The sequence below is a fragment of the Silurus aristotelis genome, assembly GCF_946808225.1.
Source record: "Silurus aristotelis genome assembly, chromosome: 21".
Taxonomy (NCBI): Eukaryota; Metazoa; Chordata; class Actinopteri; order Siluriformes; family Siluridae; genus Silurus; species Silurus aristotelis.
The window spans coordinates 14,478,732-14,604,899 of NC_139594.1; the positions used below are offsets into that span (position 1 = coordinate 14,478,732).

Below are 126,168 nucleotides of genomic sequence, written 5' to 3' on the forward strand. Positions count from 1 at the left end.
ACAAAGCAACGGGGAACTGATAACATGTGTATCCATTTAATAACTTTACCTTTGTTACACATCAGTTTGTAATTCTAAATTACCTATCATATTATTGAGCTATCTAAATGTGCATCTCACCCATATCTCCTATAGTTTATGAATGATGAACATTCACACAACCCCTGAACGACCTGAACACAGTCAACCCTAATAAATATATGAAATATTCCACAAGGCACATGTTCAAATAAAAGTCACTGTTCCTGCATTACCTGAAGATCACTTTAAGAATATTATATTTATTCAGGTTTGTCTTTATTTTCAGTGTCCTGATAAGGACTTACCAAATTATAGTTAGAAATCAATGTACTGATTTTAAAAGTGTGATGTTTTCATACCCTCCTGAGATCAGCAGCATACTAGACAGGCTGGTGTTTCTATGTGACAACACTCAGCCTTGTTCCTCAAACGCACAATAGTGAACTAAATGTGGTCATTGGTTATAAATGAAACCATTTTTTTGTTTTGTTTTTCTTTCCATTTCTTTCTATCTCTCTCTCTATATAATGAATTCACGAGGGACAATTCCGTCATCAGGATAAAAATGCTTTCGCTGCACCACTCGCTTCCTTTTGTAAGTTTCTTCCACGTGCCCGAGTCCTGCGAGTTTGTTTACCTTCCCAGAGTTCCGCACGTGGCCCCAGAAACGCGCTTTCTCATTGGTAAAGGCAGAGCCAAGACACGCCTCTTGTTCACTATTCATTTGAATTCCACGGGTAAAACCCCTCCCACTTGCTTCCTGCTCATGGATTGGTCAGTTCGACTTTAGCTCCTCCTACTACGGAAGTATGAAGGAAGTGTAGTGTTTGGAATAAATGAATATAATGATCTTTTTAATGGTTGTATTTTGAATGAAGCAGGAAGGTCTTAAGTGTTCACGACGCAGTTTATTAGACTGGGACGGACATCTTAAAAAAAACATCAATGATTCATAATAATAATAGTTATAATAAATACATAATAACACTATCGCTTTGTTGAAAGGGTTCTCCCGCGGGAAAAAAAAAATCATTTCAAAGTTCCTGAAGTCAATCACGCAATTAAATTTTATACAGAACGGGATATCTCACGTGTTATAAACCTGTTATTCACGTTTATAACGCTCGGATTTGCGGTATAGGCCTGTTGAAAAGTAAATATAAGCGCGGGACTGCACATGCGCAATAGAAACAAAGCGACTCCCCGTATATAAAGTGTTGGCGCCGGCGCGAGAGCTTCACTCCACTTCAAAACCCTGCGCCAAAAAATAAAGAGGTAAGGATTAGGGTCTACTTCTGCTATTATTATTCTTGATCAAACTAATGCTTAATATAATCATATTTCTGGAATAGATCTGCACCTGCGCGCCTTTTCTATCTCTCTTCTATCTATATACTGTATATATGAATGTAATGCAAACCGAGTTGTGTCCCTAATGTGTCGCCTGGTCTTGCTCTTTTAGCAGGCTGATAAACATAAGCTAGCAAGCCAACGAGCTGGAATTTAAAGCTTTTCATGCGACATTAAAAGCGTGCATGCATTTCTATAAAAGGCAAGTAAAACACCGGGAAAGTTGGATTGATTGTTTTCAGATGCACTGCACCAGACTTGGATGGATTAAACAGGGAATAAATAATCCAAGACAAGATCATAAGAGAGCATTTTAATGTATTGCATGCAGATTCAGGGTGATCCGCTTGTGGATCTTGTAAACTGAGCAGATCCGGGCTGTAGTTGTGTGTTCCGTGTTGACGAACTGCTTCCTGTGAACGTGTGAAGGTCTGCGTTTTGGCGCGCAGTTCCTGCGGGAAATTGCTTTCAAACTTCTGAACCGGTTCCTCTAACTCACTAAAACTGGACTCAGAACACCACCGTTATTCCACAGCTAAGCCCTAATGTAGGTCCAGAGGATCCAGATGGATCTGGAGTGTGAATATTAGGGTTAGATGGCGCGCGCTGCTTTGCTATTGTTCCCAACCCGATCTCACTGAATGCACATTCATTAGTGTTTCATTTTTTCTTCTTCCAGAAAACCGGGAAAAACACTACAACTCAATTAATATCCAGCAATAATGACCAGACGAAGGTAAGAAAATAAGCTCTGTGAACCCATATTGCTGTGCAGTTGATAAGAAATGCGTTTCTGAGCCTCTCCACCCTTGTGCTTGTGTAGTGGACGCCTTCAAGCTAGAAATGAAAATGGAGCCACTCATCAGGACAAGATCGCAAAAATCAAGAAGGAGGTTCGGACACTTTTATTCTTTTCGCTTTATTTTTATCGACTTCAATCATTGTTTGACGCATCATCTCACCCCACTTCTTCATGTTTACAGCAACCCAAAAGGAAGAAAGCCCGGTCCAAAAGGCGAACTGGTAAAGCTCAGGTAGGTTCCTGCTGATAACATGCTGAAAACATCTCCTCATTAGGATCAGTCCCAAGGTTGCCTTGTGCGAGACAAATATTCAACCCAGAAACATAAAAAAAGGCCTAAAATGTTGGTCCAAAAAATGACTACCCTACATGAGTATGGGACACAGTGGCTTCTGTATGTCTGTATTCTGCTCCACAATGGGTCAGCACCATGTCCAGGGTCTTCCTCGTCTTGTACCCTTAGTGCCGTACTACAATCATGATCAGTGTTAAAAACATTTTTTTAATATATTATTTTTTTCATGTGCTTCATATTTTTGCTGTATTTAGATCATATTTTAAACGGATACCTTTATCATTTTAGAAACTGTGTGCTCAAGAGGGAACATGTAAAGCTGATGTTATAATTGAGAGCCCTATGGATGAGGTTCATAATGCATTTGATCAGCCATGCTTGTCGCAATGTTCTAGACCATCTCCTCTGCCTCGACTCAGGTTGGTTCCAACACTACATCTTGGTTGTGTATTTGTTTGTTTGTTTGTTTGTTTGTTTGTATAGATAGATAGATAGATAGATAGATAGATAGATAGATAGATAGATAGATAGATAGATAGATAGAGTGTGTTTATATAGAGAGAGATAGGTAGATATACATTGGCCTCCACTAATAACTTAGAGTGATGTTAATGTATAACAATTTGACCATATGGTTCTAACACTACATCTTGGTTGTGTATGTATATGTGTGTGTGTAGATATTGAAAGATTGTTATATATACAGCCTCCACTAATAAAGAAAAAAGTTTTTTTTTTTTTTTTACCCTTTTGTTCAAAGAATTCACAAAAATAATTTGCTCTCATGGAAATCAATCAACTGCAAACACAAAAGTGTTTTTTTTTTTTTAACTTTGCCAAACATATGTGTGCAGCAAAATTATTGGAACCGCTATCAATTCACATGTGTGAAATATATCTGAAGTATATTCCCACTGACATTTGTCAGTACACCTGGGTAACTAGGAACTGGAAATTGTTCAACCATGAAATCCTGTTTCACAGGGGTATAAATATGAGGCAACACAGGCCAAAGTTTCTTTAGTCATTCATCACAATTTGTAAGACCAAAGAACACAGCTGTGATGTGTGGCACAATGTTGTCAAGCTTCACAAAATGAAAAGTTAGCAAAAACATTGAACAAGCCCTTTTTTCCACCGACATTTTGAACAAAAGATCAAAACAATAATGGTTTAAACATATTTATATGCTGTTTTTTAGACTATCGCTTTCACTAAAAATAAGGTTGACTTTGGACTTAAGTGATGTGCCGTGATGTCACCATGACAGATTGTCGAAACAGTTTAATCTGACAATGTGTACACCCACACATGTGCAAACAAATTGTCTTTATCATTAAATCAAATGAATAAAGCAAATAAAATATGTACATGTAATTTACAATAAGGTATACACACAAAAATGACCTACAGTATGTTTCTAACAAGCTGACGTGTAATACAAAACAGGATGGCTGAGAAAATCGAAAGCTACTTTAGCATTTATTCCATAAACATGGTAGAAAAGGTATAAAATTAAGAAATCTGATATTTCATTAACTCATAGAGAAACAAAAGCTTTTCAGAATTAAATAACATCAGGCAGATTAGATGTAAATTTATGTTTATTATTTCATTGTCATTTTAAATAATAGAAACACACTCAGTGTTATTACTGCGTGCTTATTCATTGTAGTTTGACATCATTTACAAAGTCACAAAAATGGATTTTTCTTTTGGTGTTGCTCTTATAACATTTGTCACATGACCATATTATGCTGCAAATAGAGTTTTTTCCTCATTATTTATCTCAAACTCATACTTTTTTTTTTTGCTTTTGCTCTTGTAGCTGGGGGAGTTCGGAGGACGTGTGGGTTAAGATGCTGAGTAAGGAGATGAAGTATAAGCACAGTAATACTTGCTTGGAGAGGCATCCAAGACTCCAGCCCAAGATGAGGACAGTTCTACTCGACTGGCTCCTAGAGGTAAGTATGCTATAAATATCCCAATTTTGTTAAAATAATGAATTTATAGAATCCGTTGGCAGTCCTGGACTCTCTCATAACTTCCTGTCTGTCCTTTTTAGTTGAACTCTATTGACTGAATTGTACAGTAGGCATCCTGGTTAATTTGTGCCAGAGCACCTTTAGTGACTCTTTTTAGGGAATAGATTCTGGGAAAAAATAAATCAAGGGGGGGGGAAGAAGGTAGATAAATAAAAAGTATAAAAGGTGAAAGCTTGAAAGGTGTTTCAAGGAGCGAAAGTGCATCCCTGAATGCAACAAAGAAAAGAGTCCATTGTTTGGATGGCTGAGGTCCTTCACAATCTTCCTGGCCCTGGTCTTGTGCTGTAGATGTCCTGTAGGTTAGGGAGCTCGGTGTGGATGGTACGTTCAGCTGACCGCATCACCCTCTGGAGGGCTCGCCTGTCCTGCATGGTGCTGTTCCTGAACCAGAAAGTGATGCTACCTGTCAGAACGCTCTCAATGGTGCAGGTGTAGAAATTCTTTAGCACCTGAGAGGGAAGTTTAAAGTCCCCATCTCGGATAGTACAGACGCTGCCGGGCCTTCTTCACCAGGGTGTTGATGTGACAGGACCAAGAAAGGTCCTGTGTAATGGGAACACCTAGGTATGGGAAACTGTCCACTCTCTCCACTGGGGTCCCGTTGATGTTTAGCGGGTTGTATGACCGTTCCTGCTTCATGCTGAAGTCCACGATCAACTCCTTAGTCCTACTGACGTTCAGGAAAAGGTTGTTCTCCTGGCACCATCTCTCCAGGTTTTTTAACCTCCTGTAGGTAGGCCGTCCCGTCGTTGTTGGATATCAGGCCCACCACAACAGTGTCGTCAGCAAACTTGATGATGGTGGTGGAGTTGGATGTGGCCACACAGTCATATGTAGACAGTACAGCAGAGGGCTCAGAACACAACCCTGGGGAGCTACAGTGCTGAGGGTGAGGGTGGATGAGGTTTGTTTGCCCACCTGTACGGCTTGTGGTCTGTCAGTCAGAAAGTTGGAGATTCATTGACACAGCGGCAGGCTGAGTTCCAGGACCTCTAACTTAGAGGTGTGCGTGGAGGGAATTATGGTGTTGAACGCTGAACTGTAGTCCACAAACAGCATCTTTGCATAAAGAAGCGCATCAAAGCACACATTTCTGAGAAGAACATTTGAAAAAAGACCTGCTGTGGTTTACTAGCACCCGTACAAAAAAAACACATAAAGCTGACAGGAAGTTATGCCCATATCTACACCATCTACATTTGCCTCAGTGGTGTAGTTTCCTTTGGAAATGTTCAGTCAGTAAATTAATTAAAATTCAATAAATTCATTAATGAAAATAGCAAGCCCTGAGAAATCTCATTTAATGAGTTACGTTTTTGCTTTCTTTTAGGTATGCGAGGCTTATCTGCTTCACAGACAGACGTTCTACCTGGCACAGGACTTCTTTGACAGATTCATGCTCACCCAAGACAACACGGAAAAGGAGCGTCTGCAGCTCATTGGCATCACGGCGCTCTTCATCGCTTCCAAAATCGAGGTAAAGACCGAGCTGGATTATAAGAAACTTTAAACACTTTTGCGGTTGCTTCAAGCGGAATACAAATCTAAACCAAGCATTTTCAATCAGGAAATTTATCCGCCCAAACTCACGGAGTTGGCCTATGTCACAGACGGCGCATGTCTTGAAGAAGAGATTCTACAAATGGAGCTTATTATGTTAAAGGTAGTGATTCTGACCTTTATGTTTATCATTCTACACAAAGCTGCACTGTGTGACCTGAAATACGTGCAACATTGTCTTACATTTTTACAATAAATACACTGGGCTTTTGCATGTTTGTGTGTTCTATAAGGCATTAAATTGGGACCTATATCCTGAAACTGTTATTGCATGGATGAAGCTTTACATACAGATGGCCTCCGATTTCACGAACCTGCTGGTGCCACAGTTTTCTCAAGAGATGTACATCCAGATTACACAGGTAATAGACAGATTATTTTGAAGCCGCTGGCATTTATTACAGTCCAACTAGTGTATACATGTGGGAGTCACCACACAGTGCATGTCAAAAGCCTTATCAAGACAGATTGTAACATACTCTACATTGGCAAAAGCATTTGGACACCTGATTTGGCTCTTAAGATAACTTTTGCCACAAAGTTAGAGGCAAACAATTGTACAATTGTCTTTGAATGTTGTCTTTGAATGTTGTAGCATGAAATGTTCCCTTCATTTAAACTAGAAGACCCAAATCTGTTTCAGCATGACAATGCCCGGTGCAGAAAGCCAGCTCCATGGAGATACGCTTTAAATTGTTTGCAGTGGAAGATCATGAGATCTTAAGCACATCGTGGCCTGCTATATAGCAAAAACCTATTGGGTAACTTTGGGATGAATTTGAAACCCTGACTGCACTCCTGGCCTTCTTTACTAACTTTACTAATACCCTTGTGGATGAATGAGCACAAATCTCCTTAAACACAATCCAAAGTGGAACATCTTCCCAGAAGAGTAGAGACTATTATCACAGCAAACCAGGACTAATTGTGCATGGGATGTTCAAAAAGCACATACCAATGTGTGATTGACGTACGAAACCTTTGTCCAGATAGTGTATGCCATTTCACTTTTGAAAGATTACATAATATATATATATAAAGTGTGTGTGTGAGTGAGTAAATGGTCTCTTATTATGTGAAATGTTTCTCCAAGATGCAACTCATAGTATATACATCTATATACTTTTACTGGGTTTTTAGACATTTTTGTTTTTCTCTCAGCTTTTAGATTTGTGCATCCTCGATATCAACTCTCTGGAGTTTAAATATGGAGTGCTTGCTGCAGCTGCCTTTTGCCACTTTAAATCTTTTGAAGTCGTACAGAAAGTATCGGGTAAGAAAAACGTCTGGATTTTAGGATCATTTGCATTTTTATGAATCAGTGAAATTTCTAATGTTACACAAATTGTAACCCAGGTGGTCCTCTAAGTCTATCAGCTCCACAGGGTGCCGGGAGTTCGGGACTTTCCCCATGAATCTATGAGTTTTTGAAACTGTAGTCAGTCTTTTTTAAAGACAGAAACTGATCCAGATTCTTTCCAAAAATATCATTTCCTGTCATACTTTCTCATTGCAGTTTCTTTAGCAAATGTTCATTAAGATGTATCTGTGATTCATGTTTAAATCACATGGCAACATGGTCACATTTACAAGTAAATTTAGTTCTGGAAAAATACTTAAGTAAGAATTTATAACGTTTGTTCCTGTGGCAGGTTTGAGCTGGGAGGCCATCGAGAGCTGTGTGAACTGGATGGCTCCGTTTGTAGAGACCATGATGGGCTACGAGAGCGCAAAGTTGAAAAAATTCACTAAAGTCTCTTCTGAGGACCAACACAATATTCAGACCCACATCGACTACCTCTCCATGCTGGTGAGTTATAAAATAAAAATAAATTTTTTCTACCCTAGCACTGGTGAACCAAGTATATTCTAATTAAAAATGTGTGTAGTTGTGATTTATTTAATAATTAATAAAATTATAATTTTACACAAATCGTTGAGGAAAATATCTGATTATAGCTACAATACATATGCATCAAGTATGTGATGTCTACTAAAAGTCTTTATTATTATTTAAAAAATGTTTTTAGATAATTTAAATACAATATTTAAATTGCCACAAATTTAAACAAAGGATTAAACTTAAAGTACAAATTTGTGTCTATCAAATCTGCTTCCAGTTAGTTTTTAATTATAAAAAAGTTTACATAATTAACAATAAATACTATATGATTAAATACACAATAAATAATACATTTATAATGAATATTTTTTGAAAAAAATGTTTTAAAAATTTTTCTTAAGATATGGCAATTAGAAAAGTATATTATTGTTATACAAGTGAAAATGTATAATAGTGTATAAATATATATCGGCTCATCGCCCACTCTAATACGACACGATTAAAGAATGTATTGCACCAATCAATCAACTGTCCTTTGTTTTTTTTGACAGCATGAAGCGCAGCAAAAACGGACTCTACAGACACATGGCGTGTTTCCCCCCACACCACCGAGCAGCGCGGAGAAATCCAGCACACACTGAGCGATCAGTGCTGCGATCAGCCATCGCTTCTCTCTTCCCTACAGCTTAAAGCTACTGTAACCCGAGCTGAACCAGCCTTCATTACATAGTGACTGGGAGATTAATATATGGTATAATGTGAATAGGAAGGTTGACATTTGTTCTATCTGCATTCCATTTCACCTAAAAAAAAAAAAAAAAAAAAAGGAAAAAAAGAAAAATTTACTATAGATATACACAGAGCATATCCTCAGGGATTTTATCTGTATGACTGTTTAAAAAAAAAAAAAAATGTTTTGAAAAAAACTGTCAACTTTGAAGATTTACGATTATTGTCCATCTTTGCATTACCGTTAATTTCCACATAATTAATGTAATGTGCAATATTCCATTTTATGTACCTACTAGTCAATTGTAATGATACTGAAGAAAAAAAGAAAAAAAAAAGTCTTAAAATGCATTATATGGGCAAAAGTGTGTGGACACCTGACCATAAAGATTGGTCCTCCACTCTTCTGGGAAGATGTTGCACTAGTTTTTGTAGTGTACTTGTGGAAATTTCACTGGAAACATCCCAAAAGTGTTAAGTAAGGTTGAGATTAGAGCCCTATTGCAGGCCACTTAAGATCTTTCACTCCAATTCATGTAAAGTATATTTTCATGGAGCGTGTGTCAAACTGAAACACGGTTGGGTCTCCTAGTTTAATTGAAGGGAATATTTAATGCTGCCACATCTGAAAACATCCCATGTAATTGTGTGCCTCTAAATCTGTGGTAATAGTTTGGGGAAGATCCATGTACAGCTAAAAAAGTCAGGTGTCTCAAGACGTTTCTGTATATAGTGTGTGATATATCATTTGAAAGTTTGTCAGAGGAACATCTGTGAACTGGATTTTTTTTTTTAATTATTATTATTAAGTTATGTGCAGTTTTTGATGAACTTGTCCAGAATGAACCTATTTTAACATCTTTGTTATTCGTAATTTATAATTGTTACCCAAAAGTCCAAATTAGCAACTGAAGATTTGAAATTAGTTGAACAGGATCCATTATCACAATGTTTTTGATGTAGTGCTTGTCCTGGTGTTTCTTGGCACTGTGGAGTTTAGCTTTATAAAGCAACAGGCTTTTAGTGTGTGTGTGTGTGTGTGTGTGTATTATATATATTTTTTTGTGTGTGTGTGTGAATATGGATATATTTTGATCATAGATCAATAGTGTATATATTTTTAAAAGAAATCTACTGAAAAATGTACTGGTTTGTTACAGAATGTATTTATTTTTTTTGTAAAAAAAAAACAAAACAAAAAAAAAAGTATTTTTTTGTGAATTTGCTTTAAAAGTAAAGTTTGGCCATAGCCTGAAGAAAGTTCTTCTTTCTCTTCTGAGCAGCGAGCTGCAAAACTTCCTCTGGGTTACTGGAGTTGAGCTCTGTCTGGCCGATAGCCTTAATCTGTGTAAATCATAAATCAGCAATATATATATATATATATATATATATATATATATATATATATATATATATATATATATACACACTATCCAACAAAAGTGAGTACACGTTTCAGGAACCATTTTAGTATATTTTCTTAATGACAGTAGTATAGAAATGAAACTTGGATATATTTTAGAGTATTCAATGTGTAGCTTGTATAGCGGATTTACTGTCCTCCTAAAATAACTCAACATACAGTAATTATTGTTTTAATAACTGGCAAAACAAGTGAGTGAGTACGCCCTCAGTGATAACAGCTGTAAGTCGTGTAACCATGTAAAGCCACATGTCCTATTTATCATGTTCATGTTTTTGTCTGCTTGACAGGACCATACAAATTTGGGTGTCTTGTATTAGAGCAGTTAAAATTAGGTGCTTTGAGTCCAATTCTCTCATACTAACCACTGGATGTTCAACATGGCACCTCATGACAAAGAACTCTCTGAGGATTTTGAGAATTAGAATTGTTGGCCGAGAAGATCAGTAACACCCTGAAACTGAGTTAGGGTACAGTGGTCAGGGTCATACAGAGGTTTTTCAAGATGGGTTCCACTCAGAAAAGACCTCACAAGGGTCCATAAAAGAAGTTGAGTCCTTGTGCTGTGCGTCAGGTGCTAAAGCTGCTCCAAAAAACAGACGAATACAACATTGCTTTACAGGTTGCAGAAGGTACACTTGTAAAGGCGGTGCTGGATAACAATGGTGTTTACACAAATTATTGATAGCTTGGACACAGATTTGACGTTCACTTAGGATGTACTCACTTTTTTTCCCAGCTATTTTGATAATAATGGCTGTATGTTATATTAAGAGGTAAATCTGTACTGCACATTGACTACTCTAAAATATATCCAAGTTTAATTTCTATAGTATTGTCCCTTGAGAAGATATATATATATATATATATATATATATATATATATATACACACACACACACACACAGTAATCGTTTTAGTAAATTACACATTACATAATATAAACACATACAGTTTCTGTCACATTGGAAACAGTCGAAGGTTTTTGAGAGACACAGGCATGTTCCTTTTTCAAAACTTTTAACAGGCTTTGTTCATGTGTGTATATCATACATACATACATACAAAAATGTTAGTATTTCTGCCAAAAGAAACCTGAAAATAAAAACTGCCACATCAAGTCTACTGTTTAATAATGTAAAAAACAGATTTAACTAACGGCCTCATTTTGCACTGCTCGTAGATATGCATTTATAAAATACTTACAGCAACTTGTCTTTTTTCAATCTCCCCACGTTTGTTATGAATATCTACAATGGAGTAGAGTTAAGGCTTCAGAAATGAATCAACCCAGAAACCACATTGGTTTTTGTGAGGACACGGACACTCGGTCCTCACAAAACAATTAAACACCCAAACAAGTTTCTGAAAGGATACGGGTCAAATACTCCAGAATGGTCACGTCCCAGATGTAATCGTAAAATGAATCCATGGAATCATGACTTAATAAAAAAAATAATTATTATATTACGCACATACTGGATAGCATGACACCACAAAGCTTTTTTGTTTGCCTTTTTACCTGTTCTGCTCCTGGAGAGCTTTGAATGCAGTCATATAATCGACTTCCCTCAGAAACTGGCAGAGAACAGCGACCTACATAAACAACCAGTGTTACATACATGCTTCCTGTTTATACACATCTTTAATCAAGTACTATTGGGTGCACTACCTTACCTGAGTGTGGCAGTTTAGCAAAGAGCAACACTTAATCATTCTCTTCAGGACCTGTTAAAATATGTGTTACAAAGCTTTTTAAAAAATGATAGTAATAATAACAGCTATAATTAGAGCAGTAAATCCAGCTAATTCCCAGCTTTATACACTATATTAACAAAGGTTCCTGGACATTTGACCATAAGATGTGCTTTCTAGACATCCCAGGTTGCATTATACAGTACAGGAGCAGCCTTTAGAGGCTTCACTGATTTCATGAGCTGGTAATTTAAAGTGTTTATTTTATTTATTTATTTTATTTTATTTTTTTATTATTATTCATTTCAGTTTAAATGTATGGCTTTTTGACCTCTAGTAACAGTAACCCCACATTTAACAGGGCATCATCACACGCCTCTGTGTTAATTACTTTTCTATAGCAGCATCCCACAATGTGTTTTATTACATAATCCAATGAACACAATGATAATATAAGCAGTATGTGACATCAGGATCATCAGGTTGTACCTGGTCAGTGTAGACATCAGGAGGGACAGGTTTGGTGAAGAAATCCGAGCACACAGTGCCTGCCTGTAGGTAGTAGTGCACAGCAGCTGAATGCTGGTTGGTCACTGCTTAGAGAGAATTAGACAGGAAAAAGCCAAAAGATTAGAGTTATAGACATGTGCGCTACTAGTGAGTAGAGATATTTTGCATGTAAATGCTTTAGTATTATTTTTATTGAGCCTAGTCCACATTAATACAAAGATTGAGATTGAAATGAAATATTTTCCTCAATCATGATGTTGTTTCAGTCCCTCTAAAACCAAAAACACACCTTTTGGAATCTACTATTCTGCTGAATAGATAAAATTAGTTTCTGCATTGAATTGTGGGTAAACATAGACTATTTGGACAAATTTTGTAGACACCTGACTTTTCCAACCATATGTGGTTCTTCTCCAAACTGTTACCACAAACCTAGAGGCACACAACTATATAGGATGTCTTCAGATGTGGTAGCATGTTTCTCTTTGCTTGAACTAGGAGACCCACACACTGTTCCAGCATGACAATGGCACTGTGCACAAATCCAACTCCAAGGAGATTTGGTGTACATGGTTCGGAATGGTAGATCTTGAGTGGCCTGCTATAGAGATCTGATCTCAACCTCATTAAACACCTTTGAGATTAATTTAAACGCTGACTGCACCCTTGGCTTTCTCCTTACCTACATCAGTACATGACTTTACTAACACTCTTGTACCTGTATAGCACAAATCTCCACAATCACACTCCAAAATCTAGAGGAACATCTGTCCAGAAAAATAGGGACTAAATGTGGAATGGGATGGTCAAAAAGCACATACAAATCCTATGGTCAGGTGTTTACAAACCTTAGTCCATATAGTGTAACTTGTGATAAATTTGATGTATTGTATGTATATAAATTGAATTGTGGTGTGAGCTCAACTCCAATACTGTTTCCTGTAATAATTATTTTACACTTGAATGCTTTGTACAGTATGTAAGCATCACTGTGGTATTAAACTATCAAGTATCATCTATTCACTATAATGATAAAGCTGTAATTATTACAATAAATTCATATATTTTAAATATTTATTAAATCTCAATTTATTTGCTTTCAGTGCCTTTAACAGTTAAGAATAAACAAGACTTTTTTAATCATTTAGGACTCAAAAATAAAGAAAAAAATCAAAAATATTTATCCTAGGTCAGATCATATTCTGATATAAATATAATTATAAATGAAGTTAGTAAAATGAAAAGCAGATATACATTAAAAGTAAAAGAAAAAAGATTCAGGACTTCTGTAGTACCGCTCAGTGTGGAAACCAACATTGGAATAAAAAATGGATCCCAAAATGAGTTTTAAACAGCAACACTTGCCAAAGTATATGTCGGCTTGGGTGATGAGCCAGGAATGGTTGTTGGGGTTGAGGGTGAGAGCATAAGTTACGAGCTCCTTCACTGTTACTGCTACAGCCTCCACATCAACAGACTGTATACTGAAAGAGGTACATCACACGATAATGATTAGGATGATGATCATCTTCATAACCAAACCTGAAGCTTCTTTGAAACAAAGCTGAAGAAATAACTAAGTCAGGGCAGCATGCATCTGTTTCAACATTAATCAGGACCTGAAGTATGTGACTGTCAATACTATTACCCAATCCTTTACACATTACTTTTCAAGCGTATTGAACTAACCAGCAGAAAAGAAAGTCTTACTTTGCCAGAGAGGAAGGCCATATAGGCAGATGTTCTGCTGTCACTTCATTCACAATGTCATCCTAATAAAGGAGTTCATTACAATAGGGTTAATTTTTAAATTTAGGTACAGTGGTCATGTATATTCGATCTGAAGAAATTTGATGATTTGTTGAAACGTACCCTTACGATACAATGCAGTCTCACAAATAAAGAGATCAGTGTGGTCAGCACCAATGGCTCCTGAAAGAAAAGATGGTGTTATATGGTGTCGTTATTGGTGTTAACTCCATGTGCCATTTTTTTATTTTTTTTTTAATTATATTTCTCATTTGAGAGCTCACAATTTCACCATATTCATCTTTGACCTATATATTATAATATTGTATAAATATTATATAGGAGCACAGAAAGTATTTAGACCCCCTTACATTTTCACTCTTTGTCAAATGAAGGTGTAGAACCATCTCAAGGACAATCAACTCACCTGAGTTAAATATATGAGTGTCACAGCAAAGGGTCTGAATACTTAGGACCATGTGATATTTCAGTTTTTAGTTTTTAATAAATCTGCAACAATGTCAACAATTCTGTGTTTTTCTGTCAATATAGGGTGCTATGTGTACATTATTAAGGAAGAAAAATTAACCTAAATGATTTTAGCAAATGGCTGCAATATAACAAAGAGTGAAAATTTTAAGGGGGTCTGAATACTTCCGTACCCACTGTATATATAAGAAGCATGTATTCAGAGACCATGTGTGTTGTATGTGTGTGAAAACACTATAAAATACATGCAAAAGCTACACAAACTCACCCGCAGCTTTTTGACGAACGTGATGAATTTACTCCTGAGATCAAAAGAAAAAGATTCAGTACTATTTTCTAAACAGGACATTTTTCCCCAAACACCAATCTTCACCCAAGGTCTACTTACATACAAATAGAACCATTTCCTGAAGGTACTTCAGGGCTTATTGTTATTGTTCTGATCTCAATAACACAATATACTGCACAACATTTTTCACTAGTTTAGGCCCACCCGTAAACCTGTTCCTCCATGGAATTAGCCAATCAAGCAATAATGTGACGGCACAAACTTGTGCATATACACGTCAGATAAAAGAGCCCATGCAGATACAGGAGCTTCAGGGAAAATGAAATATCTCTAAATCTTTATAAACTAAGTAAGCAAAAAGGCATCTCAGAACACACTATTTAGAACCTATAGGCTTACCGAATGCACAACAGCAAAGAATTCACATTATTGAGAATGAGTTCGGAGTAAAAATATCGTAAAAGGTAATCAGGCCTTGTTGACTGTGTGTCTCACCTGGGTAGGATGCCGAGTGAAGAATCTCTATGTTTGATGAGGCTGACTCGTCCATCGTTGGTCCGCTTGTGCTGGCTGGACACGCTGCAAATCTGGACCACTGCTTCCCACAGTTCTTTAGCTGTGCGCCGACATTCTTTTGGACCTGGGAGCTCCTTACAGGTGGAAGCCAGAAGCTGCCCCAGCTACATGCAACAAACAACAGGGAAATGCTCAAGTAAGACAGAAATAAAATATAACCATTAACACAAGACTGATCAAATGATTATAAGCAAAATATAATACCGTATTTTCCAGACTATAAGCCGCTACTTTTTTCCCACTCTTTGAACCCCGCGGCTTAAACAATGAAGCGGCTAATTTACGGATTTTTCCTGGGGGTTTTCCTGGTTTCACAAGATTCATGCCAAAAAACTGAGCCCCATAACATTAGACCAATGAAATTGCGGAACGGGTTCAGGTGAACCAATGAAACTCTTTATATTAAATCAGATGCGCTCCCACTGAATCGGGCCGCACCACATCATAAATATGGATGATATGGAATAAAGAATATGGATGACGTTTGACCTGCCGCTCACTTGGACTGTCAACAGGAAATGAGAATCATTCGTCACGCTGAAAACAACCAGGCATGAAAACACACACTTCACCTGTGTTCTGAGCTGCACGGCATCAGGAGAAAAGATTCACCGATGATGATTTTTAAACGCACAACGATGCCAAAAGATAAACTCCCGAGAGAAATTGTTGTGAAAGGAAGGAGGAAGACAGTGAACATTGACTTTCTTGGTAGGCTTCTGTTTAGATACAAGCCGTGTAACAGACACTGTATTTCATTAAAGCCTGTGTAAAGTTCATTAGTTTCAATGTAGGCACCCGCGGCTTCAAAATAAAAATCTTAATTTTTTATCTAAATCTTGTCAAATTAAGTGGGTGCGTCTTATATTTGGGTGCGTTTAATAGTCCGGAAATTACGATACTAGCAAAATTTACCTCCAAATCATTAAACAAATACATAACATATGCTCACCTTAACATAAGGGTTGCTGTTTACCAACGACTGAGGCACCTGTAATGTGAGATACTCATTCTCCCTCCAGTTTAACATGAACGCCACACACTCTTCCCCAATAACCTGCCTGAGTGGAATATCTGAAAGAAGTTATGAAATTCACATCACATACTATATCATCAAATAATATGAACTAATCCGTATAGTGCAACCACATTAGATTTAAGATGAATACCACATGAAGAAAAAAACCCTCTTCTCTTACCGTGGATCCTCATCTCGAGGTAGCCTCGCACCCTGCTCACCAGGTCCGGAGGAGGTCTTTCCATCCCACCCTCGGCCTCGTGTGCTCGCACCTCCAGCAACAACATCTCGTTCAACATAACCTGCCGCAGCTTCGGTGAGAATTCGGTCACCAGCTCCAGGCAAGCCGAAAAAAGCTGCCTTGCATGAACAAAGTCCTACGACAAGTGTGTTCATAATGGAATGATGCAATCACTATTACAATGATTTCAAACTGATGTTAGAGATCGTTACATACTGATCTCTATACATACCTTTATATTAACACAATGAAGCCCTTTAGCCAGGAGAATGTATAAGAGGTCCCGAGTGAGGTTGTCCTTTATGGCGAGGATGACATTTAAGTAGTCTGTAGGAACTTCCCACTAGAGACAAAATAAGCAGGAGAAACAGGGCAGCATATATTTAGTCAAAAGTTCTTTGTTTGTTCTGATAAAAAAATAATAACAGTCGGATGATAACATTTTATGCAACAGAAACCAAATAACCACCTAAAATGCTCTACACCAGGGACCTTTGTTCTGAGACAAGTTCTGGTTCATATGTGTTTAATAAGGATAGCAGGACTATATATTTTGCTGTCATTACGAGAGCGCCCTCTAGAGGCAAATCACTGACACCGAATCACTGTTTTTACAAAAAAGTGAAGGGGGTATTAATACCTTCCGAATGCACTGTATATGTTATGTCAAATGTATATTAAGGCAAAATGTCCTATAAAGACCTTAAATAGTTCTGACCTTGCTATTTACTCTCCAATAGGAGCGTTCAGCCATGCCATGAAGCTCAATGAGGATCTGTCTAATCTGCCGTGCATCCAGTGAGAGAATGAGCTGCTGTTCCAGTCGACCGATATTCACAATAGCAGAGGCTATAAATCAGTAAAAACAGCATATTGTTAGAAGATTTTGTATATAAAAACTTTCTCAACATAACATAAGTAGTATGACATCCCACACCTGGGATGTCGTAAAAAGAAGGCAACGGCTTGGCACTGAGGTTGACTGTGGCTGATCTTCTCCTCATCTGATCCAGCAAGGTTTTCTTCTCTTCATCGGAAAGCAGTTCCATAAAAAGCTTATGAGATGAAACCATGTAGGCCAGAGGAACCTCCTCTAGCCTCTCACACAGATTCCTGTGTATAAATATTCTTATTCAGACCACATGAAACATTAATATAATCTTGCACTAATCAAGAAAACTCGGCATGACGTATCTCCAATACAAGTACTCACTTGAGAAAGAGAGCCATTTTCCGTTTGGAAGTCTCTGAAGTATAATCTTTATCTAGTGACCTTGTACATACCTTTAAAAAAATACACGAGAAAAGCTTTAAAAGAGAAAAAGAAAAAGGATATTTTTTTTCTTCATGTCAGTTTATAATCATGTTTTCACTCCTGTACCTCTAGCAGGAAGCTGATGTTGCGTTTGCTGGGTTTGAGCATTAGCTGGTGGAAGCGGACACTCAACACATGACTTTCCAGAGCGTCTCGTACAGCGTTGCACACACACAGCTTAAAGCACACCTCCTCCAGAGCTGTGTCCCTGTTTACACATACATGATTATTCATGCAAGTATTTCATTCAAGCCGCAGATAATAAGTTGCTACTAAACCGAAGAAACTGTGTTAGAACAAGAAATTGATTGTAGACTTATATAACTGGCATGTACAAGACAATAAAAATCTCCTGACCAATCAAAATTGATCATTCAGTAGCCCTTTACAGCTTAAAATGTATTACAACAGACCTAAAATTACCATTTACAACACTTATTCCACAATTTGTATTTGCTTTGTATAACTAGAAGTGACTTAAGTACAGATAAAGTTATTGGTCTAAAAATCTTCTCAATAAAAATAAAAAGTAGCTCATTTAAAAAATACATATACAGTGTATATATATATATATATATATATATATATATATATATATATATATATATATATTTTTTTTTTTTTTTTTTTTTTTTTTTTTTACACAGTGGGGGTGGGGTGAGTGATTCTAGTGTAGTTCAAAAAAGTATGAGAGATAAAAAATAAAGGTTATAAATCTCAAACTACTTGTTTTTCTTTAGTTATTAAACTTGTTTTCAAATGAAAGTTCAATAACAACAAAAAAAAAGAAAAGCATTCCATGACTTGAGTTTAATGTGTTATGCACTTTTGCAGCAACAAAAACGTTTATAACTATAAAAGTATTCATGATATGGAGAGAAATCGCAAATACAGATTCGGAACAACTTTCGATTCGACAGCATTTCGCTTTCAGCTGGCTCTGCATCACTGTCTGTCTTGTCTGCCTACATCTCTCTTTTTGCTGACTTTAGCGCATTTGTTCTCTGCCCAATCAATCAGTCAGTGCAGTAGTTTCCAGGGCGCGATTTTTTCCCCCTTGAATTATTTGTATTCGGTTTTTTTTGTTGGGTAACAGATCCGATTTAAAATGTGGGTAAAGTACAACAGTTCAAACAAAACATATTTAAGTAAAAGTAAAATGTATGGCTGCAAACATCTAATCGATAAAATCAATAAAAATTGATAATGAAATCTTTGTCGACGAATGCAGTTATCGATAAGTCTGGCTGCTGAAGTTACGGGTTTGCGTAACGGTAAGATAACACACCCGCTTGCAAAATGGCAGCAGGAAAAAAAGTGTGCGCCCCAAGTCATCCAAGGCAATGAGAGCATTCCATATTAAATGTCACGTTTGAAGGTGAAACATCAGCATGGTGAGCAAAAACTGTAGAATCCTCATCATGTTAAAAAAGTATAGTTTAATAAAGTGCTATTGTGTAAACTGTTTGTTTGTAACTTTGGGAAAGTCGCACTGTTCTTTCGTGACTCGCTCGCAACAGGTCGCACAATCAGCTTCAATTCAACCGGTGCAGCAAATAACAGCAGCAGAAAACTATTAAAAAAAAATGTTGTGACTGTTGTGGTTTTCAGTGAATGTTTATGCATTTGTACGCCAATGCATATTTTTTTTTCTTTTTTTTAATCAAGCCTGGTTGCTTGCTGCGTTTCTCCGTTCCATTTTCTTTTTATAGCCTTTGTCTACTACAACAGTAACTTATCTGTTTTCAAACATGATTTACTGCGACATTAATGCGTTCAAATTCTTGTTTATGTTTGTGTATTTAAATTATGCATAGATTATACAAAATTAAATGCATTATATATTCTAGATGCTTATATCTTAACTGAATAAAATGTCTATTTTCTTCAACAGAAATTGTCAAAATAATGTTATTATATTTTATATAGATTTTTTAAGCATGGTTGTCAACTTGTCATTTTCAAAATACAATACAAATGTTGATTTACACAAATTATCAACAAGCAGCTACTATAATCTTTAAAATGTCCAAATTTAAGACAGTTAAACTAAATTATCAAAATAATTGTTAGTTGAAGCCCTAGTAAAATGGTTAATTTTACAAAGTACAACTACACAAAAAAAACTACTCAATTACAGTAAGACGAGTAAATGTAATTTGTTACTTTACACATGGGTGTATAACCGTGTGTCTCACCCTTGCTGAACCTTGTGCTGAAGCTCCAGGTGAACAGAGTGTCTGAAGCTGTTCGGCAGACTGCGCGTGACGTTGTCTTTAATGAAGGCTTCAATTAGTGCCTGCAACAAATACATTTCAAACAGAAATGTCTGTATGTAAAAATAAACAGTTTTTGCATCATGACCCAGTTTCACACAAGACAATTTTCCCACAGACCAGGGCCGGGGGGCTCTAAGAGAGTGGCCCGTATATCGTCACGCACAATAACGTGCATATTATATTACTATTATGCATTTTATATGATTTAATTACATATATAATGAAAATGTGACTAACACGAATGCAGGAAATTGGCACTGGTGGTCTTTTTTCCTTCAGACTACAAAGGTCTGACAGCACATTCCACACTAAAAAGAGAATTAGTACTGACCTGGTAGTTACGAGTCTTGATTAAGTTGTTGATGAGGCAGTAAGGAGTGAGCTGGGTGTCACTGGAGTCTGAGGAGCCGGTCAGTGTTCTACATGCCATCCAATATCCTGCCAGACGCTTCTCATCTAGATGACAGTGGAGGGGATCGGGCCTCAGCTGCAAGCAAACACACATACATTTGAGATTTAGTTTATTTATTTTTGTTGTTGTTATTCATTTTCAAATATTGTTTTGTGTTATCTGAAAGTTTGGAGAAAAAAAATACTAATTGAAAAATATTTAAATAGTGTAAGAAGGAATAGCTGCCACTGGATTCACTAAAAAATATATATATGCAGAAGTGCAGAGATGATAAAGAAATATCAAAAAGAAGCCTTGCAAATTTGTAGCCAAAAATACCACCAAGTATTACTGCAACCAACAAACAACAGCCAAAGAGACAGAGAGAGAGAGAGACAGAGAGAGAGAGAGAGAGAGAGAATAGAGGGAAAAAGAAGTAGGGAAAAGGAGAGAGAGAGAGAGAGAGAGAGAGAGAGAGAGAGTAAGAGAGAGAGCGGGGGGGGGTGTGCAGAGAGGTAACGAGGACTAGAAAGAGGTAGAGAAAAAGGGAGAAAGAGGTATAGACAGAGATAAAGAGAGAGGTGGTGAGGCACATAGAGAGGTATTGAGAGAGAGAGTGAGAGAGACCTAGAGAGAGAGAGAGAGATCGATAAAGAGGACAAGTTTTAGATAGATAGATCGAGAAGTGTCTCGATCTTTGCAAATTAAAAAAAAATAATAATAATAATTCACATCCTGTTTCCACTGATCATCCTTGATATGTTACTACAACTTGACTGGAGTCCACCTGTGGTAAATTCAGTTGATTGGACATGATTTGGAAATAGGATTGTATCAAGGCACAGATCTGTGGAAGGTTACAGAAAGTTTTCTGCAGCATTGAAGGCCCCAATGAGCACAGTGACCTCCAACATCCATAAATGGAAGATGTTTGGAACCACCAGGACTCTTCCTAGAGCAGGTCGCCCAGCCAAACTGATTGGGGGAGAAGGGCCTTAATCAGGGAGGTGACCAAGAACCGGATGGTCACTCTGAAAACGAGTCTGCTTTATTTGTGGAGACAGAAAAACAACTATCCCCGCAGCACTCCACCAATCAGGCCTGACGGAAGCCACTCCTCAGTGTAAGGCACACGACGGGCTGAAAGGCACCTGAAGGACTCTCAGACCATGAAAAACAAAGATTAAACTCTTTGGCCTGAATGCTAAGTGTCATGTATGGAGGAAACCAGGTACCGCTCATCACCTGGCTGGGGCAACAGTTAATCACCCACCAGGACAATGACCCAAAGCACACAGCCAAAATAACAAAGAAATGGCTACTGGACAACTCTGTGAATGTCCTCGAGTGGCCCAGTCAGTACAGTGGTATATGGAGAGCGAAAACAGTGTATGGATTTGTCTACCTTGTTTAACAGCTCCCTCGTTTTGCGGTAGTGCTCTTGAGCTTTGGCATACATTGAAGGGTCAGAACAGCCTTGCTGGAAGTAAATTCCCCCTAAATCATAATGCACCTGCAAAAAACAGACTTTTTTTGCAAACATTTCCATTAAGATGAATAAACAAATAAGTCTGACAAATCTTCCAGCTTCCCAGCATCTCTCAAGGAAATGATTAACAGAATTGCTCAATCCTTGATGGGGTTTTTCCTCTACCTGACAATGAAGCTCATCAGCACTAATCCTAAGGCCAGCTGTGGAAGACTCGGTCTCTCCGTTTGCTGTACTGGCATCAGCTGCCAACAGGTCCAGCGTCCGCATAGTGTGGATGTAAAAATCCTTCTTAATGTTCAGAGCCCCTTCTAGCACTGTTATGGAGTCTGCGGTCTGCTCCTTCAGCTACCAAACAGAGTGACATTTATGAAGTTCATCAATGACAAGAGGCTGAAACCTGCTAATTTTACCCTACGAGAAGTTAAAAGGCAAACAATTTCAATTTGCTAGAATTTTAAAGGGGAATTGAAATTCACAAAGTCAAACACAATATAACAATTAAACAATGCTGCTGAAAGAAACGTGGAATTTCGTGCAATTCGATAGTTATTTCATTGTTTACACTTCCTGTTTTACATCATTACAACATTTTTTTTTATACAAATTGATGTAAACATTCTTCACAAATACACTATGTGGTCAAAAGTATTGGAACACCAGCCTCTTCCAACCATGCAATTCTTCCTCAAAAAGGATCTTTGTTACCACAAAGGCACACATTTGTATAGAATGTCTCTGGAAGCAGTGGCATTACAATATCCCTTCAATTGTACTAGAAGATCCAAAACTATTCCATCATGACAATGCCCCTGTGCACAAAGCCAGTTTCATTAAGATGTGCTTTATATGGGTTGGAGTATAAGATCTTGAGTGGCCTGTTATGGAACTCTAACCCCAACCTTTTAAAAACCTTTGGGATGAATTAAAAACACTGCACCCCAGGCTTCCTCACCTACATCAGTACCTGACTTTACTAACACCCTTGTGGCTGAATGAGCACAAATCTCTACCAAAATCTAGTGAAACATCATCTCGAAAAACTAGAGGTTATTATAACTGCAAATGAATTGGATATAATGAACTGCATATAGAATTGGATGTTCAAAAAGCACATATAAATCTCATAGTGAGATGTCCACAAACTTCTGTCCATAAAGTGTATAAATCCTCATGTCTGTTAAAGTTCTTGCACAACCGGAATAGTTAAATGATTAAACATTTACGTCTTATTTAAACTTGTAAGGCATGTTGGAGTCTTTGAGAGAAGACTAAGTCTTTAAGAAGTATGTCTTACCACACTCAGTATATTCTCAGTCAGTTCCTTTTCTTGTTGAACCAGATTCATCCTAGCAGAAAAAAAAAGTTAGATTAGGACATCTCCCCACTCCCCCTGCCAAAGATAAAACCTTTATTAACATACATACATGTTCATCTGGTGTGGTCCAGGTTTTGCCTGTTTCTCAGGAAAGCTGCTCAACACTATTGTTCGAATGGCCCTTTCAATGAAAGTGACAGAATGTGGTTTTATACACCAAGAATTGGACCTAACAACTACTTACATCACAATTCCACGATTTAGACTGTCTGATGGTTGATAGAGTTGGATCCAAGACCTCCAAAAATGTTCCTGAATCCTCACACTTTCCTACATACTCACCAGCGGTTGTAAATTAAAACTGCCATAGCAGTAGTGGGAGGTAGTGTGGACAGATCCAGGTCTACATGCTTGACCCCAGGAGGGACTTTACTGACACACAGCAGCTCATTCAGTAGCATATTCAGCACAGGAATGGTCAGACTGGAGACAGGAAACAGGAGAAATAATGTTAGCAGATTGCCTCACACCCACAGTCAAACATTAAGGTGAAAGCTTAAAGATTTGGGGTTGTTTTGCAGCAAGGAAGGAGACTTGGAGACTTTTTTCTGGTAAAAGAAATACTGAACCAACATGGCTACCATTCCATACTTAATCCTACCGGTCTGATCGTTACCATTTTGTAGATTTAAATGGAGAACTGTACAGGTTAGTGCAAGTAAATTATGGGGTGCCACAAGGTTCAGTTCTACGACCCCTGCTTTTCACAATGTACATGCTTCCCTTGGGAAATATCAGAAGGCATGGGATTAGCCTCCACTGTTATGCAGATGATACCCAACTATATCTCTCATCGAAACCAGATGAATCATCTCAATTGACCAGGTTAACTAAGTGTGTTAAAGAATTAAAAGATTGGATAATGCCTAACTTTCTATTATTAAATTCTGATAAGACAGAGATTTAGCTCCTCAGCCCAAAAACCATTGCACAGAAGCTCCAGCACTTCAACTTGCATTTACAACATTAAAAGACCTGGGAGTTATTTTAGACAGCAACTTGTCTTTTGAAAATCATATCATATAATATCAACTTGTGCTTGTTAATATCATAAACAGCAGCTACGCTAATTCCTCTCCAATGCTTCTCTTTCTCTATCCATCCTGAGGCATCCTGAGGTTGCTCCAGCTCCAGTTGTGTTCCACCTCATGAAGATTATGGACCTTTAAAGTAGATGTTGACCCAGCAAACATCCTAAACCATCTAGAGACGTACCAGCGCCATTTGGATCCCAATGTAGAGTTTGGACATTGGAACTCTAAATGTTAAAGAAGCTGGTGTTGGATCTTTGATGATCTCAAATGTTGAACTAGTTTATGAGTTGCTCAGTAGCTTCCGGTTCCATAATGTCAACTGACTGTATAAGACTGTGGAAAGGATATTACTCAAAATCACACACTCCAGTGCTCATGGGAGTTCTCACTCTTCAGTGTTTTGTATTGTTTTAAAGATTTATAATCACTCTTGATGTCGCCCAGTTGGGGATGGGTTCCCCTTTAGGGTCTGGTTCCTCTCAAGGTTTCTTCTTTGTGGCACTTGGGGTAGCTTTTCCTTGCCACGGTTGCCCGAGGCATAGACACACGTCATTTACTTTAATTCATAAATTCTGCGACAATGTCTATTGTAAAAAAAATTTATAGAAATAAGCTTTAATTCAGCAGTATTGGGGCTGATACCTTCCCCATACAAGACAATGACCTGAAGAGTGTATGTCTAAGCTCTAGATCCTCTAGCTAAATCCTACTGAACTGCTCCAGGATGAACTAGATTCCAATGTCAGAAAGAAATCTCCAATTAGAAAAGAACATCTTTGGAAAGTTTTACAAGAGGCATGGCAAATAAGTTCAGCTGAATGATTGTAAAAATAACTGTCCAGATGCTGAAGGTGTCATACTCCTAAATTATCTAGGAGCATGCATGTGTCTCTCAAATACCATAAAAGACTGGGGGTTTCCAAACATTTGACAAGCACTGTTGTGATGGATTGTGCGTGAAGGGATGGTTGAACAGCAACTGGCTTTATTCTTTTGTCAGAAAGAACTGCAGCTAGTGACACCTTGGATTCGCGCATGCGTGAGGCAGGGAATTTCGTACAACTGTACTTACCATGGACAAACCCAGGATGTGAGATTGCGATACTAACAAAGGACAAAATCCTGACATATGTAAATGATCTCAGTGATCATCCTGAGCAATCAGAAACTTTTAAGCCAAGTGCTGCCTTATGTGTGTTTAATCCTTCACAGAATTCAAATAATTAAACAAACCAAGTAATTTTGGGCAAAATAATGCGTGCTGGTACTCTAGGGGTTAATATGGAATTTAAAAATTTCTGACAAATAAATATGAGAAAAAAATCTGAAACATGTTCCTTTATGTACCTATTATAGGAGCTTTAGTTCTGCTGAATATACAGATAAGTGTTTTTACTGAGTTGCATTCGATCTTCTTAAATTAATAATTGTGGAATTCCAAGCATACTAATATTCTGTCTACATCCTTAAGACCCCCTCACCCTTTCTCTAGCACATCCAGGTCCCACCGAACATGTGCTGCCACTTTGAGAGCGAGCAGTTTGAGAGTTCGATTGCGCCGGTTGTCTGCAGGAGGTTGGACCTGATTCTGCTCGTTCACAGAAGGCTTAGAGGCCTGCTCCAAGAACTGGACGACCAGCTGCACCGAAGGAGGGTCTGTTATGCAGGACAGAAAACGACAATGTTATCTTTCAAGATAAACAAAAAGTTTGTATTCTAGACAAGAAAATAAAAAGCAAATCTAACAAACGTTAAAAACACTGGATGTGACAGGCAAAATAATTATCTTGTGATTTATTTGGAGCTGTTCTATGTTCTTAACTTAATGTTAATTAAAAAAAAAAACTTGTAACAGTGCTGTAACTAATTCACTTGTCGCTCTGCAAGAAATGCTACCAGGTCAGTGTCACTTTCCACTGGACAAGGAGACACGTTGTTTGCTTTATTCCACACATTTTTTGGTGTCCAAATACTTAGGAAACTGACTGTATTTATGTCAAACTTTAAATGTTTCACACAGTGACCAGTGTTTTTCTTTATTTTCGTAACAGTAAATGTTTGGCCTGTCTGGTACAGTTTACGGGAAGGTAACTTTAAAATCTTAAAGCAAGATCAGCATATGCAGTTTATTTACACTCAAAACAGAACAAGCAGCAACCTTGCAGCCAACAATGTGTTCAAAGTGGACAAATAAACAAGGTATAGTGACCTGGGCTGCTTTTATGTAAGTGGTGCTCAAGTAAAGATGGATCGAGCAGAAACTCAAACCAGGAGGTCTGTGGTGGAGTGTTGGGCCGACTGCCACTCACTGCCTCCCTGTCTGCTGCCTCAGCACTCATTTTCACCTGGACACACACACACACACACACACACACACACACACACACACACACACACACACACACACGTTTGTCAGATCCAGTGGCATGATTATTCATGTAATGATCATGTTAATGCTATATCTATGATACATAACCATTATCTTCCCTCTGAGTCTGAGTATTTCAAATGAAACCACAGGGTTTTACAATCCTAGTGTGGAGACATTCATTCCCAAGATGGGAAAATGTTCATACACACAAAGAAAGAGAGAGAGAGAGAGAGAGAGAGAGAGAGAGAGAGAGAGAGAGAGAGAGAGAGAGAGAGAGAGAGAGAGAGCAAAAAGGGAGAAACAGAGAGACAAATTGGGAGAGAAAGAGAGAGTAAGAAAAACAGAGTGAGACAGGGAGAGACAGAAAGAGAAAGAGATGAAAAGAGAAAGAATTAATGATAAACATGGAGTGAGAAAGACACATTGTGAAGAACAGAGAGACAGACAGACAGACAACATACATATCTCACAGAGAGAGAGAGAGAGAGAGAGAGAGAGAGAGAGGGAGAGAGAGAGAGAGAGCGAGAGAGAGCAAAAAGGGAGAAACAGAGAGACAAATTGGGAGAGAAAGAGAGAGTAAGAAAAACAGAGTGAGACAGGGAGAGACAGAAAGAGAAAGAGATGAAAAGAGAAAGAATTAATGATAAACATGGAGTGAGAAAGACACATTGTGAAGAACAGAGAGACAGACAGACAGACAACATATATATATATATATATATATATATGAGAGAGAGAGAGAGAGAGAGAGAGAGAGAGAGAGAGAGAGAGAGAGAGAGAGAGAGAGAGAGACTCATTTCCAAACCAAAGCCTTACTTTAAGTTTACCCATAGTGTAGTGTGCAGAGGAGAACTACCCCAGCACGACCCCAAACTGCCCCTGAGAGCTCTGAGTGCTGAAATGAAGTAAGAGAGCAGTAACATCAGATGAACACCAGCAGCTCCAACACTCACCAACTCACCGGATTTCCGCTCGATGAAGGAATAATGATGAGATTTGCTGAGGATTTATTTTAAAATAATAATAAAATATCATATAGAAATTTTAAATGAAATATTGTTCAAAAAAGAATCACTCGTTTACTTCATCTTCCTCTTTCACCCAAACACCACAATGCAAGGTTGATACAACGTAAGCTTTCACAGCGCCACACAGAGGACTGGAGGACAACACTGAGCACAGACAGACAGACAGACAGACAGACATAGATAGGAATAAAAGTGCCTTATTTTATAAGAGAAACTGTCATAAAATGGTTTTCATAAAAAGATACACAATGATTAACGTGATTAATATGTCGTTAGTAGTTGTGCATATAAATATATAGATCCTATTCCACATTTAGTTTCCATTTCCCATAGATCATTGGTCAGGAAATTCAATCCTAAATAAATATTGTAAGTAATATTCTGAAACTTTACATTTTTGCATGAGTTAATTAGTTTTAATATTTTATTAATTTGCTGCAGAGGTTGGGTTCATTTTTATTATTCATCCAAAATCAACATAATGTCCATTTATGCTTCAACATCAATTCCAACTCAGGATGTTTGTGTTGGTGGTGTGTTTTGGGTGCAGTGATGTAAAGTGTTTGAGTAAATGTATCAAAGATATCAGCAACTTTTTCTCTCTACTCAACTATATTTATGATTCAATATATGTACTTTTTACTCCACTATATTTTAATTGACAACGATTTACCAATTTCATTTTGCATCTCGGTTAAAGATGTCATTTTAGCAGTGCCGGCCTCATTTTCAGTCCAAAAAGAGCTAGAATTAATAAAAATAAAAAAAACTTGAGAACTAGCTTTTGTTGAAGTTAAATTGAAAAATTGTTGTCTCTGAGACTGAGAGGTGTATCAGCTATGAAAATTCAATTTTACTTTTTCTTAAATTATTTACATTAATTTTATTTGTCCATTGAATTTTTTCTTGTTTGATCTATGTTGTATTCTGGCATGTTGAAGTTTCTAGGCTAAGGTGTTGTTCTTGGCTGGGGTGTTTCATTTGGAGGGTGGAGGAATATTTTAGGAAATAAAACCTCACAACCTCTCACTTTTGGCTTTTAAAAAAGGCATCTTTGAGCCTACATTCAATATGATTCAAATACTCAAATACTGTTTGAATCAGATACTCTACGACTTTTAGTCAAGTCAACTCATATTTGAATTGCTGACTTTTAACTTGTAATGAAGTAGGTTTCACTGTGATGTATCTATACTTTTGATTTAGTATGATTTTTTGTATCATTAAGTATGATGAATTTTTTTCGGAGCAAAAAAATACTGAAACATGCCAGAGCACCTCACAGTGAACCTGTGAATCAGTTGAGAAGATACATAAGCATCATCCTCATCAGGTAAGGATTGGGCCTAATTAGTGACAGGTGGAACCAATCACTACTGTTTGCCTAGCTTTCTTAAATACATGGTTGGCCAGCAGGTGTTCAGTTCTTGCATGGTGTTGGAGTGGTTGGACCATGGCAGGAAAAGTAGTTGTGCTTTTGTTATGTTGCCTGGAGTTGTTTTTGGTGCAAGCTTTTCAGGAGTCCTCTGCTTATGCTAACCAAAATAATGAAGACTTCAGTGAAGGAACTGTGTCTGTGCAGTTTCTAGACTCACGTCAGGAGCTCAGACAGCCTGAGAAATATGTTGTCTTGTGTGGCAAAGAGGCTTTCAAAATAATTTTACCCTCAGATCCTCTTCTGGACGTGAAGGTTTTGGGTATGTATAACTATAGAGGGGAGGGCATATTTGGTGGTGGGGGAAGGTTCTTAATAAAGAGTCTAATTTAGTTTTTCTGATCTTTTTGTCAGGCTCAACTATTGTTGATGTAACAAAAGAATGTGGCTACTCCCTGACAAATGAACAAGGCAACTATGTTCTCCATGTCCGCTTCTCTGGCTGTCATGTCACTGTTGAGGTGGGTGTTTGCATGCTAGGGTACATGTATTTTTACCAAGACGTTTTGGAACAGGACTGTTGGTTTGCTGTAGTCCTTTTGTGTGAAACATGGTTAAAATGTAACATGAACGTCTCAGGTCTTCTCAGCTTTTTTTTTTTTTTTAACTAAACATGCACAGAAATGCCAGGGCTATAAAAAGAAACGAGTTAGCACAATGTTGCCGTGGCTCCTCGGTCTGTACTGGAAATACGATTTGTAGTGTGTTGCATATGTGTGTGATTGCTGCCACTTCCTGGTCACTGCCAATGCTAGAGATATGGATAACAAGGGTGTGAATGAATTGAGCCTGAAAGAAATGGACATTTTGTTCAAGTATGCTGCAACAAGTAGAACATGTCTTTTAGAATATTAAATGTAAAACATGCAAATCTTTATTACCCAGATTGGCTCTAACAAATTACTTAATTGAATGTTTCCACTTAATTTTCATCAATTCAATTTGTGACAATTCAGTGTTTCTTTAATTTGATTTTATTTTTTTATAACATTTTATTTAAACAAGAAGCCTTTTTTTATGGTTTAAAAATGTCAACTGAAGTTCACAAGTGTTTTATACTTCTATTAAATGCATTATTTTAAGTGTTCTTTATTCCAATGTTCTCATATTTACTAATGTCTCCAGGATGACAGATTTACCCTACGACTGCTGTATGGCAATAACATGGGACCTGCCGAGGTTGCCACAGTGTCCTGTGACGCCGACTCTGGCATGGCATTGCAAAAACTCCGGGTGTCGCGTTCAAATGACCAAGATGACTGTCCACCTGCTCCGATGCCTGCCTTGACACCATATCGAAAGCTCTCTCAGGAGTATACAAAAGGAGGTGAGCTACATTACAGGTGTCCAGCAAATCCACAGGTGGCTTCATTCTAGCTGTAGCTTGGCTTTATTTACTTGCTGGTAATTGTAAGCATGAGTGTTCTTGTAACTGGGCATAACTTAATTACACCATATTCTGCAATGTCTGTGTCAATGTCCATGTCTTAAGTCTCCTAATGCAAGCATGTGGTATTTTTGTCAAGTATATTTGCATAGGATGCTTACAAAATCTGAATTGTAGCTGTGTACAGTGCCTGTTTGGTTGTCGGTATGTGTGCAAACTGATGACTAATCTGTCTTGACTATATAGGTTGTGACATTCCTACTAGTCAAAGGCTGCCCTGTGGTTCTTCTGAAACGACAGCAGCGGAGTGCAGGAACAAAGGATGCTGCATGAACGTGACCGATTCCTCCTGTTACTACCCAATGGACCGTAGGTTGCTGTGCCCTGATCCAAGTGACTTTCAGAAGTGTTTTTTTTCTCCTGGTGTTACATTTTTCTCTTCCCCAATTTCTCCATTCCTCCTTGTCTGTTATATAGAATGCACAGCTGATGGGCAGTTTGTGTTTACTATTTATTCTAATATCACAACAATTCCTGTGAATCCCACAAGTTTGATTGTGGTGAACAAGAACCCCTGTAAACCTGTCTACTCCACCAAGGATTTTGCTACCTTCAAGTTCTCAGTGACCGAATGTGGAACAAAGACTTATGTGAGTCCTACTGAATTGTATCTGACTGAGGCAAAAACAAAGGCTAATTTGAGTTTCTTTCCCCCCCCCCCCCCCCCCAACAATCAGAATGTTGGCGACACAACCATTTACATGGCTGAAGTACGGACGGCCATCAGAGCCCTTAACCTGAAATACGGCATCATCACTAGAGACCATCCAGTCAGGCAGGACATGTTTGTGCTTTAGAAGATTTAAATTTAAATTTCCGGTGTTGTGTCTTTGCTTTAGTTTTAAAGTTGTGTCTTTTATAGGCTGATGGTCGAATGTCGTTATTCAAAGATCAGTCCAACGATGAGGGCCACTGCTGGCTACATGGTGGTGAACCCAAATGTCCCAGCCTCTGTGAGTTCTGGTGGGCTATATGGTGTTCAGCTCAGGATTGCAGATGGTATGGTTTTTTGCAATGCTTAATACCTTTTTGTTTGCTCAAGAACTTTGTTCATGAAGGACAACCTGCTTGTGTAGTTAGTTTGGTTTTTCCCTTCTCTTCCATTCAGATGAGACCTTCTCCTCATTTTCTGCACATGGTCATCTGCCCCTGAAGGTTCTCCTGGGTAAACCATTGTACCTGGAGGTGCGACTAAATTCTCCTAAACCTGATGCCACACTTTTAGTAAACTACTGTGTGGCATACACTCGCTCTGGTACAAACGCCTTGGTTCTGCTCTATGAAGGGTAAGTTTAACACTTGCATACTTATTGTGCAAAATCTGTCTGGAGGGTTTGTGTAATTGCTTGTACATGAAATGGTGCTAAAATCAGGTTAAATTACTTGGCTGTCAATATCCAAAAATCAAATGCCACTACTAAGTGTCTTACTTGGGGGCAACTGTCTTTTTTTTTTTTTTTTTTTTTTTTCTTCTTCAAACAGGTGTCCCGATCCTGATCTCTCCTCTGCACAATCTTCAGTCCTTCGTGTGCTGGACCTGCCACAGACTCCTTACCAGCGCCGCTTTGTGGTGACTGCCTTCCAGTTCATGAACGTGACTACTCAAAAATACATCAATGAGGAGGTACAGTATCACTTTAAAGGTTTCTTTTGTGAACTACAATTTGGTTAAATGATCTAATTTCTTTCAATAGATTTACTTTATGTGCTCCACTGAAGTGTGCTTGCCTTCTGAGACTCCATGTCGCAAGACCTGCTTCGATGGGAAGGCATGTTGATTTTATTACACAAGTAAATGTACCGAATTGTTTGCAGCTGAAATGCTTCATGCCAGACTGAAAGCCTGGACTCATTGTGCATAACTGTTTAACCCTTCACTGTTGCTGGATTATGTATAAATCCTCACTTATATATATATTTTTTTTTTTTTTCTTTCTAGGTATAACATCTTTCCAATCAAAGGTGAATGCTGAAAACTGAGCTTTCAATATGCAGTATTAAAACTTCATTTTAAAAAATTCTCTCTTGTAATCCTTTTTCTATTGTGACCTGACTGTACTTTTCTTTTTGCTGCAAAATGCTTTGAGTGCTTCCTTGTTCAGAGTTGAACCAATTCTGTTGTAAGCCTGCTCTTTCAATCAGCTACATAAATGCAGTGCAGGACGTTTTGGTGACAGTCAATCTCCTGCTTTATTTAAAAATCATGCCTGTCTCGTGCAAAATGGTGGGGTGAATGCTAGAAAGCAGTTATTCTACAAGCAGAGACTTATTTTGAGAGGTTGCCGGTTTGAGCCTTGAGGGAAGATTAACTTTTTAAAACAATTGTTATTGGAAAGCATCCTGAAACTGATCAAAAGCAGATTAACTTTCAACTCATGCAGCATTACCTCTACTTGCACCATAACTGTTTATAAAAATAAAAAAATGCACTCGCTTTAATTGTCCAACTTTCTCAGATTAAGTTCATGTGCTTTTCAGACTTCATGTCATGAGATGCTTGAAGTTCAATGTTGGAAAACATCCAGAATAGTATGGTTTTAGACACATGACTGACTTTTGTTTATATGCAACAAACTATAAAAGGCAAAAACACGACTTGTACAGTGATTAAAAAGTTTTGTGGCCAGAAGAGTAAATGTGACCTTGTCTCTAACAGCTGACTGAACAGGAGAGATGTTTGTAGACTGCCTCACACCCATAGTCAAACATTGAGGTGGAAGCTTAATTAGGTTTCGAGTTGTTTTGGAGTCGAGAAGGTTACATTTGCGGCATTTAGTAGACGCCCTTATCCAGAGAGACGTACACGAGTGCTTTGAGTCTCTAGTAATGAATAAATCTACACTGGTATGCAAGATTACAAACTTAATTTTAATATAACTCTTGAATTCTACAAACTTGGAAAGTGCTTCATTTAAGTGTTCAGGAAGAGGTACAGTAGGTCTTCAGTCGTCGCTTGAAGATAGTCAGAGATTCTGTTGTACGGCCATCTAGGGGAAGTTCGTTCCACCACCTTGGTGCCAGAACAGAGAAGAGCCTTGAAGTATACTTGCCTCTCGTTCTGAGAGAAGGTGGTACCAGTCGAGCAGTGCTGGAGTATCTCAAACAGCGTGGTGCAGTGCGAGATGTGATGAGGTCACTGATGTAAGATGGTGCTAGTCCATTTTTGTCCTTGTAGGCAAGCATCAGTGTTTTGAATCTGATACGTGCAGCTACTGGAATCCAGTAAAGGGAGTGCAGCAGTGGGGTGGTGTGGAAGAACTTGGGCAGATTGAACACAAGCCGTGCAGGTGCGTTCTGGATCATTTGCAGTGGAAGAATAGCGTTCAGTGGAAGACCTGCCAGCAGCGAATTGCAGTAGTAGAGTCTTGAAATGACGAGACTGAACAAGCACCTGTGTGGACAGAAATGGTCGAATCCTTCTGATGTTGAGAAGAAATCGACAGGAGCGAGCCACATTAGCGGCATGTGGGAAGGACAGTTCATTGTCCATAGTTACCCCAAGGTTACGAGCAGTGGCTGAAGGGGAGAGCAGAGTCATGAAGTGTTATTTGGAGATCTTGACCTGGAGATAAATCACCTGGGATGACCAGCAGTTCTGTTTTGTTGTAGTTGGTGAACACTCATCCATGAAGATGTATCTGTCAAGCATGCCGAGATCTGAGTGGAAGCTGTGGTATCTGATGGAGGGAAAGAAAAGATTAGTTGAGTCTCATCTGCATAGCAGTGATAAGAAAACCCATGTAAGGATATGACTTCACCAATGGAGTGGGTATAGCGAGAGAAAAGGTTAGAGACTTATTCTGGGTGAAAGGAATACTGAGCCAACATGGCTACCATTTGATACTTCAATTGAAACCAATTTCGCCATAAAGACAAGGACCTGACGCCTGCGTCCAAGCGCTGTTATTTAGAGCATTTGACAGGATTATTATCTCTTATGGAATGGCCTGCCCAGTCACTGCATCTATATCCTATAGAACAGGTTGAACACTATGCACTTTATGTCGAATACTTACTTTAGTCCTTAGCTATGTGTTATGTAGCTCTATGTTAAATGTAGCACCAGGGTTCTGGAGGAACGTTTTCTCATGTCACTGTGTACTGTCAGCTATACAGATACATTAGAATAATATTAAAAAGTTGATTTATTGTAGTAATTCAATACAAAGTGAAACTTGGATATTATATAGATTCATCACACTGATATTTCAAATGATTTTTTTTATTTTGATGATTGTGGCTCACATTTAACAAAAACATCAATTCAATCTCATATTTGAATACTTCATAAGACCAATCAAAAAAACATTCTTAGTAAATTGTTGGCCTTCTGGAGAGTATGTTCATTTACCGTATATGTACTCAATACTTGGTAGGGGCTCTTTTTGCTTTAATTGCTGACTCAATTCGGCGTGGCATGGAGGTGATCAGTCTGTGGCACTACTAAGGCGGTATGGAAGCCCAGATTTCTTTGACGGTGGCTTTCAGCTCATTTGCATTTTTTGGTCTCTTGTTTCTCATTTTCTTCTTGACAATGCCACATAGATTCTCTATGGGGTTCAGGTCTCGTGAATTTGCTGGACAGTCAAGCATACCAACACCATGGTCATTTAACCAACTTTAGGTGCTTTTGGCAGTGCGGGCAGGTGCCAAAAAGGAAATCAGCATCTCTATAAAGCTGGTCAGCAGAGGGAAACATGAAGTGCTCTAAAACTTTCAGGTAGACGGCTGTGCTGACCTTGGACTTAATTAAACACAATGGACCAACAGCACTGTTCATATGCTGTGTGGTATCAGTGCATTCCCACTCATATATATGCATCTATGTGATAAACAGTAGGTCAACAGAGTAGCAAGTTTGAATTCACGAAATTATGAAAAGAAAGATTATTAAAGGTTTAGTGATTATTAATGGTAAAGGGATGGCAATGATAAGTCACGTGACAGTAACAACAATGCTATTTTAGTAAGTACAAATTTGTATTCATATAGCACCTAGAGACACAGTATGCGACTTCAGACGCATATAAAGTCTTCACTTACCATATGTGCCTGTCATGATTTTCTTGTCAAGAGCAGTCCTCCACTCAGCACCACTCTCTGTTTTACTCTGTCCTCCTACAATAGACAAAACACTTCTGACTAGTTTTGGATTTCCAAAAAGTTTTGTTTATCTTAACATTGAAACTATAAAAATATAGATATGCTATTAGAAGATATTTTTATGGGTATCTTTTGGACAGTAATGGAAGAAATTAATTTGCCTTTTTAAAACACTTTATTATCTAATAATTCGACCTGACTTTCGAAATTGCTATGGATCAGACTCTCCATTGGGAAGGCGGCCATTAAAAAAAACATGCACCATTGAAGTGGCTGTTCGGCCTGAGTTTTTATTCCCGTCCCATGTGCTAACTCTACCTGTGGTTGTAATCACATAAAAAAGAGATTTTCAATATACATTATTTTCAAAAAACACATTTGAGTATGGATGTAAAGACCTAAATCCCAAATACATACATACATACATACATACATACAATTACAGTCAACAATGTTGCTTCAGACAGACTATTACTGGTAAACTAATTGAAAGAAGGTAGAGCTTAACTCCAAACCTATACACTTGATTAAGAATAAACAAAGGCATTACACTAGTTCAACGGCACCATCTATTTTACAAAGTGGAAGCAAAATACTTACTTTAGCAGCACCAGACAAAGAAGCCTTGGATGGAGCCTTTGGAGCTGGTAAAGGAGAATATTGATACATTAAAAACAATACACATGACATTAAGCACAATAAAATATTTAAATAAATATCAGAATATCATAGTGTTGCACAACAATCTAAAGATTACTGCTTGTTAGTCATGTGACTCATATTTTAATGGAATCGATTCAACAAAAAGGTAATATTTAATGGGAAACAATTATAGGTGAACAATTCCTTATCTACCAACAGTCATGATCAAATCACTAGTAAGCTAGAAATGTTCCTGAATCCTGGTGTGTACAAATATTTAAATGTAAAATAAATAAATAAATAAAAACAAAAGTAAAAAATGCATAACTTACATTAAGGACATCTGTATTTGATTTCACAGGCTAAAATGAATACAGCAAATGAATATATGTACCGGACAATTGTTGTAACAAAATTAGTTTAAGATAAACTCAAGATATCAAGATGTAACTGTGGCTTTTCCAGTGGGATGATATTACCACAAAATAAAGAGATTTAAATATACAGTATAGTTATGAAGTGCAAGTTGTTATGTTGTCATTTCTTTAAAATTATATTAATTAATTTAATGTTTTATTTGTATATATTTATATATTTATAACATGTTTTAAATATAATATATATTCTCGAGCTCTCACCTCGAGAAGTTTAATAGAAATTATACTTTTTTTAATGAATCTCAGCCTTGGGCAGCTGTTCTTTAACTTCCTTTAGTTTCATTTGTAAAGTTATTTCCCTTTCTGAGGAGGCAGAATAATAAGATAAAGGCTAAAGAATGTCACATACAGTACTGGTGTTAATTAACTACAGCATAGAAATGTTAGTAACCTCTTTGAGTCTACAATATAATAATATATTATATTATCCATTATAATAATGGATAATAATAATAATAATAATAATAATAATAATAATAATAATATATTAATAAAAAAAACAAAAAAAAAAACACCTGCTATCTTAATAATGGAGGCCTCTTAGACCGGCCACTGCACCAAATGAAAAAGTTATTTGCCTCCGTACCCGCTAAATTTACATTTTTCATCCTGCACCCACTTATTTAACAAAAATATAATCGGCTGTAATTGTTTACTAACGTCTCCTGTCTTCCATACCACCACTATCACGTCGCAGTTATTGAAACCATCAACACTATAAAAAAGCGCAATATAACAACATTACAGAGAAAGAGAGTGTGAGAGAGAGAGAGAGAGAGAGAGAGAGAGAGAGAGAGAGAGAGAAAGAAAGAGGCATTTTACATATGGAGGCTGGATACCATTTTACTAAAGCAAAAAACCCAGTTAAGACAACTCCAAACCTCTACACTACAACCACAACTGTGCCACCTACATCATCTGGAGCCGTTCAGAATCAATATTTGTCTAATAACATGACAAAAACATTAAAATGTAAATGAAATACAACCTACTCACCAGAGATGCAGACTCATAATTTGCACCGCTCCTCAGAGGCTGTAAGGCTTGTATGCACTGGTCTGAAAGCGGCGAACAAACCCTTTCCCGGGACGAGACAAGCTAGCTAGCTTCACGGTTGGCCGACCTCTCCTGGCCATCTAGCTTTTGTTGAAAATATATTTTTAAGTATGTCCGAGACCAAATCAATTTCTCTTCCTCCGTTGGCGTAAATAGGTCTAACTCAGATGTATGACCAACAAATCAGAGGACGGAAAAATGCTGACACTATTCTGGGCCCTCTAGCTGGCCCTGTTGGAGTGAATATGAAATCTGATTGGTTAAAGACAGAGAGCTATTTTTTTTAAGTAGACAATGTAAAAGGACCAGCAGAATATACTTTGAAGGCACTGGGCAGATTAGATTGACATGGCAGCACATAGATGCTAAAATCCGATTGGACAAAAAAATCTAACATCCACATACACGTACTGGAAGCAGTGCAGTCAAGAGAAATGCTACGAAATGAAGAGAATAAACTGTTGGGAATAAATTAATACAATTTCATGAAACAAATATTAGAAATTAGGTTTTAAATGTAGGTCAGTGCTTCTGATAGTGTTTAGGCCACCAGAGAAGGCCCACCACTGTATTTAACATATATTTAAAATATATTTTGGCCCAAAAAAATATTTTTTATTACCGCATGGTAAGGTCAGGAAGAAATATCTAACTAGCAAAATACACTTTGGTAAGTTTTACAAGAGGCATGGCAAAGTATTTCAGCTGAGTGTGTAAAGCTGTTATTCATGCTAAGAGTGTTTTTCAGTGAAAAGTTGAGAATTTGTACATTTCTATATATCTGTATGATCAAAGAAAATCTTTCTGTTAAATTGCCTAGTTTGTTGCACAGAAAAAAAAGGAACATGCTTGTGTCTCTCAAAGACCATAAAAGACTACAAATGGTTGACACTTTACAATGGAAGTATAGTGCATGTACAAAGCACTAAAATGGTTTATATGGACATTTGCATAAATTGGTTTATTGATAGAAATATTGTACATGTTAAACTATAAACTATTGATATGAATTCCAACCCTTATTACTTCTTTATTCCTGATGGGCACAAAGGACACTGATATTTAAGTTCTCGAATAATTTCAATAATAAATTAGGATTTTACACTGGAAAGCTTTTCATCTGCTGTTGTAAATGAGAATATTCATATGCTCTTTGTACTTGTTGCATAAAATTTAAACGTTTATACATTATATCCTTAAATGTGTCAGAGTGGAAACAATCAGAACTGGCCTTCTCAGTCTGAACTGTTAGTTTCAGTAAACTTGGATATTAATATAAAGAGTTGATCCTGCAGAATGCGCAATTCTGCTTATCATTAGGCATAATTTTTAAGGTTGCTTATAATTAACATCTAGGTACATATATTACAGGCACCATGACAACAAACAGGCTCCAATGTTAATGTATAAATAGCTTGTCCATTTACAGTTAAATAGATAGTTTTACCAAGAAGTACCATCACAGAGATACCATCAAAAAGTTTTGGATACTGTATGCTGTACAGCAAACAACAGTGTTGTACTTAAGGCATAGAGAACGCTTACAAAAAAGGATTCTGTGTGAACTTGTAAAATTGTGGGGAAAACCTGTTGGATGTTGGTTGAGTTCTGGTAAAATGGCAGAAATTTTAATAAAAATGACAGGGAATCATTTATGTACTGTATAATCTAGCTTTCACCGCTGTGGCCCGGGTTCGATCCCTGGTCAGGGAACCAACCCCAGCTATTAGGGTTACACAAGCCAGTGGACTCTTAGTGCTGGTCCCAAGCCCGGATAAATGGGGAGGGTTGCGTTAGGAAGGGCATCCAGTAATCCAGTGGCATCCAGTGTAAAAACGTGCCAAATCGAAAATACGGATCATGAATACGGATGATCCGCTGTGGCAACCCCTAATGGGAGAAGCCGAAAGAAAGTTTTTTTTTATATAATCTAGCCATACATTACACAGAACATGTCAAATTTTGGATATAATTCTAATAAATACTGTGGATCGTTACATAAACATGTAACGTGAAAACAGCACAGTGGGGTGAGTTGATTTCTGGGTAATGTAGTGAAGTCTGGTGACGTCCTATGATGCCATGTTTGTTCATATATCTGAAAACACAAACCTACAGTAGAATAAACATGTGACATAGCAAAATGTTCAGCACGATGGAAAGGGTTTATTTCTGGGAAATATAATGGTCTGCGCTAGAGGTGCAAGAAAACAATTTATATTTTGTTTGCCCATACTGTATCGATTCTCAAAAAGAAATGATCTATGGAAGTTTATATCCAGACTGCTGGATAGACAGTGACATCCTTATAGAAAAAATAAGTCTTCCTTACTCTATATTTTCTTGCCTTCTTAGGATTGTAGCTTTTAGATGTAAAACACTAGTTACTACTCAGATGATGCTTCTACTGCTAGCTAATGGTAATACTAATAATATATCATCAAATCCACATACATTAAACAAAATTATTTTTAAAAATGATCACGTTAGTTACAGTGATACTAATTGAGTTTGCATTGCAAAACACTTGACTAAAAATGCGTAATTGTTTTCGACAGCCTCCGTTTTCAGAGTCCACACTGTGATGCGAAATCTGCTAAATGCCGCAAATGTAAATGTAAATGTAAATTATTTTTAAACGCATTAGTGTGGACACTAGTCTGTGCTAAGGTCCCATGACGTCACATGCTTGTTAACCAATCACATAAGTGGAAACGCAAACCCACAGCAGCGTACACATGTGACATATCGAAACGCTCAGCACAATCGGGAGAGTTGATTTCTTATTGTGTAGTGACGTCAGAACACAGCCGCTTCTTCAAACATGAACTGCCTAAATGATTGGCTGATTAGAAACCACATTGACAGGGACTCCATTCAATCGTGTTACGTTTCAACTTCAGCTCGGTGGCTTATTGGTTCGTATCGTTAAGCCCCGCCCACTCGCTCTTCCACTACCTCATTGATCTCCTTTCTGAGGCAACCATTTCTAGTGTGTGGTCGAGAGGAAGCTGAAGCTTGTGTGCGCGCGCGTCTCAAACGGTCTATTCGCGGTTATATGGCAACAACGGCCGCTTTTCTTTCTTACCCTGGTGTCCCCACTACTCTTTAAAAATTCCGCCGAAAAAGAGGAGACGATCTTCCAAAACCTTCAAGCCGTTATTTCACGTAAGTACGAGCCTTCTTCTCTTCCTTTACCTCTTCACCCGATTCCATCCAACACGTCTGAGTTCTAACAACATGGCGGCCGCTGTTGTGCTTGTTCTTGGAAGCTGTGGGTTGTCGGCGATTTGCGGGATATTATGATTTGTTTTTATCGTCGGCAAAATGTCTGTTTTCGTGTTTCGACACGTTTTCGGTTTTTGAATCAAGTACAAATATAAACGTGATACACGCCTGTGTGTTGAACCGCGTCTTCACACTTGATTCATTGGACTTCATCCGGGTAACACCATGTGTCAGTGAGCTGGGTGCCTTCAGTGAAACAAATAAGCTTATGATATAAACACTTTAAAATTGGGAATAAATAGTGCTTAAACACGTTTATATTAAAGCTTTAGTCTATTGTAAACAGAAATATAATAGACCATGTAACCGATCATTACACCTACCACTGTTCAAATGCACTCACGTGTAATAATGTGATTGATTTGTTTATTTTGGTTTATTTATAATTAAAGTAACGTAATAGTAATTACCAGTTCCTGTTGATGATCTTTACACCTAGCACTGTTCAAATGCTGTTCTTAACATTATTTATTGCATTTTATTATATTTATTATAAAAATGAATTATAAATTATAACCTGAGCATGAAAATTATCATTACACTTGTTCAAATACACTTTAACATATTGTGATTTTTATTTTTCTTAAACTGTTGACAGACAAGTAAAGGGTACAACCTCCTAATGGAAACATTTTAGTGTCACCTGGGCTTATTGAAAACAATTTCCATAATCACTTATGCTGTTTCCTTAAATCATTATAATGCGTCATGTAGCACCAGTGATTATTATAATAACATTTGGCACTCTTAATAATCAAGAATAATGACAATAATGATTCCCTGGAGTGTTACAGACCCATAATGGTTCCCATTTAAAAACCATGACTTTGTAGCTTTGTAGATCATTAAAATGTGTGTTTGTTGTTGTTTTGCCCTTTTCTTTATCTTTCTCAGGGGAACTACAATCAGGAGTTGCACGTCACGTAGTGTACAAAGTGTACCCATGTGTTGCGCAATATTTTCTAACAGCGCGTTTTTGTATACCGTGGTCTTGTCCTCATTTCCTGTTTTTACGACACAATTATAAATATATATAGATGATTTGGTTAGTTTGTTTCTACAGTGAAACTTTTTTTTGAGACGCTTCAAAACATTCCGAATGTGGTCCCAGGCTTGGCTGTAATCTTCTCTTGGATATGCTGACAGTCCTACACTGATATCTTATCACGGTTTCTGTCAACTTATTTTTTTGCTAAATCTACAACCTTGTTCAGGGGTGGCGTCAAGTTACATAAGGGCGCCCGTTATTTGCAAATATTTTTTTTATCATGCTTGCGATCGGCCCAGTCCACAATTTCCGAAAAATTTCTGTCCTCGTTAGTGTGTTTCAGGAAGTCCGCAGTCATCCAGTAATGGTAATTTGACACCTGGGATTTAAAATTAGCAAGATTTATCCGAGACAAACAAAATGTCATGATGCACCTGGGTGGAGATCAGATCCACATTTGTTGCTTGGATTTAGGAAGACTCAAAGGACATAAGCTTTTGTCTGGTGTATGCTTGAGGGTTATTCTTAGCCACCACAACATCGAGCATGTGGTGTGTATCAATGACACATGCCAGCTTCTAGGTTTTGTCATGACCAGCAAATGGGTAGTTGTTTTAACACAAAACCCAAGCCCTGATCTCAATCTTGTTTTTTTATTTATATATAATGTGTGGTGGCATTCTTTCTTTTCTCTTAATCTGTTTGTGTACCTATGTGGGATGTTGGTGAGTAATTTTAAAGAGTAAAGTAATTTTTCACAATGATCTGTTTGTTTGTTTTACAGGGCTCCCCTCTTTCTGTACAAGTGTATAAGCGCTACCCAGAAGGCCTAGGAAAGGCACTCTACCGCGAGCAATTCGACTTCAACGCGGAGCCGCCTTGGGATCCTAGCTGATAGTGGGAGAAATCCATCTCCCAGCTTCTCCATGTGAGTATCAGGCTATACCGATCCGACATAACATTACGACATTGAGTGAAGTGAATAACACTGATTATCTCTTCATCATGGCACTTGTTAGTGGGTGGAATATATTAGGCAGCAAGTGAACATTTCAACTTCCACGTTAGAAGCAAGAAAAATGGGCAAGCGTGAGGATTTGCCTGAGTTTGGCGAGGGCCAAATTGTGATGTCTAGACGACTGGGTCAGATCATCTCCAAAACTGCAGCTCTTGTGGGATGTTGTGACCCAAGGAAGGAACAGTGGCGAACCGGTGACAGGGTCATGGGTGGCTGAGGCTCATTGATGCACATAGGGTACGAAGGCTGGCTCGTGTGGTCCGATCCAACAGACGAGCTTCTGTAGCTCAAACTGCTGAAGATGTTCATGCTATTAATGCTTCATGGATCAGAACTGTTTTTGGCAGCAAAAGGGGGACCGACACAATATTAGTCATGTGCTCATAATGTTATGCCTGATTGGTATAATAATTAAGTAATTCTGCAAAACACTTTTTAAATTTTTTTTTTTTACACATAAAAGGATGCTTAATTCATATTAAACATGAAGTAGCATTTACATCTACACTCACCACCTCATTTTATATGATAATAAAACATACTCAAAGTAAAGAAATATCAATTGACTGATTTTTTTATTTATTTATTTATTTATTTTTACCAACAGCTGGATTTATTTCAGCATGTTTACACACATTTGCTTGTATGAACATCCCCAGGAATGAGAATGAGTTTTTGTGTGTCTGTGTAGAGCTCCCAAAACAGGCTGCTCATTTAAAATATTATCTCTCTCTCAGCATAAATAGTACATCCATGTCTAACCGGTGATCAGAACGCCGGTATTCAAATAATCAGCGCGATATTGTTTCCGTAAATGTTTTAATGACCTACATATTTTGTATTTCCTTCGCAGTTTGTTGCATAGTAACAGGACCCAAAGGCTTAGTACTCTCTCTATGATTGTCGGATCTGCGGACTACGGTTGAGATGAAAGGATTTACTGATGAACCGAACTACATAGTTGAACTGCTTGACGGAGGAACGACCCTCGAAGATGTCATTGACAACCACATTTACGAACAAGCTTTGGTGAGTGGATCTATCGGGTTATGCTGTTTCATAAACGCCTGGAAACGCGTGTCACTGCCCTGCTGTGCTGTATGTTTGGGTGGGTTGTCATTGTTTTTTTTATAACCTACATGATGTTAAGCAGGGCCCTTATTTTTTTATTTATTTGTTCTTTCTTTCTTTCCACTTCACGGTTTAAGAGGAGACCATGCTCATTTGTGTTGGTGGTGTTGATTCTTATTGCATTAACTTTTAGATGGTGTTCACTTGGTGCACTTGTTACCTTGGATTGAGTAATGGAAAAGAGTGAGAGAGAGAATGGTTGGGTTTTGAAAGCCTGATTGTCAAGAACAGTATGAGTATAAGAGTCACTGTTGTCAATCAGCTAGGTTTATCTGTCAATCGCTTGCTCACACTTGGTTGATGTTCCTTGTGGCTAATGTGGTATACATTGTCCTTAATTTATGTTTAAGATGTTATTGTTTGATGTTGTAGACCCTGGAATCGCGGGCGTCTTTTACACCGTGAAGATTTTTCTGCACTCTCGCTTTTTTTTTTTTTTGTGTGTGTGTGCAATTCACAGCTATCTGGCCTCGTGAGGTTGGCCATCTTTGCCTGCTGTTAAAATTGCTTAAATGCCATAAGCATGTTTTTCAGGTTAGTTGTGTTGTGGTCTTTTTTTTTTATTGAGCACAGTTTAGTCTGCTTAATTTGAATGTCAAAATTGCTCAGGGGAAAATGTTCTTCAGCATGACGATACCGCACAGAGAATCGTATGGGATTATAGATGTTGGTACGGCCCTAGCGCTTCTGTTTAGTTTAATAAATGGAATGCAGTATGGTGTGGTTTGCTTTAGCCTTTGCATTGTAGTCATTTGGCAGATTTCTTTTCTTTCTTTTTTTGTACAAAGCCTAAAAGCTGAAAAGGGATACAGTTCAAGACAACATTTGAGCAGGTCAGGTTGAAGGATTTGTAATTACAATCTACTAAACACCAGCCGAAATCTTTAACTGCTGAGTCAGCAATGTCTCATTCGCTCATATTACTGCTTTCTTAATCTTTTTGTTTATTTAATTATTTCTTGGTTCACAGGCTGAAAAAAATGCATTTGTTGTGGCTGACCTCGGCGCACTACTGCAGCAGCATGTTCTCTGGCAGAGCACCCTACCCCTAGTTCGACCGTTCTACCCAGTCAAATGTAACAGCAGCCCTGCCGTCATCGAGATCCTGGCTGCCCTGGGAGTCGGTTTTGTGTGTGCAAATAAGGTGACGTTCTTGCTGTACTTTTCCACACCACTTTTTGCATGGAGTTATTTTGGTCTAATTGTATCGTTTCTTTCAGGCTGAAGTCTCGATGGTACTCAACCATGACGTCTCTCCTGAGAACATCATCCTGTCTGGTGTTTGCAAGCAGCAGTCGCACATCAAACACGCCGCCAAAAACGGCGTCAGATACCTGGTGTGCGATAACGAGGCCGAGCTCGGCAAGATCGCCCGCTCTCACTCAAACGCCAAGTCAGTGTTTCACTTAACACGCTTGCCTCGTTCTCTGTCCCATGTTCAGTATTCTGTATAACACTTCCTCTGTCTTCACAGGCTGCTCCTGCAGTTGTGTACCGAGGCTCAGGTGGAGGAGGCCAGCATGGTGTTTGGCTGCTCGCTGAAAGGTTGCAGGCATCTTTTAGAAGCTGCCAAAGAGCTGGGTGTGGATGTGGCTGGAGTAGTGTAAGTCGTATTTCATGCAAGCGTAACATCTATAATATAAACCCAGCTTTACTTTAATCACTCAGTCCTTTATACTTCTATAGGCTCCAGATTCCAGTGTCATGCAAAGACCCTCAAGTGTATACCCATGCCCTGTCTGATGCCCGCTGTGTGTTTGATATGGGGGTAAGTTGACCAATCAGTTAACTTAAGTAATACTTACAGACATTAGAATATTTTACCCTAACTCTGATGTCTAATCTGTTTTATAGGAAGAGCTTGGATTTAATATGGAGATTTTGGATATTGGGAGTGGATTCAGTGGCTCTGAGTATCAGTTGAAACAGGTGATATATATTTATATATATGTTGTCCCCCTTTTTTCAGTCCTGACCTGCCGAGCATTAACTTCTTAAGCTATTTTAGCTACAAAAGCTCATCTGTTGGATCGGATCACACGGCCCAGCCTTTGCTTGCCACGTGCCTCAATGAGTCTTGGCCGCCCATGACCCTGTCCCTAGTTCACCACTCTTCCTTCCTCACACCACTTTTGACCGATAGCTGCAGTTTTGGAGATGCTCTGGCCCAGTCGTCTAACCGTCACAATTTGGCCCTTGTCAGATTCAATTCTTTGCGCTTGCCCATTTTTTTTGCTTCGAACACATTTAACTTTGAGGTCAAAATGTTTACTTGCCTAATATACCCCTCCCACTTAACTGCACTAGTCATAATGTGTAAATATATAATTTGGATAGATGTATAGCTTTGTTTTCTATTATGATTTAAAATTTTGCCAGATATAAAACAATGAAAGTATATATTTTTTTTACTCTCTCAAACAGACCCATGCTGCTATTAGGCCTTTGCTGGAGGCCTATTTTCCTGTCATGTCTGGAGTGCGAGTGATTGCTGAGCCCGGAACCTTTTATGTGTCTTCCTCTTTCACCCTGATCGTAAATGTCATTGGCAAGAAGCTGGTAGCCAGAGATCTCCATGGTGAGTCTAAAGGTGGGTTCCTTGGCACCAGTACCGACATTATATAACCTGGCAACATTGCCTGTGCTAAGGGTAGCTCCTTTATCTTCACGGCTGATTACGCATTTGTACTCAAAAAATGTTGTTTTTTTTTTTTTTTTTTTTTTTTTAGTTTTGTTACGGTTTAGCTAAACTGAGTTATAAAATATTTAATTACATTTGGAAACTCTTTGCAATTTATTAACTGGTCTCCGATTAAAGAAGCCATGATGAGTTTGATAAGGTTATATTAGATAGTTTGCTGGATTTTCCATTAAGACCATAATGTTAAACTATAGGATTTAATAAACTCCCTGTTTCTATGTGCTATTTAAGTACCGATTCAGGGTTCGAAGTTATTAAAACTTCATTACAATGTCAATCAGCTGGTGATGTTGCTCTCTTACAGAAGGCAAATACAAATATCCAATGTGCAGTTTTCTGACAGGTTACATTATCTAGGCAAAAGTAGGGAAGTAAAAACACACTTGTATAGAATATCTCATGTATGCTATATCTCTTTGAATGCTGTATATTTAAGATTTGACATCAATAGAACAAAGAGCTCTTCACCTGTTCCATCATGACAAAGCTGTGCATAAAGGGAGCTTCATGAAAAAGTGTTATAGTTGTAATGGAAAAAACAGCATAGCCTTGACTGACTTAACCCCAATGCGATAGAGGGACTGAGTCTAGAGCAGGATGTTCAACGAGTACACATGGTGTGATTGCTCGGGTGTCCATATACTTTTGGCTATGTGTATAAAATGCATATATTGAATAGAAATGTATAAAGGAGTGGGAATTTGATACAGTGAGTGATCATAGTGATACACTGACAACTGTTCATGTTGAGTTGATTTGGTGTCTCAAACTTGTTACTCTAGCTCGATCTCAGTGCTGTTCCTGACTGTTTTCAGTGATAAGGGGATTAGTAACCTTATAGGAAAATTGATGATATACATGCCACAAAAGTCAGATTCTAAGCTACTCTGAACTCGATCAATAAAATATGGAACAGTCAAATAATCAATAAAAAAAAATGCAGCTTCGTAGCGTACAAGCAGCTCATCTGTGTTATCTAGTTTTTGAAGATCCTTGCGTCTCGCATTCATTTTTTTTTCTTTTTTTTTTTCTTTGTCACTTTGGCCTTTTACAGATCTGACTCCTGGCGATGACCCCAAGTTTTTGTACTATTTGAGTGATGGCGTATTTGGATCTTTTGTTGGCAAGCTGTTGGGAAACATCATTCAGTCGCCCACAGTGCACAAGGTAATGAATCTGACACGCACCCCTTACAAACAGTACACACATTGAAAATTATCCAAAAAGAACTTTTTTCTTCTTCTTTTCTTTCCCCATGATAGTCATTTGAGCTCTTTGTGTTCATGTGTATGCAGTTGTCACTCTCAGCAAATGAGCCGATGTTCTCCAGCAGTCTGTGGGGTCCGTCATGTGATGCTTTGGACCAGGTGGTAGAGCACTGCCTGCTTCCTGAGCTCTCTGTTGGAGACTGGCTCATCTTTAAAAACATGGGGGCTTGCGGTCACGAAGAGACAGCGGTCATCAGAGACTCTGAAAAACCACCTATGTTTTACTCCATTTCTGAAAGCTCTTGGTAATGAACTGCATGTTAAAAAAGTATTTTCTTTTTCCACCATATAGATTATTATTATAGGTTGTCATCATCTAAACTTGCATCTTGTGCCCCACAGGTTTGAGATGCAGGAGGCCGGAATCTCAATTGACATCACCATGAAGAACTTGGCATTAGTCCCGTATGGCTCGTAGTTGGAAACTCTTGGCTTCACTTCCTAACCCGGGCATTTGAATGGCCTCTACAGTGAATAAACCAACAGCCATAAACTGAACACTTAATGCTTAGCTACTAATAAAACACACACACAATGACCAGTGGCATTTTGGGATCACAAAATGATTGTTCTTGTCTTAGGTTCTCACAATTTATTGGTCGAAATGCGCATTTTTTTTATTTCTTGTCAGCCAAATGGAAGAGTCATAAAGCCTGATATTTAGTAATAACATATGCAACAAAATGGATCGCTGTGGAGATGGAATCCCATGTCTGGGTTTCTTTATCAGACAAAAAAAAAAAACCGTTTACATAAGTGTTTAATTAATTTAATTATTTACTGATTACCTGCTGACAGTCTTGTAAATGAGTTGTCTGTTGCACCATTATGCACTCGTGTATATTAAAATCAAATGTGATTTGAAGAAGCTATTTTAGAAGATAGAATCCAGTGTTTCACAGCCCTGTGTGTAGACGGACACAGTAAAATTTCCATATTGGTTGTCGTATTAGTGCTCACCCCTTATTCTTGACTGTGGGCTTATAGAGCTGTGGAGTGCAACTAAAAACTGATTTTTGTTCAATTTTCACTACAAATGGGTGTGGCACCGTGCCCCAGTATTGGTACCGTATTTGAAAAAGTTCCTCGGGTGTGTGCCATGATCAAGTTTGTGACCTCATAAGACTCTTAGAAGGTTATTGATAGAATACCTGCCCTTTTTCCTTGTGTAAATACCGTATATATTAAATATGTTTGACATTAAAGGAAAACTCTGGGACTGGGAAAGGTAATTCCAAGCAAATTACTTAGTATGAATTTCTATACATGCTACTAGATTAATGCATTTTATTATAAATTGCTATTTAAAATTTGATCATAATATTCAAATAAAATAAAATGTTCATTGTGCTTTTCCAAGCAGTGTCTCTCACCAGACTTTTTTGGGATTTTTTATATAAATAGTGCAAAATTACACCAGTTTGTTCTGTATTTTATTTTATTTTTTTGTCAAGTCAAATCTTTTGCCAATTTATGTTCCCAAAATAATGCTTAAAATACCCAAATTTTTCACAGTGGGAAATGAAATTACCCTGTTAGAAATGTACAATATTTTTGTCTAAGGAAATAACCATGGACCATGGCCTGCTTTTGACTACAAAGTTGTGAAACTACTAACCTTAAATAATACATTTCCTTGTCTGAAAATGTGGTGTTTCTCTCTCTTATGTTATCAAATGAAACACAACCAAGTTCAAATGTGGAAAAAGCAATGCAAAGATGAATTTGATTTCAGCTTTCATGATTTATTTTTTATTTTTTTTTATGAACTTTGAACATCCAGGCCCTACAATCAACTATTATTTTAGATTGTACTTTTGACATGCATGTTTTAGATGCAGCTGTTGGTTTGCACGGAGCAGTCCCTGTCTTTTACAAATTATCCTCTCACTCATTTATATTATCATCCACATTTCTTAGCTGTTTTTCCTTCATTCCAGTGCATGATCAGCAGTATTACCCCAAAATGAATATTACATTTTAGTAATGGTTCTCTATATTGGATCCAAATATTGAGAGCAAATGGAAGTTCACCTTGCAGTTTTGTTCTACTCTTATCAGCCAGTGATCATGGTCATGCCTTACTAAAGCCAAGCTAATCATTTGGAAGCTTTATTACTAATTTTTTTTACTGTCTATATTCCCATTATGTAAGTCAGCTACACTGTACGGACAAAGGTATTGGGGCATCTTCCACAAATGTTCGCACGAAGTTGGAGACGCACAATTATATATGATAGGATGTGTTCTGATGCAGAATTTTACATTTTCCCAATGTGCTAAAAGCCAGCATCAGGAAGAATATGGTTGTGCCACCACGTAATACTGCATAAAGAACTGCTTTACGTTTTGATGTACAAGTAAAAATTTAATTGGAATTAACCAGAATATGAAGTCGATATGAGAATACATTTTTAATATGTTTCTGTGGAGCACGTCACACTTTTAACACCACAAGACGGACATATCAGGTCGCGAAAACACCCACGTGCAGCGTCGCGTACAATTGCGCGCATGCGCCGCGCAGACGTAGTGAGACGGTGACGGCGCACGCGGATGGCATCACGTGTTGAGTCGATATTGGGTTACAAAAATATCATCCGGACAGAACAGCTTTTAACCAGTAAAAACATGTTTTCGGGATGGATGCAGATCTGATAACACCGCGACCCGACTCCAAAGATTATCAGGTATATTATAAATCCTGCTGATCGTGTGAAGGGTTAAAACAACACAGAGCAAGTTTCTGATTTATAAGCGTTCATAACAAAGAAACACAGCAATGAAGGGGTTGTGTAACTGGAATATAACATCTGACCATTTTCATAATACTGCAGATACAACAATGATATATACATTTATAGAATGCATTGTTTATATATACGTGTGTGTGTGTGTGTGTGTGTGTGTGTGTGTGTGGGTGGGTGGGTGGGTGGGTGTGTGGGCACGCCTGTTCTAGATGCTTATATCTGCACAAATGAATAAATTGTCTGTGTATTTTCTTTAACCAAAAACTGTTAAAAACTATGTTGTGTTATATTTTATATAGATTTTTTGACGCATTTTGTAAAGTACACTATTTATACATACATACCGAGAATTTCATACGAGGCCAGGTTTAACAACGACCGCCACAGGTATCGTTAGCCGACAGGGTACCGGTGGAAATTGTGCTACTGTTGGCCGGAGAAGGAGAGGAGGAGGACATCTACAGAGACGACAGGAGAAGGAGAAGTGTAGGAGAGTGGAGGTTCGGGTTGGTACATTAAATGTTGGTACTATGACGGGTAAAGGGAGAGAGGTAGCTGATATGATGGAGAGGAGAAAGGTAGATGTGTTGTGTGTTCAGGAGACCAAGTGGAAAGGGAGTAAGGCCAGGAACATTGGAGGTGGGTTTAAACTGTTTTATCATGGTGTGGATGGGAAGAGAAATGGTGTAGGGGTGATTCTGAAGGAAGCGTACAGTAAGAGTGTAGTGGAGGTGAAGAGAGTTTCTGATAGGGTGATGATCGTGAAGGTGGAAGTTGAAGGGATGATGATAAATGTCATCAGTGCCTATGCTCCACAAGTGAGTTGTGAGATGGAGGAGAAGGAAAGATTCTGGAGTGAATTAGATGAAGTGGTAGATGGTGTACGTAGGAATGAAAGATTGGTGATTGGGGCAGACTTTAATGGGCATGTAGGTGAAGGGAACAGAGGTGATGAGGAGGTGATGGGTAAGTATGGTTTTAAGGAGAGGAATGTGGAAGGGCAGGTGGTGGTAGATTTTGCTAAAAGGAGGAAATGGCAGTGGTGAACACTTATTTTAAGAAGAAGTAGGATCATAGGGTGACGTATAAGAGTGGAGGAAGGTGCACACTATGGTGGACTATGAAGCGATGGAACATATTTTCTGTTTTGGAAGTTAGGAATGTCCTGACACATCGTTATGGTTTAAACCTTCACCAAACCTCTTTACTCTGTCCTGCTTCACCTTCTGCAGTTTTCAGCCTTGTATTAGCAAGTTGTTGCATCTATGGCATCATCTAAAGAAAGCGGTGTTTTCTTTTCCTTTACGCAGAATGGATATAAAAACCCGGAGCCAGAGAGCAGTGACGATGAGCCACTTCTCCGCCAGAACAAAAGGCGATTTGTAATCTTTCCCATTCAGTATCCAGACATGTGGAAGATGTACAAACAAGCCCAGGCCTCGTTCTGGACCGTTGAAGAGGTAATGATTAAATTTGTCATATATAACATGTTATAATGGAGTACTAAAACATCTGACTGTCAAGGCAAAACAGTCCTGTGTGACATGCTGTGTTGTTAGTTTGGTTTGGGCAATGAACTTGATGATTTGTCCTAAAAAAAACTAATCATAAGCAGCATGTTAAGATGTTATGTTCTTCTAAATGTTTATTGCAGGTGGATTTATCAAAGGATCTGCCCCACTGGGAAAGACTGAAACCTGAAGAGAGACACTTTATATCTCACGTCTTGGCTTTTTTTGCAGCGAGTGACGGCATTGTCAATGAGAACTTGGTACACTTCTCTTTGTATGTAGGCGTTCGGCAGTCCGTGTTATTCTACGTGTGTTTAACTAAATTTTTTTATTATAGTATTCTAGTGTATTATTGTATGATGTTAACTCTAGGATGGTGTGATGCATTCAAAGTACTTCACTCAGAGCTTTAATCAGCAACTTCTGACCATTCAGACAGCAATATGTTATTAGATGTTATGTAAAAAAAAAAAAAAAGGGTCAGATTTTATATTAGTTATCAGTATCAGTTTCCCATATATGATATGATATAATATGAGGGTAAACCATGTTAATAGATTTAATCCGACAGGTCTTTTCTTGTCAATATGATATCATTCTGAACTTGGTGTGATCGTTTGTCTCCTGGTGCAGGTGCAGAGGTTCAGTCAGGAGGTGCAGGTTCCAGAGGCTCGCTCCTTCTATGGCTTCCAGATCCTCATTGAAAATGTGCACTCTGAGATGTACAGCCTGCTGATTAACACATACATCAGGGATCTACAGGAGAGGTGAGGAGCCACTACTGGTTGAGGGGTAATAATAATAATAATAATAATATAATTTATATTATTATTATTCACAGCTACTTCTGCACAGTAAAGGTTTAAATGCTGGCGGTTGCAGGTGCAAGCTTTTACAGTTCAGAGCTCATTGAGGTTAACTGTTTTTCACAACTGCTTAACATAATGTGGTTTACTGAGAAACATGATAAAGACTATGAATATGGAAAAAAGTTAAATTGTTATAGGTTTTGTATAGTAGCTTGTATCAGGGTTTTTTTTTCTATATCATTTTAGTTTTTCTCTTGTACATTCTATGTACGTTCTTTTGCAAAAAAAAAAAAAAAAAAAACTGCTATTTCTCCCACTTAGAAATCATGGAGGAGTCCATGGTGCATGTCCACTGTGAGAGACATAATCTAAAAAAAAAAAATCCAGAAATCACAATGTATGATTTTTAAACCACTTATTTGTATGATACAGCTGCAAATAAGTATTTGAACACCTGAGAAAGTCAATGTTAATATTTGGTACAGTAGCCTTTGTTTGCAATTACAGAGGTCAAACGTTTCCTGTAGTTTTTCACCAGGTTTGCACACACTGCAGGAGGGATTTTGGCCCACTCCTCCACACAGATCTTCTCTAGATCAGTCAGGTTTCTGGCCTGTCGCTGAGAAACATGGAGTTTGAGCTCCCTCCAAAGATTCTCTATTGGGTTTAGGTCTGGAGACTGGCTAGGCCACGCCAGAACCTTGATATGCTTCTTACAGAGCCACTCCTTGGTTAACCTGGCTGTGTGCTTCGGGTCATTGTCATGTTGGAAGACCCAGCCTCGACCCATCTTCAATGCACTAACTGAGGGAAGGAGGTTGTTCCCCAAAATCTCGCAATACATGGTCCCGGTCATCCTCTCCTTAATACAGTGCAGTCGCCCTGTCCCATGTGCAGAAAAACACCCCCAAAGCATGATGCTACCACCCCCATGCTTCACTGTAGGGATGGTGTTCTTGGGATGGTACTCATCATTCTTCTTCTTCCAAACACGTTTAGTGGAATTATGACCCAAAAGTTCTATTTTGGTCTCATCTGACCACATGACTTTCTCCCATGACTCCTCTGGATCATCCAAATGGTTATTGACAAACTTAAGACGTGCCTGGACATGTGCTGGTTTAGGCAGGGGAACCTTCCGTGCCATGCATGATTTCAAACCATGACGTCTTAGTGTATTACCAACAGTAACCTTGGAAACGGTGGTCCCAGCTCTTTTCAGGTCATTGAACAGCTCCTCCCGTGTAGTTCTGGGCTGATTTCTCACCTTCCTTAGGATCATTGAGACCCCACGAGGTGAGATCTTGCATGGAGCCCCAGTCCGAGGGAGACTGACAGTCATGTTTAGCTTCCTCTATTTTCTAATGATTGCTCCAACAGTGGACCTTTTTTCACCAAGCTGCTTGGCAATTTCCCCGTAGCCCTTTCCAGCCTTGTGGAGGTGTACAATTTTGTCTCTAGTGTCTTTGGACAGCTCTTTGGTCTTGGCCATGTTAGTAGTTGGATTCTTACTGATTGTATGGGGTGGACAGGTGTCTTTATGCAGCTAACGACCTCAAACAGATGCATCTAATTTAGGATAATAAATGTAGTGAAGGTGGACATTTTAAAGGCGGACTAACAGGTCTTTGAGGGTCAGAATTCTAGCTGATAGACAGGTGTTCAAATACTTATTTGCAGCTGTATCATACAAATAAATAGCTTAAAAATCATATATTGTGATTTCTGGATATATTTTTTTTAGATTATGTCTCTCACAGTGGACATACACATACGATGACAATTTCAGACCCCTCCATGATTTCTAAGTGGGAAAACTTGCAAAATAGCAGGGTGTTCAAATATTTATTTTCCTCACTGTAGATAGATAGATAGATAGATAGATAGATAGATAGATAGATAGATAGATAGATAGATAGATAGATAGATAGATAGATAGATAGATAGATAGATAGATAGATAGATAGATAGATAGATAGATAGATAGATAGATAGATAGATGTTTTTTCCTCTTCTCATATATAACGTAGCACGCCATATTAAAGGTCACCTCGGGAAAGATTTGGCTCACGGGCCCTAGTTTGTGCATCTCTGATATAAAATATTGAATAATAGACTTTTACATTGATACTGATTATTAGTATTAATTGCACTAATTTTACGTCTGTCTTTTCAGGGACTATTTATTTAATGCCATTGAAACCTTGCCTTGTGTAAAAGGAAAAGCTGAGTGGGCTCTACAGTGGATCTCTGATACAAAATCTACTTTTGGCAAGTTACACATTTTCTTTAACTTCTTGTTCAGATACGCATTGAGTCTCCTATTGTGTGTGGACTAATGGATAAATGGACATAACAAGGTGAATAAAATAATAAGTAAGGGATAATCTACGCCCAACTGTGCTTTATACGATTTTAATTGCAGACCTAATAGCGGCCCCATGTGAAGCGGAGTGGATTAAAATGGTGTAATACCTCACACCCAGCTGTGGATTATCCTGGTTATATCATGGTCATTTCCAGCATTGAGAAGTTAAAGCTGTATCTACATTCACAGGCAGTTTGATGTTTCAGGTCTAAGTTTTTAACAAAACAGATATATATAAAAAAAGAACAGAGGTGCTATACAGACATTATGGGTGCAAGAATAGTATAAAGATTCTGACATGTACTTAAAGGAGATAAAGAGGGATTTAAGATCAGAACAGAATAATTTGGGTTTACAATGAATAGCTCTGGCTTTGTGAATATGAACTTTTCCCAGGAAACAGAGTTTCGGGTCTAATTTTATATATACAGTATGTCAAGCAGTTTGATAGAATTCTGGATCTAGAATTTGTCTAGAAATCTGTACACATTATCCAGTTCGGCAAATTCATATTGTGTATTAACCATATCAGTAAAATAACATGAAAAATAAAATCTCAGAGGTGCTGTGAAATGAGGATCAGGCCATTTTGATTATATGGGGGTGCTCAATGTCTGATTTCACATAGAACTACAGGTTTTCTCCCAATAAGTTTATGTATAGCCGATTATGATAATGCTGTAAATGAAAATGTGAAAAGAAAGAAGCTTTGAATAAATATTTTAACGTTCATGGATAAATAAAAAACAAAAGGATACATTAGCTTGTCATATCAACCATTTGATTAATCTCTCAATAACGCAAAGTATTTACCCAGATGTTTGGAATCCAGCCATAATGGCACAGATGTTTAAGAGTGGTGACCAAACAAATGTAGGAAACTTTAGACCAATTAGTATATTGGCTACAGTTGCCAAAGTGGCTAAGAAATAGGTAGCAAAACATCTGATTACTTACTTAAATGAAGGACATAACCCTTTGCACTCAATGCAATTTGGATTTCGATCTAATCATTCAACTGAAACTGCTCATTGTTATCTTCGTGAACATGAAATCTAAACTTGATAAAGGTGGAGTAATAGGAGCAGTGTTTTTTAATTTAAAGTTGTTTGAAACCGTAAGGTACTCTTTCCAAAGCTCACTGTTTAATTTTGTCTGGTGAATCTATTACATGAATGACTTCTTATCTAGCAAATAGGAGGCAAAGTGTGTCTTGGTAATAGTATTATATTACCAAGTAATATTCCTTGGGTTCCTCAAGGGTCAATTCTGAACCCTATCTTGTTTAGCCAGTGTATTAATGACTTGCCTCTAATCTGTCCTTTTATTATTATTCAAATGTATGCTGATGATACATTTACATTTGTGGCATTTAGCAGATACGCTTGTCCAGAGCGACGTACAAAAGTTCTCTAGTTTATTTTTTTAAATAATATGTGCATGCTAAAAACAAACAACAAGCAGCGAACTATCTGAGGCATTTGTCAATGATTTCAAATTATTTAATTGATTCATATCTACATTTGAATATATGAAAATGATATCAATAAAAATTTATTTCACAAAAACCGACGGTGATTTCTCATCCTGATGTATTTTAAAGGAGAAAAGCTCACAGAGGTTTCTGATTTTAAATATGTAGGAGTAATTTTAGATGCTTTACTGACATTTCAAAAGCATGCCAAAAAGGTAGCGAATATTAGTACATTTAATTTGGTTAACTTCAGGCATATTAGACCATTTTTAACGATGGACGCAGCAAAACGTTGTTTAATGCACTCTATGAATTTTTGTTTTTCTCATATTACATATTGTTTTATTAATTGGTCCCAAGCGAGCACAACAGTTAAAATCAACGGAATCTCTTTACAAACAGACACTTCAAATATGTGATCAGAGGATTGATGGTCATCATTATTGCAACAAAGTTCAAAAATATCTTTTATTGAGTTTTGATCAAATTAAACATTTGATTGAAGCTGGCTTTATCTTAATATTTTAAGATTTTAAATGGTTACGTATAGGGATGCACCGAATATTCGGCCACCGAAAATTTTCGGCCGAAAATGGCCCAAAAGTGCATTTTCGGTTTTCGTCCGAAAGACTTTGATCACCGAAAAAACACGGCCGAAACAGTTTGTTGTGATGACGCAAACAGAAACCGCTGCCTGCACGTGCCTGTCTAAAACAACATGTCTGCGGTGTGGACGTATTTCAGTATATCTTAGAAAGACCCGCGGATAGCGATTTGCAAAACATGTAATGCCGAAATTTCAAGAGGGGGTGCGTCTGCAAAGACTTTCTCCACGTCGGGTTTAATTTATCACCTGAAATCCAAACATCCCGATCGCTATGCTGAATATGAGAGAAACGCGGCACAGAAAAGCAAAACCCCTCCGAGCATGCGCACTCCGTCTGGACGTTTTTGAAAAGGCAGGAAGTTTCCCAGTGGTAGTGTTTATTGTTGTATCTTTAAGCAGTTGCACTTGTTCTGAATGCACTTTGTTTTTATGAAAGAACATATTTAATTGTACAACCTTTCAGCAGGCCAGAGGACCTGTACATTATTATTTAATGTACACATGAGTGCATTTAAGTTAAACATTTAAGTTTGAATTTTAATTTATTTTATCCTGTGCATTGTTGCAATGTGCTATAAATAAATATTTTCATAATTTGTAATTGATTTATTCTCTGAAACTTTAATATTTAATTGATGCAATTGAAATGCCTTGATTTCAGTAAGTTTAGTACACAGTCATAGCCATAAATGCAATGGTAATAATAATTGGCATAATTTCTTTCGGTGTTTCGGTTTTCGGCCTTGCTTTCCTCTTTTTCGGTTTTCGGTTTCGGCCAAGAATTTTCATTTCGGTGCATCCCTAGTTACGTACCTCCCTATTATGCCAATTTATAACATTTTATAAGGATAATAATGGCAGAGCAACAAGAGCAATTACTAGAGGAGACTGTGGACGGTCTTTTCAGTTGGACTCATTAACTATTGGAATACTTTACCCATTAAATTAAATAGTAGAACAAATTATTCAACATTTAAATATAGATCATATTGTATCATATTGTAATCATGTGAGCAGTTTATGTATTTATTATTTTGTTTATACTTTCATAATTATCTATAGTAGTGTTATTGTGGGATTATGTATGAAAACTTAGTGTTTTTTATTTTTAGGTTGCCTTTTTTAAATCTGGCAAGGGGCAACAGATACAAAGAAGCCATTGGGGCTAACTCTGGCTTATTTACAGTATCCTACTGTTGATCAATAAGCATTGTCCCTATTAAATTAATACAATAAAAGAAAAGAAATTTAGAGCGATGATTAAACTGACAGGAACTACTCATGTGTTCAACAAACTGTATACACATCCTTCAGTATATCAGTATTCCGACAATGCTATAATTGTGTTGAATTAGCTGTATATATTTGCTTTTGTTTATTCCTCATGTCCATTGTTGGCATGTATGAAATAATCATTTTTGAAGTATAACCTGAGATGTTTGTTATTTACAGGGGAGAGATTAGTAGCTTTTGCAGCAGTTGAGGGAATCTTTTTCTCAGGGTCATTTGCTGCCATCTACTGGCTGAAGAAAAGAGGTCTGATGCCTGGACTCACTTACTCCAATGAGCTTATCAGCAGAGATGAGGTCAGTATAAATTTGACCAGCCAAAATATATTCCGAAACAGTTCCTTGTTACGCAGTTCAGGCAACAAAATCTTTCATTCGCAGGGCTTGCACTGTAATTTCGCCTGCCTTATGTACAGCCACTTGGTGAAAAAGCCATCTGCCGACAGAGTGAAGGACATCATCGTTAATGCAGTTGGCATCGAACAGGTGCGTATAATCTAAATAGACGGGTTATTGTTAGTGCAATTTATTTCTTGTTTTTAAAAAAGGACAAAAATGATGTAAAAAAAACTGCTTGTTTTTTTCCTCTTACAGGAGTTCCTGACCGACGCATTGCCAGTCGACCTCATTGGGATTAACAGCTCCTTGATGAACAAATACATCGAGTTTGTGGCTGACCGCCTGTTAACAGACTTAGGAATACCTAAAGTTTGTATTATTTGTTTATATTTGTGTAGTCCCAGATGCACAGTATATTGACAAAAGTATTGGGACACCTTCCTTTTCCAATCGTATGTGGTTCCTCCTCTAAAAGTTTGAACCACACAATCGTACAGGATGCCTTTGGATAGCATTAGCATTACATTTTTGCATCAACTGAACCAGGGGACCCAAACCTGTTCCAGTTACAAGGGTTGGAGTGGAAAACCTTGAGTGTCCTGCTAAAGAGCTCTGACCTCAACCCTACTGAGCAACCTTGGTGGCTGGATCTTCACAAGCACACTCCACAATCTAGTGCCACATCCTCCCAGACGCATGGAGGTTATTATATTTATAGTTTATAGTTACAGTGGAACCCGTTATGTCGCCGGCATAGGGGTGTGCCAAAAAGCGTCGAGGTAACCGATGATCGAGATAAACGAAAACCAATATGGCGGCAATATATTAACGTGCTTGAAATTTCTTTATGTACATGATGTGCGTTATTAATAAGAATGTGCATGCACGTGTTTTTGGAGAGTTTTTTTACACAGCAGCGTTCCCGCGATTTGTTTGATGAAGGCATGCTCTAAAAATGTACATACATGTTTGTTAACAACAAAAGGCATATGTGCACCAACTAACAGCAGAGATTTACCAGTATACAATACAAACCACCGTCGATTCTCAAAACAAACCTTTATTATATTCTGCAACATTGCAAACACAAAGATCGCTCACAAAATCACACAAAATGTGCGGGGTGTAGTTCGTTTTTACAAAAAGCTAACCAGTGTCAAAATTAGATTCTCTGGTCATTTCACTCTGACACACGGCTCTGAAATGTGTCCTACACCTGTAGCATCTGTAAGGCTTGATTTCTCCGCCACTTCCGCGAGTTTTTCTGCGGCTGCACAGTGCCGTCTCACTACCGTATTTTCGCGTATATAAGATGCACCCTGGGTGAGGGGTATGTAAAACTTTCTATAGGACGTGTCTTATATACGCGAAAATACGGTAGTGAGATGGTGACGTGGCAAAAGCTGGCAATTGGTCATGGGGATCGAGATAACCGACGTTAAGTGGCTGATTTGCCCTCCCTTGTGCTCGAGATATCAGGGTTCGTCGACATAAAAGAATCGACATAACCGATAAAAAATGCTTAGACAAAGCGAGAATTTGGCGGTTCCACTTCAAAAACGTCGACTTAATAGGGTTGGCGAGTTAACCGAGGTCGAGATAAGTGGGTTCCACTGTATTATATAGTAAGACTAAATATGGAATGGAATATTGAAAAAGCACATTCCAATCCAATGGTCCGGTGTCCACAAACTTTTGTCCATATCGTGTATTTCACATAGCTAGATCATTTAAAGAACTGGTTTTAACTTCCTATTCTGATTTGTTTCTCAAAAAGGTCTATGAGGCGGAGAACCCATTCGATTTTATGGAGTTCATCTCACTTGAAGGGAAAACCAACTTCTTTGAGAAGCGTGTGGCCGAATACCAACGGTTCGGAGTGATGTCAAATACAACAGACTTTGAATTCACTCTTGATGCAGATTTTTAAGAGTCAAACTTTTATACTTAAAAAGACAAAACTGACAAAATATTTTACAGAATGTTACAATTTCACCAGCAATCCTAATCAAATTGTTATTTACGTTTATTTACTTTTCCGACTTTAGAAAGATTTTATTTAATTGTTTCAAATCTGATGCAAAATGTATGAATGGGTGATTAATGCTCAGAGCTGCAGTATTCAAACAGTTGTTTTATTTTTATTCGGTTGTATTATATTTATTAGGATGTTTCCTGCCATGTTAGTGTGTTTTAACCAGCTTAGTATGCTGCTTAAAGCAGGTGGATGATGCCTATCGATGCTACATTAAAAAGAATATAATGTAATATCCTGGCATTATGAGTACCAAATCACCTGTAAATGTTTACAACGCAAAATTATTTCCTTGTTAGTTTTACAGTTTGTTTTACAGGACATGCTTATTGCAGAAGCATATTCTATTTATGGTACTGATCCAGTGAATTGGTACAAAACAATAAATATAGATTTGTAGAAAATCTGATGTTGGGTTTTATTGCGGTTTCAGCTTACCTGTATTAAATAGTCAAATATTCTTATGTTAGTGTAATATTAGTACTTAGTAGTAGTACTTAGAATGCTCTGACTTACAGGCTGAAGGAAACAATAGGGGTATAAAAAAAGATTACCTGAATAATATGACTTTTATTGTTTTTGAGACACATTTATGTTCATTTTGTTTATATAGAACAAACTACCGTAATTTACGGACTTTTAAGCGCACCCAAATATAAGCCGCACCCACTGAATTTGACCAAGATTTTTATTTTGAAAATAAATTTGCCGTACCTGTCTATAAGCCGCGGGTGCCTACATTGAAACTAATGAACTTTACACAGGCTTTAACGAAAGACAGTGTCTGTTACATGACTTGTATCTAAACAGAAGCCTACCAAGAAAGTCATAGTTCACTGTCTTCCTCCTTCCTTTCACAACTATTTCTCTCAGGAGTTTATCTTTTGGCATCGTTGTGCGTTTAAAAATCACCATCGGTGAATCTTTTCTCCTGATGCCGTGCAGCTCAGAACACAGGTGAAGTGTGTGTTTTCATGCCCGGTTGTTTTCAGCGTGACGAATGATTCTCATTTCCTGTTGCCAGTCCGAGTGAGCGGCAGGTCAAACGTCAGAGGAACATCATCCATATTTATGATGTGGTGCGGCCCGATTCAGTGGGAGCGGAACCTGCTGATCGGTACATCAACACCTTAACCACTGAGCTACCAGTTCACACTTAAGCAAGCAGTCAATAAGCCTAATGAAACAAGATGGCTTCTAATCCATACTTCAATGTAACTCTTATTAAAAGTAGGCCAAACTAGTCTTTTAAAAAAGACAAAGAAATAAAGCAATCTTTTAAACATGTCTCTTTAATTAACAAATAGATTTACATTTTAATGTCACAAATTAGACAAACTATTAGATTTCAAAACCATCTGTTTCCTAACTTCTAACAGGCACAGTATATTTATGATTTATATACATTGTGTAATAATAAGCTATTTTATGTATTGTACCTATTGGAAATGTTTAATGTCACACTCACATGTGCATTTTTAATTACTAAAGATCTTGAAGATAATATTTGGGCACTGTCTCTTTAATGATAATCATAACTGAAGTGTGTGGTGCTGGAGTGAAAGTATCAGGTGCAGCCAGTTTGATAGGTTTGTAGACACTGTGTAAACTTACCAGCTTTGTATACACACAGTACTGCGGGAGCATTATAAGGAGAATTATTAAAAGACTTTTACCCAGGACACAGTCTTTTCTAATTGCTCCTATCAGCAATGATTTCCTGGATCCTGAGAATCCAACAGTAAGACTCCGGAGGATGTGACTACTGAATTAGGACCCCTGAAAGAGATTACTTGTGTATTTAACACTGTGAAGTTGAGGGTTCAGGGCTTTATGAGAATATGGTCTCTGTTCATAGTTGCACTTTGGAATGAGAACATATACAAAACATTTCACTACATTACATCACATATCTAATTAGTATGTAACAAAAAATGTAATAAAATATTACATAATACATATACCGTATTTTTCGGACTATAAGCCGCTACTTTTTTCCCACGTTTCGAAACCCCGCAGCTTAAACAACGAAGCGGCTTATTTATGAATTTTTCATGGGTTTTTCCCAGTTTCACAAACTTCAAGCCAAAAAACTGAACCCCATAACATTAGACCAATTAAATTTCCGAACGGAAACGAAAAAACGCACCTCACCTGTGTTCTGAGCTGCACGGCTTCGGGGAAAAAAAATATATATATTTTTTTTAAACGCACAACGATGCCAAAAAATAAACTCCCGAGAGAAATAGTTGTGAAAGGAAGTAGGAAGAAAGTGAACAATTACTTTCTTGGTAGGCTAGTGTTTAGATACAAGCCGTTGTAACGCGTTGAGTCTGGGTGAAGGGAGAGCTAACTCCAGTTACAACAGAAATCATATAAGCACAGACAGTTTTTCAAAACTCTTGCTTATTTATTATTCTTGGCAACAGCGTTACGGGTTAGTCAAAAAAACTTAGAAATAAGCATCAGAAAATAATAAGGACATATTCCTCAGTCTTACACACACGCACTAAAAACCGCTATGCTCCTAAAAGGAAGCGCAACATATTTTACCCGTTACACCGTGTGTAACGTGTCTTTCTTTAAAGCCTGTGTAAACTTCATTAGTGTAGACACCTGGGGCTTATAGACAGGTGCGGCTTATTTATGTTCAAAATAACATAATTTGTAAAATTCAGTGGGTGCGGCTTATATATGGGTGCGCTTTATAGTCCGGAAATTACGGTAATATTTAGGCATACAGGGGAATTATAAATACAAGTATAAATTTTAGCATTGTAAATGCATATATAAGTTTATCCCAAATGAGTAAGCCAGTGGCGACAGCGGCAAAGAAAAACTCCCCGAAACATCACGAGAAAGAAAACTTGAGAAGAAACATCTTTGTTGCTATCAACTGACAATCTCCAGAATGCAAAACTATTCATGGCAGTTAAAGCCTTAAACACTGAGGATGTGTCTGAGACCCAAACACTAAATGGAAGGCTGTTCTCTAAATGTGAGGCTTTGAAGAACAAAGCTCTGGTGCATCGTAAGAGACCAAACTTTTATTTAAGTACTGCGGTGTTCCATAGTAATAAATAGAACTATAAATGGTTAAAAAGTGTAAGGTGACATAAATTGTTCATTAGAATCCTTGTCACTGTTGTAGAAGTTCACACACTTTGAATTGTCCTATTACAGAAAAAATATCAAATATCACATGGAGATAATATACCAATATTTCTTATGAAATTTAAGTTAAATTTTTTATTAGAAATTATATGAATTTAAGAAGTTAGAAAAAAAGGAGAGACAAATGTTTGTTTTATTAAGTACTTGAATATTAATACATTTATGCCTACAATCACAATATGTCCATAATAAATGTGTCTGTTCTGTAAGTATATCAGCAAGTAATAACTAGCAAAAATTATTATTTTATTTTATTATCCTTTGTCTTGAATTGTTTCTCAGTTTGTGGTTCAGTGTTTCCGTCCTCTGGTGCTGCTCGAGTGTGAATCTGAAACAGAGCAATCAGAGCAGCATATGTGTGTGTGTGAGTGTGTGTGTGTGTGAGAGAGAGAGAGAGAGAGAGAGAGAGAGAGAGAGAGAGTGAGAGAGTGAGCGATTGGGAGAAAGAGAAAGAGACAGAGACAGAGTGAGTGTGTGTACGTGGTATGATGGCATCGAGCTGGGGAGACGTAGTGTCGAAGCAGGCCGATCAGATATCTGATCGTCTCCGTCAGCTCGTGTCTTCTGGGCTGCACTTTCTCCGCGATGAGTTGGGGGTAGATTTGGGGTTGAAGCCCGAGCTTTACGCGGCCTGGGTGATTCCCACCACAGCCCTGATCGGCCTGTTTCTCCTGCTGGTGTTGGTCGCGGCCTGTGGAGGATCTTGGCGCAGAAAGCACGGCGTCGCTCGGAGTAAGAGCGCCCCCGCCGAGGTCGTAAAGGCCCCGCCGGTAAAAGCGCCCAAAGCCGACGAGCCAAAGAAGAAAACCAAGAAGAAATCCGCGGAAAAGGTGAGCACCATTTATATTTAACACGTTTTTCCCTTATTCACGTGGAGTGTTTCCAGCTCTACTGGCATAAACGACCTCCTTCAATCCGAGCTAGGCTAGCGAGCTAGGCTAGCAAACTAGCATGCTAACTTTCTATTGGAAAGAACTACAGTTTTGACAGATTGGCTATAGCTCTCTTGCTAGCCGGCTAATCTCCCCAGCAGACCCAGTGGCTAATTTGCAATTACACGTAGTAGTATTTTTAAACACGTGTCTTTGTTTTTAAAAAATATATATTTTAAGGACAATGAAAAGCAGATTGAAGGGTATTTTTCCTGAACATGGGTCAATAGTAATCAACAATGTTTCACAGTCTCATAGTCTGGTGTACGGGAGATAGCATAGCTGGCTGGCTGCCCTATCTCTGTAATTAGAAATAAATATCGTATCGCGATATTGTATCGAGATATAAATAAGAGTATGCGATTATATATATATATATATATATATATATATATATATATATATATATATATATATATATATATATATAAAAAATGGTTTCACACTGAAAAGGAGAGGGAAACCAAAAAAAACAAAAAAATGAAATCCCCAAATGCAGCGCGAGTGTTTCCAGATGTGAAAAAACATGAGCTAGAAAGCGTTCAAGCGTGTATTCGATGTGTAAATTGACGCTTCGCTTCAGCAGAAGAACCAGTCGAATGGCGGGACGGTCCCTGAACCTCGAGAACAAGTCAAAGCTGTCAAGGAGGTCCCTAAACAAGCTTCAGCACCACCACCTGCTCCAGCAGCTCCAGCAGCTCCAGCAGCAGCAAGACCACCTCAGCGTCAACCTCGTCAGCCTCAACCTCCTCCTCAACCCCCTTCCCAAACTTCACCTCAATCTTCACTTCAACCACAAGCACCCGCCAACGCTAAAGATGAAAAAGTAAAAGCTAAATTTGTTTCATAATTTCAATTCATTTCATTTAATTTTCATAGAGATCATGTTTCACAACAGATGTTGTCCCGAAGCAGATTTACAGAAATCGACTGCAAACACAAGTTCATGTTACACAATTATAATTCACAATTAGACCCTATAAATAAATTTTTAATGAGTGAGTCTGTGGTGAGGAAAAACTCTTTGAGACCTCATGAGGAAGAAACCTTGAAAGGAACCAGAGTGAAAAGAGAACCATCTTCATCTGGGTGACACCAAAAGTCCATTCCATCATTATTAAATTTATCCACTGCTCATTGATGTAGTTTTGAAGGCAAAACTCGTAGCAATTGTAGCAAACGGATTAAATTTAGTTCAAATCATTTCAAAATTCACATCAGAGAGCCAGTTGCTTCTCATGTGAAAACATCACCATTAAAATGTCCTGTTTCATCCCGGCTTGCATTCGAAATGTCGAAAAATGTTCACTCTGTTATCAAAAAGCGTTTAGAAGGAATTTTTGGTTGCTCGACTCTGATTGGTCAGAGAGTATTTGATTACTGCAGCTATGACGGTAGTCTTGTCTGAAGTTTATATAAACCACAGGTTTCTATCATTGCAAGCTTAACAATAGTAACATCTCATCCACAGGGTTTCTTGTGTTAGACAATACGTATTCCGAAGGCTAACAATAAAAGCATGTTATATAACCATTTCCACCAGACACTATGAGAGAGTTTTCATCTATGAGAGAAAGTTCTTTTTTTTTTGTCAGGTTTCTCTGTGTAAATGACGAGGTTTTTTTTAGTCGCTTTAACGAAAAAGAGGAAATAGTCAAAATGACTAAGTAATAACAGGAACTTACTTCTCTCAGTATTTGTTCGACATTATATGACCGATTGATCTGTTGTTCAGTAATACATTTTAATGCATAACCCCTGAGGACATTGCATTACTGGAAAATCACCACCATCCCCTTTTTTCCCCCTCTATAACATTATTGTGTTTCTGTTATCTACAGGATGCAGAGGATAATTTAATGAACATATAACTTAAATCTTTTACTAATTGTAGTAACTGTTCAGTAAAAATGCTGTAAAGTGGTGATCGCTTTTAAAGACCTTTTTCTTGGAGGTAATAATACCCCCCTCTTTTTTTAAAAACCACATTTCTTTTTATATAGGCCAAGAAAAGTAAGAAGAAACCAAAACCTGAGGTGAAACCAACCCAAGCTGTTTCCTCTACTGACGGAAAGGAGCCTGACGAAGGTGCGAAACCGAGTAGTGATCTAAACCACATTTTGACGGTTGCACAAGCTCAGTGAAAAAAGATAAGACACGAGGCCATAGTTGTATTTGAAGCCGTGAAGATTGTTTCATGGCGTTTTTTTCAGGCAATCGTTTATTGATTCATGGGCTTGGAGATAAAATGACATATCAAAGGTTAAATAAGAGCTTGTGAACTTTAAACATGGAGCGTTTGCTCAATGCTTTCATTTCGATCAACGGGTCTGTATTCAAAGTACGTTATCATTAATATATAAGGAATCTAATCATACTTTTGTTTTTCATGCTGTTGATTTCACTTTGATTTTCTTCCTGTCTCAGTATACATTGGGTATTAGAAAAGTGGTACCAAGTTTTAAATAATCTTATGGGCCATATCAGAATCAGAAATAGCTTTATTACCAAGTATGCTTACACACACAAGGAATTTGACTTGGCATCAGGAGCTTCCAGTGCAGGAGAAAGTACAGACATAATGTAACAGAACTGTAAACCAGACAATAAAATAATGCAATATATACAGAGTTAAACTATTGTTTCAATGAACGTACAGATGTTATTTACAAGTGTACAGTTTACAAATGGACCATTGGATATGCGTGGTATATTTACATACTCGTATTGAAAAAAGCACCTGAAGATGATCTAATGATGGTGCGTGTAAAGTCAACATGTTTTTGGCTATGTGTACTAAATGAACAAGATTCCTGAAAAGCATTTGTTGTTAAATGTGTTTTACATACCATTTAACGCTGACTCGTAATGCTGAGATCTACGCAACACATTCGGGGTAAATAAAAAAAATCTATAAAGGACTTTGAAAGCAAAGTAAGCTAACAGTGAGAGAGAGTTGTGAGAAAATAAATTGTGTTCAGTCTTGTTTTTGGTTTTCTATTTATAGTGTACGAGTAAACTTATAGCCTTTAAGCTGTAACCGGGCATTTAAGATCCATGAGTGTCAGTGTTCAGATGAAACAGTTTGTGTCGGATAGACCGAAAAAAGTTTCGTTTCGAGAATGAGTTTGACAGAAAGCCGCATCAGCATTATGACAATCCCTTAGTAACATGACATTACTTGTACTACACAAATCACTGTTGATAATGGAAATGGGCTCAAACTTGTGGATGAGGGATTGTTGTTCTACAACTCTTCAATAGGCGCTTGGGAGACTAAAATCAGCAACCGAGAGAAACGACAGCAGCGCAAGAAGGAGAAGGGGTCCAACGATGAGTCAGGAAGTCCTGGTAGTGGTCAGCATGCTGGTCAGCAGGCCGAGCAGCAGCCTGCCGCTCCAGTAAACACCAAGAAGAATAAAGGTATGCGTTTTGAGGATTTAGATTGAATCATCGTGACCTTAAAAATGTATCAAAAAAAGCTTATCAAATGTATTTTTGATTTCTTGGTAGAATCTCAGAATTTAAAGGCTGCCAAAACTGATGCCAGTATATCCCCAGGTAAATAATGATTTCTTTCTTTTCTCCTGCTAAATTTCTAACGTTTGTTGCTAATGAGCCCCCTTAAGCATATCTAATGAATGACTCCCTCTGTAGTGCTTTCCACCTGGAATAACGTTAACTCTGTGAACACTGGAGGTCGGACTGATATGTTCGTAAAGCATCCACCCCAGGTGAACCCATCAGACCGCAATAAATCGTCTGCTGCCATTAAGACGTCTGGACTTAGGACTTCAGAGACATTCGCCTGGGCTCAAGAATCAAACGGTATTAATTGATCTTCTGGTCTATGGTGCAGCTATAGGATGTGGGAATTGAATACCAAGGAGACTGATAAATAAAGGTGCTATGTTTTTCAGGGTTATGTTTATTACCCATAGTATTAGATAAAATATTTTCTCCATTTTCTCATATTGTTTTTCTCTTCAGCCACTCGGTGGAAAAATTATTATTATTTTTTTTTTAAGTTGGTCCTTGCATCTGTCTGTCTGCTTGGCAGTCACGATTACAGCAGGGACAAAAAGATAATTTTTTTGCTGTTTTTCAGAGATCTTCTCTCTGTAGATGTCAAGGGCTTATTGCCCATTTTCTCTATTTAAAAAAAAAATAATAATAAAAGAGGTTGAATGTTTGTAGGATTAATATGGAATTATCATGGTTTTCAGTAGATACTGATTAGACTAATTGATTAGATTTGTAGGAACAGACACAAGTCGACTGTCTAAAATGTTTATTTATTTTATTATCCATAAAATCTTCTACACTGATGAGTCATCACATTAACCACTCCACGGTGAATTAAATAACTTTGATTATCTTGTCGCAATGATGCCAGTCAATAGGTAAAACATATTGAGAAACAGTTATTTTTCATAGTTGATGTGTTGAAAGCAGGAAAAATTGGGCAAATGTGTGGATCTGAGCTGTTTTGACAAAAGCCAAAGGTTTAAGGGTCTTGGTGCCAGATACCACAGCACACCTTCAGAGGTCTTGATGAGTTGTTTTGGTTATATACAATATTATGCTGGTGGTTTTAATGTTATGGCTGATCTGTGGGGATTCATCAGGTTACCTGTTTTTAATCATTCCTTCATCACATGATTATTAATGTAACAGATATTTCTGTTTTGAGCAGGCTCATGGTCCAACATGGATGGACGAAGCAAGCCAGAAGTGAACCGAATGAACTTCTCCATGCCTAGATTAAACCAATCAGGTATGCAGATAATATCAACTGTTGAAATCTGTGTATTAATGATTTAGTGAGTTCTACACGATATACAAAAATCTTGGGACACCTGACATTTAAAGCTATGTGTTTTTTTTTTTTCCCCAAACTGATACCACAAAATTGGATTCACACAAATGCAGAGGATTTCTTTGGATGCATTTAGACTGTGTGCAAAACCATCTCCATGCAAATATGATGTACATAATTTGGAGTGGGAGATCTTGAAAGACCTGCTATAAAGCTTTGTGGCTAAACACTCTTATTGCTGATTATGCACAAATCTCTGGAACAGAAGAGTGAAGGTTATTATAATGGTAAATAAGGAATAAATGTAGAATGGGATGTTAAAAATGCACATACCAATCTTATCATCAGGTGTCCACAAACTTTTGTCCATATGGTGTATTATTCCAATATTTTCAGTCTTATGTTTTTAAATGTAATGCTTTCTCATGATTGAAGGCTTTCTTTTTTTCTTTTTTTTTTTTTGAGAATATTGTGCAGTATGGAAAGCTGGATTAAGTCTGCTAAATATAGTTTTTGGTCAAATGCAGCATGAGACGCGATTTGATTTGTAATGCATCAAATGATGCCGGCTGACACTAAAGAACAAATACAACATAAAAATAATATTTAATGATAAGACGGGTTATATTCAGTAAGAAATTGCTGGATGCTATAATACTTTTGAATTTCAACTTTAAGCCCTAAATTATATAAATACACTGCAATCGGCAAGTGAACACACCTTCTATAGCCTGTTCTCAACCACTTTTTTCTCTCCCCTCATCTTTTGCAGCAGCTGGTGTTCCTGTGAGTCAGCCGCCTTCTACAGAGTTGGGGAACGGTCATCCTATCGCTGATGAGTGGTCTGGATTTAGTAAGACTAATAATTGTGATGAGAATTACAAACACATTTTGATTAGCTTTCAATAAAAGTCTTATACAATATTTACAAGGCAAATTACTATTTCAGATGGTGTTGGAGCTGTAGATCCAAGTTCTGACTGGAATGCTCCAACTGAGCTATGGGGGAACTATGATGAACCCAAGCCAGAAAAGCCAGCAGCTCAAGAGACATCTGTTTCCCAGGTAACCAGAGTCAGTTGAAGAATACTCCCAATAGCCAGATACATAACTTGTGCAGTTTTTGCACAAGTGCATTGTTTCCACCATATTGTGCTTCTGTATATTACATATTCATCTATTTAATTACCTATTAAGCTACAGCTTTGCTGGGTGTAGGATTGGTTTGTTAAAGTAACTACTTCATTAGATAAAGCAGTCCATCCTATATACGTTATCTTTGTTGTTGTTTTTCGCTGGCTTTTATGCTTCTCTCTCAGGGTGGGAAGCTCTGAGATTTTAATTAGGTATCCTCTTTTTTGGCTGACATACAAAATGGCCTGATAAATGAGTTCTACTTGTTGTGTAACCTTGTGTACTGTATGTGTGTCAGTTGCAGGAATCTGATGATGACAAGGACAAAGGAGATCCTTCTGGGAGTAGCAAGTCCAAGAGAAAGAAGAAAAAGAAGAAGAAGCCGGAGGATGAAACTGCTGGCTCACAGGTATGAGTTCTGACTGGAATGCTCCAACTGAGCTGTGGGGGAACTATGATGAACCCAAGCCAGAAAAGCCAGCAGCTCAAGAGACATCTGTTTCCCAGGTAACCAGGGTCAGTTGAAGAATACTTCCAATAGTTGTGATCAGAACTCCTCTAATGGTTTAACAGTGCTAACAATTTTGTGGAGACTTGATCAAGAGATTCGTATGTGCTTTTTGAAAAGCTCATTCCACATTTAGTGCCCATTTGCAGTTTTAATAATCTTCACTATCCACCTCTGGGGTGTTGAGGAGGGTCGAGGTCAAAACTCTATAGTAGGCCGCTCAAGATCTTCCACTCTAACACACGTTAGCCATATGTTCATGGAGCTGGCTTTGTGCACAGGCAAATTGTCATGCTGGACCAGGTTTGGGTCTCCTAGTTCAACTAATGAGAAAATGCAATGCTTCTGCATCCAGAGACATCCTAGATAATTGTGTTCCTCCAACTTGCTGATATCCGTTTGGGAAAGAACAACATTCGGTTTATAGATTATACAAGAATGCACTACATAGTAGTGTATACGCGGTTAATACACAGTTATTATAATCTAGGTCGAGCCATTTTGGATTTGGTCTGTTTATTGGCATAGTCGTAAATATAAAACAATACAACATAAACAAAAGACATGTTTGACCTTGCTGATATTGAGCCAAATGTAATTACATGAATAATGAAGAAACGATTTATTTTAGTAAAAAAAAGTCCTCCTAATATATTGCAGCCAGATACAGACCTTGTGCATTTTTTTGCACTTTCAGTGCATTGTTTCCACCATATTGTGCTTCTGTATATTACATATTCATCTATTTAATTACCTATTAAGCTACAGCTTTGCTGGGTGTAGGATTGGTTTGTTAAAGTAACTACTTCATTAGATAAAGCAGTCCATCCTATATACGTTATCTTTGTTGTTGTTTTTCGCTGGCTTTTATGATTCTCTCTCAGGGTGGGAAGCTCTGAGATTTTAATTAGGTATCCTCCTTTTTGGCTGACATACAAAATGGCCTGATAAATCAGTTCTACTTGTTGTGTAACCTTGTGTACTATATGTGTGTCAGTTGCAGGAATCTGATGATGACAAGGACAAAGGAGATCCTTCTGGGAGTAGCAAGTCCAAGAGAAAGAAGAAAAAGAAGAAGATGCCGGAGGATGAAACTGCTGGCTCACAGGTATGAGAACTTGGCCGTTGAAAAGAACACCTAATTCGAGACATGGTCTAGCCATGGTGATAATTTAACAAATAACAGTACATAATTAAGCAAAAGAGAACCATGATGTATAAACTTTAGAGCATCGATGTATGCGGGAGCAGACGCGTGCACGGATCTCCTTAGGAAAAGTAGTTTATCAAAACAAAATGAGCAAATTAGCAAGACCCGAGTAGATTTCATTTTAGGAACACTAGGAGAGACTGGACCTTGAACAGGCACTGTATATGAATCCTAAAATAAATCTAAAGCCCTCTTTCTTTTCTGTTCAATTTTGGCACGAGTGTTAAGGTTGGGTTTGTGTACAGGTGAACATCGAAAACTCATCTGTACCAGCAGAATGTGGATCTGTCAAACCCCGCCCTCATGTGCCAGTGGAGGAGTCGACCAAACAGATCCTCGCGCCGCAATCAGGACAAAGTGAGTAGTCCGGGAATGCGACAAGAACAATTATTAATAAAATCTCATTTTGACTGTTAAATGTTCTCTTTAGACTCTTTGCCCACCTTTGAGTGTGATTACGAGTTGTTCCTATTTTAGGGTTGGCAGGTATGAATTTCTATTTGTATTAAAATCAGATTATTAACTACAATACATCTTGTTTTCACAGAGAAATCTGACCAGAATTTGGAACTGCAGAAGCAAAAGAAAAAGGCCAGGAGAGAAACCTGAATACCCTCGAGTTCTTATGCAAAGGATTGTTAAAAGAAAAAAAGTTTATGCAATAATTTCAGAGTACAGAATTTTATACCGATTCAGTCTTCTGTGCTATTTATAGAACATCTAAAGCGAGTCGGGCCAAGTTGGCCAGAAAAAAAACAAACAAAAACACCACAATTACAGCAAATGGAGAACAACTTATGCACTATGCTAGACTGATGTCTTGTAAAGGATTGATTAACGTACTTGATATCATGCACGCTTTTAGTGCAGTGAAAGATTATATATTGTTGTCCGACTGCTACTTTTTGCAATGTTAATAGAATTTGAAAAAGTTGGTTAATATCATGGGGGAACATTTGAGTTTCGAGGAGGGTTGTTTATTTTTTCTTTCTTTTTTCATTATGAATTCTTTTTCCTTTCTTTTTTTTTACTGCTGAATTGCATTCAGGAGTATTTTACAGTGTAGCAGTTAGTGTTAGACACCACTGATAGACACTGTGCCATCAGAGCCATCATGAAGTACATCAGAAGTTATCAGCAGCAGGAAGAGACTGGTATAATTACTGTAATTTGTCATCATAAACAAGGAGAGTACAGGTTACTATGGAGATGTTTTTAACACTAAGAATATTCTTAGTGCTTTTTTTCCCCTCCTGTGTTAAGTCTACTATATTTTCACATAGAGAGGATGTACACATCTTTTTGAAATACTTTGCTTCGTCTTACCTTGTTAACTGTTCTCTTGCAAACTCTTCAGTAGAAAAAGCCAGGCCATATGTACAGAATTAATAAGGGCTTTTTTTCCTATAATTCTCTTTACTTGCACTGTGCTAATGTTTGTAATGGTTTCTAATTTTTTTTTCTAATCTTGAAATGTGATTGTTTAATTCCTGTTTCATTTTGTTTTGATATCGAGATGAGACAAAGGGGGAAGTGTTTTTTTGTTTTGTTTTGTTTTTTATATAAATATATGGAGAGAAACCGTAACAGCAGCTTTACCTCCATTTCACTATCAATAGCATCATTATCTGGAATCTGTTGCCTTAATCCATTTTCTTTTCTTTGTGTAATATATGCATCTAACCATCTCTCAGATTTGTCACATTGAAATGAGCTGTGGAATAATCATTTCCAGGTCGATTGATGTCAGAGCTGCATTTATTGTTGCACGAATCCTGTTTTAAAACTTTATAATCATCATTTAAAAAAAAATCAAAGGTCCACATTTTTTATTTAATTTTTTTTGCCCTTACTCATAAAAGAACTACTCTAAGCATAAAAGGCTTTAATGGATGAGAAATGGAGACTGCTTTTAGTAGACGTAAAGAATGGATCTCAATTTTTCTTTTCTTTTCATTTTCCCCCAGGCTTTATGGCTTGTGAATATAATTTAATTGTGTCTCTATGTGGATTATCTGGGTGTTTATCCCTCATTAATCTTTTTGTAAATTGTGGTAGATTTTTGCGTACCTGAGGTACTCTGGTTACGAATCAGACACCTGCCTTAGTTTTCCATTAGAAAGGTGGTCAAACCAGTGTATTTATACCTGTCTTCAGATTTTTTTCAGATCGGAGAATGATCATGTTTACTGAAGTCGATGCAATATTTCTATGTTGATTTGTTGAAGAAATAAAACATTTGATCATTGTTATTCTGCGTGACTGTTCCTGTGTGGCCAGAGAATCGATGACGTGCGAAACTACAGTAGAATTTAACCTGAAATGAATTGCAGACAGAATCTGAAAGCTATCTTCATTCTATGGAAGTCCCTAGTTGACGTTGTGAAGGGAAAGAACATGACTGTTTTCTGAGATGTCCTACTACTTTTTTACATATTAATTGTAATAATTCTCTAAAAATTCTTGGGCCTTTTTTTTGCTGCCAAAACAGTTCTGACCTGTCGAGCATTATTAGCATTAACTTCTTCAGCACTTTGAGCTACAGAAGCTCGTCTGTTCGATCAGACCACACGTCGTTGAGCATTGGCTGGCCATGACCCTGTCGCTGGTTCATCACTTTTCCTTTTTTTTTTTTTTTTTTTTTAGAATGATCCTGACCACCGCAGACTGGGTTTTAGAGAATCAAGTCGTCTCGCCATCACAATTTGGGCTATGTCAACTCGTTTAAATCCTTACACTTGCCCATTTTTCCTGCTTCAAACACATCAACTTTGAGGACAAAATGCTGCCTAATAATGTCACTAATAGGTGCCATGATGAAGAGATAATCAGTGCTATTCACTTCACTGCTCATAAAGTGTATGTGTGTGTGAGTGAGTGGGAGTGTGACATTAAATTAAGATATTTCTGCAATTAAGAATCGTCCTTATTCATTCACAAATATATCTAAGGACTGCTTAGACAGATTGACTCATTCGTTTGTGGTTTTATTTATAGTTTAATATTCACTATATTCCCTATGGTGGATTATAAAGCTTTATCAAACTCTCTCACACACACACACACACACACACACACACACACTCAGAGAAGCAGCCATCACGTCCTGATCCTCGGTCAAATCCTCGCTGTCCGGTCACGTGACCAGGGGATGAGCTGAATTAATGCTGAGGCACACACACACACACACACACACACACACGGAGCCCTGAGAACACACGACGACGACGCTCTGGATGCTTCCAGTGTGAAGAACGCAGTGCACAGCGTCGCCATTACAGCCGTGGGAGCCTCGGTGTGAAGCAGGAAGATGATTTCTCCGTGGGACAGATGGTACACCACGAGCTGCTGCCTCTGCTGCCATGTCCGGACTGGCACCATTATCCTCGGAGTGTGGTACATGGTGAGTGACCTGGGTCTGTCTGTCTGTCTGTCTGTCTTCAGTGCGCGAGCTCCCGTTACAATACATAACCAAGGAGGTTCTCAGGGTTCAATGGAAAACAGGTTCAGACTCAAGAACATGATATTTTTGTTCATTTTGGAAAAAAACAGATTATTCCAGCAGCATGCTGTTGTTTATTCACTGCCCTCTAATGGTTGCTTTAACACACACACACACAAACACACACACACACACACACACACACACACACACACGAGCGGTAATTTTTTTTTTTTATATATATATATATATATATATATATATATATATATATATATTTATTTTTCATTTATTATTTAGAGCGGTGGCCATGCATGTTAATATATTTATTGCTCTAAACAAACAGACACACACACACACACACACACACACACACACACTGTATGTATTTTTGTTTTGGTCTAAATCGCACACACACACACACACACACACACACGCACACAGCTGTTAAAGCACCTTGAATACTCCTGCTGTTGTTGCCATTGTTACTGTTATTTATCTCCTTAAAGATTAAATGTTCATCTCCTGTACTCCATTCTTTTTCTCGGGGATTTTCATTTCTATTTCTTGCTGTATGTCTCTGTACATCCTGGGATATTTCATCATTCCTTTTCTCCTGTCCTGCACCCACCTTGAACAAGAAATGAACATCATCAGTTCCTCCAGTTCCTTTACTGTCCTGTTTTTTTAATCAAATTCAATAATAAAAATAAAAATAAATTATAGGTTGTAGGTGTATGTTTATTGTGAATTTAGGGTATATGAATTTTTTTATACATGCAATTTTACTCAGTAATTTTGTAATTATCAATAACAAATAAATATAAAATGTAAATACAAATTATTAATATAAATAATAAATAATTGTATAATTTTTTTTGCAAATGACAAATTAGATATATATTTGCATGGTTTTATTTAAGCCACCGTTTTTATTATTATATTACTGTATATATATATATATATATATATATATATATATATATATATATATATATATATATATATATATATATATATATATATAAATATCGTATTATTTTACAATTCATTTAGGTGTATAAAATGCATTTTAACATTATATAATTATTAATTTAAATCATTTTGGCACTTCAAATTAAAACAAGACTGAGATCATCCAGGATCGAATGTAATTGTAATAGTAGTAAATGTTCAGTGAAGTGTTCAGTAATTAAATTATTGTTGAGTAATTAAATATACGTGTTCTTTGAGAGTGATGTGCTTTTTATGTGGTCAGTCTGTTTCTTCCTCATACCATCTTTTCTCCTCTCTCTCTCTCTCTCTCTCTCTCTCTCTCTCTCTCTCTCTCTCTCTCTCTTCTCTCTCTCTCTCTCTCTCTCTCTCTCTCTCTGCCTAATATTGTGTTGGTCCCCTTTTTGCTGCCAAAACAGTCCTGACCCGTCGAGCATTAACTTCAGCACTTTGAGCTACAGTAGCTCATCTCTTGTTTTTCGTTTTCACAGTCACCACTGGCTCGCTCATTTGGGATAAACGTATAGGAATTGATTCATGATGCTAAAATGTATTGAAATTAATCGGAGTGTATTTGTTAAATCCTCTCATTAATCTGTTACATTGACTGAGATGTAAATTCTAAAGCAAATCATAGATACATAATGCATATTAAATATAATCTAAAAGAAAATTATTTCGGTAATAAAAACCTTTTGATGTCCTTAATTTATGAGGAAGTGATATCATGCAGATTCACTTGAGATTTCTTGCATTATTACTTCATTAATTACTCTGTAATTAATTCAATATTATTAATTAAAATATTTAATAAAAACTAATAGTTTAATACAAGAAATTCAGGAATCTTATTTGTATTTAATATACATTTATTTTTTATTATACTGTATAAATGCACCAGTTTTATTTGTATGAAATAAAATATTTATCTGTAGTTTTTGTAATTTAAATAAAACGGTCTAAATAGTATATGTAATCATATAAATGCACTTGGATTAATGTTATTAATCTCTTAATTGGAATTCATTTTTACAATATGTATAATTAAAATTATGTATTATATGTTTACATATAACTTTATATCATTTATTTATGTATAAAGTGTATAATTTCAGTTTTTGTAAAAATATATACTATACTATAAAGATTATAGTATATAAATGTGTGTGTGTGTGTGTGTGTGTGTGTGTGTGTGTGTGTGTGTGTGTGTATACGTTATGTATATATGTATATGTATGTTTTACATTAAGTACAAAGCCTGTTCATGTGTAATGAGAGGCGAAGGCATTAGTGACGTTACTCAGGTTTACTCAGTCGGGCGGAGCTGTCCAACAGTTCAGCTTCTTTTGTATGAGGACTACAGTTCAGCCTGTCTAATTGTTTGAGTATGAATCCATATGATGCATACATACAATGCATGTATAATGATTAATTATTAGGATCTAACACATTCTAATCAACAATCCACCAGATAAAAGCCATTTACATTTACTCATATTGCAGATGCTTTTATGAAGATGCCTTACAGATGAGACAGAGGTTGGGACTGAGCAGCAAAGGCTTTTGGTTTTGCTGTATGGCAGTACTGTGCCATTTTTTTAGCAGTATTGCAGAGTCTGAACTGCTGAAACACGGGGAAAAAAAAGACATTTTATTTTAGGATCATCTCATTCCTCCCACAGTTTCTCAGAGCATAATAAAGTGTAGCAGATATAGGAGGTTCGGTGAATCTCAATTACTAGATATGCAGTAACCTGTACATACATTCATCATTCATTCATTTTCTCCCGCTTATCCGTAATTCGGGTCACGGGGGCAGCAGTCTAAGCAGGCCCCCGCCTTCGACTGCTGCCCAATCCTCACAGCACCGTCCCTTACGGTCCCTGCTGCAGGTGGTGAGCCCAAGGGAAGGCGGCCCCACGTCACTCCGACGTCACGGACCTTGATATTTCCCTCGTAAAGGACCCTGTACATACATTACCTGGCCAAAATTTTGTGGACAGCTGATCACCACCTATATTTGATCCTTCAGTTAACTTTTACCTCAAGGTTAGAATTGTGGAATTTGTAAGGAAGTGGTAGCACAATGGGTAAGATCTTGGACTTCTGTTGAATGTGATTAGTTAAAATCCTAACACCATGATCGGGTGGTGTTGGGCCTTTGACCAAGGCCCCCAACTCTCAACTGCTCAGTTGTGTAAATGACATGATAGTAAGTTATGTTCACCAAATGCCATAAATTAATTGTCTGGAGTGCCTTCTTATACTATAACTTTAAGATTTTAGGGAACTAGGAAACCTAAGCATGTCAGTGCTCAAGTGTACAAAATCAGGTCTATGAAGATCTAGTTATCCAAGGTTGGAGTTGAGGAATTAAATCTTCAGCGCAGTGCCCTGACCTCTACCCAATGAATTTCACTCCAGGACTCCTAGCTGTACCTTAATAAGTCTCTGGACAAACCTTCAGAGCTTAAAAATCTAGTCAAAACCCCCCAAAACAGCAAAATAATCAGGCATCCACAACCTTTTGGTCATATAGTAGTGTGCTTAAGGATTAGCTTTTGTTCAAACAGACAGGTTCCTCTTTTATGTAATGTCTTAACTGATTCTCTAATCATCACTGTGCACCAGATTAACCATGCTTCCCCACCTGCCTCTCTCCTACGCAGCTCATCAATGCCGTGGTCCTGTTAATCCTGCTGTCTGCCCTAAACGACCCGGTGCAGTATCACTACCACCTCACCAGTGCTGAACTTGGCACAGATTTGGACGTCATGGATGATGCTAGTAAGTGAAAAATGTCATCTCAGCATATTTTACTTTCATACAAAGGGCTACACAACTTTCCCTCTAAGAAGTATACAGTGTTATACTAAATGTTCCCAGTGGTTTTGCATGTTCAGCAACTCATTAGGAAGAATATGCTTTCTCTTTTCTTTAATGTGAACAAATGTTGTGTGTAAAGATGTGCACAAGCCAAATAGGCTTTCGTTAAATATATACGTAACAATATCAGTGATGTTTTATATCTTAAAAAATACAATACATCATAAAGCAATCAGGTTTTACGTGTTAAAGCTGAATTAGGGCAGTCAGATTTACAGTTCAGGGTGATGCCCATTGGACCTTTTTATGTCTGGATTGTGTACAATCTACACTCCTCATGTTGTAAATGATTGCAGTTTATTTTTACCATCTATTTGCATAGGAAATATAGTAATAGTCTTCAATATTATGACAAAACCTCTTCCTTATTCTCTCCTGAATTTCTTAGTGTACAGTCAAATTTGAGGAAAAAAAAAAACACTGATCTGTTACAGGATGTAATATGGATGATATATGTACAGTGTGCTATAAACACACTGTACATACTGTACACTGTACACTGTACACTGTGTGCTTGGTATTTGATCACCCCATTCCACATTTAGTCCGTTTTTGCTATTATACAAACCTCCACTTTTTTGGAAGATGTTGCGGTGATTTGCGGAGATTTGTGCTCATTCAGCAAACAAGGGTTTTGGAAAAGTCAGGTACTGATGTGTTCAATACAACCGATATGGGGTTTTCTCCGGCCGATGACGATTTTTTTTCTCTCTGCAAAAGTAGCATCATATTTAACCAGTATATAATATAAAGATAGATTCAAAATAAATGATGAGAACTTAAAGCCTCAGACACATTGAGCTGACAGTCGGCCATCGGGGAATGTTAAGCGTTTTTTTGTTGGTCAGCTTTAGTTTTTTCTGCACCTTAGGCTCGAGTCGGACGGCATCAGCTGTTTTTCGGCGATTCTGCATGTTGAGCAGCTTTGGAGCTCGTCTTTGAGAAAAATAACTCGCTATTGAGCTCTGCAAATTAGCACAAGTGGGAAAAAAGGGAACACGCTTGTTGTCATTATTGTTCTTGTCTTTGCAACGAAGTAAACATCAGGAAAAAAAACTACATGAATCCGTTAGTAATGATCACGGCAGGTGGGAACAGTGTTTGCTTTTATATATTTACAGTTCTAGCTCTTCTGTTTTCCCAGTTTATATGCGGAATACAGAATACTGCCACCTGCTGGTATGTTCTCTCACGTAAGCGCAGAACAGATTCGCCTGCCTAATAATCGGCCCAATTCTCCGATTCATCGGTTGTCCGATCAATTGGTCGACCTCTATTCAATAGGGTTGAGTTTAGAGCTCTATAGCAGGTCATTCAAGATCTTCAACTCCAACCCATATGAAGCATATCTTCAGCAGCAGCATTGTCATGCTGGAACGGATTTGTGTCTTTTATTTAAAGTGAAGGTAAAATTTAATGCTTCCTCATCCAATTGTGTTCCTATAACTTTGTGGCAAATGTAGTTTTTAGCTATATACAGTACAGACCAAAAGTTTGGACACACCTTCTCATTCAAAGAGTTTTCTTTATTTTCATGACTATGAAAATTGTAGATTCACACTGAAGGCATCAAAACTATGAATTAACACATGTGGAATTATATATGGAATTATATACATAACAAAAAATTGGGAAACAACTGAAAAATGTCATATTCTAGGTTCTTCAAAGTAGCCACCTTTTGCTTTGATTACTGCTTTGCACACTCTTGGCATTCTCTTGATGAGCTTCAAGAAGTAGTCACCTGAAATGGTCTTCCAACAGTCTTGAAGGAGTTCCCAGAGAGATGCTTGGCACTTGTTGGCCCTTTTGCCTTCACTCTGCGGTCCAGCTCACCCCAAACCATCTCGATTGGGTTCAGGTCCGGTGACTGTGGAGGCCAGGTCATCTGGCACAGCACCCCATCACTCTCCTTCTTGGTCAAATAGCCCTTGATGCCTTCAGTGTGACTCTACAATTTTCATAGTCATGAAAATAAAGAAAACTCTTTGAATGAGAAGGTGTGTCCAAACTTTTGGTCTGTACTGTATATATGGTATACATCTTTTTTTTTGTGTGAAATATTTTATTCTTAATTTGAAAATGTAAGGTAAATAATGTGACTTTAGGTTTATTAATAATGAGTCAGGATCAGTCATAATCATATGCATTCATTAAACTGAACTCTTTATACCTGTAAATCTAAAACAGCAAAAGGAGGATTTCTGCCTCTTGACCTGGAAGGAATTTGATCTTAACCTGGTTTTCTCTCTACAGACATGTGCATCGCTGCTGCAATTTCCCTGCTGATGATACTGATTTGTGGGATGGCCGCCTACGGTGCTTATAAGGTACAGCTGCATTATCCATAATAAAAGTAAATGAGGTAATTACAAAATAGTACCTTTAACCTTTACATTACACCTGTACATTATTTCTTTAGTCTTATAAATATCCTGTGTACATTTAGATTTTTTTTAGAATTTGCATTTAAACTATATCGTCTTAGCATTACGAGAATAAAGCGTCGAGCACGACGGTGTTCAACTCCTTCAGGGTTGATTTCTTCGATCATCATCCTCATAGTCTCTTGAGGAACAACATATCTTTTTCGATTAAGCTTCCTAAAATAACCACTGCAGTGAACGTTTGCTAATTCCAACTCCATGCTGATGCACCAAAAGACAAAGAATTTCCTTATTGCTAAATCCTAACCTAAAGTAAGATTTAACCAAATCATCCACATCCATCGTATGCGAAACAGATATGCGAAACGTCTTTTGCAATTCTATTACCTCTTTAATTTCATTTTGCTTTTCAATTTCATATGACTTTATTCTCAAAATATTGTGACTGTATTCTCATTATTTAGACTCCATTCCCATCATTTAGATTATGTTATTAATATATTTTGACTTTATTCTCGAAATGTGGACTTTATTCGCATAATCCCTTTATTGATTCGTTTTAACGTGCCACTAAAACACTGTTGTATTTTTTTTAATACTTTCGTCTGTTTTTATTTTTTGTTCCCGTGATTGTTTCTTCATTAAGTTTCCTTTATTGTGTTTTTTTTTAATTATTAAATCTTTATGTATTATAATTAATATATACATAAATAATCCACATGAATCCTTTCTTTACAGCAACATGCTGCTTGGATTATTCCATTTTTCTGCTACCAAATCTTTGACTTTGCCCTCAACACCCTGGTAGCAATAAGTGTCATGGTTTACCCGAACACTATTCAGGATTACCTTGAGCAACTGGTAGGGAACACTTTCAAAAAAATTTTTTGGTCTTTAAATATTTATTCTTGCTACTGACCAGGTATTTTAGTATCATTGTGAAACGGTTGCTTGTGTTTTAAACAGCCTGGGACCTTTCCATACAAAGAGGACTTGATGTCCACCAACAACATATGCCTAGTGTTCGCTGTACTCATCTTCATTGGCTGTATCCTGGCTTTTAAGGTAAATGCGGTGGAATTGGTGAAATTTGACACCAGACCCAGTGACACCATTTCCAGTACACTCCCCAGCGTAACATGATATTTTACAATAAGGGTACACAGTTACACTGAATACCTGACATTTCGCGGCCATTAATTTTCAATGCGGCGTCTTTAGAACCTCTCAGAGGGATCGGAGAGTAGCGAGAACCTGACACTCTGTGGAAAATTTGGAGTTGGATTAAACTCCATGCAAATTAGACGCGGAAAATATGAAACGTCCGAACGTCTCTCCAGAGCCAAGTGTCCAGCTTCAAATAATGTCCCGTGTGGATGGTTTCCTATGCTGTGCATATTTTCCTTCAAGATTTTTGCAGCATGAGTGCAGTTTAGTTTCTAGCTAAAAACAATTCTGAATCCAGTCTTAATGTGATGTAGTGCCTACAATGTAGAATCGATACAATAGCAGCACGCAGTCTGACGTTGGTTCAAGTTGTAAACTACATGAATGTCCTTACTGGAGTGTAGGAGAACAAATAATGAACTAACTTTGTCATTGTGTACAGTGTTAAGCATGTTTTATTACCAATATACCAAATATTTTGGTATTGCAGGACATTGCAGAATTGAATGCTCCAGTTACATACTTGCCACATCATGTCCGAGAGGTCACTTAGGTGTTTCACATTCTGTACCCAATGCCAATTCTGGTGTACGATAGACTTTTCATAGCTGTAGCAACATCCACGGTTGATTATGTTACTATGTATTGCAAGGCTAGATTGTCTCATGATCAGTGGTGGACAAAGTAGAGATACAGTCTGTAAAATGACACGAAAAGAGTAAAACTGCTCCCTTTTTAACTTTCACTTGAGCAAAAATACTTGAGCCGAGTGCTTGACCAGTTTTTAATCTGAATTCACAAAAGAGTGAAAAGTATGGTATTTGACTTTAAAATGTAGTGAAGTCACAGTCAAAGTCTCCTCAATTGGAAATACTTACTTTGCTTTGTTACTGTCCACCACTGTAATGGCATTTTTATACATTGTATGTTATCATAATGTTGGAAAGTGATACCATGTTGTTATTTATTTGCCAGGCGTACCTGATAGCCTGTGTGTGGAACTGCTACAGATATGTTAGTGGAAGAGGCACCACAGAGGTCCTGGTTTATGTCACCACTAATGATACAACCGTAAGTCAAGGACAATTTACTGTCATTTTGCAAGTAATGTGTCCTGCTATTTTTTTACTTGGAGCACATTTTGTTCCATTTTGACACTGGATGAGTCCAAACCAGAACGAGACCAATAAATTTTTTTATGAAATAACGGAAATGTCTGAATATTTAGATGTTTTTGAGCTTTTGTTGATTAATAAAAGGAACCCTAAGGTGTGTAAGGTAATGTAAACTACACTATATGCACAAAAGTATTGGGACACTTGACTGTTCCCACATTGTTGGACAATTTTATAGGATGTATTTGGATTCAGAGGCAGTAAATTTTCCCTTCACTTGAACATAGAGACCCAAATCTGTTCCAGCATGACAATGTACCTGTGCACATAAACATCTTGATGAAGATATGCTTTACATTGGTTGAAGTGGAAGATCTTGTGCGGCCTGCTTTAGAGCTCTGACCTCAACCCTGTTGAACACCTTCGGGGTGAGTGTGTACGCTGACTGCACCTCAGACCTCCGAACCTCAACCTGATCAATACAGCACTTGTGGCTGAATGAGCACGAATCTCCAAAATCTAGTGGAACATCTACCCAGAAGAGCGGAGATTTTTATAACAGTCTTGCACGCGATGCACTTTATGTGTCTAGGACAACTTACTTAGTCCTTAGCTCTATGATCTGTTATGTAGCTAAATGTTGTGTTGTGTAGCTCTATGTTTTTTGTAGCACCAGGGTTCTGGAGTAACGTCTCGTTTCACTGTGAACTGCTTCAGCTATATATGGCTTAAATGACAATAATGACAATTAAGCAAATGGGCACTGAATGTGGAATGGGATGTTCAGGGTTTTTTTTTTTTTTATAGCTGGCGCAGTACACAGTGAAATAAAACAACGTTCCTCCAGAACCCTGTTGCTACATAAAACAACATAAAGCTACATCACAGAAGTGTCCTCGCCACATAAAGTGCAGCCTGGTGCAGACAGTGCAAGACAGACAGTGCAAAGACAATACGGGACAGTGCAAAGACAATACAGGACAGTGCAAAGACAATACAGGACAGTGCAAAGACAATACAGGACAGTGCAAAGACAATACAGGACAGTGCAAGACAATACAGGACAGTGCAAGACAATACAGGACAGGACAGTGCAAGACAACACAAGACAGTGCAGGACAAATACACAAAAACACAAACTAGTGCCGCCAGTAAACCTGTTGTATATCACACACTGCGGTAAGTAAAAGAGAACTGAGTACAGGCGTGAACATTGTAATTAAACGAAAATGTAAACAAAATGTTGTGCAAAAGAGCAATAGCAGCAGTCACAAAAAAAGATGTGCAAAAACAGCATGTAAACAGTTTGTAGTAATGAGGTGATGAAATTCGAGTGGTGCTGAAGACATGGATGTGTGAAGTTAATACGATTGTGTGTGTTGAGTCCGTAAGTAATAGTATACAAATACAGTACTGCAATAATAAATCATTACAATGAAATGCTGAAGCCTAGCACCTGCCAAACTTAAATTTTTTAGGTTCTGCCTGTCTTGTTGAAAAAGTATAGCGTTTAATTACTGAATATGGAGTCACCCAGTTTCCAGTTTTAAAGGGTTTTGGATTTATCGAGTGTCTCCTTGAGTCATGTGTGGTGTTGAGTCAGTATGACATGAGTGTTAAGCAATGTCTAGTACTTTTCTTTCTGCTCTTGCTTCATCAGAATTACTGGATGGTCATGATTTAATATTCGCTCTGTAAAGGACATGGGTGTTGGTTGTGTTAGATATGTTTCACTGCTGCTCTGGATTGTTATTGAATTCCAATGAAAAGCAGGGATTTTCTCGCTCTTTGGCTCATACCCCATTATATAACCAGACTTTATTGTCCAGGTTCCTTTAATACCCTTTCAGACAAACTCTGGAGATTAAATTAGGATCCGCTTAGAATGTGTACTTCAAATTAGCCCTTCTTTTATAACAGATTTATAGACGCTTGCATAAGTTACCCACCCCCTACCTCCTTTCCACATCCTGTATTGTCAAACCCTTGCGATAAAATGGATTGAATGCCATGATTCGACAAAAATTATACTGTAATGTGTGTGATTGCTTGAGTATTCATCCCTGTTGCTATGAAACCCCGCAAATGCAAATCAACAGAAGTTGCTGATGGGTGATTAGTTGAATGTCGTTAATGTACGTGCGATCGAAAGGGTCACATGATTCAAGATTTTTATGTGCCACCAACATGGTTATATATAGAGTACAACTTGTAGTGTTAGCAATTTGTGCATTAGATGAAAGGGACTTTAAATATTTGACAATATGAGACAATATGAGAAAGTATGAGAAAATCTAATAAAAAAGAAAATATAAGAACATGTATTAGATAATGAAAAAGTGTTTCTATAGTGCAAATACAAAAGTATGGTATGTGCTTTTTGGGCATCGCATTCCACATTTAGACCCAATTTGCTTATAATTCCCTCCACTCTTCTGGAAAGATGTTCCTCTAGATTTTGGAGTGTGCTTGTGGACATTTGTGTTCATCAGCCACAAGGGTGTTAGTAAAGTCAGGTACTGATGTAGGTAAGTTGAGAAGACCTGAGATCAGAGGTCTATAGCAGGCCACTCAAGATCTTACTCTCCAAACCGTGTAAACCATATCTTCATGGAGCTTGCTTTGAACAAAGGGGCACAGGACAGGACAGGTTTGGTTTTTCAAGATCAAGTGAACGAAAAATGTTTTTGTACCGAATCCAAAGATGTCCTATACTGTTGTGTGCAAAGTACAAAAATGCAATAAGATATGACAATAATAAACCATAAAGCTTACCTGTCCTTGGAAGTAAACATGAAAGATGGCATTAATCAGAGAAGCAACCAGTAGGCAAAGTGTATCGCTCACCAGGATGCTACCACCACCATGCTTCAGCACAGGACATAGGGGGAGGGTTTATGTATTCAATGCCTTGTAAGGTGTCTGGGTTAGGGCTAACCCTAACCCTAAATACCCACATGAAGAACTACATGGAAATCGTGCTCACATTTTTTTTTTTTTCTTCCCAGGTGCTGCTTCCATCCTACGAAGAGGTTGTCGCAATTCCACCGAAAAAGCCGCCCCCTGAGTAAATCTCAGCCTAAGACAGATGTCTTTTTCTCTCAGACTCCTTCAATCTTCTCCCTAAATATCCTCCAAAGAAAAAATCTTTCTTCTTCTGTCAGTGTTTCCTATTCCCCTACTCAAGCCTTTAAATTTTTACTCTGTCAGTGTCGTCTCTATCCTTTTGTTCCCTAAAGGCACTCACACTCCCCTCCATGAGTCTTCTTAGCCTTTCCCGGCAGCCCAGTGCTGCGTGTCGGCTCCAATTTGGATTTGCACTTCCAGAGTTCAGTGATTCTGCACAGCACTGACCTCTCCCCTTTTTAAAAAAAAGAAAAGAAAAGAATGAAATACTGTGAACTTCTCAGCCCTGCTCTCGGCCACTGAAACGCCTGACCTGTTTTCAAATAAGGCAGGTCGTAATAAACACACAAATTACTTACGAGCACCTTTCCCAGGAACCTCAAGAATGTGGCAGGCAGGGTAATATGTATTAAACATTACCAAAAAAACTCTTTCAAAAGATCCCAAATGACCAGTTTACATCAAGTTTATATCAACCGCAGGCAATATTTATTCCAAATCAATCATGGGGGGAATTTTTTGTGTATTCCAGATTTCAGAAAAATATATCGTGTGTATAGTTACATGAAAAAAAAAATCATACAAGCAAGTTTAAATGTGAAAGTAATCTAGTCATTGTCACATTACCTTCATTTCCTTTTATATCTCAGACTATAGCTATTTCCATGCACAGCCCTGTATTGCTGAATTGATTCAAAACCCTCACATCCAGTGGCTACTGATCCTATGCACAAGTCGCCACGTCGTCTTTTTTTTGCACTTAAGTCTTAATAATTCATGTCGTAGGTGCTGTAATAGATAACGAAGGCGAGTTAGACTGTATGTAGCACAGTACCATAATAGTAGTATTGCTAGCACGCAGCCCCGTATGGGTCTGAATATTCGAGTGAAATAAAAAAACTCCTGAAGTCTTCCCTTAGATTAATACTTAATCGCTTAAGATTTGAACCTGAATCTGTTAATGTTATATAAAGATCTATGCAACGACTGTGCGGAATTGTGCGATACTGTACCACCTTTTAACCCATGAAGCCTGCGTTCTCAATGCTCTGTGCTCGCAGTATCATATTCCTCAAATTTGGCGTTTTCTACTTACCAATTATTTCGAATGGGTTCAGTTTTGGAGAGGATTTGTATCATCATTCATTTGTAGATTTCCTGCTTGATTGATGTTCCTTTAGGCAGCAATGGAAGAGAATTGTGTGTAGAAATATTGTGTAGAAATAGGGACAAAAAGTCTTACAAACTTATTAACAAACTCTAGAAACCAACTGTTTTTCTGTAGTTGCTACATTTTTTATACATTCAGTGCATCCCGTCTTTCAGAGATCGGAAACTTTGTAAAGCAGTAGCTGAATCCCCATTTTGCCTTGTTACGTCGTCTATACAGAGCTTTGGGTCGTAAAATGGTAAAATATCGCGATGAACAACCTGCAGTTAACACATTTGCTGTATCTGCACAGTTCTGGCTGTTTGTTGTTTTTTTTTCTCGTCATGAAGCAATTCATTATTAAGATTCAATCATTTTGTGATGTAATGTGTTTAGATTTCTAAAATCAAACATAACGTAATCCAATCGATCACCAGAGTGTTTCCCGAGCGAGTAACATGTTTATTTAGAAAAAAAAGAAGAATTTCGCATTTCTTACTGGTTTCTACTGTTGGTTGTATGTTTTGTCTGTAATTGAGGTGATTCGAACTCGACGTTTTATCAGCTGCAACATTTGTACCGAACAGTTAAATTAAAGGATTCTCATGTCGAGATGGTGGATTTTCACTTAACTTGATTGCGCACACACAGCCAGTGTCGGGGTGTAAAGGGTTGCCCAACTGGAATCTTCACTGCTTCTCGGGATTAATCCTGAGCTCGGGTTACATACCCCGTGTTCCCGGGATACGTTCCGTATTCAGCACAGCCCTGACCAGTATAAAGTGCTTTACTGAGCATTACAGAAAACACAGAGAGAAAAAAATATGTTGTTCCAGTATATCATTTCCTCTATTAACTACATCGCTCTCACATAAATCTCTATCTGATCTAGTGGTAAAGACCCCCCACATCTCAAAGATTACCCACAATCCCTTCAGGATGTCTGACTTATTTTGCATCTATACAATAATATGATTTGTGTCCACTTAAATATAACAAAAGCCGCTTTTCTGTCTCTTATCTTACATCGAGGAACAGAGCCGTGAACAGATATGTACAGGAAATGATCTCGAAACGTGAGATGGCATTAGAGATGTTCTTACTTGCTTACTGTCCTGCTTTTATGTGCACAACTAGGTCAGCTTTAATCATGCGTGAGTCAGAGCAAATATAACAAGGCCCGATCTACAACTTTGGATGATGCTTTGCAATATGACTTCATATTTTATCATTGCACATCGTTACTAATTTGTCCTCATTAATGCCTCCCCAGGATACACAATATGGACAAAAGTTTGTGGAGCATGAGCTTTGGATGGAACATCTCATTTCACATTTAATCCCCATTTGCTGTTATAATAACCTCCACTATTCTGGGAACACGGTGTTCATAAAGTCAGGTACTGATGAAGGTGAGGTCCTCTGGGGTGCAGTCAGCGCTCCAATTCATCTCAAAGGTGTTCAGTAGGGTTGAGGTGAAAGATCTATAGCATGCCACTCAACATCAACTCCAACCCATGTAAAGTATAGCTACATGGAGCTGAATTTGTCATGCTGGTACTCGTATCCTAGTTCAAGTGAAGGGAAAATTTCATACTACTGCATCCAGAGACATTCTATACAATTTTTGTGGTAACAGTTTGAAAAACCACATATGGCTTTAAAAGTCTATTGTCCCAACACGCTGGTCCACTTAGAGATCAGTCATTTACTGTTCTATTGCATTGCACTATGTGCTGCTATTTGCCCTTGCTGTTAGCTTTTTTAAGGCACATGAAGAGCCTGCTTGCTAAAGGCATGTCCTGTGTGCTATCTGCACTCAGCTGTTTTTTATTTCACACCAGTCAGCAGAGCCAGCCAAGGTTGCATCAACATCGAAGTAATCACGTGACCAAAAACTGCATTAATACGAGTGAGAAACATCCTTCTGTGTGGCATAAACACCATTTCAGTGAACTATTTTCTTTCAATCTGTGGGACAGAACCTTTAAAAAGTAAATCATTTAATACTCGTGATGCAGGGTTCAATTATGATGTTACAGTCGAAACCCAAAGTAACGATAAGGGCTGCTGTTTTATCATTGTACATACACAAAATGTTTTTTATGGGGAACTTATACGTTTCACTACGTAGCATTTGGTTTACAAGTCAGACTTCCAGGATGAGGGTGCTTAAAAAAAAAAAAAGCTCCAAAGTATTAAACAATTATCTTAACAAAAATGCATGAAACTTGCATTATACAGACAACTTTCTGGACACCTGCCCCTGCAATTCTTATGTGCTTTTTAAACATCACATTCCACATTTTTTACCCATTTAGTGTTATAAGAACCTCCACTCTTCAGGGAAGATTTCCCACTAAATTAAGATTTGTGCTCATTCAGCTACAAGGAAGTCAGGTACTGATGTGAGGTCACATAGCAGGTCACTGAAGAACCTTCACACTTTTCCAACACAATCTAAACATACCTTCAAGGAGCTTTGTGCAGCGTCAGAACACTTCAAACACTTGCTGAATTAGTCAAAAAAAAAAAACCCACCGCACAACAAATAAATGGGGGAATTATTTCTCTTTTGTCTTATGGATAGAGGTTTTGTATTCATGGATTAAAAAAAAAAAAAGCTCTGTATAATAATCTTCTTTGCAACGTGCATGCCTGCAGAGAAATCAGTTATTAGCTCCATCAAGTGTGCTGGAATGACAGATGCAAAGTGGAAAAAATTGCAAACAGAATGAACTTCTACATGAGCCTGCTGATGAAGGCACATGGAGACCCAGGAGACAAACGCTAGGGATTATAGAAATATGTTCCCTGAGCAATAGTGTTAATCCAGACTTCTTTACTCATCCTCACTCAAACTGTGAATCTCTTTTTACATTCTAGTGAGCCATGAAGTGATAAAGGGAAGGGAATAATTAAAGAAATGAAAACCCCCGATATGTGTATAATGCAAATAAACACAAACATCAATTTATTTTAACCATATTTATTTATAAATGGCTCTACTTCTCGCCCTGCTGTTGGTCCGGCATGCTTCTGATGATATCTGAATCGCCTGTGAAGAGAAGATGCAGAACAAATCCAAGTCAAACCTTTGTAGATGCTGTACGGTAATGTTCTACATGGCACTGGTCATTGGAAAAAGGTTTAGGCACAAACACTACACGAATCCTTTGCCAGACAGTTGATGCTGCGGAAAATGAGTGCTTCGTATTACTGAGTATGAGCTGACATTTACGTACCGGGGTCGATGATGGCCAGTGTGCACACCCTGTAGTATTTACCACAGGCTGTGCCAAGCTCAATGTTGTTTCCACTGTAGTGGTGGACACCGGTCTTGGCCAACATGGCGTAGTACTCGATTTCTGATTTCCTGGAAAAAGAAAAACAACCAGACTGTTGACTTGTACTGAAGACGGGGGCCAGACTGAAATTTCTACAGCTTATTTCACGCACATGCAACAATCTATAAATATAGCTACAAAGCCAAAAACCACCTGTAGCTAATGCACGTCCTGTTAGCGCAACTCAATTGGATTGCTAGAAGCAAGACTCGGATCAAAAACTTCAACAATGTCTTTCACAACAAAAAATAAACACACACACACATATATTTATATATATAATTATAGCATCACATCTTTATTCAAAATACACCTTGCATAGTCTAATTACTGTTAATAGCAATTATTAAGTTTTAATTTATATTAAGTTTATATAAAAACTCCTTGGCTGCATAAATACAACTACAAAAGTAGTATGATGTAAAATCTCAGTGGTGGTGGAACATCTGGTCTAATCTCATCTGAGTTTAAGACCATCCTTTCTTAATGAATTCATCATCAACCATTCAAGCCATTACTCAAAACATGTAATACCCAGGACTAATATCCTGATAAAACTTTACTACACAAAACTAAGTGTGAGAGAAACAGACCAGTGGGCAGAAGGACATCTGAACAGTAGTTTTAATTCTGCACAGCTCATTTTTACTTCCTAAAAGTAATTATTTTTCATGTCTTGATTTTAAAAGGAGGCTCCAAAACAAATAATACTGAAATGCCAAAATCATGAATGTAACACTGAAGGATATTTGAGTGGTTAGCTATTATTGTAGACTGGGGAACATGTAATCCTCAATTTCAGCACAACAAATCACAGGGCTCGAATAATCTTTTTACAGCAAAAATAAGAGATAAATTCTATAACATGGTTCTGATGTCTGCATTCTGTCTGGAGATCATTATCCAAGGCCTGGATGAAGAACAGTGGTCATATACTTGCACCTAATTCCGTATTTCATCTGATATCTTCACATCTGGTCAGATTTTAGGTTAAATTTCATACAAGGTGGTTGTGTGTGTACTCAGTCAGATTGCTAGAATAATGTTTGAAGTCTTCAGATGATTGACGAGGTGCTGATTTAAATCCATGCTGTATTATTTAAAGGAAAGGCAGGGTACGACGTGTGAGCTTAATGAGAAATGCGTTTGCTTCTTGTTCGCAACCCCGGATTTACTGCAGGCTTTCTTCAAATAAACCTCCACAACTACAAAATATAAATTCATCTGATGAATGTAGGTGTAGATACCTCAGAGCAGGGCAGTTGTTGGCCAGGATGACCAGCTTGGCTTTGCCCTGGCGGATCATCTTCTGTGACTGCTTGTATCCCAGGACATATTTCCCACTCTTCATCACCAGCTGCAGTCTGGAGTTGATTGACTCCAAGGACTTTTTCTGTCAAGCAAAAACCACACAAAAACATCATCATCCTGTAAAGCACACATTCCCAACCCTTGTCCTATACAATTCAAGAAATTTCCACACCTCACTCATCCCCATAAAGACTTCACTATGGATAATGTAAAAAAATGTTTTGCTTGTGAACGCAAACTCCAGCTGTCAGTCAGTTCAATGAATCGAATCATTCGCTCACAATACATTAACTCTTTCCTTCTAACCGGATATAAAGTGTTGCATTTTATACCTTCGATTTAAGCAACTAAAAAAATGGACAGGCCATCTACATTTATTGTTAATATTGATCTTTTCCAATACAATACAACAACCATCAACAACCTTGTTAGGATTGGACTTTAGAGCACGAAAAACACACCAATGTTATAAATATGTGCTATAACATTTTTGATATCAGTAAGAAAAAATATAAAGAGAGAAATTCAATGACTGATTTATGAAGTACGTTTCAAGATATATCTGATTAATAATCCATGCACGTTAGTCTAGACGTCTAGACACATATGAATTCTAATATAAATATAGATTGTTTTTTATATGTTACAGGATGCTTTAACATGTATAGAACCCAAAATTCAGACTTTTATTGAAATAAACCCGACCCTCAGCCAGTCTCATGCTGAACCCAGGCATATGTGCTGGTGCTCTATGTACACTTTGATGTAGTTTAATAGCGATCAGCAGTTTTTACTGAAACTACATCACAAGCTTAAACATTTTCACGGCTCATTCACCCACTAAACACGACACCAACGTGAACAAGTCCATTAAATGTCTATAAATAAAACCCGAGGCCTCGCCGTGTCACTTCCACGTGAAAGCGGGCGCCATGCAGCAGCAGCGCCTCCCAGACTCACCGTTTTCTTTGCGGCCACCATTTTCGTTTCAGTCCGTTCCGGCCAACCTGCGGACCAAAACAAGACAAATAAACTCTCCTTTTCGAAACAGAACCAAAAGCAGGTACAGGACGCGCCTCCACACGCGCTATTTTCTTAAATCTTTAGTAGAGCCGAACTTACTGCCTGGTTCACTCCAAGATGGCCTCGTAGAGAAAGGATTTCCCAGAGTGCCCCGCGCGCGTAAACCGCAAACCTGTTATCGCGAGAGCGCGGCCTGCTTCAGGCCGAGTTTCAAACCACTCGATGTTCACTCCATCTGCGCACTATAAGTAAGAAAGCAGTCGCTCTATAAAATGCACTATGGAGTTAAAGAATACGCATTTGGGATATACTTCGATGTTCTTTACACCGAGAGCACTTGGTACTCAGTAGTGATTGGAAGATCGAATCGTTATAGTGACTTGTTTGAATCTCAAAATGAATGAATCTTTATTTAGTTATTTAATTAGACTCCTTACTATATATGTGTATGTATTTATATACACACAAACTTCTTTTTCTGCTTTCGGCTGCTCCCATTAGGGGTCGCCACAGCGGATCATACGTCTCCACACCCCCCTGTCCTCTACATCTGCCTCTTTCAAACCAACTACCTGCATGTCTTCCCTCACCACATCCATATACCTCCTCTTTGGTCTTCCTCTTTTCCTCCTTCCTGGTGGCTCCATCCTCAGCATTCTCCTACCAATATACCCCATGTCCCTCCTCTGCACATGTCCAAAACATTTCAATCTGGCCTCCCTCACCTTGTCTCCAAAACGTCCTACATGCGGTGTCTCTCTAAAAAACTTATTTTTAATCCTGTCCATCCTCGTTGATCCCAATTAAAACCTCAACATCTTCAGCTCTGCTACCTCCAGCTCCACCTCCTGTCTTTTACTCAATGCCACTGTCTCTAAACCATACAACATCACAGGTCTCACCACAGTCCTATAAACTTTTCCTTTCACTCTCGCATATACACTTCTATCACAAATCACGCCTGCTATCACTCTTCTCCACCCACTCCACCATGCCTGCACTCTTTTCTTTACTTCTCCAACACACTCTCAATTCCCCTTCTCTCCAGCGCGTACCTCCACCTCTCCAGGCTCTTCTCAACCTGCTCCATACTCTCATCACAAATCACAATATCATCTGCAAACATCATAGTCCATGAAGACTCCTTTCTGACCTCATCTGTCAACCTGTCCATCACCACAGCAAACAGCAAAGGGCTCAGAGCCGATCCATGATGCAGTCCAACCTACACCTTGTACCAGTCTGTCATTCCTACTGCACATGTTCTGCACTACCCTCACATACTTCTCTGACACACCTGACTTCCTCATACAATACCATAACTCCTCTTTTCACCCTTGTGTACGCTTTCTCTAATTCCACAAACACACAATGCAACTCCTTCTGACCTTTTCTATACTTCTCCATCAACATTCTCAAAGCAAATAAAGCGTCTGTGGTGCTCTTCCTAAGCATGAAACCATACTGTTGATCACAGATGGTCACCTCTTCTCTCAGCCTGGCTTCCACTACTCCACTCACCCTTCGTCATCCTCCTTCTTCTTAAAATAAGTATTCACCGCTGCAATTTCCACACTTTTAGCAAAATCTACCACCATCTGCCCTTCCACATTCCTTCTCTTAAGGCCATACCTACCCATCACCTCACTCTCCACCACTTCATCTAACTCACTCCAGAATTTGTCCTGCTCCTTCATCTCACAGCACACTTGAGGAGCATAAGCACTGATGACATTTATCATCACCCCTTCAACTCCAGCTTCATTTTCATCACTCCATAAGAAACTCTCTTCACCTCCACTACACTCTTACTGTACTCTTCCTTCAGGAGCACCCCTACACCATTTCTCTTTCCATCCACACTATTATAGAACCACATCTACCTTTCTCCACTCCATCATATCAGCTACCTCTTTCCTTTTACCAGTCATAGTGCCAACATTTAAAGTGCCCACCCTAACCTCCACTCTTCTCCACTTCTCCTTTTTCTGCTGTCTCTGTAAACGTCTCCTTCTCTCCTTCTTCCCCTCTGGTCCACAGTAGCCCAATTTCCACCGGTACCCTGTTGGATAATAATACCTGTGACGGACGTTGGTAACCCGGGCCTCGACTGATCCGGTATGAAATTCTGGATGAAAACACTAAGAGTGCACTGGCTTGCGCAACCGTAATGGCTGGATTCGAGAAGAGTTTGAGAAGAGTTGAGACGTAAACTACTAAGAGTTTGAGAAGAGTTGAGACGTTCTTCTAAGTCACATTAAAGACTCATTTAAAATCGAATATCAACTGTTACATTTTCAATAAGCAGATCCCCCAACCTAAGTATTTGATACAGTGTTGATTTTTCAAGTTTTACCACTTGAAAAGAGAGATGTGTAATTTTTTACAGTTGAGGTGTACCTACGATGAAAATTACAGATATCTCTGGTCTTTGTAAGATTCAGACAAAAAAACCCAGATCAATGCATTGTGTAGTGTCTTTGGGAGTAATCTGATAAAAGAAAGAATAATTCAGACCAGAGGAATTATGAGATGCTCTGTACATAACCTACAGGATTGTTTGATGCTTATGCTAGTCTAATAAAAAAATCTACAAATCAATCTTTCTTCTGAGTCACTTTAAAGACTTATTCAAAATGAACGAATCGTTCGTGAATGAGCCATTACTAGAAGGACTACATTTCCCTGCAGTTCAGAGATGATGCACCTCAGTTCCAGAAATTAACCAAATAATGTATGGACAGAGTGAGCAAGGCAAAGAAATAGGGTCTCAGAATTTGGTTGGACTCAAGGCTAAACTTTAAGGCACCTTGCAATGCTGACAAATAATCCACCTCTTAATACCATCATTATGATGCCATGGCTATAGAAACTACCAATATTATAGGGAAATGCAGTATAACACAGTGTTGCATCATAGACAGGTATCTCATGCAGCGAGAATGAACGCCATTACTAAAGCAAGAAACCCAATGAGCACAATTCAGCAAGTCTCATTGCAGTGCAGCCACAGATGCACCACCTGTATACATATTCTCCAGCAAAAGCATCTCAATAAACCTCCTAAGATTACTCCAGGTTCTCTGCCAGCAGAGAGTTGCAGTAGTCGAGTCTTGAAATGACAAGAGACTGAACAAGCACCTGGGCAGCCTGTATGGACAGAAATGGTCGAATTCTTCTGATGTTACAGAGAAGACATCGACAGGAGCGAGCCACATTAACGACACGTGGGAAGAAGGACAGTTCATTGTCCATAGTTACCCCAAGGTTATGAGCAGTGGCTGGAGAGTCATGAAGTGTTATTTGGAGATCTCGACCTGGAGATAATCCCTTTCTCCAACCCTTTTATCTTTAATCCCTACCCCTACTTTCTACAAACTTCTTCTTCTTCTTCTTCTTCTTCTTCTTCTTCTTCTTCTTTCGGCTGCTCCCATTAGGGGTCGCCACAGCGGATCATCCGTCTCCATACCACCCTGTCCTCTATATCTGCCTCTTTTACACCAACTACCTGCATGTCTTCCCTCACCACATCCATGAACCTCCTGGTAGAAACCCCTACTTTCTACAAACAACAAAGTAAATTGTGAACCATATAGTAAAAGGTAGCAATGATAGTGATTGAAATTAATGATTGACAGCTCCGTTGTAATCAGACTCAAAGTCCGGTAATGCTGAGTATTTTCTATAAATTGCCTGAAGATGTCGCTGTTGTAAAGGCAGCTCGCACCGCCTTCTGTACGAATCATTACAATGTTTATAGCTATTTTACCTCATTGTACCCACTTCTAAACTTAAAATTATTGTCTGATATACACGTGTGTGTGTGTGTGTGTGTGTGTGTGTGTTTCCAGCTACTGATGTGGACAAACGCTTTATTTTCTAGAGATGCGAATTCCGGCTCTGTGAGTCAGTTCAATGAGTCAAATTTTTTGGTTCAGTTTAACGCTGAGAGTCGAATTTTCAGGTCCCAATTAGTCTGTTGCTATTTTCCTTGTAAACCGGACAGAATTTGCCATAATTTGGTAAATTATTTCGATAGCAGATGGGAGTATATGGGATAGTTTTGATTAAAATAAAATGCAGGAGTGAAAAAAGGATGAAAAACACAAAATGACTCATCTATGTGGGTCTTAAAAGTAAAAAAATCCGTTTCAAAGAGCCGACTCATTCAGGGTCGATACCTCGTTCCCATTTAACACACACCTGCAGTCCAGGTGTGTTTCTTATTTAGGAAGACAGAATGGAATGCACCCTCAGCTCACACACCACTGCAGAGGACACGTCCCCTATGCACCCAGACTGCAATGGGGCAACTGGTGAGTGTTTTATTGTATTCTTAATATATTTTATTATTCAACTTTCTATCTTGGATAAAGAGTTAATAGTATTATATAATATATTATAGTTCTAAATTATATAATATTATAATACTAAAGGTATGGCTAATATAAGCATATATTATATACGTATATATTATTATTACATTATATTATATAGTATATTTTATTATATATTATTCTTTGTGGATGATGAATAGTTACCTGTATGTACATATTGCATAATATAATTGATAGATGGATTAATCATATACCATTCATCATTTTATATTTATTAAGCATTCACTAAACCATTACCATCCTCTGAAAAGCACCACTTTGAAGAAAAAAATGTAATAAAATAAAATAAAGATAAAAAGTATGTTATTTGCATCATGCCTGATTTGGACATCTTCTTCTATTTAAATATCAAGAGTACCTTCTTCATCTCAAGATATTCACATTTGCTCTTTCAAAAGCTCCCTGATTGTTATACGGTTATAAGAGTTAGTACTTCTTTATCCATGGAAAAAAAACGTGGTGTAGGGATGGTATTTCATGCAAAATACTGTAGTTATATTGCCATAATCTGTGTGGCTGAAAAAACCTTGACCAGGTTAATTACAGTCTATAAAAAAGACTTTGACATTTTTACAGCTAAGATGTGTCTTACTTTAAAAAGCCAAACACTCTATGATTTAGCTAGACGTTAATATTTCAGCAAGAACCTTTTGATGTCCTCTAAACATTAGCAAAAAGACCTCTAACAAAGTCCTCTATAGTAACCATTAACAACATAATATGTTTTATGAATGAATAAGCTGTTGGTGGTATTGAAATGCCTCTTTTGCTTCAGTGTATACATAAACACATTCATTATATACATTCATTGTTTACATTTACACATTCAAAGGATACAGCAAATTGTAAATGTGGGAAACAAACTTTGGAAAAAGAGTGGAGTCAAGTTTTCACTCCAAGTTGCTGAAGTTTCCTGATTCATGCTTTACTAATTCACCAACTTCCTGTTTGCATTTAACTTTAGTCACCTCTCCGGGTGAAAAACACACAAAATCTCAGTGTTTTGACATTACAAACAATGAGGAAATACCGAACAACATTGTGCCTTCTAAATTCTTTATTAATTTAAGTATGGGGGAAGTGCTGTGCCTTTTTCAAAATATGAAATCATCTTTATCTTTTTCTTGCACTCAGTGCTCACGTTAAGATGGACACTTTTAATATTAACTCAGTTATAGAACTGACTACATTTATATTTATTTGGCACAGGGCCTAATCTAGAGCATCTTACAAATCTTTCATTTTAAGCAACTGACAGTTCAGTTTTAAGGCTTTGCTCAGGGGTTCAGCAGTGGCAGCTTACTGAGATTTGAACTCAAAACCATCTGATCAGAAGTCCAGCATTTTAACCAATGAGCTACATACAAAAAGTCTGACTCAATATCTATATTTTTACTTATACAATCACACACACACACACACACACACACACACACACACACACACACACACACACACACACACACACACACACACACACACACACACACACACACACAAATGCTTCAGTAAATTTAGTCATAAACCTTGAAAATGGATTTTAAATAAGCATATAAACATCATGAAATCATGTTTTTAATCTCATTATTACGAAACAGCTGTAGAAAAGACAGAGAATATTCGAGATATTGAATATAGCACAGAAGCAGCAGCTGAGAGCTCTGAGGCTTCAGTGGCTGAATACAACACACTAAATGCTGCTACTGAGCCGACTCCAGCAGAAGACCAAGGTATGTTACACACACACACACACACACACACACACACACACACACACACACACACACACACACACACACACACACAAAAGCCCTCTACAAATGTTTATGCAAATACACCTGCCAAGTAAAAAGCTACACATGTAAAACAAGCTATATTTTTTTTTTTTAGCTTTGCAAAAGAAAATCTACTTATTTTTGGAAAATACATAATATTAATTGAACAATACATTTGTGGACACCTGACCATAAGATTGTAATGCGCTTTTTTGCAATATCCCATTACAGATTTAGTCCCCATTCGCTGTTATAATAACCTTCACTCTTCTGGGAAAATGTTTTTTTAGATTTTAGAGTGTGCTCCGCAAGCATTACTAAAGTCAGTTACTGATGTAGGTGAGGAGGCCTGGGGTGCAGTCAGAGTTCCAATAATCCAAATGTTGTTCAGTAGGTTTAAGGTCATGGTTTTATAGCAGGCCACTCAAGATCTTCCACTCCAAACTTTGTAAACCAGCAGATAAGCTGCACATACGACTAAAAAAGTTAGGTGCCCCATTATGTTTATGCATATAGTGTATTTTCTATCTCTAAATGTATTTTAATGAAACCTGAAGACAATGTGCATGTCCACATGAATGATCTATGGGTTTACCCAAGCCTGTGTCCACAACCAGGGCTTTCTGCTTTGCTAGAGATTACAAATGTAAATGCTGATTCGCTCACTAATGCAAATGTGTGCTTTAGAGATGTGAACAAACCAGAAAACATGACAAGGCATGATAAAAAAAAAAAAAAAAAAAATTACCTACAACTGAATAACTTTACTGTATTGTAAATTCATGTGCAAAAGTTTGAATCTCCCATCCATCTCTTATGCTAGTGGGAAAAAATAAGCAAATATGCTTTGATTTTACTTATGTATATATTACACACACACACACACACACACACACACACACACACACACACACACACACACACACACACACACACACACAAGCAAAGGCTCAGGTGTGTAAGTTACTAGATAATATTTAGATCATAACATTACATTTTGGTACACAAATAATCTTTTTGTAAATTTTATAATCAAGGACAAAATGTGTAACATTGTCTAGATTAAAGCCTGTAAAATAAAACATTCTGTGAATGCTTGAGAAGTCTGAAACAATAAAATTAAAGCATGTTCTTGAAATAAATGATTGTAATGAATAAAAATGGAATCACAAAAATGTGATTTGCATCTAAAATGCACGTTTCACCTGCCAAAACCCATTTTCCCAAATCACAGCTAATACTCATTATGCTAACATGATGTAAAGGACATACTGTGCCTCCTCTTAAAAAAATACACTGCTTTTATTTAGGGGTGTAATGGTACAAGTATTCATATAGAATTTTTCGGTACAGGGCTTTTGGTATACCAAATGCAATCCTTTTAACGTTTGGCTCATAGTTAAAATCTAGGTGCCCCTTACGTAAAGTGGCAGACCGCCAGTTTGTTTAGTCTCTGCATCGTACTTTAAGCAAATGTATTTTTAAAGCTCAAAACATGAAAAATACCAGGGGTATAATAAATTAACTAAACTTAGCACAATGTCACTCCGTACCAGAGATACGATGTGTTTTGCGTATGCATGTCAACGATAAAGAATTAATAGCGCTAGCGTTAACTGTTAACTTTAGCTAGTGCTAGGGATTTAAGATTCAAGATTTTTTTTTATTTTCAACTTATTTGTTGTATCCTGCACATGTTTCTGACAAAAAAAATCTCAAATGTGGAACCAATAGTGTTAGCGTTAGCCGCTAGCCACTTTTCGGTTAGTGGCATTCTTTAGCGTTTTATGTCGAGCTTCAAGAATTTTTTCACCAAAATTGAATTTTTTCCAATTCATTAATTTTATTTGATCACTTTATTTGTGTCAATTTAATTGATTTCTCAATGTAATACATATAATGAAAACGTGTGTCGCATTCATTTAGATATTTTCTATTTTTGATAAAATATTATAAAATATAATTTTATATATTATTCAACCAAGCAGACATTATATACAAAAAAAAAACCTGAGGTACGTATCGAACTGTAAATCTTGTGTACCGTTACACTCCTACTTTTAATTGTAAAACATTAATGCCCCATTACTTCCATTCTTGGGTTATTAACATTTTATAAAATACTACATACCAGCAGAAACGTATTTTTTGTAATCATTTCTCAGACATTGGAGCTGCAGAAGCAGGTCAGGTCTGAGTAAACAGGACCAGAGGAAGTACCGGGGCAGTAAGATTTCATCTGGCAAATCAACTGCATTATTTATTTTCCTTCCTCCATTGTTAACTGTCATCTTTTTCATTCAGCGAAGAACACTGAGGCTCACTGACCACAAAAAAACCTGGAAAATGCCTCTCACTTTAAATAAGCAAACTGAAATATTGTAGCTGTATATATCGGTGGTGTGATACGAAGTGGAGTTACTGTTACTATCCTAACAACATATCGCAGTGTTTTATTGCATTTATACAGTGTTGTGATCACTATTATATCAATCATACCATGCTATATATAGTTATTCCTTTACCCGCATCTTTTCTTCTCTCTTATTTAAAAGAAAAAAATCACAGCTTTTCATGTTACCAATAAACTACAAAGTTTTCTGTCCTAAAGAGATGGTGGAGACTGGAGACTCCTTAAAACATGCTTAATAAATTATTTTTAAGTGGAAATGTTTGTGTCTGTTGATGGTTCATGTTTTATTAGGCTTAGATTTTATCAGGTGTTTGAGCATTGAGTGTGAATTAGCCGTTATTGTGGAAATGACAACTTTAAAATAAATCACATCAACTTGTGATTTTACTAGTAGAGTCTACAGCTGCCAGAGTTGCTGTTATGGAACAGATGGATCAGATTTAAGAATTCAGCATTACTGTGGTGTAAAAAAATTAAATACAATTAAATGTATATAAATGTTAATACAGTAGGACCATCAGGCTTGACATGCTTTTTTGAATGATATCTATTAGCACAAAGCTGTACATTTACATCATTTGGCAAACTTTCTGACCCAGAAAGACTTCATTTTATTTATAGAACTGATGAACAGGTGGGGGTCAGGGGGCTTGCTCAAGAGCCCACTAGCAGTAGCATGGTGGTGCTGGGAATTCGAATCACAACCTTCCAATCATAAGTCCAATGTTTTATCCAATGAACTATCACTTTCCACTGAATTTTATTTTCTGGATAATAGGTTTGAGAGCAACCCAATTTGGGAGACAAAATCTGGCAACCCTGATGGCCAGCCATGTTTTTTAAACATTCACAACACATTTGAAACACGATTTTAACCCTCATAAGGTCTTCGTTTCCTGTTTACAAATCTGGTCTTTGGGGTCTATATGACCCCAACAATTGATAAGAGAAATTATACAAAAAATATCCATTTTTAATTATACAAATAATATATATATTTTTTTGTTTACTTCTCATCTATTTATTAATGCTGTGTTTTGGGAGATATGAAGTACTTTTGTACCTATTTACCACACAATTCCTCAACTACACCATAAGCTTGCATATGAAATATTAATTTTTTATGAATAAATTACTTAAATGATGATCTAAATTTCTGATTTATGCTGGATTTATAGATTTTTTTTGACAAATGAAGAAAAAATATTGAGTTCTTTTCACATTTCCCATTCATTTCAATGTGGGGTCATATTGACCCCGAAGACCAGAAGTGTAAAAAATCTTTTTACATACCTTCAGAACAACCGAATCAAGCCCAGTTATTTTGTGTGTGTATAGATAGATTATGTAGGAAAAGTCACAAAATATTATTCCACTCAGATGAAGGGAACCCTTTCTTTTAATCAAGGAAAAGTCGATTGGGGTCATATAGACCCCAAGGACCGATTAAAGGTTAAATTAGTTTATTTATTTAGTTATTCCTGAGTAGTATTAGCACTGCAGCTTGAGAATCAACAAGAAATACAAATCACTATGTGACTGTTGATTCAAAAGAAATTATAGTTCAGCATGACCGTAATACCGTGTTGTAAATCAAACTGAATCCGAGCTACAAAGCTGCATTATACTGTGTTATGGAATAGATACATTTGTATCACAGAATAAAACTCAAGGTTAAATCATGGAAAGTGCAAATAGAAAAGAAAAAAAAAGGACCGCAATTCTGATTCTGCTTATATAAAGTCGATAGCATATTGCCGAATTAATGTGTACGAGCAATAAACGTCTGGTCTGTATAAACTAAAAAGATGTGTTAGGCTTGGTTTCATTCAGATTCCAGCTTCATAATTTGTGCATGTTTGCAGCGGTTAGTCAGGACGCATCTGTTATGGGTCCCAACACAGCGACTGCCTCAATCTCCACAAGGCCATCCTTTAAAGAGAAAAATATATACAATTATAATAAGGCACAAATTAAGTCTTGCAAATCATTTCAAACAGTGTGGTCTGTATAAACTAAATAACCTGTTAGACATAAAGGTCCTCTACAGGAACGTTGAGACATTAAACAAAACATAGTAATGCATATGTATCATTAGAAGCTACAGTAAGAGATCATATAAGGTCTTGTTATGTGTCTTAATGATGTTAGTTCTCAAATGTTCAGCATTCTAAAGGTAAATGTGAAGATTAGCTGTCACATTTACAATCCAAATGATCTATTGAGACAGGATGGATGGCTGTAGGTTCTCTGGGTCTTAAAACTAGTCTTGTGATGGAAAAAAAGGAATTGTGCAAATCTTTTAAACAGAAATCTATTAAACAATATTAAAAGTTTTCAGGTGTGTATGGACAAAAGGTTTCAAATAAAATACAGTGCAACCTCGATACTCGCGGGGGTTACGTCCTATGAACCCTCGCAAGTAACAAAAAATGGCGAGGTTTTGACTCTCGTTTTGATGATTCCTTTTTCGAAGGGGAATTGCACATGTACTGTAGTGTAAACTCAACAATAATTGTGAATGACTTGTCATAAATGTTTTATTTACTACTTTAAATGAATAATACAATAATAAAAGTTTTTCAAACATTTTTATGTAATTTATTAGTACAAACTCTGTTTTGAAATGTTATTTTGAACTTTTGAGCCTCTCTGATATCTGATATTTCGCGAGTTACTTTTAGTCCGGTTCCAAATGAATAGTCGCAAACTATCGAGGTCATGAGTATCGAGGTTCCACTGTTTCGCCATATTTCATTTTATATATATATCCTTTATTGTTATAAACCAGTGCACTTACTCGTGGCAGGGCAGCCACTTGATAAGCAGCTCGTGCTGGGAAGTTACTGCTGAAGACTGTTAAAGAGGGAAAAAAGGAAGAATACATGTATACAATCAATCATTTTATTAACTATATACGTACATGGCTGTAGGTAAAGTGATGGTAAAATCTCACAGCAGAGAAAGAGCACCATCATGTGAGCCTCGGAGAAACTTTCTGTAGCTGGCAGTCATGTACTTACATTGCTTATAAACATCATTGACATTGTTGAAGTCCTTCATGTCTGCCAAGAGCACGGTTGTCTTAACAACTGCCAAAAAGACACAAGAGCAACATTATGCACGATTTATGAATAATACTGAATCTAACATAAGGGACAGGACTATTTCCTTCCATAACCCTGTCTATGAATGTCACTATTTTTTAGTCCAGATTACAATTCAAGCATAAAAACATTAAAAGCATAACAAATGTCATTAAAAACACAAAATATACATTATACAGTATCTTTAATGTAATAGTAAATAATGTAGATCTCTGGCATATCAATGACCTACCATTTTCATATCCACATCCAGCTGCTTTCAGAATCTCCCCCATGTTAATAAGGGCCTTTGAAATAAGAACAAAATGTACATTTTTGAATTTACATATATACATACAAACTATATGAACAAAAGTTTGTGAACACCTGACCATAAAATTCACTTGTGCTTTTTAAACAATCCTATTCACATTTAGTCCCCATTTGCTCTTAGAATAACCTCCACACTTCTGGGAAGATGTTCCACCAGATTTTGGAATGTGCTTGTGGAGACTCAACCACAAGTCAGGTACTGATGTAGGGTGTGGAGGCCTGGGGTGCAGTCAGCATTCCAATTCATCCCAAAGGTCTTTGATAGGGTTGAGTTCAGAGCATAATAGCTCAAAATCTTCAACTTAAACCTGTGCGAGCCATATTTTCATGGTGCTAGCTTCGTGCATAAGGAACAACTGTAACATGATGAAACAGGTTTCGATCTCCTGGTTTAAATTAAGAAAAAAATGAATGCTACTCCATACAAAGACATCCTATACTGTTGTGGTAACAGTTTGGGGAAGAAGCACATATAGACTGGACAAGTCAGGTGTCCCAATCCTTCAGTACTCTTTCCACCCCTTTTTTTTGTCTCACCTGTTTGGCCTGGGCCTGGACACCTCCTGTGACTAACTGACCTGTTGCTGCGTCCATTCCAAGCTGCCCAGAGATGTACATTGTGCGATCCACCACCACGGCCTGGCTAAAATAATAAACAGTATTCATCATTTCATAATCAAAGATATGTTGAGTTTTATGTAATATATTCTTATGTGACAGAAGCAACTTCCAAGATTACACTTTACTTTCTGACTTACTGTTTCCGTCTGCCTGAATTTACTACTGTTCCACTGACTGTACCTACACTGCATTCATTATCTGCTTTTGTAGATCATCTTAAATAAGAAGATTCAGTTCGAATAAACATTGTAAAAAACATTAATATTTGAAAAAAACTAAACTATAGCAAGCTGCAAAGAAAAAAAAAAAACAAAATGTCCAAAAGTCACAAGGCCATCCTGAGAGTCTATTGGCTGACTGAGACGGAGCCGCCCCAAATGACAACCTCTAAAAGTCCCCAGAATTAAACATAATTACATATCATAAAAAAAAAAAAACTTGTCATGTTCTCAGAAAATGAATGCTTTGCACGACACAGGACTGCTGGTTTGAAGAATCGTGCTGTGAAATCTTAAAACCAGATCCAAAAGTGTTCTTGCATTTTAGAGACATGTGCACCTGTTCATCTAAAAACAAAAAAACAAAAAAAGAGAACATAAAATGTGCCACCTACCTGTATATGCCCTGTCTAATGGGGGCTTTGGGTGTATATGGGACATGCCTTCTTACTGAATCCATCTTTATCAGCAAAGTAAAAGGAAGATCCACACAGGTGCAGTTCTGTATATCTATACTGTCCAAAGCCCCGCCCCCTGAACAAACACCTTACTGATAATGGCCTCGTGCTGATCCATGCAGGAATTTCCCTGTCCACGTGCATGCAAAATATTCAATATCAATACTGCATTTATTTCTGACCTGTAAGGTCCGATCGCAGCCGGTGCAGCAGCAGTGTTGATAATTCTCCGGATTACTGCAGACATTTTCTTTGAGAGCTCGAAACCTCTCCGGTGGAAACTTTCAGTAGTGTATGACGGAAGGAGTCACGCTGGAGACCGGAGTTATGGGCACTGTCGGCTCACGTTCTAGTGCGCATGAGCAGCAATTTACTACTAGCTTGAACGAATGATGAGCATGCGCAGTACAAAATCGAGATCTCTGGCACCGGATATGGCGTGTTTATTTTTTTGTTGTTTAAGTAATTTATCATAAATAGAACAAAATACGCATTAAATAACAAAAAAGAAAGGACAAACCCTGCTTTTTTTTTTAAATGTCTTATTTTTTTCATCTTAAAAGTAATTACTGGTGAAGCAAATTGTATTCAAATTTTAATACTCAATTTGCATAATATTTCTAATATTTTGGATTAGAATAAATATTTGATGGCTTTGAAAATGTTTATAATGGTTTACTTCACAAAAAATATAGATAGCGTATTACTTTTTACACCGTCGACAGAAAAGGTAATTACATTTTTTTATTTTAATAGGATATCAGTGAGGAAAAAGATGAATAAAGCTAAAGTTGACTTATAACATCTCTCTCTATATCCATCTATGGATAAAAAAAAAAAAAAACTTTTAAATAAACAAAGCATGGTCATTTATTATGATGTAGCAGGAGGTTTTCTTGTTAGTCAATATGCTATTGGTATTTACAAAATATAACATCAAAATAACTAATTTACAGCTTACAAAATCCCTAAATTGCCCCCAGTAGTATATAATAGTAACCATAAAACTTTATTATACAGCACATTTATTATACTTTATTATAATTCCCCTTGAGATGACATTATAAAGGTTTTTTTAAAAATAAACTGTTTACATTGAACACGTACACTTTCTATATGCGTAACCTCCTCTGTTCATGTTGTTTTTATACATATAGTTGTTTCCTGTACTGTCCAGTGTAACTTGTATTGCCTTAAATGTTTTGATGCAAGCAAAACTATATGGACAAAAGTTTATGGATACTGTACTATAACATTTATATGTGCTTTTTAAAAATCTAATTCCACATTTGCTGTTATTATAACCTCCACTCTTCTGGGAAGATGTTCCACCAGATTTCAGAGTGTGCTTGTAGAGATTTGTGCTCATTCAGCCATTAAGGTGTTAGTAAACTCAGGTACTGATGAAGGTGAGGAGTTCTGGGATGCAGTCAGCATTCCAATTCATCCCAGAGGTGCTCAATAAGGTTAAGATCAGATCTCTATAGCAGGCCACTCAACATCTTTCACTCCATCCCATGTACAACATATCTTCATGGCTGGCTGTGGGGAGAAGGACATCGTCATGCTGAAACAGGTTTGATTCACAAGTTAAAGTGAAGGGAAAATTTTATGCTACCATCCTATACAATTTTGTGCTTCGATTATTATTATAGTAACAGTTCAAGGAAAAACCACATACAGCTTGAAAAGTATGGTCACCTAATGATTTTTTCCAGTGTACTTCATCCTGCATTAAATGTGTGCATAGACAGATTTAAAAGTATTAAAATACTTACACATTGATACATAACCCAATTTAGTTAAGGATGAAAAAAGAATTTGTGACAAGAAAGTGACGTTTATTAAAGACTTCCCTCTCAGGGGAGTGTGTGACATTTCTATTGCACAAAAACCTCTCTCAAAATTCCATCTATAATTTCAGGGGAGATGAAAACTAGGAAACATCACCAGTCAGAACTGTGATGTACGTGAGGAAATTGAGAAAGCTTTTCATGCAAAAGCAGCTATTAACAGATATAAAAACTGCACAATAAATTAGAATAGAGTGGAGTTTTATCATACATGTCAGAAAGAATGAAAATGATATAACTAATCAAAGACAGAAGTAAGGCATTTTAAGCACGCTCAAATGCAATTCATAAGCAAGTACTTGTAAAAAGCGATCCACCAAACATTATCTTCAGACAATATTACCAAAATGTCCACAATAGGCCTCAGTGGGGAAAACCGGTAATGATTTTAAAGGTCCGTGTTCTACATCACATAGCTGTACTTCATCACTCCATGTGTATGTTTCCTCCTCATTACATTATTACGTGGTAAAACAATTTTTTTGAAGATTATGTTTGTTGTATTGCTCAAGTACCAGGAACGGACACTCGACGTAACGCTGGTCCCATAGACACACCCGAAATGCCATTGTAAAACAACCAATCAGGACAAAGTACTGTTCATTAACCCCTGAGATAAAGTGCCAGTCTGAGGATGTGTGATTCGCACTTCTTTACAGGAGTGTTTTACTGAGCATAGGAATAAATCAATGTGGGGAAAAAAAAATAGACAAATACAAGAAAAGTAACATTCAATATAAGAATCAAACTTAAATACTCCATGCATATTTACAGAGATAGGGTGCGGTCCATAAGCAGAAGCCTAATTAACGTAGGGATGACAAGTATAATAATAATTGTTTCACTAAATCCAATTCATTTCAAGCTTCAAACTCACTGCTAAGTAAAACCTTGTCCCTTCACTCAGATCAATTCCAGATGAACTAAAAGAAGCCCATTTAAGACTACAAGTCTGAGTTGACTAATGAAAGCTCTCTATAATGTTCCACTTGTTTGATTGTCTTTGGTTTACTTTAATTATTCATTAAAATCCAACCGTAGGTCATGTCACAATTCATCCAAATAGTCCCATGATTACAGAGGCGCTGATATCTATCCAGGCGTTCCTAAAATGTTTCCTGAAATGGACATTGTGAATGTGAGTCAAAAGCCTTAATTGCCCTACATTTGTAAATTGAAGATATAGGGAAATGCTCTTATTTAGAATAGTGAGATGTAAATGAAAGGAGCCTGGATTATACTCGACACATGATTTCATTTGTGTGCAAAAGCAGTGGTTATGCGAGTGGCGGCGTTGTTCATACACCTGTGTATGTTGTGTGGATATGGATGATTTAAAAGCAAAACTCATTAGATGGGACGTCTGAGCCATAACACCTACGTCCTTCAGGTCAGACTGTATAGTATACAGTGATTTTAAAACGTTCTACTGTTGTTATCATGATTACTCTCATGGGCTGCATCTCTAAACCGAAAAATATTCTGATTTAGTCATCTAGAAAATTCTCTCTGAACCAGAGTTTTACGGAAGGTTCGACGTTTTTAAAATCCAACCTGTTATTGTTTGTATGCAATAACCACACTAAAGTACACAAAGTGTATGATTTGTGATGTTTTTCGTAAAGGCAGATACACGGGGAAATATTTGTTTATTTTTATTGCTGAACTACGCTAGTGCAGCACGTCATTATAAAGACAAACACTAACATAAAATTAAGCTTACATATAATTTTAACATGATGCGTCTGAATGTCACTCCCAGTAACATTTTAATATATTAGCGCACGATTTTTTTAATTGATCCCCATCTGGGGTCATGACACCGAGTTTTGGAATGCCTGGTTTAGACAGAGATTTACATTTTGTTTACTCCTTGTTAATGCTAAATTAGAGATACCTGAGCATAGGTGTGGGTCTTTTCTTTCCGATAAATCTGACAAAACGTGAATCAAAATGTTTCACCCAGCAGAACAGCCAATTTACCAAAGGGAAAGTACTGTGAAATATGAAAAGACACACATTTATTCCTAGGAGTGGTTACTTTCTCTTTGCACCTGCGTTATGAACGTCTACATAGAAAACAATTCGGTGATGCGGTCTGATTCGCTAAAAAAAGAATTTATGGAGTAGCTGTTAATTTTTTAGGCTTTTAATCTTTTCTGCTGCTTGTCTCACTTCTGTTAAAAATGTTGGCACCTCTGCAGAGGTTTTAATTATGTTTTAGTAATGCTTTAAACCTAATCTAACATTCCTGCTCCAGATACAAATCTACCAGTTACTGTGTGTTATTATGCTTTAACGTATTGTTCACTGGAGTTTACGATAAACAGAATTGCTATTGGTATAAACAACAGCACAAAACACCTCAGTACAAAGTAGGACTCAGACATAACGATAAAGATCATAGCTTCAGACTGCAGCCATGTTGCAGTATTACATGATGTCATTTATAGAGAAAAAAAGGACATTAACACCTCCTGTCTTCTATTCCGTTCAATTTAGATTTGAAGAAGTGTAGAGATCGATTAGATGAGTGCGCTAAATAAAAACCTTCACAATTTCTTTTACCATTTCTATCTTCGCCTTGACACTTATCTTCTCGTTCGTTGTGTACTTGTACGGCGTGCAAGCCAAGGCTCAGGCCTCAGATAGATTCCTTAGAAATAAAGTAAAACAGCATTCTAATACTTAGCCAGATGCTCTTGTGGCTAATCAGCAGCTGAGGGCAAACAGTAAGAGGCTCAGCAATCAGGAGTGAAACAATATAAGACTCTAATTGGGGACATAATCTGGCCTGCCAGTTCTTTTTGTCGTCTGATTTTTACTTGCTTTCTTTCTGGAATCAGTCCTAGAAGTTTTGTTGCCGGCGCTTCTTGGCATCCATGGCATCGAGAATAGGCTGCCGCTTTGCCGTGTAACGCTGCCGAAGCTCCTCGATTTCGCGCTCCATCATGGGGTCCAGAGCACTGAGGCGCATCTGTAGCTCCTCGAAGTCGAGATTTTTCAGCTGCACATACAAATACATGCGATGAGCATGCAGAAAAACTCCAACCCAAATCTAATAGCAAATATCAGTGATTATTAGTGATGAGGATTCATTAATTAATGTAAAACAAAATGCTGACAAAAAACTTAAAAGATATACAACATAAAAACAAGTACCACAGGCTCTTCTGCTGAACACAAATGACATTGATGAGGCATGAGATAAACTTGATGTGAATTCCATGACTTATTAATATCTTGCACTATATGGACAAAAGTATTGGGACACCTGACCTTTCCTACTAAATGTGGTTCTTCTCCAAACTGTTCACACAAAGGTGTTTACTAACACCCTTGTGGCTGATGAACACAAATGTCCACATACACACTATGCAAAATGCAAATACTATACTTAAGACCAGGTGTCCGCAAACTTTTGGAAATATAACGTCTATTGCAAAACAGACAAATAGTGTATAGAACATCAGTTGGTACTTGGCCTAATTCGAAAAGAAAGATTGTTTAAATTATACAAATACAAATTTAACATGGATCTCAGGTTTCTGTGATGTCCGTGCTAAAATAATATTCTTCACAGTTGAGTTTCAGGCTTTGGGATATGGTAGGTTAGTGGTTGAGATTGATTTCTGGAAGGTGATGAGTAAAGTCACCATCTTGCCACTGCTGGACCCTTATGCAAGGCCCTAACCCTGCTCATTTGTATAAAAAAAGATCATTGCTCTTAAAAAAAAATAAATTAATTTTATAATTATATATATATATATATATATATATATATATATATATATATATATATATATATATATATATATATATATAAAAACTATTTTTACTTACAAAATCAAAGTCTCCATCCTGTGGTACTTTCCAGTTGTCTGGAAAAGCTGTTTTGGGCATATGGTAAGGGTCATGCTGGTTGTGATTGTAACCCTCTTGTTGTGCTTTGTTTGAATCCTGCTTGTCAAAGTAATCCATAAAAGATGGGCGCTGGCCTTGCGGCACTGTCGGGTTTCCTATTGTCCAAAAAAATAATAAATTGGCACATTTTATAACAAGAAATAAACAGCACGTCAAACTGTAAATCTTTCCTGAAAGTTTAACACCTACTTCTCATTGAGCCCACATCTTCATCATCATCTTCATCATCACTGTTGATGACCATGGTGCCCAGGTCTGATTCCAGCATGGTGCTACCATGCTCAATCATGGTCTGAGCGCCGTCGCTCATAGTGCCTGTTGCTCTCATGGTGCCGGCGCTCTCTGAGCCAGACTTCACCATGGTGTGAGAATCCACCTCGACCTCCTCCTCCTGAAAGACACATAAACATGGGTACAAACACAGACCTAAACCAGGGTATAAACTGTGAAAGTATTACAAAAAATAAGAAAGGACTACATAAAACACAAAACCTACAGAGTTTTCATCCTCCTCTTCCAGCTCACGTTGCTGCTCTTGTTGTCTCTTTGCCTTCATCTCCATCGCTTCTGTGATCAGGTCCCTCAGAATAGCCACCGGTTTAGCACTTGTTATAAAGGGGTGCTAGAAAACCACACCAAATGAAAAAATTAAAAAAGAATTAAATTAGGATTCAAAGACTTTAAGTAGCTTTTAAAGAATCTTATGAGAGATGTTCACAGGCTCGTCTTTGCTCAGAAAGAAAACGAGCATTTCACAGTAAGGACATTGAATTGTAGTCAAATTGTGTTAATGGGATGTAATTATGATGCACTGATCTGAAGTTGGTGATCTGACAGCATTTTGAATCAATCTGTCTTATATAATTTTATAAAGTAAGGACACAGTTTGCTTTCACTTGATGTGCGAAAGCAAACTCTTCCCACTGCAGGCCCAGAATAAGTGATTCTGTGAACTGATCACACCACTTCCTGTTTTATTTCACAGACACTGGGCTAAAAGTGTTAGTGCTCTGCTTCTGATGATGTGTCAAACAAACTTAAAGAAACATTACAAACTAATCTCAATCATACTATTTACTTCAAAAGACAGAGGTGTGACTGATCCAGGGTTCGGAAGAGGGTGATGACACCCACCGCAAAAAGGCCTACCTTTTAAATGGGCCTATATAAACCAGGAGTGTCCAATCTTTTCCACAAAGGGCCTGTGTGGGTGCAGGATTTCATTACAACCAAGCAAGTCTACAGCAAATTCTACCTGTTTAAATCTAATGATTTCTATTTTCAATAATTTTCAGGTGTGGCTCTTGATTAGTTGGAATAAAACCCTGCATCTACACCGGCCCTTTGTGCAAAAGATTGGACACCCCTGATATAAACCCATCCTATACTATAAGTGATATTCCTGTATCCTTCACTCTGAATCATTAAAAGCAATAAATTGTTTCCTGAAGAATCATGACAAGGGCAGAGATCCACCTAAAATATTAAATTAATCATTTACCTTTTACTTTTTAAATATTATACTGCATTACTAATGACACTAGAAAGCTAAATGAATTTCAAGCACTGACCTACAGCCATCAAATATAAGTTATAGTCTCAGACTTTGCTGTGTGTAGTTATTAAGCTAGCAAAAAGCAGAATAGTTTGTAGCATGGCAGCATTTAGGATGAGGAAAAAATTTTAACCCAATTAGAAATAATAAATGTATTGTGCTTCATTTTAACGAGAGCATGTCTGACTGTTTATTACACACCTGTAAGAGCTGGGTAGCTGTGGCTCTCTGCTCTGGGTTCTTCACTAAACATTTCTTCACAAAGTCTGTAAATTCGTCACTCCACAGCTCGGGTTTCCGGAATGTTGGTGGCGGATTTGTTGGAATCATAAAAATCGCCTAAAAACAAACAAACAAACAAAAAAAGATAACACGGTTTCTCACAGTCTTTTGTTATTGGACTAAATCATCAAAATGTATTTCACTCACTCTCATTGGATGAATGTCTGCATAAGGAGGTTTGCCCTCTGCCATTTCTATAGATGTGATGCCCAAAGACCAGATATCTGCCACGCAATTATAGCCAATCTCCTGAATCACCTCCGGAGCCATCCAGAACGGCGTGCCAATCACAGTGTTCCTCTTTGCCATCGTGTCCTTCAGCAGAAAAATGAACACAGCTGTGAGAAATCATTGATCACATCCACATGGCTGTAATACAGCGGATATATTTCAGAAATCAGGTATAATTGGTTGAAAAACAATGTACAGTAAGCTGTCCAGCCACTCCGAAGTCTGCCAGTTTGGCGTGTCCTTCAGTGTTAAGAAGAATATTCCCAGCTTTGATGTCTCTGTGGATCTTTCGCATGAAGTGCAAATACTCAAGACCTTTCAATGTGGATTTAAGGATCGTCGCAATCTCTTCTTCTGTGAGCTGGAATAAAATAAATAATTTATCCCCGGCATTCAAACAAAAGTGCTATACATCTCTTCCTTTAAGCCAGCATTTATTCAACTTACTGTTTTGTTACGCAAGCGGATAATATCGGATACGGAGCCGGCGCCACAGTACTCCATTACAATCCACAGGTCTGTGTTTTTAAAATAACTGCCATAGTACTTCACTACATAGGGACTGGAAAGAGAGACAACCAATATACTGATTATTATTAATGACACTTTTTGAGTAAATCTTTACACAAACCTTATATTGGAGGTCGGCCAATTAATCAGCACCAATAGTTGATTGCTGGAACTAACGGCCACTAGAGGCGAATCACTAATGACATGTGCTGTTTGTTTTTACATGCAAGACTGCGTGCTGCATGAAGAGCGTTTTTTTTTTCTTCTTTTTTTCCAATCGGCAAGTACGATTGACCCTAGCTATTGGTAAAATCGGTCGACCCCTAATTATCATGGACCAGACTGGTGCCTATAATAGCTTTAATAACCTGCAGTGTGGTCTATGGAGAGAGAAGGCAGGTTCAGTGTCACTGGACATGTGAGCCGTCGTAATCATCTAGATTTCATATTCAGTGGGACAGAGAGATGTGTGTGTATTTTGCATGTGGAGTTCTAAACTTGCAGGCAAAAAACACAGGATTTCTTTTATCTGTCAAATGTTTTATGTGCAGTATTACTAAAAAGAGGCTGCAAGGTAGGGAAATGTGGTTGCTTTGTTAAAATAAACTGGTGTCAATGAGGTTTTTTTTTTTTTTGCTCACAGTGAAGTTTTCATAAATGTCAGACTGAAATCATGTGCTTTTCTAACCCATGACTAAGCTGTTTCACAAACTGGGGGGAAACAAGGAAATCAAACATGGAAGAACAAACAGCCAGTGAACACGTGATTGTGAACGAAAACCTAGTTATATAGGTAAAAATAAACAAAAAACAACAACACGGCAACAAAAGTCTAAGACATGACCAGTACGCAACTTTTTTTCATCACCATCACACCTATATGTGATTTCTGATATGTCTGTTATTATAAGCTCCACTCTTCTGGAGATATTCATTATTTATTTGTAAAGAAATATTTCTGCTATTTTTTAGGGCATGGCTGTGGGGATTTGTGTTCATTTACACATGGATGGATGAAACTAGGGCTATTGATTATTTTAGTGATTGTATATTCTAACGATCATTCCATTGAATAATCAAGCAATCCTATAAATACTCAAAAGTATTAGATAAAGAGTACATTTCTTTTAAAAGAGCAATGCTAAATATACAAGAGAAAATAATGCAGGTCTCTTAAAATAAACAATTATATTATTATATTACTTCAAAATGCAACTATATAAATAAAAATAAATTTTCTATTACAGTAACTGCACTTTACGGTGTGTTACTTTGAAATGATCCCAAACTTTGTAAACTTTGTTGTTTTCTTTGGCCTGAATCTTCTCCTCACCCCTCACTGTTTTCTCCCCATTCCTCCATTTCCTGTTCTGCAGCGTCTTGTGTGTTTACCTTCGTTCCGTGGGTGGTGCATCAGTAATAAAGGTCCGTGGGGAAACACAGTGCACCAGATGTTGTTAAATGCACTAAACGAAGCACTCAAATAATTTGCCTCTATGGTTTTTTTTTGTATTCGAATTTCTCGAGTTACTTGAATTGTTTTAGCCCTTGATGAGACCAGACCCTGCTGTTGAATAATGCTGGCATTCTGATACATTTTTAAGCCTCTTTACTTCCAGTAGCTACAGCATTCACTAATACAATGTGGTAACTATCTTGGGAAGATCCACATGGGAAGTTTGATCGTAAAGAGCAGGGCGTCCGTATACTTTTGGCCACATGTACGTTAATGTATAATAATATACTAATAGTGGAGAGGGCCTTTGATGCTGAGCTGCACTATGCCCTTTAATGATTAACATACTGCCTGTGTTTGTTTTCTAGAGAAATTGCACTACACCATTACCTGTCACATTGCTGCATAATGGAGATCTCCTTGATGATCTCTTGCAGGTCCGACTCCACAGGAACCTGCTTAATGGCCACCACTTGGCCTGATTCTTTATGGATTGCTTTGAAAACACTTCCATAGGACCTGAATGCAAGTGCCAACAAGTGTTTTTAGAATAGATTTCAGACACCTGCACAATCACTAGGAAATGAATAAAAATGTCACTTTACCCTTCACCCAGCTTTTCGAGGACGTCAAAGACTTCCTCTGGTTGTTTGGTGAGACTGTCTTCACTAAGCTTCTTCAGTTTACTGTTAGGACACAGGCAGAAGTTCAGACATGCCACTTCATGTAAGAGTGCTTACAAATTATTATTAGTGCTATGAAGACAGGCGACTGGTTTTATAAAAACTATACATTCAATATTGTTTTAGTTTTTGCAACAACAACAAAAAGGATTCAATGAGGAAATGTATTTAACGTTATAACGAAATAAATTAAGTTACAAATTTTCCTGGAGGTAAAACATTGATAGTAAAATACTAAAGCAAGACACTACATACAATCATTACAATATAAATATCTATGCCAATATGAATTACACACTGTATATCAGACATTTATGTTGCTCAATAACATGTAAATTAGCATGTATATACATATAAATATACATATACTATGATATACACATTATACATATCAATTCATGTCATTATGTTATACATATAAATATCTTTAATAATGATATATAAACCGACATGTACCTTATGTTATATGTATGAAAGTGCCATTAAAATATACATAAACACAACAATCTATGCACCACTAAGGCTGAAGCAGCAGTGGCTAGAACAAATTATCATTATGAATTTGGCAATAAAACAAGCAAATTAAGATGGCAGATTAAAAAGTAAGATTCTGATAAAAATGTCCGTTCTATTAAAGTGGAAGATGGTGTTTGTTTAAAAGATTCAAAGGCTTTTCTTTAGAATTAAAAAAATATGATGAAAAGTGATTTTGATATTGAAAATGCTGACAGTGACATAAAAAAAATGCCTTTTCCCAGGATTGACACAATAGACAAAAGATCTTCTTGATGCTGGAATGTCTGAGGAGGTGGTACTCAAAATCTTTACAGGATAATAAGGTGCCTTGACCAGATGGATTCCCAATTGAATATTTGACAGCAGTTTGTAGAAAATGACTGACCCCTCTCACTAACATGATTAAGGAAGCACTAGATAGCTAAGTGTTACCGTACTCACTGGAGATGGCGACAATGATCTTGCTACCCAAGCAAGGAAAAGATACAAAAATGTGGTTCTTATAGTCCTCTCAGTTTGCTGAATTCTGACTATAAAGTCTAAAATAATTACTATGCGAATAGAGAATGTCAAATTCATTCGTCAAAAACAGACAAGGAGCAGATAATTTTCGATTAATGTTCCATGTAATAAATGCTGCAGGAAAACGAGAACGTCCCATGGTGATTTTATTTATGGATGCCGAAAAGACATTCGACAGAATAGAACCAGGTTTTCTGTTATCCCCCTTTGAGACATCTTTATTTAATACAACAAAACACTCTTTAATGCAGCTAAGGCTCAGATTTCGACTAATGGAGTTTTATCAGATGCCTTCCTGCACTATAGGGGATGTAGACAAGGATGCCTGAGCTCACCTGGATTATTCTCTATTGCTCTAGAACCACTAGCTATTCCATTCGCTCAAATCCATTAATTACTGGAATAACATTTGGAACGAACACAAACTCTCTCTATATGCGGATGATCTTCTAATATTCCTAACTAACCCAATTAAACCTTGCTTTCCCCTATTTCAGTGTCACAAGGAATACGGCGCAGTATCAGGTTATAAATTGGCTTTTCCAATTAACGTATCAGACAACGATGCCAGAATTCTTTCTGGTTCCCTAAAACGGTGCTCCGGTGAATTTAGGCATTAATATTAGTAGCTCTTTTGATAAAGAATATAAAGAAAACTATGTTAAACTGTTAAACCAAATAAACTGTCATTAATTGGAGGAATCATTAGAGTAAAAGTAATTATTTACAATATTTACTTATTTCATCATATTCCTTTTAAAATTCCGAAGTAAAATTCATTTATGTAGCATAAGCAACCCCAAGGGTTAATCTAATTGCACTTCAAGCCCCATATTCTAAAGGTGGGCTAAATCTTCCAAATTTCAGATGTTACTACCTCACTTCTTAATTTCACCCACTGTGGATACGGTGACATTAAAAGAACACTGATGTGAGATGGGTATCAATGGAGCAATACGAAATGAAAACTACTCTAATTTTGAACACAAGGAAGAAGCTTTCAAAGATTGCAAAAAACAATTCTTTACATACCTTTGGTGCATGGCAGGAATCACATACGCTTCTAATCTTAAACACATTGTTACTAGTGAACACACTTCCTGACAATAATCCTAATATAAAAAAAAGTCCTACTGCTCACAGAATTTTACAAAGTTAGATTTAAAAAAGGAATAAAAGCAGTCAGTGACTTCTATGTGAACGGTATATATGCTAGCTTCTTTCAATTGTCTGAACTTTTTGGCTTGCCTAAGCATAACTATTTTAAGTATTTACAAATAAGAGATTAGATCAAAAGTCAATTAATTGGCTCATTCCCCAACATATCTGAGGCCTTACATCTATATACTGTATTCTTATTAATAATCTCCCAGCCTACCAAAAATATCTAATTAAACAAAAATGGGAATCGGATTCGGAATGTTCCTATGACGATAGAGACTGGGGTCTGCGTCTAGAAAAGTCATAAACTGTACTGGTATGTAATAATCACAGACAAATTCGAATTTAACATTTTACACAGAACATATACATAACTGGGACTCTTCTTCACATGCTCTGGAGCGGTCTAATATCAGACTTTTTTTAATGAAAGTACGTAATAGCAATAATCTCCGAAATATCATAAGCATGACTTTGATCCTAAAGTTTGGATATTTGGGTGATGTTGGCTCACTTCCAAGCACTTCAGCAAAAAAAATTAATTATACTTAAAAATCTGAAACTCAGAAAGACACTGGATTAATGAACTATTGTCCTATAGAACTCCTGAAAAAAAAACATTAGATACTGTTGGGCAAAAACCTGCAAACCTTGACTGTATTTGTTCCCCTATCTTACCAGTGTTAAGAGTATGTTGACTAATATTCACAAATTTACTGTGTAGGAGGGTGGGTGTTTATATATTTTTTTTTAAACAAGGGGGGGTGTAAGCAGGACCAACTGTTCAGGAATGTTAGGAATAACATCACTAAAAAAATGTCATACATTTATATATATCTCTATCTATCTATCTATCTATCTATCTATCTATCTATCTATCTATATAGATGTGTCATGATATACATATAAATTAATGACAATACTTTCTACATACAAATTAACATCTTTACCTTATACATATAAATGCTACGTACACGTCAGTTTACAAGTCACTACTTTACACATATAAATGTGTCTCATAATGATGTATAAATTGACATGTACACAATGTTATACATACAAAATCACAACATACATAAACGTATGTCATCGTGTGGTACATGCAAACATGTCATGATGTATTAATTGTCCTGTAACCCCAATGACTTAAATGAAAAAGTATATTACAATATACATATAAATGTCATAACATACATGTCGATTTATATGCCATTACATTATACATATAAAATAATGTCAAAAGTCATACATATGTGTGTGTGCAAGTATGTTGATGTCAGTTTCCTTTTTAATAACACAACAGCTCGATCTTTAAACCACACAGTTTTTCCCCTATACTCAGAACCTGTTCTCTGTTTCTAAATATCCCATGTTCACATTTATCATTTGCTTTTATTAAGAGAGAGAAATGGACATTACAGAGGAAATCACCTGAAATCCTGATTTATGATAAACCAGCGCTTGCGGTTTTCTCAACTGGACAAATAAAAAATTAATTCCTATACAGACTTTCCTCTTGAGATTTATAGTGAAATATATATCTGGAATGTCTGTTCAGGAATTCATTTTTTATGTTATTTATATACACCCTTATATATAAACCCTATCCTTTTATTACGCTTTTAGTCGCACGTCTTCAGCCTAATTTATCAATAATTTCAAAAGAGAGAAAAATCAACAAACGGCTAAAGAGTAGGATACAGAGTATGGTATTTATTAAAAAAATAAAAATAAAAAATCACTCTATACAACTGCATTGTCGCTTGTAAGTGTAATTAACTAAAGGCAGTGTTGATACTGCTGTCGCGTCCCTCTGCTGTGACTCCATGTACACAGACCAGCTCCAACTAGCACTAGCATGCTAAACCACTAGACATTTAACAAACTGACTAGCTAACACTACAAAATCAACTCAGTTAGTTACTTGCTTAGTTATTCGACCTAAACATATATTTATGGTAATTATTAATGCTATGTGTACCCTGGTTAGCTTATATTTAGCTTGTTTGCTAACAGCGCGACCGGAACATAGCCGCGGTTAGCAGTTAGCATTTCAGAAGATAATAGCTCTTACTTTTTAGGCACCGGCTGCTCCATGTCGATGAGGGAAAGAAAACTCCAAAGACTGAATAAATAAACCTCCTTAACAATTATAATAGCTACCCCTCTAGCGGAAATACTCCGAAATCATGGCTTGTTACTTCTTTCCTGTACTTCCGGTCGCCTCTCAGTTCACCGCCATTCCTAAAAGCGGTGTTAACCCACAGCACGGGTCACCATTACACACTACAGCATAAGAGTCTCTGAGGCGCAAATATTTAATGCCATTTTAGGGCTCAGAGCTCAAACGAATAGCGACACTTTCCCTTTATTGATTCTAAAGTTTAACACTTTGAAATGTTATAACGAGGTGTAAAATAAACCATGACCAAGGGTCTTATACTACTACTCATACTACAACTACTACTATTAATGATTATGGTAATGATGATGATGATGATGATGATGATGATACTTCATGCCATTGAGATAAATCTACCTTAGACCTTTAGCAAATCCCAGGCCAAGTTGTCAACCTGGTAGATCTTTGGATCAAAAGTAATTTTTTTTTATACAAATGCAACAGACAAGTTGTCAATAAGAAATAACAAGGCGATTCAAAAATCTTGTTTCTTAATTAATTTAGTTGAAGAACTAGGAATCCGATGGTTATCAGCTCAAGCAGTTCAATTTTCCATCAGGTATACCCCCTAGTTTTTCATCCAAGGCAATTCATCTCTACATCAGGTCAATTGTAATCTCCATGGACATGAACTTTCAGATTTCAACCTCAGTCAGTGTACACAACTTTGGGGTAATTATGGGCATAACCAGAATGTCCTTTTTGCCTGCAACTGCAAATCTAACATGGTCATGCCTGTTTCTCCTGTACAATATCAGGAGAACTTATTTGTTTCTGTCCACACAGATACTCAGGTGCTTGTTCAAATCGCTCGTCATTAAGAGTGGAGTACTAGAGCTCAGTCCCGGCAGGCCGGCCTCTAAAAGACATTTGATTACTGCAAATGATTCAGAATGCTGATTTGTTTGTAATCCCCCTGGGTTCTCCCGCTGCTTCACTAGCTTCCTGTAGCTGCCTGCATCAGATTTAAAACACTAATGTTTGCCTACAAAGGCCTCACCACACATTGCACTCTGCTCCCTCTAATCCCCAAACACTTCTCTATTGGTCCCACCATCTCTCTGGGTTCAAGGACGACATGCTTTCCAACTGTCCTCTGTTCTGGCACCGAGGTGGTGAAATGAACTTCCACCTGACTTCCCAACATGCTGAATCTCTAGCGGTCTGAACCAGTATTAAAATTTATTTATGGATGAAGACGTTGAAGCACTTTGTAAGTTGCTCTGGATAAGGGGGAATCACCCAAATGTCATAAATATAAATGCATTGATTCATAATACTACCATTCAGTGGCATTTAGAAGAGGATCAAACATTATCTCTAGGCTTCTTCCTCATGCTGTCTCAGGGAAATATTCATAGCCACTGTTTTAAAATGTTGTCTTCTTTTCAGAATAAATAAAAATAACCTGTTCATTGGTTTCTTGCTAGTAGATAATGTACGGATAGAATGGTGCTGAGAGTTAATTTCAAATGAAGTGTGTTGCATTGACGTGTGATAAATTGGTAGACAATCATTATGGCACAGCAGTTTAGCCAATGAAGATTTTTTGATTTTCTGTTTGCTTGATTATTTATTAATAAATGCTCTACAGTGGCCTGAGTGATGCCCTCTGCAGATGGAGATAGGGATAGCATGTAAGTAGATCTCAATAAAAGGAAAGGGGTAGATGTATTGTGTGTGTGTGTGTGTGTGTGTGTGTGTGTGTGTGTGTGTGTGTGTGTGTGTGTGTGTGTGTGTGTGTGTGTATATACGTGTATGTGAAAGAGAGAGAGTGAATGGGAGAGGGAGGGGAGAGAGAGGCCCAGGGGGATGGGGGGGGGCCTTGTGGAAATCAACATGACACACAAGTAGCACATTGCGGACGCTGCATCAGAGAAGAGAAGACACAAAAAACAACGAGCCGACTGGAGCCAGACCCTGTGAATCCACAGCAGCAGCACAATACTCCCAGGCTTGTTTATGCTGGAGCCACACATATAAGTATTTATGAGCGTGCATCAGGACAAAGTGTCTATCGTTTGAGAAAGGTGACCTCGGAGCAGTGGTTAATGAGTGCATTTGAGAAGGATGAGTTTTGACCCTGTGCAGGTCATGAAGGGCCAGGACCCCATGTCCCTTAACCCCTCATCAGGCTCGAATGGTGACAGCAAAGTCCCCTGGGATGAAAATGAGGACTTCTGTGATAGTGTGGGTTCTACTAAAAAGCCCAAAACTGTAAGTCTGTGTTTCTTTTTTAAGACCTTTTGACTAACTTCATCCACACAGTAAGCTTTATTAATCTTTGCTTGACTTTACTTTTTAAGGCAACTATATAGAGTTGTTAAATTGTTGCCCTGTTACATGTTTACATTGCACACATGTTTCACAGGGCACCTCTCTCTCTCCCTCAAGTCTATTTTTATCTCTCTTTCAGCACCAATAGTAAGTGGATTAGCACTTCAATTTCCATCCATTGTTACAGAGTTCGATACTTCGAATGCATGTGAGTGTATAGCCTTGAAAGTCCTATGCATGATAGAGGATCGTTTTATATACTGGATAAAAAAACAGGCCTGTGGTTACTTAAAGCTGCTTGTGAGAAACGTAATAAACGAGTGAAGGGACAGACAGACACCTTGACAGATGGGGAGGGCATGAAAGAATAAGAGA

The 126,168-nt window shown here is 37.5% G+C and overlaps 11 protein-coding genes and 1 long non-coding RNA gene across 21 annotated transcripts in view; 8 read left to right on the plus strand and 4 right to left on the minus strand.

Moving 5' to 3' along the window:
• The first annotated feature begins 992 nt into the window (after positions 1–992).
• On the plus strand, positions 993–8,757 carry LOC310716467 (G1/S-specific cyclin-E2-like). 2 transcript variants are annotated; one of them, XM_083523796.1, is made up of 12 exons: positions 993–1,296; positions 2,051–2,107; positions 2,195–2,264; positions 2,355–2,405; positions 2,757–2,887; positions 4,297–4,432; positions 5,844–5,990; positions 6,081–6,176; positions 6,307–6,435; positions 7,235–7,346; positions 7,726–7,883; positions 8,468–8,757. In XM_083523796.1, exons 2-12 carry the CDS (start codon positions 2,094–2,096, stop codon positions 8,555–8,557), a joined length of 1,134 nt encoding a protein of 377 aa, XP_083379922.1. In that variant the 5' UTR covers positions 993–1,296; positions 2,051–2,093; the 3' UTR covers positions 8,558–8,757. The 2 variants fall into 2 exon arrangements, with proteins under 2 accessions (XP_083379922.1, XP_083379923.1); XM_083523797.1 differs by lacking the exon at positions 993–1,296 and adding an exon at positions 1,805–1,918.
• A 1,035-nt stretch (positions 8,758–9,792) lies between these two features.
• Positions 9,793–28,046, minus strand: ints8 (integrator complex subunit 8). Of its 2 annotated transcripts, XM_083523565.1 has the most exons (29): positions 27,976–28,046; positions 27,846–27,891; positions 26,731–26,866; positions 26,003–26,177; positions 23,770–23,910; positions 23,537–23,608; positions 23,407–23,458; positions 22,275–22,457; positions 22,026–22,133; positions 20,561–20,716; positions 20,149–20,249; positions 18,017–18,158; positions 17,849–17,919; positions 17,573–17,748; positions 17,354–17,484; positions 16,868–16,978; positions 16,576–16,771; positions 16,329–16,450; positions 15,296–15,480; positions 14,780–14,813; positions 14,146–14,205; positions 13,984–14,045; positions 13,639–13,757; positions 12,253–12,356; positions 11,746–11,796; positions 11,591–11,664; positions 11,446–11,510; positions 11,275–11,318; positions 9,793–9,989 (listed from the first exon to the last, which is right to left on the minus strand). In XM_083523565.1, exons 1-29 carry the CDS (start codon positions 27,978–27,980, stop codon positions 9,873–9,875), a joined length of 3,039 nt encoding a protein of 1,012 aa, XP_083379691.1. In that variant the 5' UTR covers positions 27,981–28,046; the 3' UTR covers positions 9,793–9,872. The 2 variants fall into 2 exon arrangements, with proteins under 2 accessions (XP_083379691.1, XP_083379692.1); XM_083523566.1 differs by lacking the exon at positions 27,976–28,046 and having other exon boundaries at positions 27,709–27,862.
• Positions 28,047–29,322: 1,276 nt separating this feature from the next.
• LOC310716632 (zona pellucida sperm-binding protein 4) lies at positions 29,323–32,595 on the plus strand. Its single transcript, XM_083523914.1, has 10 exons — positions 29,323–29,617; positions 29,710–29,816; positions 30,481–30,682; positions 30,989–31,111; positions 31,220–31,392; positions 31,480–31,577; positions 31,665–31,801; positions 31,911–32,088; positions 32,285–32,426; positions 32,497–32,595. Exons 1-10 carry the CDS (start codon positions 29,374–29,376, stop codon positions 32,578–32,580), a joined length of 1,488 nt encoding a protein of 495 aa, XP_083380040.1. The 5' UTR covers positions 29,323–29,373; the 3' UTR covers positions 32,581–32,595.
• Positions 32,596–40,997: 8,402 nt separating this feature from the next.
• On the plus strand, positions 40,998–49,793 carry azin1b (antizyme inhibitor 1b). 2 transcript variants are annotated; one of them, XM_083523761.1, is made up of 12 exons: positions 40,998–41,208; positions 43,101–43,244; positions 44,188–44,363; positions 45,436–45,609; positions 45,686–45,858; positions 45,940–46,068; positions 46,152–46,233; positions 46,320–46,394; positions 46,890–47,055; positions 48,221–48,333; positions 48,462–48,679; positions 48,777–49,793. In XM_083523761.1, exons 3-12 carry the CDS (start codon positions 44,262–44,264, stop codon positions 48,850–48,852), a joined length of 1,308 nt encoding a protein of 435 aa, XP_083379887.1. In that variant the 5' UTR covers positions 40,998–41,208; positions 43,101–43,244; positions 44,188–44,261; the 3' UTR covers positions 48,853–49,793. The 2 variants fall into 2 exon arrangements, with proteins under 2 accessions (XP_083379887.1, XP_083379888.1); XM_083523762.1 differs by having other exon boundaries at positions 40,999–41,208; positions 46,890–47,043.
• Positions 49,794–50,932: 1,139 nt separating this feature from the next.
• rrm2b (ribonucleotide reductase M2 b) lies at positions 50,933–62,020 on the plus strand. The gene is made up of 9 exons (XM_083523801.1): positions 50,933–51,124; positions 52,495–52,644; positions 52,839–52,955; positions 53,329–53,462; positions 55,681–55,775; positions 59,406–59,539; positions 59,624–59,728; positions 59,837–59,950; positions 61,359–62,020. The coding sequence occupies exons 1-9, from the start codon at positions 51,077–51,079 to the stop codon at positions 61,509–61,511; spliced, it is 1,050 nt and encodes a 349-aa protein (XP_083379927.1). The 5' UTR covers positions 50,933–51,076; the 3' UTR covers positions 61,512–62,020.
• A 3,110-nt stretch (positions 62,021–65,130) lies between these two features.
• mtdha (metadherin a) lies at positions 65,131–75,645 on the plus strand. 5 transcript variants are annotated; one of them, XR_014530568.1, is made up of 13 exons: positions 65,194–65,620; positions 66,309–66,548; positions 67,726–67,810; positions 68,987–69,145; positions 69,236–69,283; positions 69,380–69,550; positions 70,419–70,499; positions 71,314–71,409; positions 71,491–71,606; positions 71,974–72,182; positions 73,181–73,291; positions 73,639–73,750; positions 73,941–75,645. XR_014530568.1 is itself a non-coding variant. In XM_083523686.1 (12 exons), exons 1-12 carry the CDS (start codon positions 65,276–65,278, stop codon positions 74,000–74,002), a joined length of 1,611 nt encoding a protein of 536 aa, XP_083379812.1. In that variant the 5' UTR covers positions 65,131–65,275; the 3' UTR covers positions 74,003–75,645. The 5 variants fall into 5 exon arrangements, 4 of the variants coding, with proteins under 4 accessions (XP_083379812.1, XP_083379813.1, XP_083379810.1 ...); XM_083523686.1 differs by lacking the exon at positions 73,181–73,291 and having other exon boundaries at positions 65,131–65,620; positions 71,314–71,394; positions 71,974–72,084; XM_083523687.1 differs by lacking the exon at positions 73,181–73,291 and having other exon boundaries at positions 65,190–65,620; positions 71,317–71,394; positions 71,974–72,084.
• An 819-nt stretch (positions 75,646–76,464) lies between these two features.
• Positions 76,465–90,271, plus strand: laptm4b (lysosomal protein transmembrane 4 beta). Of its 2 annotated transcripts, none has more exons than XM_083523829.1 (7): positions 76,465–76,796; positions 80,498–80,615; positions 82,971–83,044; positions 83,840–83,962; positions 84,068–84,166; positions 85,244–85,339; positions 88,392–90,271. In XM_083523829.1, exons 1-7 carry the CDS (start codon positions 76,704–76,706, stop codon positions 88,452–88,454), a joined length of 666 nt encoding a protein of 221 aa, XP_083379955.1. In that variant the 5' UTR covers positions 76,465–76,703; the 3' UTR covers positions 88,455–90,271. The 2 variants fall into 2 exon arrangements, 1 of the variants encoding a protein (XP_083379955.1); XR_014530578.1 differs by lacking the exon at positions 88,392–90,271 and adding an exon at positions 86,745–87,688 and having other exon boundaries at positions 76,497–76,796; positions 85,244–86,366.
• Positions 90,272–92,632: 2,361 nt separating this feature from the next.
• Positions 92,633–95,572, minus strand: rpl30 (ribosomal protein L30). Its single transcript, XM_083523862.1, has 5 exons — positions 95,440–95,572; positions 95,278–95,324; positions 94,254–94,399; positions 92,905–93,035; positions 92,633–92,717 (listed from the first exon to the last, which is right to left on the minus strand). The coding sequence occupies exons 2-5, from the start codon at positions 95,296–95,298 to the stop codon at positions 92,665–92,667; spliced, it is 351 nt and encodes a 116-aa protein (XP_083379988.1). The 5' UTR covers positions 95,299–95,324; positions 95,440–95,572; the 3' UTR covers positions 92,633–92,664.
• Positions 95,573–99,582: 4,010 nt separating this feature from the next.
• LOC310716637 lies at positions 99,583–104,182 on the plus strand. Its single transcript, XR_014530645.1, has 3 exons — positions 99,583–99,656; positions 101,336–101,467; positions 103,678–104,182. It is a non-coding gene; the product is annotated as an uncharacterized lncRNA (long non-coding RNA).
• A 1,521-nt stretch (positions 104,183–105,703) lies between these two features.
• Positions 105,704–109,002, minus strand: rida (reactive intermediate imine deaminase A). Of its 2 annotated transcripts, none has more exons than XM_083523857.1 (6): positions 108,824–109,002; positions 107,882–107,987; positions 107,265–107,319; positions 106,949–107,017; positions 106,726–106,781; positions 105,704–105,857 (listed from the first exon to the last, which is right to left on the minus strand). In XM_083523857.1, exons 1-6 carry the CDS (start codon positions 108,886–108,888, stop codon positions 105,798–105,800), a joined length of 411 nt encoding a protein of 136 aa, XP_083379983.1. In that variant the 5' UTR covers positions 108,889–109,002; the 3' UTR covers positions 105,704–105,797. The 2 variants fall into 2 exon arrangements, with proteins under 2 accessions (XP_083379983.1, XP_083379982.1); XM_083523856.1 differs by lacking the exon at positions 108,824–109,002 and adding an exon at positions 108,579–108,738.
• Positions 109,003–110,461: 1,459 nt separating this feature from the next.
• On the minus strand, positions 110,462–123,797 carry stk3 (serine/threonine kinase 3). Its single transcript, XM_083523735.1, has 11 exons — positions 123,409–123,797; positions 119,058–119,138; positions 118,843–118,971; positions 116,934–117,048; positions 116,683–116,847; positions 116,403–116,570; positions 116,175–116,312; positions 114,915–115,040; positions 114,608–114,809; positions 114,338–114,513; positions 110,462–113,501 (listed from the first exon to the last, which is right to left on the minus strand). The coding sequence occupies exons 1-11, from the start codon at positions 123,429–123,431 to the stop codon at positions 113,343–113,345; spliced, it is 1,482 nt and encodes a 493-aa protein (XP_083379861.1). The 5' UTR covers positions 123,432–123,797; the 3' UTR covers positions 110,462–113,342.
• A 1,551-nt stretch (positions 123,798–125,348) lies between these two features.
• Positions 125,349–126,168, plus strand: part of nt5c1aa (5'-nucleotidase, cytosolic IAa) — an 18,477-nt gene continuing 17,657 nt past the window's right edge. Inside the window, exon 1 of the mRNA XM_083523785.1 lies at positions 125,349–125,733. Coding sequence (XP_083379911.1) covers positions 125,587–125,733 — 147 coding nt within the window. The 5' untranslated portion in view covers positions 125,349–125,586. The remainder of the gene's footprint in view (positions 125,734–126,168) is intronic.

Bases quoted from the DNA above. Each gene is read 5' to 3' on its own strand.
- azin1b (XM_083523761.1), top strand. From the start codon at position 44,262: ATGAAAGGATTTACTGATGAACCGAACTACATAGTTGAACTGCTTGAC. The intron at 46,234-46,319 runs GTAAGTTGACCA...TCTGTTTTATAG, and splicing joins GCTGTGTGTTTGATATGGGG to GAAGAGCTTGGATTTAATAT. The intron at 48,680-48,776 runs GTAATGAACTGC...TGTGCCCCACAG, and splicing joins TCCATTTCTGAAAGCTCTTG to GTTTGAGATGCAGGAGGCCG.
- rpl30 (XM_083523862.1), bottom strand. From the start codon at position 95,298: ATGGTGGCCGCAAAGAAAACG. The intron at 94,400-95,277 runs GTGAGTCTGGGA...TTTGCTTGACAG, and splicing joins TGGTGGCCGCAAAGAAAACG to AAAAAGTCCTTGGAGTCAAT. The intron at 92,718-92,904 runs GTACGTAAATGT...TTCTCTTCACAG, and splicing joins ACTGGCCATCATCGACCCCG to GCGATTCAGATATCATCAGA.
- LOC310716632 (XM_083523914.1), top strand. From the start codon at position 29,374: ATGGCAGGAAAAGTAGTTGTGCTTTTGTTATGTTGCCTGGAGTTGTTT. The intron at 31,802-31,910 runs GTATGGTTTTTT...TCTTCCATTCAG, and splicing joins TCAGCTCAGGATTGCAGATG to ATGAGACCTTCTCCTCATTT. The intron at 32,089-32,284 runs GTAAGTTTAACA...TTCTTCAAACAG, and splicing joins TTGGTTCTGCTCTATGAAGG to GTGTCCCGATCCTGATCTCT.
- rrm2b (XM_083523801.1), top strand. From the start codon at position 51,077: ATGGATGCAGATCTGATAACACCGCGACCCGACTCCAAAGATTATCAG. The intron at 51,125-52,494 runs GTATATTATAAA...TCCTTTACGCAG, and splicing joins CCGACTCCAAAGATTATCAG to AATGGATATAAAAACCCGGA. The intron at 55,776-59,405 runs GCAAGTTACACA...TGTTATTTACAG, and splicing joins TGATACAAAATCTACTTTTG to GGGAGAGATTAGTAGCTTTT.
- stk3 (XM_083523735.1), bottom strand. From the start codon at position 123,431: ATGGAGCAGCCGGTGCCTAAAAA. The intron at 119,139-123,408 runs GTAAGAGCTATT...GTGTCCTAACAG, and splicing joins GAGCAGCCGGTGCCTAAAAA to TAAACTGAAGAAGCTTAGTG. The intron at 113,502-114,337 runs GTAAGTAAAAAT...TTGTATGTGCAG, and splicing joins AGGATGGAGACTTTGATTTT to CTGAAAAATCTCGACTTCGA.
- mtdha (XM_083523684.1), top strand. From the start codon at position 65,276: ATGATGGCATCGAGCTGGGGAGACGTAGTGTCGAAGCAGGCCGATCAG. The intron at 66,549-67,725 runs GTAAAAGCTAAA...CTTTTTATATAG, and splicing joins CCAACGCTAAAGATGAAAAA to GCCAAGAAAAGTAAGAAGAA. The intron at 67,811-68,986 runs GTGCGAAACCGA...ACTCTTCAATAG, and splicing joins CGGAAAGGAGCCTGACGAAG to GCGCTTGGGAGACTAAAATC.
- ints8 (XM_083523565.1), bottom strand. The intron at 22,458-23,406 runs GTAAGACATACT...TCTGTTTGGTAG, and splicing joins CTGAGAATATACTGAGTGTG to CTGAAGGAGCAGACCGCAGA. The intron at 17,485-17,572 runs GTGTGGGATGTC...ACTGATTTATAG, and splicing joins TTCTTTTTACGACATCCCAG to CCTCTGCTATTGTGAATATC.
- laptm4b (XM_083523829.1), top strand. From the start codon at position 76,704: ATGATTTCTCCGTGGGACAGATGGTACACCACGAGCTGCTGCCTCTGC. The intron at 84,167-85,243 runs GTAAATGCGGTG...TTTATTTGCCAG, and splicing joins GCTGTATCCTGGCTTTTAAG to GCGTACCTGATAGCCTGTGT. The intron at 85,340-88,391 runs GTAAGTCAAGGA...TTTTCTTCCCAG, and splicing joins TCACCACTAATGATACAACC to GTGCTGCTTCCATCCTACGA.
- rida (XM_083523857.1), bottom strand. From the start codon at position 108,888: ATGTCTGCAGTAATCCGGAGAATTATCAACACTGCTGCTGCACCGGCT. The intron at 107,988-108,823 runs GTCAGAAATAAA...TTATTATTTTAG, and splicing joins GCTGCGATCGGACCTTACAG to CCAGGCCGTGGTGGTGGATC. The intron at 107,320-107,881 runs GTGAGACAAAAA...CTTATTTCAAAG, and splicing joins TCCAGGCCCAGGCCAAACAG to GCCCTTATTAACATGGGGGA.
- LOC310716467 (XM_083523796.1), top strand. The intron at 6,436-7,234 runs GTAATAGACAGA...TTTTTCTCTCAG, and splicing joins TGTACATCCAGATTACACAG to CTTTTAGATTTGTGCATCCT. The intron at 7,347-7,725 runs GTAAGAAAAACG...TTCCTGTGGCAG, and splicing joins AGTCGTACAGAAAGTATCGG to GTTTGAGCTGGGAGGCCATC.